Genomic DNA, 144,179 nt, shown 5'->3' on the forward strand with positions numbered 1-144,179 from the left:
AGATTTTAGAATTTTACCGGATTCGTCTCTTGAAGACATAATTTAAAAATGTTCCCCCAGTTACATCTGTACAAAAAGGAGTGAATTTAAATAGAATTTAAGTGTATGTCCCAAAGTGTCATCTGAAATGGGCAAACAGTAATTAATATATTATATACTAATATATAGTATATATTAATAATATACTAATATAATATATTTCATTTCAGTCCCTGTGTTTTGTGTGTGTGTGTGTGTGTGTGTGTGTGTGCATGTGTGGGTCATCCAGGAGGATTCTGATTTGCTTAAGTATATCAGCCACTTATTTTAGGCATGATACGTCAGTACTGAAATGCTTGTCAAGAGTGTGAGCTGAATGTGTCTCACTGTTTCTATGGCAGCAATGAAATTAGGAAATTAAAAGAAAATAACTGATCTACATGCCTGAAACTTTAGAACCCCATGAGTGAATGTTGATTTAAATGTTTTCATACAGTATATAAACTGGTTGCTCCTCCCCCTAATTCAGAGGCCATTTGTGTGAACAGCTGATGAAGGACATCTGCCCAGTTGCTCTGGAAAACAAGTGTACTTCACCACAATTTTAACTGGCCATCATCGTATCTCCACCTCTTGAGTCAAGATGGCTTCATAAAATACAATATAGAATACAATATTGCCAAAGTACAGAAAATGTTTACATTTTAACTTCAAATAATAATAATAATAATAAAAGCACTGTCATTGATAGCAACAACAACAACAAAAAAATACTAACAATATTAACAGATAACAATTTAATATTTTTAGCGTAACTTTAACAAAACAGAATTTTAAATATTATAACTACTTAACTTGTTGCAATTCAGCAAAGAAGACTGTGGAGGGTTAATTAGTTGTAGGAAGTAAGAATGAAGGGAGACATGGTGTAATATTACGGTAGATGGAGACAGAGACATGTGTAATAGAGAGCAGGCATTAGTGCTAAATGGGCTTATCTCACGTGGCATGATGAGACAAACAAATATCAAACAAAGACACGCATGAAGGACGATTCCAAATAATGATAGCAAAAGGGGGTTTTAAAAGGGTTTTTTTTAAATGGGTTTAAACTCAAAAGGATTTATTTATATGTAACATCACTCTCAAGAAACATAAATCATATTTAGCTGGGGCTATAAACAAAGAACCGAACTACACCATAACACAACCTGACGACACATACAACGAAGTTACAAACAACATATACTGAGACTGAGAAACAATCATACAATAAAACAAACATAAACTAGAGAATCTGAATCTGTCTTTATTTGCCAAGTATGCTCACACATACAAGGAATTAGTTTTTAGACACAGGAGCCCACAGTGCACAGCAACTGACAACATTACACAAACATTACACAACCTGGACACACACACACACACCAGTAAACTTTACATGTGCAGAGTTGTATGTTGCAATAAAGTGCTAAGTGCATCTGCAAAGGACTCCATGCAGACTGCCTTAGAAAAGGAGTATAAATATAAATATGGAGTGCAGAAGAGTCACTGGTTGAGACTGTAGGTGAGTGTTTCGGAGTCACTATCACCAGATAAATCTTGTGCCGTGCAGGAGTAGAAGATTCAGAGAGCTGAGTGAGTGAGACGATGTCCCCAGATGTGGAGAGTTGGGGTGTAGGCCGTGTCTGGAAATAACATTGTTATGTCCAACCGTTCATGAGTGTGATGGCGTGTGGGGAGAAGCTTCTCTGTAGTCTGGTGGTTGTAGTCCTCAGTTGACAAAAATGCCGGCCTGAAGGGAAACGTTGGAGCAGGTGATGTCCAGGGTGTGAAGGGTCAGAGATGATGTTCTCTGCATACTTCTTGGTTCTGGAGGTGTGCAGAGCCGACAGGGTGGGGATGGTCCTCTCTGCAGCCCTGATGATGCAATGCAGTCTGTGGGTGTCATGTTTAGTGGCTGAGCTGCCCCACACAGTGAAGGAAGCGGTGAGAACAGATTCTACAGTGGCAGTGTAGAACTGCACCATCAGCTTCTGGGGTAGATTCAACTTCCTCAGCTGACCCAGGAAGTACAGCCTCTGCTGACACAGGAAGTACATCATCTGCTGTGCTTTCTTGATGATTTTGCTGATGTTGCAGTACCATTTGAGAGAAGAGCAATGGAGAGAGAACACAGCCTTTTGGAGCTCCTGTGCTGATGGTCCTGGTTCCTCAGGTGACCTTCTTTCACCAGATAGGGAATGCGACACACAAACGACATGAATAACCAAGCTGAGTAACATTGATAATAAAAGCATACGTAATATGGAAATATGAGCACAAACCACGAGACTTGCTAACACTAAAATACCATGAGACAGAGTACTACAATGTGAAAGCACAACAATGCAAAAACAACGTTGCCCCAAGACAGAGACCACAGAGGTGAGCGCTACAATTTGAATCACAATGTTTCGACAAGAATGAGAGCACAGCAATAAGCATAACTATGAAACATTGACCCACAATGAAAGCAAGAAACAGATTAAATATTTTTGGTGATGACATGGTTGTCTCTGTCTTTCAGGTGATTGTGTGGTTGTCTCTGACTGTCTTTTAGGTGATGACATGGTTGTCTCTGTCTCTCAGGGAATGACCTGGTCGTCTCTGTCTCTCAGGTGATGACATGACATTTCCAGTGGACACAGGTCCATTTAAAAAGAACTCAAAGTTTGAGAAGGTAATGGCACTTTTGGTCTTGTTGACATTAGAGTCATTTGATGACTTCTGAGTCCCCAAGTCTTTTGATATTATGTGGTTTATACATTGTTTATAAGCTTTTGATAAATTTTTGGCAAAACTATGTTGACTCATCCTTGTTCATAAATTATTAAAAGTCAAAGTTATTATTTTTATGGGTCATCGGAAAGGGGGGAGCATGGGGGTGGAAACCCAGTTTGATGCCTGGGGTGTCTGAATGTGGGGAGCAGGGGGCAAAGGTGGCAGCAACATGTCTTTACTTTTCATTAAAGCAACGGACACAACGGAACAGAAAAAGAGCAATTTAATTGCTATCACAACTTGTAGTACATATGTGCATACAACATTCTCTCAAGGCACCAGGAGAGCAGATAAAGCAGCACCAGCAGCGTGGCTTGGAAGCACTACTCTTTAGAAATGCACAGCACTGTTGGACTGCACCTGTGGGTTTAATTGTAGAGGAGACAAACAACAACAAGAAACGGGTGCAGAGGGTGATTGAGAGGGAGGGAGGGGTGTAGGGAGTGTCAATATGTTGTTGATTGAGAGGGAAGGGCGTGGACATGTGGATCTCTCTTGAGCAAAGAGGCCGGATCACTGTGACACACAGACTCCACACCAGGGACCGTATATATCAGGGGTCAGCAACCTTTGAGACATGGAGTGCCAACTTTAACATTTTTAGTCAATGAGTGTGCCGGGGGGGGGGGGGGGGGGGCACTTTTCAAATCTGGAACACAGTGCAACATTAATTTTCGTCAGGTAAATGTTCCTTCGCCTGTTATTGAGGGGTGTTTCTTTATACTACCACATATCATTTCGGACAACACTGCAAAGAATGTGACGGCGTAAGTATAAACGCCTCCGCCGTTCGCGCAGGTTCACTCGAGGTGTGCGGAGTCACTTTCGAGTATAATCCATAATAAGTAATCTATGGAGTCAAATTAGGGTCTTTAATGGTGACGAAAAAATAATAATATCGCAAATATAAGATTAGCATTTTGCATTTTACGTTCCTAATTTGTTTCTGCAATACTTTCCCTCTTTTGCGTTTCTTTCTTTTCTTTGTGCTTCACATTTTATTTTGCTGCTTTTTTTTGCAATACTTTCTCCCTTTTGCGTTTCTTTCTTTTGTTTGCGCGTCATTGCTTTTCTTTGCGTCTCGCATTTTACGTTCATAATTTTTTTTTGTGCTTCTCTCTTTTCTTTGCTCCGGTTTTACCCTCTGTGTGGGGGCGGGGAAAGAGGCGTGGCCAAGAGCAAAAGGCGTACTATGAATGTTCAGCGTCAGTTCAGCTTCCTTCCACTCGCTGAACTGAACTGCTGTTGCAGCGCATCTGGTGTTAAAGGAAGAGAGAGGTTGGGTGTGTGCGAGGTGGTGGCGCATTTCAGGGCATTGTTTTTATTCGCTCAGGTTTTCAAAAGATCATTTCAAACCGACCTCAGTAAAATGTTAATAATAATAATAATAATATATTTTTTTTAAACGAAGTTTTAAAAGGGCACTTTCGTTGATAAAGGGCAGAGTTGGTGGTGCTTTAGCACCTGATGTCTATGTCTGCACGCATATACCTGTGGTCCAGCTGGGCGACCGTCTGCCATGATACCGAGGATACCAGTAACCAAATTGCCGCTGTGTGACGGTTCAACTGATGACGCTGAACGTTCACAGCACGCCTTTCGCTCTTGGCCACGCCTCTTTCCCGGCCCCCACACAGAGGGTAAAACCGGAGCAAAGAAAAGAGAGAAGCACAAAAAAAAATTATGAACGTAAAATGCGAGACGCAAAGAAAAGCAGTGACGCGCAAACAAAAGAAAGAAACGCAAAAGGGAGAAAGTATTGCAAAAAAAAGCAGCAACATAAAATGTGAAGCGCAAAGAAAAGAAAGAAACGCAAAAGAGGGAAAGTATTGCAGAAACAAATTAGGAACGTAAAATGCAAAATGCTAATCTTATATTTGCGATATTATTATTATTTTTGTCACCATTAAAGACCCTAATTTGACTCCATAGTAATCCAGCCTTGACGTGGCTCAGGGATTACGTCACACGCAGCGCCGTACGGCCGTAGTGCCTGTAAATAAAAAATTGAATGGTCCAATGAAGGTAATTTAAAAAGCAGCACATTTCCTCACTTAAAAAAAACCCTGGACAGGACGTGAAATACGGACATGTCCCGGGAAGTACGGACGTTTAAGCCTTGTTTATACTTTCGCGAGCAGGGGCGCAGATGGCACTGGGGACGGGGGGACATGTCCCCTCCAGATTTATATTGACCCCATCTGAAATCTAGCATCTACAAGCATAAACGTATATATTGTAGCCTACAGCTTGGTCCCCCTCACTTCAGAATTTCCATCTGCGTCCATGTTCGCGAGTGACCGTAGCGCTTGACTCCGCCCACCTCGCGCGAACGGTGGAGGCGTTTTATACTTTCCGCGTCACATTCTTTGTTTTGCTGATGCTGGTCCAGCGTGGCGCGAGCCAGCAGTGGCACGCGTGCCATAGGTTGCCGACCCCTGGTTTATATAATGGACGATACGTCACCATTGACTCCCATTGTGAATATTTGAAGCTACCAGCGTCATGGACGCTACCATCTTGGATGCACTTGCGCAGTAGATGAAAATTGGAGCCAGAGCATGCGCATTAGAACCGGTAGGCAGGACAGTATCTCCGCCCCAACTCTGATCACATTCGTTAGGATATAAATTCAAAGTTTATGTTTTTTTTTTATTTAAAATAATTTTCTAATTTAAACTTTGCTTTTGTCAAAGAATGCTCCCTTAGCAGCAATTACAGCATTGCAGACCTTTGGCATTCTAGCTGTTAATTTGCTGAGGTAATCTGGAGAAATTTCACCCCATGCTTCCAGAAGCCGCTCCCACAAGTTTGATTGGGTTAATGGGCACTTTTTTCGTACCATACGGTCAAGCTGCTCCCACAACAGCTCAATGGGGTTGAGATCTGGTGACTGCGCTGGCCACTCCATTACCGATGGAGTCTGCCTGCTTCTTCTCTAAATAGTTTGTGCATAATTTGGAGGTATGCTTTGGGTCATTGTCCTGTTGCAGGATGAAATGGGCTCCAATCAAGCGCTGTCCACAGGGTATGGCATGGTGTTGCAAAATGGAGTGATAGCCTTCCTTATTCAAAATCCCTTCTACCTTGTTCAAATCTCCCACTTTACCAGCACCAAAGCAACCCCAGACCATCACATTACCTCCACCATGTTTGACAGATGGTGTCAGGCACTCTTCCAGCATCTTTTCAGTTGTTCTGTGTCTCACAAATGTTGGTCTGTGTGATCCAAAAACCTCAAACTTTGATTCATCTGTCCATAACACTTTTTTCCAATCTTCCTCTGTCTAATGTCTGTGTTCTTTTGCCCATATTAATCTTTTTCTTTTATTAGCCAGATATGGCTTTTTCTTTGCCACTCTGCCCTGAAGGCCAGCATCCCGGAGTCGCCTCTTCACTGTAGACGTTGACACTGGCATTTTGCAGGTACTATTTAATGAAGCTGCCAGTTGAGGACCTGTGAGGCGTTGATTTCTCAAACTGGAGACTCTAATTTAATGAGCTCAGAGCGTGCATGGAGAGCCTCGTGCTGCTGTGCACAGCTGGAAACTCTGCCCAGCAACAACGCACAAGTGAAACGCCATACGGTAAGAACAGAACTCTTCTGTGAAATCATATAATGAGGCTGTCCCCCAGTTGAGCCAGGAACCTGTCCTGAGTGCGGACTCAAGGCCTGGTCAGACTCATCACAGTGAACCATTCAGAGTCCACTCGAGTCTGATGCTATTTACATTTATACCACAGAGTCTCTGAACAAAAGTAAAATTGAGGTTACTTCCACAAGGTAAGCTTTGCTTAATCAAAATCAATGTGGGCTGGTTCTACCTGTAAACATGTAGTTGCATACATACACATGTGCGAACACACACACACGTGCAGACACACACCTGTACAGTCTTCACTTGCTGGGTCTGCAGGGGGTGAGGAGGACCCCAGCAGCTGGCTGGCAGAGCTCACAGTCTGCACGCCAATCACAGACTTCAGTTCTGCCCTGGCCCCGGATGTCACCACCTTGAACTGCTGCGGCTGGGCGACGGCGTCCACCGAGCCCTGAGACGTGGCCGGTTTGCTCCAGTTGTGAGGCAGCGCCAACACGACCGGCTGCCCCGTTTTACTCAGACCGGTGACTACTTGTCTTCTTGCTCAGTTGTGCAGCGGGGCCACTTCTCCTCCTTCTCTGGTTAGAGCCTGTCTGTGCTCTCCTCTGAAGGGAGTAGTACACACCATTGTAGGAAACCTTCAGTTTCTTGGCAATGTCTCGCATGAAATAGACTTCATTTCTCAGAACAAGAATAGACTGTCGAGTTTTAATTGAAAGTTGTTTTTTTTTTCTGGCCATTTTCTGAGTTTAATCGAACCAACAATTGTAATGCTCCAGATTCTCAACTAGCTCAAAGGAAGGTCAGTTTTATAGCTTCTCTAATCAGCAAAACTGTTTTCAGCTGTGCTAACCTACTTGCACAAGGGTTTTCAAGGGTTTTCAAAATATCCGATATAGCCTCCTTACAGAGTTAGCAAACACAATGTACCATTAGAACACTGGAGTGATGGTTGTTGGAAATGGGTCTCCATACATCTATGTAGATATTGCATTAAAAACCAGATGTTTACAGCTAGAATAGTCATTTACCACATTAATAATGTATAGAGTGTATTTTTGATGCATTTAATGTTAGCTAAATTGAAAATAAAACTGCTTTTCTTTCAAAAATAAGAACATTTCTAAGTGACCCCAAACTTTTGAACGGTAGTGTATATACGGTCTCTGCTCCACACACACAGAGCTCCGTTACAGATAGTGTCAAATTTATGGAATTGAAGTTGGGGTTGTAATAAACATATGTGAGACTTTGAACGACCTATATTGGTTTTCATTGCACTTTAAATTTATTTTAATGTGCTACTGTGCTTTAAAGCTCTAGCTTGTCGTTAAGAATTAAAGGAAGATCCTGACCAAAAGGTGAAAAACTTCTGTTTTGTCCAGAAGTGCGCCCTCTAGCGTTGCGCAGTCAATTTTCTTCAGGGATACATACTTACAATAAAGCCGCACATAAACCGGTTACTTCTCATTTCATCCATACACCTGGTGTATTTATTTCCAAGCCATTGCACGGGTACTGACAAAAGTTTAGAAGAAACGAAAGGAGAAACTTGTCGTCCATACGTGTATGAACCTCTATATTTACAGACGTCAGTAGGACTTGGAGGACTGATCCACGGTGATCTCGGGCACACACGAGACCCTCTTGGTTTAAATCGAAGTCGTTGACGTTGATTTGTTTTCGAGGAAAATGGCGTCCGGTGTGAGGCAGGAGCTTGCCCAGCTCATGAACTCGAGCGGCTCTCACAAAGATCTTGCCGGAAAGTGCGTACTCCTTTATCACTTACCGCTACATTTTCTGTTTTGTTCGTAAACGTTTCAGTCACTAACGACGAGGTGCAGAAAGTGAGACTACAAAGTTAATGTTAGAACAGTTAGCAGGCTAGCTAGCTAGCAGACCCGTGTTTTGAACCATAAGCTGTAGCTAGCGTTAGCTTATCGTTAGCTTCACAGTCTGATAACTTCAGGTCCGGTATATGTGCACAGTGTAAACACCAATATTGTGTTACCCATCTGACGAGATGTATTTAGGTTCTTAATTTTTTTCGCTTATCCATATGGGCAAAATACTGACCATGAGCACATTAATTAAATTTACATAGTAGACCCAGATGCAGCTTGGTAGCTTTTTAACGTAACTAGCCCGCTGGATAACGATGCTAACTATATTAATACTTATGCTTATCTGCCATATACTATATATGCAGTTTTTTAATGCAGTAAATAATGCTCTGGTGGCTATGTCAATGCAAATACTAAAGTAGTTGACTTGTTTAGCTTGACAGATAACTTGCTAGCTAACTAGCTACATGTCTTGGGAATAAATAAGAATAAATCTAAATATAAGCTCAAAGTTTTGTGTTTGAACAGACAATGAATGTGTTTTTTTTTGGGTTTGATCAAACAATGAATGTGTTCTCAATGTAATATTGCGTTATTTTAGATATCGTCAGATTCTGGAAAAGGCTCTGCAGTTTACTGATGCAGAACAACTTGAGGCCCTGAAAGCATTCGTTGAAGCTAGTAAATACCTCAGAACACTTTACATTTAAATGAATACCGTGATTATTTAATTATTATTAAATTATTTAGTTTTTATATCACTCTCTCTAATTGTATAAACAATAAGGTTTATTTTCTTCTGGCAGTGGTGAACGAGAATGTCAGTCTGGTGATATCCAGGCAGTTGCTGACTGACTTTTGCACACATCTTCCAAATTTACCTGACAGTACAGCTAAATCAGTTTATCACTTTACCCTTGAGAAAATTCAACCCAGAGTCATCTCCTTTGAAGAACAGGTGAGACTAACAGTTACTTACAATACATAATGCTTTCACCAGGTTATTTGTCCATGTAATCAATTTTGTGTTGTTTAGTCAGTGTTATAGTGAATAGGTCTGATTTAATGACATTTAGTATGAAATAAACACTGTGACAGGTGGCTTCCATTAGACAGCATCTAGCCACTATATACGAAAAGGAAGAGGACTGGAGAAATGCCGCCCAGGTGTTAGTGGGTATTCCACTGGAGACAGGGCAGAAGTGAGTAATGCTTTACCCAGCAAAGCCTTTGATACTGCATAGAAATGGACAGTGCTGTCTGCCAGCCTAATATGCAACAGTGTGATATGATATCTCCTGTGGCTTTCAGACAGTACAATGTTGACTACAAACTGGACACATACCTGAAGATTGCCCGTCTTTACCTGGAAGATGATGACCCTGTTCAGGCTGAGGCCTACATTAACCGTGCCTCTTTACTGCAGAATGAATCCACCAATGAACAGCTGCAGATCCATTACAAGGTGCAAGTGCACTTCATCATAGAATGTATGGTGTGCGACATGTACAGCATGGAATGCGTTGTCATTCATAAAATTCATAGCAAATACAGTTTTGGAGGCGGGGGTAACAGGTTTGAGTAACAGGTTTCAGCCTGATTGATCATTGGCTCTAAAAGGTTCCTGTCTCGTTTCCTGTGTGTCACTTGTCCGTGTGTTTACAGGTATGCTATGCCAGAGTTCTGGACTACCGACGGAAGTTTATCGAAGCAGCTCAGCGCTACAACGAGCTGTCCTACAAATCCATCGTCCATGAGAGTGAACGCCTGGAGGCCTTAAAACACGCCCTTCACTGCACTATTCTGGCCTCTGCAGGTATTTAATATTTGGTCTTGTTTGTTTCTAGAAACATTGAGTTGTGGTTTAGAATTTGCCTCAGGTTGAAGTTTGCAGTTGAACCACTATGCTTACACGGGCCCTGATTGGTCTGTATGCTCACACCGGCTCTGATTGGTCTGTATGCTCACACGGGCCCTGATTGGTCTGTATGCTCACACCGGGCCCCGATTGGTCTGTATGCTCACACGGCTCTGATTGGTCTGTATGCTCACATGGGCCCTGATTGGTCTGTATGCTCACACTGGCTCTGATTGGTCTGTATGCTCACACCGGCCCCCGATTGGTCTGTATGCTCACACCGGCCCCCGATTGGTCTGTATGCTCACACCGGCCCCCGATTGGTCTGTATGCTCACACTGGGCCCCAATTGGTCTGTATGCTCACTAGGGCTGCCACAAACGATTATTTTAATAGTCGACTAATCACCGATTAATTTTTACGATTAGTCGACTAGTCGGATTGTACGTTAATTGAATATAAAACATACAGCTTATCACACTAGAATGCAACTGCTATTATATAACCATCATTAGATTTCAGCTATAACTAAAAATAAAAACAATTAAGATCATAGTTCATTAAACCTTTAATGAAATATGCAGCTTGTTGCAACAAACAATTATTAAAATAAGGATAAGGCACTGCCTTAAAAAACACAAAAATAAATAGGCCTACATTAATAAAGAATTTTTTTTTAGGTTTTTCTTTCTTTCATTAGTCTCTGGCATCAAACTTCGCTACATTTAAATCAAATTAGGTAGGGACCTGAAACTAAGGAGTTATTCACAAAAATAAAGTTTTGGTCTCACTGACGTTACAGAAAATACACGAATGCGTGCTAAGGCTAATTAAACCAATCGCCATCACTAATGTTAACTTTTACAGTTACCACGATAAGCAGGGTTGCCAACTCTCACGCATTGAGAGTGAGACACACGCATTTGACCGTCTTCACACGCTCACACACCACACATCCGATATCTCACGCCGAAAAAAAAGTTGGCAACCCTGCGATAAGTAAGTACTAAGTTAACGCTCTGTTTATGGTAACTTTAGCAGCTAACGAGCAATTTAGATGACAGAGATGACTGTCCCTATTCATCGTTGTCACAAGTAGCCACAACATGCTTCAGGTACGTGGTTGTGCTGCCGTGGAAGGCAAGTTCTGCCTTGCAGATATTGCACGCGTTTCGGAACCCGACTACGGAAAATGATCCCGCACTTTTGAGTTCCGTAGCCGGGTAGCCACGATACCAGAGCCTGTCTGTATAACGTCCTGGGATGTCGTCAACTGTCTACCCCGGTTTCCACTAAACTGCGCATGTGCGTCAAGGACAGAAACGCAGACGCAGCAGTGGAAACTGTCGCAGCAGTTTGGAGAGGAAAAAAAACGACGCATCGACTAATAAATTAGTCGTCGACTATTTTAGTAGTCGACATAGTCGTGACTAGTCGACTAATCATGGCAGCCCTAATGCTCACACCGGGCCCCGATTGGTCTGTATGCTCACAGAGGCTCTTATTGGTCCATAGGGCAGCAGCGTTCCCGTATGTTGGCTACACTGTTCAAAGATGAACGTTGTCAGCAGCTGGCGGCCTATGGGATCCTGGAGAAGATGTATCTGGACCGCATCATCCGCGGAAACCAGTTGCAGGAATTTGCCGCCATGCTGATGCCCCACCAGAAAGCCACCACTGCAGATGGTAAATTACACAGCAGCACTGGGACCATGACATGAGCTGCGTGAGGACATGGGCTCCACTGGCACTGCTGAGTGATTTGGAGTGGACTAGGGAGACATTTCAGCTGTTTTGCATCTTTTGTTCAGGCTCAAGCATCTTGGATCGAGCAGTTATTGAGCACAACCTTCTCTCTGCTAGCAAACTGTACAACAACATCACTTTTGAAGAGTTAGGAGCACTTTTAGAGATCCCACCTGCTAAGGTAAGACTGCATTTGATCAAAATAATTCTGTCAATGTATGCAAACAATACGCAGAACAAGTCAGGACTCGGACGAGAGAGTGAGTCAGGACCTCCATTTCAAACCCATTTGGGTTCAGTAGGCAACTACTAGGACAGACCAGCAATGGCTCCCTCCTGTAGTGCCTTGATTAATCTGCCTCAGGGTCGGGGGGTGGCATGTTAAGAGGATTTCAGCAAGGGACAGTTCAGCCCCTGCACCCACTGGAGTGTCCTGCTGTGTGTATCTGAGGTGCTCCAAACGTCTGTTCCAAGTGTGGAAGTTCCTGAAGGTTACCTGCAGGTGAGGGAGGAAGTGGAAGCCACAGGATGTAGTGGACTGGGTGTAGTGCCACCTGTGGTACATCCATGATGGCCACAGCTGAACGCCATTTTTCTCATTTATAAATCATAATCAGGCATGAAAATCTGTCACCTTTCGGCGAAATTCGCTGTTTTGAAGTTGAAAAGGGTGACCTACGTGAATCGTGTAGATCCGAGGAGTTTTTTGTTGGGGGGGGGGGGGTCGAGAGATTATATGTGTATTTTTTTATTATAATATTGACTTAATAAGCAAACAGAGCACTTCCGAAATCGGCAATTTCAATGACACAGTGGCCAGCAGTTTCCGCCCAGAACCTTCATAGAGGCCAAATAGCGTTTCAATAATACGAACGTTCTTCATTCATGTTATTCATTTACTGCTAAGCGGGACGAGAAGCAGGACCTAGTGCTACACCGGGGACAAGTCAGAAGAGCGTACATTTACCAATACATTTACCAGATCGTACATTTACCACTACATTTACCAGATCGTACATTTCCCAGTGGATTTAATTGGGTTATTAATGGTTTCAATCGTTTTCATATTTTGCGGTAAAACAAAGTTACTGCCGTTCGCTACAGCGTTGAACACTGTCAGATCTAGCCACAAGCTCTTGTGAAATAGGTAGACGGGCCTATTAAGTTCGCGTCAACCCCATGTAGTTAACGGTGACACAAAATGAGAAACAAGATTTTTTTTCTAGTGTGTCTGTAGTTGTAACTGGTGAATCCAGGGACGTGTGAGGATAACATTCGCGCCAGGGCTGAAAAGGTTGAAGATGAAGTTGTAAACGCTTGTCGTTTGAGTCTACCCTGTGCTTTAGCCCATGTTAGAAAATAAAAACACGTAAACCTGGTATTTTTACACTCATTTTCGCTGCTGATGTATTTATTGGTTCATTAAGACGTAATGGTTTTGACTGAGCCATCTGGAATGGCGAAAGCGGCTTCTCGTTTACGGATCTGGCTCCATACATTGAATCCATTGACAAGACAGTCAAAAAAATTTTTTTTAATGGATTTTACTATATTTTACAGAGCCCGTAAGGTGACATCATGTAAAAAATAATAACGCGTGGCCACGACTTATTAACACGTGGGAACAAGATACTAATGTCGCCTTTCACATGCGGCAACAAAGTTTATTTTTTCACAGCAAAGCAAGCAGATCCCAGGGATGTTCGCGAACTGACTGCCCAAGGAAGGTAAACCTGGCTTTATATAAAGTAATTAGTGGTGGGCCGTTAACGGCGTTCGTTAATTTGATACTCTTATCGGGCGATTTAAAAATTATTGCCGTTAATCTGTTCTTAAAGTTGGGTTGGGAACTGGGTCAAAATGGGTAAGCAAACTATGATGACTTTCAACTTGATAGTTTAGCTCGGCTGTATTCCTAACCAAATTGCACAGTAGGGGCGAGAACGAGTTTTCAAACCTGTGAATTACAAATCGTACGTGTGTTTACATGGATGCAGCCACGAAGTCGCCAGGTTTGCTTCATGGAAAATTCATTTTTAGGAAGGTAAAGTGTTACCGGAGCGGAGCTCGGAGCGGTCATTTTCTGCATGGTCCTAACGCTAGATTCGTCGCTATTTAAATATTTCTTTTTAACCGTTAAAACTGCAGAGGACCAAAACCGGCTTTTGAAAAAGTGTCCGTAACCCCCCCAAATTACGTCCGTGAGGTTAAATGTACTAAATGTTGGCTTACATTTCAAATATCATGTTTAGCCGAATAAACATGTTATCAACCCCTTATAATGTACAGTATGTAGGCGTAATAAATTCATGTTTAACTGAATAAACCGTTGAACACGAGTACCCTACATTTTATTGAGCATGTTTTTTTTCTTCAAGTATCAAAGTAGAACAGCTTCCTCAAGCAGTCATTGATGCATTTTGGAAACAGGAGATGAGCCCCTGGTCTAATGCACCCCCTGTATAAAGAAACCCTATCTCAAAAACTGACTTTTAGTCATTACTTGGGTAGCACGCATATGAGCTATTTTAATATAAATTAATCTAGATAAATTTCAAGATTTCAGTGAGATTAATCTAGATAAAAAAAAATAATCTATGCCCACCCCTAAAAGTAATACTTAATTATCTTGTTCGCACACGTTAATTATCTCGTTCGCACGCGTTAGTAAGATGTGGCCACGCGTTATTATATTTTTTTACATGATGTCACCTTACGGGCTCCGTAATATTTGGCATCACCTGTCGCTGTATCCCCGTACACCAGCAAAGCCCCCCGTCGCCGTATCCCCATGATGTCACATGCCCCGCCCCCCGGTCTTCTCACCTTTTTAACCCCTGACCCATTTTCATGCCTGCATAATGTTCTTCAAAATGTGCACAGAGGAACGAGCCTGACTCCACCTCCTTACTGCCCACAGTTATCCATAAACGGTCCATGCAAATTACCTCATGAATACTTAAAACTTGGCATACTTGATGAAAACTTCTTCATTCTGGCCAGGTGCTCTTTTCGTGCGTATGCACCATTTATAAAAGGGCCCCAGGTGCTGAAGGCGCTGCTGACCTCCGCTGTAGAGCCAAAGATCGAGACATCTCCAACGTTCAAGACTGTATATCCAACCTTCATAGCAGTAGTGAAATTTGTGAGAAGGAGTGGAGCCCCAGCAGGGAAAATACCCATACCATTAATATCTATTATACATGATTAAGTCTTGCTGCTACCTAAATGTACAGTTTTCCTCAGATATTGCAAGATTAATTTTTCACGTTGTCTTTTAAATTGTGATTACTTCCATGATTTGATTATTGAGCAGTTTCTGAATGAACATTGTTCAGGCTAAACTGGGTGTTTGTGCGGAGGCATATATGTTTGATGTATAATACATGTAATATGTGATTGTGGGATCTAGTATATGCATTACATATGTAACGTGTGTGAGAGATCTAGAAACATCAGCTCACATGTTTTTTTTTTTCTGCTGTTCACACTAAATGTATGAGATAAGAATCAGATCTAGATAGCAATCCTGTTTCTATTATCCTGTTTCCATTTCTCTGCAGGCAGAAAAGATTGCTTCCCAGATGATTACAGAGGGCCGTATGAATGGCTTTATTGACCAGATAGACGGCATTGTCCACTTTGAAAGTAAGTGGGATCTTTGAACTGCAACTGTGTGTCTGTGAAAGTTCAGGTGTTAACAGAATTCCGTTGTTTGTTTTATTAGCGCGAGAGCCGCTACCCACGTGGGACAAACAGATCCAGTCACTATGCTTCCAGGTCAACAATCTACTGGAGAAGATCAGTCAGGCAGCCCCCGAGTGGACAGCACAAGCTATGGAGGCCCAGATGTCCCAGTAAACCTCACACTCAATTAATTCAGTCACATTCTGACATCTTGCCACCTTTTAGGTCAAAAACAGGCACTTTTAAAGGACTTGTTAATAACGAGACTGCAGAGAGCAAGCCATCTGATTGATCTCTTATGTTGTTGGATATTTACAGCACATGTGGTGATCACAGATTCACAGTGCCTATCTAAGGCTTTCAGGCTCATGTTATAATATTCTGGCCATAATTTGTGGAGATGGGTTCATTTCATGTCTTAATAAACTTGTGTAAAAGCCTGCGTTCTTCAGGTGTCTGTCAGTGTACTGGTTTTGTTATAAATATGTTTGTGAAATTTGATGTGCTGTAGTTTTTCTTATTTATCTGTTGATTTGCAAATATTTGAATGGTTTATGGCTGGGGTGTCAAAGGCAATTGCACCGGGGGCCAAAACTCAAATCGCACTTTAGGTCATGTGCCGAACTTTAACTCTTCTACTCTCTGTAGCTTCTGGTCTACATTCAGGTTTTTCAGCTTGTCCTGATGTCTTTCTCGAAGTGCCATTTTAGATTAAATTCCTGAATTACAGCCACATTAGCTCCACAAATAAGACTCACCAGTTAACCGGAAATGTCAAACGTATTAGGGCGAAATGAAGAAGCCAGAGGAGGGGGAAATTGCTCATTTTAACAACTTATTGAACCCACCACGATACCAGTTTAATTAAACAGAACAACAGTATCAGGAAAGAGAGAACCACTTTACGGTTGAAAACACACCGACTACTTAAACCCAGCCAGCAAATCAACATAACAGTGACTTAGTTGGAACCCGGGAGCATTTTGAGCAACATGAATACTCCCTAATTATCAACTGTAGTGCTATGAACACGACGCCACAACATACTCAGCTCAGAATCAACAGTTTTCAGAATCAACTTTACTTTTCGTCATTGTTAAGGGCTAGCTTAAAATGATTGCAGATAGTAACAGACATTTGACTTGAATGATGTGGAAATGTTGCCAGTAAGGCAAGGCAGCCGTTGTCGCTGGGCCATTAATAACAATAATAATAGATCAATGTAAAATGATCTCGTGAGCCAGATGTAATTGTATTACAGGCCGGGTATAATGTGAATAGATTTTGTCTCATATATATATATATATATATATATATATATATATATATATATATATATATATATATATATATACACTCCTTATGTAGACTTTGATGTTCACTAATTGATAAATGAGTACAAATTAAACAGCCAGATTTGATCCTCAGTATCGTCCAAATCTGTAAAAAGCAGAGAAAATTGTGTGTAAACGTTTCTGAAGGGAGAGATTAAACTATAGATTGGTCTGTGTTTGTGAAAGGTATGGTTAACGAGGGGTGTGTGCAAGATGGTTCATGATGTGACCTCAGAAGATCTCCTGATCCTTCCTCCTGACAATGTCTCTCTTCAGCTGACACGTAGAGCAAGGCAAACAGAAGACTGAGACCATGTAGTCTTCACACATAGACCCCTAGAGACAAAACCATGAACGACTCAGTCCTTGAAATCTGTACACATAGACCTCTAGAGACAAAACCATGAACAACTGGACAACAAAATCATCAATAATTAAATATATGTAATTTAATTTAGGTTAAATCTGCAATAAAATTTATTCAGTTTTTGCAATATTAAATAAGTGCCCCAAAAGGAATTTTGAGAACTTCAGAAGAGGAAGGTTTGATGGAGGGATGACCCTATGTCCTGTGTTTTACAGGTGCTCTCTGGTCCTCTTACCTTAATGTTGTATTTGGTTCTGTAGACACTCCGCATGGGCATACCCAGACCACACAAGCAGCACTCCCCCATGTGACTGGCAATGTTACAGCCCAGGCAAGGCAGGCAGAAGAATCCACACAAGCCTGATAGGTGAAAAACACACAGAAGACTTAGGTAGTACAATAATAAACGCAGATGGTCAGATAGGTTAGTGCTTGATGGATCTCCAACACCAGTGCTAGTTGCCAAGAACTGAGTGGCTTGGTTTTGGCTTACATGTGCTACAGTCAACACAGCAGTCTAGCAGTCCTGTCTGGAAGGTTGAGGGAGAAAATGCTCGAGGCTGGGTGGTGATCTCCATGCTATTCTTAACCTTAATCATGCAATTTTAGCCTTTAGAGAGAGATAGCCTTTGTTCCTTTAAAAAATAAAGTGTTATTGTTAAAAGATATATCATATAGTAAATTAAGCAACTTGTTGATTTTAAATTGCAGTCAAAGCACTATTACAAATCTATATGTATGCTATCATATGTTTACAAAACAAATTCCACCACATTTTAATAAAAATATGTACTGTATATTATAAATTGAGAACAAGCTTTACCTGATTAAAGATGTCTAGTTAAATATACAATTATGTTGAAGTAAGCAATCCAATGTGTGCCACCAGACAGGAGGTCCTTTATACACAAAGATCCACTGACACGAGAATGAGTCAGGTGGGTTTAAAGTCTCACGGTGTTGGTATATTGTGCACACACCCACAGTCATTTTCCCAATTTACAGCTTTCCCACCCAAGTTAAACCAAATGACCCTTTTTATGGTGCATTATAAAGCACTAGGTAATATATTCATAAAAGCACTGCACTATATTGTACAGTGAGGAAAATAAGTATTTGAACACCCTACGATTTTGCAAGTTCTCCCACTTAGAAATTGTGGAGAGGTCTGAAATTTTCATCTTAGGTGCATGTCCACTGAGACATAATTTAAAAAATCCGGAAATAACAATGTATGATAAAAAAATGTTTGAATATTATTTTTAATGATTTTTAATGAATTATTATTGGTGGTGTGGTGGTTAGCACTGTCGCCTCACAGCAAGGCAGTCTGGGTTCAATTCTCGGTCTGGGCTGCTCTGTGCGGAGTTTGCATGTTCTCCCTGTGCCTGTGTGGGTTTTCTCTGGGCACTCTGGTTTTGTCCCAAAGACATGCATAGTTGGTTGATTGATCACTCTAAAGGTGTGCGTGTGTGTTGGCCATGTGGTGGACTGGCAACCTGCCCATGGTGTACCCTGCCTTCACCCAGAGATTCTGGGATTTCTGGCATTGGCATATATGCCAATACAATGAATAGACTGGAAGTGTCATTGTTTACGGTGGTGTTAGTCTGTAGCATTCAGTCTTTGGAGGACCACTTTCAGTACACTGAGGGACCAGTGTAACATACTTGAGGACAGACTTACCTGTGGAGAAGTGACAGATATTGATGGTAGTTTACTTTGGTTAAATATTGAAAGAAAACGAAATGTTTGTTTTCATTTATCAACTGTTCAAGTATTTTTTAAATGTATTTTATTACAACTGTTTTGTTTTTACGTAAGGGTACGTGAATTTCATTTATTTTGTATGGTGGTATAGTGGTTTGCACTAGGTTCTGGGTTTGATTCTTGGTCTGGTCCGCTTTGTGTGGAGTTTGCATGTTCTCCCTGTTCCCGTGTGGGTTCCCCCCCCACCACCACCACCACCATCACCACCATCACACACACACCCCTCCGTGACTAATGGGATTAAGCAGTAAAGATAATGAATGGATGGGAGATATTACATTGCGCAAACCTGTTCCAAATGTTAAAAACAAAAGAAATGAAGGATACAATAACCAGCAGTCAACTGGTATATAGACAGTCAAACAACCCTCAGGTGTCAGGTTCCCTAATGGCCCACTCCCACCTGAGGGTCGAACACGATGAAAACAACAACAGGACAACATGGAATACTGCTACTTCTGATGGAGCCGGCCGGCAGGGGGCCTCCGTACCAAGATAGCAATGTCTTGCTGTCAAATACCACACTGTATTTAAAAGTGAAAATTATTAAGAACATTTTTGTGAGTTTTCTGCCCATGTAAGGTTAGAAACAATAGCAGAATTACACAGATTTGTTAAAATTCTTCATTGAAACAATTGATTAGACCATATGGTTTTACAGTTATGAATATCAGCAACTCCCCTGAGCTACTCTACCAACATGTTCATGGGGCAAACCTCACTCTTTGCTGAATGGGTGTCAAAGGTCGAAGAAAATACACTACAGGATGTGAGACATTACAGGACATGACACACACAATATATTTATTGTTTTGTATCCCTATAAAACATGGATACTGAAAAAACAAACATCATATTTGCACTGTTTCTTATATGCTGTCTTGATACAGAGAATACATGTATGACTGAATATGTGTATTATTAGTCTGAAAACACGAGTGTATATATGATGTGTAATTAGTGTGATAACATATATGAGTGTAACTCTCATGTTATCTGGTTAGCCGGTGTCCTAGATGTGCCATAATTTGTCTTTTCAGATTATGAATATTAGCTCTTCAGACTTTGTTCCTGGACTAGTCGTAAACTGTGACCTCAGAGTTCAACCTTCTGATGTCAGCATCGAGAGCACAGAGGGCAAGTGATTTCCTGTAATGTCTTTATTTTCCATGAAGACAAATATAAAGGGTAGCCATCCAGGTATAGGCCCATAGTCGGCTAGAGGTAGTGATGTCAAATTCGAAACTCGGAATCGAACTGTATTTCGATTATCGATTCATTTGAATCACGGTGTTCCGAACACTGTTTCGAAGTCTGTATCAAAAGGGGAAAGTCATGTGACTGTTCCAAAAACGGGTTTCGTTACGTCACGCAGTTTCGATATGTTTCTAATCTTTTTAGTCCGCACTTAAGTTCAAGCAGCTGGTCTGAGATCAGAATATTTACAGATTACTTGTAATTACAGATTACAAATGATTACTTGCAATGTTTAATAAATAAAGGATTACACAAGCATTTCCCTACCTTGCAATGTAAAATGAATAATGTCAGCTATATATCAATCCACTGACTAACAGTGTATCATCATCAAAAATACATCTTAATGACATTCTTAAAACAACCCTGTTCTCTGCAAAATTATGTTTTTATGACTAAAATTTAGGGACACACTATGCTATGGGGGAATATTTAATTCCATTTTTCATAAAAATAAAAAAAAACATTACTTTTGTTTCTGTTAAGAAAAAGTTGTGGATTTAGGCCCTGGTTGCTCACAAGGCCCTGATTGCTTGTTTCACAAGATCGAATTATTTTCTGAATCAATTGGTTCATTTGATTCGATCTCCCAAAAGCCCCACTTTTGCCATCACTACCTAGAGGAGTAAACGATGCGCAGAGTTGACCTCAAGAAACGCAGTCTATGCAGCTCGCAGGGAACGCCTCCTTAACGCTGTTGGCGGCGCAATGTGAAGACGTGGACCTGCAGGCTTAAATAATAAACTGAGAAGTTAGGACAGGTGCACATGATCTCAGTCAATGACTGACTGGGATTGAGTAAGTGGTGGAGTGTGTGTGGGCCAGGGCTGGCTATGGCGTCAAATCCAATTCAAAAATGGCGAGCGCAGAAAATCACTTAGTGCGAGGAAAACTTATTTTGCAAAAATGCTCTTGCGCACGCAGAGATTGCTTCCTCGCGCGAGCAAAACTACTCTTGCGCACAAGGAGAGAGTTGCTTACGCGAGGAAAATTTGTCACACCCTTTCTGCTTGCGATTAAGCTCCTGCTCGCGGAGCAGATCATTTGATTTGACACCTCGCGCGAACCTGCGTTTATACTTGCCGCGTCACATTATTTGCAGTGTTCTCCTAAACGATTTGTGATAGTATAAAGTAGAGGTGTCAATTCCAGGTTCAGAGATTAAAAGTCCTCACCAGGATTTTGCTCAGGCTTCCTGGATTGTGTTGATTCCACTAATTTTACCTGGATTGCTAATTAGAAAATCTAGCAAGCTTGAGCAAAATCCTGGTGAGGACTTTTAATCTCTGAACCTGGAATTGATACCACTAGTATAAAGAAACACCCCTCAAAAACAGGGGAAGGAACATTTACCTGACGAAAATGTATGTTCAGCCTTGTTCAGAATGTAGACAGCGTGCCTGTCAGTACGCAACATGCAGCAAACACCCCCACCCCCCCTTGCTCCAATTTTATTTGTTGGTAGTGGCACACTCATTGACTAGAAATGTTAAAGTTGGCACTCCATGTCTCAAAGGTTGCCGACCCCTGGTATATACATTGTATACCAATGCTAATGTCGGACTTTAATATGTACAAAGAAACATTTGTAGATGTGCCATTTGGCAAACAGTATAACAATTTTTTTCACAAATGGATAGTGGACAGTGAAGCCAAACAATACACGCTCAAAGCAGAGGGATAAATGTGGTTAACTACAGGTACTAGACAGGTTGCAGATATCTTCCCATAATTTGGTAGAAAACGGAAATGTTCTCAGGGTGAATTCTGCAGAAAGAGCAATTCGCTTCCATGTCCTTTATAAACCATTGTAAAAAAATGTTTTTGATAGATAAACTGTATGGATAAACTCATCATGTTTATGTATGATATATATTTTGCTGGCAAGGTCCAGGGGCCTCATGTACAAAGACTTGCGTGGATTTCTTACTAAAAATTGGCGTACGTACAAATCCAGAAAATGGCATAAAAAAATTCAGATGTATCAAACTGTGCGTACGACGGAATCCATGCACATTACTTTTGTACATGCTAATCAACGTAGAATTGAGCGCACACGGTGACACGCCCCTCTATAAATATGCAAATTCATTTAAATTTGCCCTGCAACGGAGAAGTTTGCTCTCTGATCTATCAAACCATGTCTAAACGGGGGAAAAAAGAGGAACTTCACCGAATGTGAAAGTAGAGACGCTCCTGAATGAGGTAGAAGTGCGGAAAAAATGTTTGTTTGGCACGTTGTGGCATTACGGCAAAACGCAAAAGGTCTGAGTGGGATAGCGTGTGTGAAGCTTTAAATGTTGTGGGATCAGAATAATATAATGCACCTAAAAATATCAGTGACGCGCTAACTAGCATCAGCGACTCAATAAAATAATTTTGTTGCTTACCAAGTAGCCACCCGTCACGCACTCTGCTAGCTTGTAATCTTATCCAAACCATGCAGTTTGTAAGGATGTACTAACCATTGGTGTAACGAATCAAGGGAGGGCGGGTGTGACACAAACGCAAGTATCTATGTAATTTATTAATTTAAACAAAGACCAAAAGGAACAGGAGAACAACTAAGGACAGGAGAATACACACTAGATCAAACATAAGCTAGACAGCATAGCAACCAAGCAAACACACTAATAGAAACACTACTTAAAACACAATGCAAGAAATAGAAACTTTAGACACACCACAGGAAGGACTACTACAATAATGGATGAACAAACAATACTAAAGCATGACAACCATAACACAAACAGGACTGAAATAACTGAAAGACTAAAAAGCAAGAAGACTAGAACGCACAGGGAATGCATACACAAACTAGAAGCGAAAGACAGGCTACAACAGAACCTAACTACTAAGGGGAACAGAATGACAGGGAGAAATATACAAGATGTGAAGGAAAACACAACTACCAAGGAACAACTACATAAACCAGCAAAGAGATATGAGAACTAAAACAGGGAAGACAAGACAGAACAAACCAGACCAGCACACAGGAGAAACGAAGGGAGAGTACAGGCTACTGAGCGCGGAGAGTAGTGATGGGACATCTGAAGCTAGGCTTCGAAGCGTGTACCGAGTAAAAAGGGGCGTGTCCGATGAAGCCCCGCTTCGGAGCTTGTGTCATATTGAGCAAAATCACGTGATCAGCAACAAACGAGGCCTCGCATTACATCGGCCACGTCATTGCTTCATTTTGCGTATCGTTTTTCTAAATAAAAGCGCTATGAACCCTGTTGCTTCGTGTTGTAGTAGGTGGTTAAATTTAAAATCTGGAACGTTCTAAATTCTTTTTGTTTGATCAGGATGTACATCAGATTCACACATCAAAAACAGTCTAAAAACCATTGGAAGAGGCAAACCTTATTTGTAATATTAAAAACATTTTACATTTGGCAGACGCCCTTATCCAGAGCGACTTACATTTTATCTCATTTTTATATAAGTGAACAATTGAGGGTTAAGGGGCACCTCAGTCATGGCCTCAGGCCTGGGGATCGAACCCACGACCCTCCGATTACAAGCTCAGTTCCCTAACCACTTCCCTTCCCTAACCACCAGGTCATGACTGCCAAACCAGATCTAGAAGCCCCAAGAAGCAATTATTTTAAACACATTCTGTTTTTTTTAAAAATCAGTTTCTAACTCCAAATATTCAGTCACTCAACAATCACTCAATTCCCCATAGTAAAGTACAACATATCTTCATTGTCAAATACGTTCATGACATACAAGAAAACCCAACACAACCACTAATGGTCAAGGATTAGATTGGCTACAAATCATTTTAATAATTAAAACATGACAATTAAGTATGATTTAAATGATTCTCCTGTTCCTAAACATGAGTTTGATGGAAACTTTGTGACAATATTGCATTTACACATTTTTGAAAGTATGATCCAACTGAATGACGAGGCTGTTACAGTTTCACCAGCAGATGTCACTAGTGAGTGATGAATGAAGCCTCGAGTAACGAACCTTTTTGCAAAGCAAAGGGTTGGAAAGCTTCATTGCTTCAAGAGGCTTCATTTGCCCATCACTAGCGGAGAGAAGCATAGACCGGAGCGTGCAGGAAACATGGCAAACACAAATACAATGACCGACACAGGAGTGAAAAACTAGGGGGGTTATATACACAGAAAACAAGACGGTGAAACAAGACTCAGGTGTGTGTATTAATGACGAGGGCGTGACAGACAGGGGTAGGAACGAATGGGAGCGGGGAGCTAGGCGGGACCAAGGAGGAGGGAGGGGCTGGACGTGACAATTGGGTTGATCCAGGCCAACGTGCCACTACATTAGTAAGTTTTTACATCACAGATTATTTGCACGTTTATGGAATTAAAGTGCTTTCTATTCACATAAGCAAATTCCTCCTCAGATGGTGCCTTTATAGAAATGTGTGTGCAGTCGATCGCTCCGATTAGGGTTGCATTATCGCTGCAAATTGCGCTTTAATGTTTGCCTGGTCAACCGCTTCATATGGGAACTTTATATAACTAGCTGACATGCAGATGATCCCATCCAAAACAGCTGGCATGGCCCGGCTCAGAGATGACTGGGATCTCCCAGACCGGGCTGCCAGTTCGCTTTGAAACGAGCCAGTTGCCAGGAAGCCGAGCGTTGTCTCTGGCAATGCGCAACTCCTCGCGTTTCTCTCTCCAAAACTGGACCCAACTCAACACAAGAGGACAGTTCTTGGAAATCTGAAACGGTTTATAAGCCAGTCATCATCATGGGCTAAAGAATCATAATGGTCACAGAAAATGCACTCTTTGTGAATTCGGCCATTAGCAATATCTTCCAGTAATGCCAACGCTGCCATCTCCCAAGAACTCCAGTGCAACATTTTATGCATGTTTTTATAATATAGGCTAAGTGGAAACACGTTGAATGATTATTTCAGTAAGGCAGTGAAATTGTCTGATTAATTTACTGTTTAATTTTTTTATTTATTTACTTTATTTTACCCAATAAGGGCTTACTACAATGTGTGCGTGAAGGATATCTTAAAAGTTGTAGTTTCAATGCATCACCTCTAAGTGTCGTTAATTGACGAAAACACATTAGAAACATGCGTACACCAGAGGTGAAGGTGTCGTAGGTGTACGCACTTTCTCACATTCAAATCACATTTCGTACATCTGACCGTTTGCGTGAAACATAGCGTACACAATGTTTTTGTGCGTACGAACCGTTCGTACATGAGGCCCCAGATCTCCAAACGCACCGAAACAACACCTCTCTACGTCAACGGAGCAGAGGTTGAGAGCGTGGAGAGCTTTAAGTTTCTGGGGGTGCACATTTCTGTGGACCTCACCTGGGCTACCAAGACTGTACTTTCTTAGGAAGCTTCAACAAGCGCACCTCCCTTTACAGTTGCGGATCAATTTCTACAAGGCCACCATTGAAAGCCTTCTGACATACTGCTGCACAGTTTGGTTCACCAGCTGCACATCACAGGACAAGAAAGACATGCAGCGAGTGGTCAAAGAGGCAGAAAAAATCTTGGGCACCTCACTTAAATACAAATCCACACACACTGGAGCTTTTACTTTTCATTGTGGCATGTTTTCATCACATCAGTGTTTAAATCAATCTCTTGATTATTACATTTAAAGGAGGCATTAATGTCTGAAATACCGTATGGTGAAAAGCAATCTGTGCCGTGATTACATTTCGAGCTGTATTATATGCAATTCTGGCACAAATTCAGCGTTTTGGTTTTGAATGCAAATTTGTGTGTATTGTTTTTCAATAAAGAGATAAAGTGCATTGAAATGTAATGTAATAGTGCTTTTGCATTTCATTTTGGCACGTATTCTGCATGTTTGTATGGAAAAGCAATGCATTTTGTGGTTTGCATTTCCATTTTTGCCTAGTAGTGATTATTTTTCAAATTGGCACTGTTTCCTTTCCATACGAATCAGCGACTATTGCAGGTCACCCCTAGTGTACGTTTTTCTTAGTGTACTATGTTGTTTTGTGCTGTTCAATAAATGCAATTTTTACACAAACACCATGTCATTTGTGTCATGTCATATACCGATGACCCCACCCCAACCCCTGGCAAAAAAGATGTTCTCCTTTTCAGAAACCCAAATCTGTTCACCCCAATTTATATGAACGGCTTAAAAATCTGACATGCTACGTCGTTCAACGTATTGCCATTGTTGCATAATGTCCACATATGTGGACACTTGGTTTATGAGGTAAAAATCCTTAGATGTTAATGGGAAAACTTTTTTGTGTATTTTTAAATGTCAGACGTTAGCATTGTATACATATACTTAGTTAGCTAGCTAGTCGGACTTATCAATAACTAGCTAGGGTAGGTAGCTAGATGCTTATTTGTTTTATAAGGTTATTTGTTTTGTAAGTCCTTCCCCTTAAACCACCATACCCCAGGAGCAATGAAATTAGGAAATTCAAAAAACTGATTGGAATATTCTACTCTGGTACCTTTATAACTCCATGGAATGATTTTAACATCTACTATTTCATACAAACTGGCTTCTCCTCCTATTTTATTTTTTAAATTTTATTTATGTCCATGGCCTTTACAAAATTATCAAGCAGGCAAATTTGTTTATCACCATTACTATTTAAGCAATATAGAGAAAGAGATTGGAAATTTTGTTCAAATATCTGCTTCAGTACTTGATATTTATTTCACTACATGCTGATATTTAAATGTTAAAAATATGTAAAATTAACATCTGGTATACCATAAGTTGTAAGGTGATTTGTTCTTCTTAAGAAATAAGTCAACAATCACTGTATAAAAGAAATCCAGTACCAGCCTTGTAAAGGGACTAACTTCTGTACAAAATCATACAATATGCACTATGAAAAACAGTGAAAAGATCATATTCAGCCTCTACTCAGAAAAAAGAAACAAACAGAAAAGAGGTTTGTTTACAAGAACATTTCTCCCTAATTCAGGAAAAACCAGAATGACACACAAGCAGTCACCTTTATTTACACAAGGCTCTGATATCATCCAGGTGCCAATCTTACAGGCACTGTTCACACACTGGACTGCATGGTATTCTGAATGGAAGAGCTGCTACCCTGAATGTAGAGTCCCCTCTTAGCTCATGGAATGCCTGGACGTGTCCATGTCTAGTCTGTGCCTGAGGAGCTGGAGCTGTCGGACGAGGATGAGTGTGTATTGTTCTTCTTGTGCTTCTTCACGCGTTGCTTATGTTTCTCCTTCTTCTCCTTTTTGCTTTTCTTCTTGTGGCTTTTGTGTTTCTTCTTCTTCCTGCTCTTTTCTTCCTCCTCCTCCTCCTCTTCATCCATGGATGAGTAAGTCCTGAATAAACGTGAAGGAAACACAATCCATGAAAGACAAAAGAAAATGGTATACAGCTTATATTAATAAGAATAATATGGTTCAATATTAAGTGTGAGGCCAATGTACACCATGTTCATTCAGATTCATGATTAAAACTCACACTGAATATGAAGAATAAAGTAAAATAAGTCAACGTTAGACTTAACTACTGTAAAAGCACCTAAAAGGGGGGCTAGAAACCTCAATATCAGAAGAGGTCAGAGAATGGTTCTAGCAGACCTCTTGAGATAAAAGCTTCACCATTTTGACCAATAACGCCACGCGACAACAACAGCAGTAACTCAGTGGTACATGCACAATATTCTTCAGAGACAGTAAAAAAAAAAAAACCTACTAATGTACAGAGGTCACAAAAACAATCAATCTGCTATCATAGTTCTGCAAATGGACTATGATGTCTGCGGTATCCAGACTCAAAGCCTGCAATATAAATGCTAACAGACCAGTCTGCAGAATGTGCACTCAAACCTCAGTTTTGCTTTAATGAATTAGGAATCACAAGAAGTTATTATTGATTTGATGCCACAAAATTCTGTACAGCGAACACTCAGAACCTCAAGCTTGGCTTGACTCGAAACTCCATGTTTAAAGTGTCATGGATGACAAAGCTCCAGACTATTCTCCGTCTTGGCTCCAAGATGGTGGAACGATCTTCCATTAGCTGCTAGGACTGTAGTGTCTATTGCTATCTTCAAGCGTAGACTGAAGTGAACCAAGCTTCCCACCTGTTTGTTGTCCCACCCACCTGTTTGCTGAGTTCTTACCAGAGCACTAACTCAGCTGATACCACCGTTGTTCTTTAAATTGTATGTCTGTCTATGGTTATTTGTGCTTCTTGGCAAATGTCTAACAGTAGGTAATGAAATTGACTCCTGTAGTTTAGTAGTAGTCTGACTCAATGGTATCTTGAATTCTGGCATATCCATACTATTTCCTAGGATGAATTCTGTGATCGGATGCAAAGCACTTTGTGAGTCGCTCTGGATAAGAGCGTCTGCTAAATGTAAAATTACAAAGTATTTAATTCAACCAAATATAAGAAATTGTGTTTTGATCAAGCTATTATTGTTGTTTTTTTGTGGTGATAGCAGTACCATATTTCTATGATAAGTTTAATGTTTGTTTCCTAATACTGTCCAGAATCAAAACATATAAGGCAAAGCACTTATGGTAGCTATCTGAAACTGATAGGCCTCATAACACATGTGACTGTATGTGGTTCTGGAGACTGTAGGTGCTTCTGGCTTAAGCAGCAGAAAAGAAGCTGGAAAAAGCTTATTGATTAACTTTATTAAACATGTACCTCTTTTTTGCCTTCCGGTGGGATCTATCTTTACTTCTTTTCCTACATTTCTCTTTTCTTGAGTCGTTGTCAGAACCTGCAGGTGAAACGCATATCACATTCTCCATTAATCTCAGTGTCTGGACTCACTGTGCAGAGCCTTCATTTAAGTTCAGTTCCACTGCAAGGCTTTGAACTTTGAACACTTACTCCAGGTACTGAAAATTGCAGTACAACCTAAACATTACCATATTTTGAGACCCCCCCCCCCCCCCCATCTCCACTTTCACCCCCCCCATCCTCTCCCCCTCTCCTCTCCCAGGTTAGATGGGACTCCACCTTTGGAGCGGATGCTCCCACAGCTCTTCTCCTTACTGGCAGCTTCCTGTTGCTCGTCTTCACTCTCTTCAGTGCTGGTGCTGCTCACGTCCAACACAATGTCCTTCCTCGGATCCACGCGCACAAAATTACGACATTCAAATGTCAGGTGGCCCGCTGAGGACGATGCAGAAGAGATGGTTTCACATTGAAATGTGTCGAAGCTTGGTTCACTTGGCTCTTCACACACACAATATGCATTTAAGACATGTTATACCCAAAACATCCAATTAAAACATGTATTTACAGAATACCCATTTACAATACTCACGATAACCACATCTTTTGCAACCAGCTCGAACGTTTTCTTTACTCACACCTGTTCAAGGACAGTTATTAACAACAAAGCTGTCAACACAGAGACAAGAAATACTATTTTCTAACAAAATAACTAATTTGTACATAATCCAAACATGTCCTCCTATAGTTTCTATAACACGTTATTAGTCTTCTCGTATTTACATTGTGCCAGTACTAATTTGTTATTTATGCATCCAGAACAACAATTACAACGTTGCCAGGTCATTTCATTCAAAAGTATTTGTTTAGCTCTCTTTACAACAGGTGTCACCACAAAGTAGATTTATAAAGTTTTATAAAGAATCAATTAAAAGTACTGTAATAAATAAGCCAAAGGCGATAAGATCTAGGGAAAAAACTCCAGAGGCACCAAGGCCTCCCCCGGTCGACATCCGGTGGCAGTCTAACACCACAAAGGCGCCAAGTACACCAGTGTTGCAGGAACAAAAAGACCGAGTAAAAACATTACAACACAATATGATGTATTACAAATACGTTAAACGATAACATTACAATATCATGGCTAGCATAAAATCCATTTTTAAAAATCTAATTTCACAAGATCTTTTTTCGGAAACTGCATACGTAGCTATCGGTAATAATTCTGGCAAGTAGAAACAAGGTAGTTCAGTAGTCATGTCGGTGCGTCTGGGGGACAGACGTGTGAGGACATCAGTGTCCTCAGTGCCATGGACACTCCATATTAACTAGCTACTCTCAGGTTCCCTCTAGCGACCTGGCTAACTCATTAGTTACCTTAATAAACGTTCACAGACCAGTATAATATTAACCTCCTCAAAAAGTGAGGGCGTAATTAATGTTAGCTTTACAATTTATGTGTACCTGGAAGAGCCATCGCATCACTTTACGGAGATTTTGCAAGGAAAATGCTTGACTCGTAAACACAGCCACTTCCTTTAGCTTCGTGTGTATTTATTCCGTCTCCTAAATGAGTCCGATGAGAAACGTTCATGTCCTGCGGAGCCTTCATAAAAGTCCTCAAAGGACGCCATAACGGAAGGAGACCATATTGCTACAGATGCTTGGCTAAATTCGTATACGTTTTTACCAGTATCCATTCTACAACGTGCTAAAAGATAAAATATAATTTTTAAAGAGTTTACTGCAAACATTCAACATTAGTTCCATACATCTGAGACACTAGGAGGCAAGAGAACCAGTGATCACACAGAAGAAGTCCCACTGCTGTGGTACTGCTGCGCTCTCATATATCGATATCTTTGCTCGTTGCATTTTTAAAAAGGAATTTCGATTTCCGTGTCTCAATTTTTGGTACTTTGTTGATTCTGTTTTGTCGAAGGTTAATTTAGAGTAATAATCTCTCAACATGAGCAACATATACATCCAAGAGCCACCAACAAATGGAAAGGTTTGTGGCAGCAGTCGTACGTTAGCCTACGTTACATTTTACACTTTACTTCTGTGACATCTCTGTAATAACACAGCTGACAGGAATAATAAAATTGCCTTAGTTCATAATGTAGCTAATTAACTATATTGATTACCTAAGTTAGTACAAAAACCTTAAATTTTGAGTTAATGTTTTGGGGAAGGTAAAGTAATTTGACTGGATGCCATGTAAAATAAATGTTTTTCTAGTCTCCCACATATTTACTGTGTTTTTATTCTCCTTAAAGGTGTTAATTAAGACTTCAGCAGGTGACATCGATGTAGAGCTGTGGTCTAAAGAAGCACCCAAAGCATGTAGGAACTTCATTCAGTTATGCTTGGAAGGTAAAACTCCTGCTTCAACAGGAATGGAAACATATAAAAAATTAGAGTAATGCATAAGTCAGACATCTTCTATAACAATAAGTGAATGTCAGAGTGTTATTACTTGTGTAAGGTGAAACCCATGTTACTTGCTTTTGTCTTAGGTTACTATGATGGGACAATATTCCACCGTGTGGTGCCAGATTTTATTATTCAAGGGGGAGATCCTACTGGCACTGGGACCGGTGGAGAGTCTATCTATGGCCGACCTTTTAAGGTTAAAACACCGCCCTCTCTGTTTTTGGAATGTGTTGTAAATGTATTTAAAACAAAACCCCATCAATTATATCCATAATTATTATCCATCCATAATGTTTGTTATGACTCTGAGCTAATGCTCCATGAAATACATGTACACTGGAGTCCATCTGTGCCTAACGGAACTGATTTGAGAGGTACACACCTGTCTGTATGAGGTCTCATATTTGATTGTGTGTGTCAGAGGAAAAACCAAGTCATTGCGCAAGAAGAACTGTCTGTGGTGACAGTCTGGGGGAAGATTCAGGAGAATTTCTGCAGCATTGAGTGTCCAAGAGCATGGTAGCCTCCGTTATTCTCAAATGGACAAAGTTGTGAACCACCAGCAGTCTTCCTAGATATGGCTGACTGCTCAGACATAGTAATCAGGAATTATCAGGTTTTGGTCAGACAGGTAACTAAGGACCCAATGACCACCATGAACGAGATCATGATTGAATGGATGAGATGCAGAGTTCCTGTGGGAAGCTGGGAAGTCCCTATATCAGTCCAGCACTCCACTAGTGACGGCTTTATTGTACAGTTGCCAGACAGAAGCTATTCGTCACTAAGAGGCACATTGGAACCTGCTTTTAGTTTGTCAAAATGCATCTCAACAACTCTCATAAAATGAAAGGCAAGATTATCTGGTCTGATGGAGCAAAAATGAAAGACAATCTAAAGGCTAAATGTTTAAGATCTCAAGCTTGGGTGAAGGTTTATATTTCAACAAGACAACATACTGCCAAGAAAAGTGGTGGAAAATTGTGGAAAACCTGGAGTGGCCCAACTAGAGCCAGCAGAGCATTTCTACATGGCTAAAAGGGGTTAAAATAGCTAAGCGTGGCTAAGATACTGTAGCTAAAATGACTGTGCAGTGCCCTTCTGATTTTTAACAATTTTAATTAGAGGAATGAAAAATAAATCCTACAGAGACGTATGCCAAAGCTTGTCAATTCCTTTCCTATTTGTAGTATGTTTTTAATGGTGCATTTTGTATGCTTGTGGATGGTTGGAGTGGCTGTACAGCCTCAACACTTTTCCGTTCTTGTTGTATTTGTACGTGTTTTGCTCAGTAGGTTTGATGTGTATTTGTTTGTCTTTGTTCTGCCTGCATAGGATGAGTTTCATTCCAGATTACGCTTCAACAGAAGAGGTCTGGTTGCCATGGCAAACGCTGGACCACATGATAATGGGAGCCAGTTTTTCTTCACTCTGGGACGGGCTGATGAACTCAACAATAAACACACCATTTTTGGAAAGGTTTGTTGTGTATAGAGTCTACCTTCAGCCATGTAGATTTAGGTTACATCAACCATTTTACTCTGATAAGTGCATCAGTTAAACTGGTGTGTTAAAGTGATTACAGTTAATCTAGTATGTTAAGATGACCTTTGGAAAACGTGGAAAAGATGAGATTTAGCTGGTTGTTGGTTTCAGGTCACGGGTGACACGGTGTATAACATGCTGAGGTTATCAGAGGTGGACTGTGACGCTGACGAGCGGCCATCGAACCCACACAAGATCCGCTCCACAGAGGTACCGCCGGCTCTTCACAGAGATTACCGGGCCTTTAGCAGCTTATACTTTGATATCCTGCCACAGCAAACTTCCCAACTTCTCCCCCAACAGGTGCTACATTCTCCTTTCGATGACATCGTTCCGCGTGAAATAAAAGTGAGAAAAGACAAAGTCAAAGAGGAGGGAAAGAAGTCTCAATCCAGAGCAACAAAGTAAGGAGGGGCGTGTCTCAGGGCGCACTGTATCCCAGACAGGAGTGGTTTGAAAAACCTGCTCTTCTTAAATCTCAAAAACTTAAATCTTAACTTTTGAAACTGTTCCTAACCCTAACCCCGACACCGTGTCTGCTGTTCCTAACCCCGACACCGTGTCTGCTGTTCCTAACCCCGACACCGTGTCTGCTGTTCCTAACCCCGACACCGTGTCTGCTGTTCCTAACCCCGACACCGTGTCTGCTGTTCCTAACCCCGACACCGTGTCTGCTGTTCCTAACCCCGACACTGTCTGTTGACCCTGAGACTGTGTCTGTTATTTGCTCATACTTGTCACAGGACTCATCTAAAGACACTTTCTTTTCAGGAATTTTAGCCTGCTATCGTTTGGTGAGGAGGCGGAAGAGGAAGAGGAAGTAGTCAGTCAAGTTAGCCAGGTACTCTTTTACACTTCAGAAATGCCCATATATCAAGCGTGCTTGAAACCAGAAGCTGTTTATCTGTGACTCACTACAAAAGCATATTTGAAATTTGTTTTGAATATAGCCCAGATATAGTGCTATATAGTAACTACATAGTCAGAGACCTTTGACGTTTGCTCGTCTTCTGTCAAATAATTTTGTTTGGAGTGATGCCTGAAGCTCTGGGCTACAGCTGAAAAGTGCTCGAATTTTTCTGTTTGCAGACCATGAAAGGAAGAAGTAAAAGCAGTCATGACCTGCTGAAGGACGACCCCAAGCTGAGCTCCGTACCCGCTGTGGAGAGGTTGTCCCACCTGTGTTGCCGTAGTTGCTGCTTGCTGCCATTTGCTTCACACTCCATGGAAGCAGTATGGATATGAGTAGTGTTTGTATGGATATGAGTAATGTTTTGGCATTTCAGACATAAAACGAATGTGTTTCTTTGTCTCACACAGCAAAACAAGCCAAGGAGACGTTTCTGAGGTGTGGCCTTAATGATGTTTGGTTTGCTTCAGTTATTTCCAAATTAAGATTGAGAGAGATAGAAATGGAACTCTAACCATTCACAGCAATAATGAATTAGTCTGATTTTGCTGTGAATATTGGAATGTTGTAATTACATGTCAGACATTTTACAATAGAATATGATGCGTAATGATTGTACATTACTCTGGCAAAGCTAGTAAACACTTTTGTAACATGAGCCTCTCACTCAGATCTGTTTGTTTTTCTGTAATTTAACATTCTTCAACATGTGTGTTGCATCCTAACGTATTTCTGAGCCCTGCCCCTACATTCTTTGGAGATTTTTTTTCAGACTACAGATAGAAGAACCTGTTTTGATATGTTGTATCTGACTAAACATTTTGTATAGGGAGCTGACGAGGAAGAGGATAACAGTGATGACAGTGGTGATGATGTGGGTTCAGAGAAGGCTGAATTGCGAAAGCGCATCTCCCAGAAGCTGAAGACGGGGAGACCGGCGGTGGAGGAGAAGGACAATGCAGGAGAGGAGGGGGCGAAGAGGAGCAGCCGCAGGTAGAACACTCACTCAATACCCAACACCACCATTCATACCTCCCCCCCCCCCCCCCAACACCACCATTCATACCTCTCCCCCTCAACACCGCCATTCATACCTCTCCCCCCCAACACCGCCATTCATACCTCTCCCCCCCAACACCGCCATTCATACCTCTCCCCCCCAACACCGCCATTCATACCTCTCCCCCCAACACCGCCATTCATACCTCCCCCCCCCAACACCGCCATTCATACCTCTCCCCCCCCAACACCGCCATTCATACCTCTCCCCCCCCAACACCGCCATTCATACCTCTCCCCCCCCAACACCGCCATTCATACCCCCCCCAACACCGCCATTCATACCTCCCCCCCCCCCCCCCCCCCCCCCCAACACCGCCGTTCATACCACAACTCGGACCTCATTCCCAACTCAGACCTTTAACACTAAGCCTTCATGGTTTCTTCCTCTTATTTTGTGGTTTCTTTAATGTGTGTGTCTATATGGAGACATTTGGCAGCAACACTGGAATTTCCTACTAGTGTTTCCTACTACTTTGACACCAAAACATTGTTTGAACATTTAAGATGACATTTTTTCACTGTATGTTCCTGGAAATATTTTCCCACCACTATCCTGCAGGTGGCAGCATTGCAGTGAGCAGTAAACAAGGCATAGTTCTTTGTCTTTAGGAGGAAAATAAGTAATAGAATTGCAGTCAGGTAAGGGATAGCAGTTTGCTAATATGTGAATACAGTACGAAACATTTTTGTATTTAATATTTGTAATAATTTGTAATAATTATGATAACATTATACTCGTGATTGTTTAAGATGTCAGAACTGCCAGGATCGGCTTCCAGGTTAGGGATTGTTGGAAATGGCTAAGAGTGTTTCATCCAGAGAGTAGCTAATGGAAGATCGTTCCACCATCTTGGAGCCAGGACAGAGAATAGTCTTGAGTTTTGTCTTCCGTGAGATTTTAAGACTTTAAGAGACCCTGATTGAGATTAAGAGTGCTCATGGTATGAATCTGTCTTTGACCATGGACATTATGTAGCGAGGGGCTAGTCCATTTTTGACTTGGTAGGCAAGCATCCAGGTTTTATATCTGACGTGTCCTGCTACTAGAAGCCAGTGAAGAGAGCATAGCAGAGGAGTCACAAGTGAAAACTTGGGGAGATTGAAGACCAGTCATGCTGCAGCATTCTGAATTAGTTGTAGAAGTCTGATGACCCATAGAGGAAGAACCACAAGTAGGGAGTTACATTAGTCCAGCTTTGAAATGACTAGAGACTTCACAAGCACCTGGGTAGCTCCCTGTGAAAGAAAGGGTCGTATTCACCATATGTTGCAGAGATGAAATCTGCCTTCATTTACATTTGACATTTTTATGGCATTTGGCAGATGCCCTTATTCAGAGCGACTTACATTTTTATCTCATTTTTTATACAAGTGAGCAATTGAGGATTAAGGGCCTTGCTCAGGGGCACCTCAGTCATGGCCTCAGGTCTGGGAATCGAACCCATGACCCTCCGGTCACAAGACCAGTTCCCTAACCGGCACGATTGCCCTTCACTCTCCTCTTTCACATATATATACAAATATAAATATTAAATAACTATACCCTATGTATATTAGTCTAACCCCCCAAAAGATCACTACCGTCAGTCAGCAACATCACCATCAGCAACACAGCTGTGAGTAACATCACTGCCAATAACAGTGAAAGTGGTGTTGAAGTGTAGGAGGTGGTGTTGAAGTATGTGTACAAGGTGGTATTAAAGTGTGAAGGTGTTAGTGCTGGGTGATAAAACGATATCAATTTGTTTCACAATACATTTTTCCTCAATGACGATGATGAGTTTGGGCAATAGAATTCATTAAACCTTCGTTTCCATTTCCCGTCTTAAGTAGCGCTGCCAACGGAAGCAATCTGATGATGTAGTACACTGTCAGGCGGCATGTTGAATTGCATGCTACGGTGGCCCTGAAAGCCCATCACACTGCAAAAGCAAAATGCGCCATAAAAGCAAAACGCGCTGCAAATTCATCAAAATGACAACGCGTACGCTACATTTCAGAACTGCACTGCATATTCAGAAACGCTGCAAATCCAGTGATGACACAAGAGAAGTGTTTCTGGACTAATAATTTTATACAGGGACTCTGTAGGGTTTTAGCCATAAACAACAATTTTGTCATACAGTTTCTCATTATGTTGAACGACACTTAATTAATAAAGCGGCTACACTTACAGTTGTGATCAAATTTATTCAACCCCCACTGAAATAAAGTGTTTTGGCCAGTTTGACATTGAATTTGATCCTATCAGTCATCTTATTTACAATTATATCAAAGAGGCACTTATAAATTAGACAAACATAACATAATATTTATGATGGAATAACCACAAATGTCTTTACTGTGCTCACATCATTATCAGTTTTATTCAACCCCCTAGTGACATTATTTTTTAGTACTTAGTACAACATCCTTTTCCAGTTATGACAGCTTTCAAGCGTGAAGCATAGCTTGACACAAGTGTCTTGCAGCGACCTATGGGTATCTTAGCCCATTCTTCATGGGCAAAAGCCTCCAGTTCAGTCACATTCTTAGGCTTGCGCACTGCAACTGCCTTCTTTAGGTCCCACCAGAGGTTCTCAATTGGATTTAAGTCTGGTGATTGCGATGGCCACTCTAGAATGTTCCAGCCTTTCATGTTCAACCATGCTCTAGTGGACTTGGATGTGTGCTTCGGATCATTGTCCTGTTGGAAGGTCCAACGTCTCCCAAGCCACAGGTTTGTGACTGACTCCATCACATTTTCCTCCAAGATCTCCTGGTACTGAAGGGAATTCATGGTACCCTGCACACGTTGAAGCTTTCCTGTACCATTAGAAGCAAAACAGCCCCAAAGCATAATTGACCCCCCGCCATGCTTCACAGTAGGCAAGGTGTTCTTTTGTTCATAAGCCTGGTTCTTCCTTCTCCAAACATAGCGCTGGTCCATTGTCCCAAACAGTTCTAATTTAGTTTCATCTGACCACAGTACACTGTCCCAAAACCTTTGTGGCTTGTCCACATGACTTTTGGCATACTGCAGTCGACTTTTCTTGTTCTTTGGAGTCAGCAAGGGGGTGCGTCTGGGCGTTCTGGCATGGAGGTCTTCGTTATGCAGTGCGCGCCTTATTGTCTGAGCTGAAACTTCAGTGCCCACATCTGACAGGTCTTTTTTCAGTTCCTTAGCAGTCACGCGGGGATTTTTTTCCACATTACGCTTCAGGTAGCGCACAGCAGTCGCGGTCAGGATCTTCTTTCTGCCACGACCAGGTAACGTTTCCACTGTGCCCTTTAACTTGAACTTGCGAATGATACTTCCGATAGTGTCTCTTGGAATATTTAACAACTTCGCAATCTTTTTATATCCATTGCCATTCTTGTGAAGAGCAATAACCTCTTCTCTTGTCTTCTGGGACCATTCTCTTGCCTTCACCATGCTTGGAAACACACCAGTAGATGTCTAGAAGGAGCTGAGTATCACAGTCCTTTTAAATCTGCCTAATTGGTGCTTATCATGCTTGATTGCTGCTCGTTGACATCCACAGATGTTTTCAATACCTGATGGAAAACACTGGAATGAACCTCTGTTCTTAGGAGTGGTAGTCGTTAAGGGGTTGAATAATTGTGTCAATGAAGAAATCACAAAAAGGCCATTTAATACTTTATGACAAAAAAAATTGATGCTATCTTAGTTGCATTTAGTTCTTTAACAAGTCCTTGTAAGATTTCATTATGAACACAATTACAAATGTGCACTGAATTCCATAAAACCCTTCGCAGCATTGGGGGTTGAATAAATTTGATCACAACTGTAATAGAGCTTTACTACTTAAGTCCCCTAGCCTGCTATTTAGATTGTGTTAAATGGGATTTTTTTATCAGGGATTTTAATTTCTCTCTAAATACCTAGCTAACTAGCTACATTTAAAGAGCATTTAGCTTACCTGGGACATAGTGATATCATGAGTAAAATAAATGATGCAGTATGTCTAAAAACGAGTCCACAAAATAGACTAAACATAACCTGGTCAGATGAAGGGAATAACACTATAGGTTTTTAACTACAGTATCTCGTTACATAGAACTGGACTAAAGTAGTAAAGCTCTTTAAATGTAGCTAGCTAGGTAGGTAATTAAGCTTTAAAATGTGTATGCCTTAGTTTTCGTCTAATACATGGGTAGCTGCTCTTAAAGATCTTTACTCATGTATTTAATCCTTAAGGTTTTTAAGCCTTAGTTTTCATCTAAACAGCTAGTTATCTAGCTAGCTATATTTAAAAAGCATTATTGACTCCTGTTGTGCCAAATTCTAACTCCTAGACAGAATCCAACTAGCCTCATTTGCACGCAAATAAAGATGCTACAGATGTTATTTGGATCAAAATGAAACCCTTTATTAAAAGGGTTAATATAAAAAGGGTTATATTATAAAAAAAAACCCTTGTTGAATGTAGAAATATGCTTTATGTGGAATAGCTTACACATCCAGAAAAGTCACCAAAATAAATACATTAACCAGACATTTCAGTCCTGTGTGTTACAGGGATTATAACTTGGTTCACTGAGCACTTAAGTTTTGTCTAGATAATTAGACATAATAAGGGAATATTTGGCAAAAACCGTATTCATAAAGAAATAATTTAGGTTGTCCGTAAAATGTACAAGATGTAAGGTTGACAGTAATGACGAGGAACAAGGTAATACTGCGAAGTCCCGTGGTCAGAGGTGAACTTCGGTATAGCCAGTGTGTTACTGCTCCAGGCCTGAGAATTAAAAAATATATGTAAAGTGTTTTCATAATTCTTGGCATGAAAGACCTTCGATCCCCAAGAATGCTACGGTAACAAGCAAATCTTTGGTACATTTACATTTTATTAAAAACATTTAAACACCCACAAATCAGTGTCTTTGTTTGGATATAGATAATGCTATGCCATTTGCTATGATGAATAATTAAAGATTACCCCTTATTTATGCATAGAAACAACAGAAATCGCTAATGTCATCTGTAGCATATTTATATATGTGCAAACGAGGGGAGTCGGATTCTGCCGAGTAGTCGGAATTCGGAACAGCGCTGTTCACCGTGATGAGAGACTCTTTGTATGGGGATTTATGATCCACTGACAGTGACGCTCAATCAGATCACTGACATTCTGTTCATTCCCTTACCCGTGTGTCTGCCCCTCATTTACAACTTTTCTTTCTCTCTCTTCTTATTAAATTTTGGAACTCTTTCCTGACACCCGTGTGTTGTGAATCTGTTAACACACTGCAGACTGAACAAATTTATAATGCTGTTTATGAACCCTGATGGCTATGATCTATGTCTGAAGACGATATCAAAACCTTTACACTGTATAACAACTCTTATGAATAACAATCTGCAGGTTTTTATCCAGAAACAAGAGTTGTTATAGTTGTGTTCATTTCTCATTTAAAATATAAAGGAAATAATGCTTTGATTAGATGTGTGCAGTGTTGTAGGTGGTGTTGAAAGTGTAGAGAACCATAGATGTAAATGATGACTCTGTCTAGTAAATTTTGGTTGTTTTATTGTGTGAGGTCTGACTCTTCTTTTATCCCTCCTCTTCTTTTGTCTGTGAAAGATGTGGTCATATGTGAATACATCAGTGTATGAGAACCTTTTAAATCCTAAAGCCTCATTTAACCCTCAGGGACGATATATGCAAGAATGCCATACTCATTCCATTCTACATGACATGCTCAGCAGAGTAAATCATTACAAGCAGCTGAGATCTGTTGGGGCTTGTGTACATGGAGCAGTTGTTCAGTGCATGCTGTCTTTAGGGGACGGTGGTTGGGGTGTGCTCTTTAGGGGACGATGGTTGGGGTGCGCTCTTTAGGGGACGATGGTTGGGGTGCTCTCTTTAGGGGACGATGGTTGGGGTGCTCTCTTTAGTGGACGATGGTTGGGGTGCTCTCTTTAGGGGACGATGGTTGGGGTGCTCTCATTAGGGGACGATGGTTGGGGTGCTCTCTTTAGTGGACGATGGTTGAGGTGCGCTCTTCAGGGGACGATGGTTGGGGTGCTCTCTTTAGGGGACGATGGTTGGGGTGCGCTCTTTAGGGGACGATGGTTGGGGTGCTCTCATTAGGGGACAATGGTTGGGGTGCGCTCTTTAGGGGATTTAAGGATGAGACTTTACTGATAATTTTATGGGTTTTATTGAACTTCTCCTTGAATCCCTATTGCCAACAATTTCTGTAACCATGTGATCACAGTAACCATTTAATCACCATAACCATGCAATCACCGTAAGAGCTGAAACACATACAAGACGTAACAGCTAAACTTGCTGCCTTATATTTATGCAAAACGAACACATATACATACAAATACTAAAATATTTCAGCTGTTTTATCTAACAAACCTTTTACCTCTTCGGAGGGGCTGCCAGTATAAAGTGCAACCTTAGCGAGTCTCCATACCCATTTTTATGTTCGTACGTGAGCCAGCAAGTTAACTGCGCTAAACAGGAAGTAAACATTCAAAATAAAAGTGCTTCGGTTAAGACAGAAAGTTAACAGTTTCAATACCAATTATTTCATAATAAAATACATTCGCTTCAGCTTTAACAAAATATACAATATATGGGGGTTATTTACATAGTTTGTCTTTCTCTTGAAAAATGTGTTATGAATTGGCTTTTAAACTGAATTTGAGGTTTGACTCCCCATCTATTTGTGTAAATACTTTTGTTGTGCCAGAGTGACATGTGTCGGCCTCCAGCGTGCTGCTCTGGAGGAGCCTTTCATGACTAGTGACTGGTTTGACCAGTGACTGGTGTAAGATAGTCACACAGTCAGCCTGCAGAGAGCACTGTACAGTCACTTGAACCAAAGACCCTGCGGCACATGCCTCGAATGGACCACGGTATTAGATACGGCTTCCCTTTATGGAAATGAGACATTGGTCCCTGGAGTGCATGTCTGCAGTTAGCTGAACAAGCTTTCTGTGGATCAGTTTCAGTGCGAATCCACATTAGAACGGGAAGGTGCAGTGATGTGAGCGACTTTGAGCAAGGCGTGGTCGTCAGTGCTGGACCAGACAGGGCCAGCTTCTCAAATACTGCCACGCTTGTGGAGTTTTCTCCTGAAGCATTGTGTAGAGTGCATATCCTGTGACAAACTAATTAATGAACAGGATCAGAGGAGGATGGCAGGAGTTATCCTGACAACAGGAGGTTCACAGTGACACAAACTGCTGCTGAATCCAACCGACATGTTTCAACTCTGCGTTCCTTAGTTTGACTGGCACAACCATTTTGAGTCTACCATGATGAAGCTCACTGTGGCAGCTCTGATGAAATACTAGAGTGTCACCACACTGATAAAGTGTTATTTTGGAATTTTTTTTATAATTTTATAAGTGCAATTTATGGCATGCTTATTTTTATCTTGTCTGTAAACGTGTTTTTTCTTTATTGTGTCATACATATAAGTTGTGGCTCAAAGTTTGAGTCTGGTGGTCCTTTGTTTACAAACGGTGATCTTCACAGCGATGAAAAGATCCGTGCAGGGGTGGGCAATTAATTTTTACAGGGGGCCATACCAACAATAACTTGAACTTAGTTCTACTCAACTTTCTTCCATTCTAAAATGCACCAAATTATGTATTTTGAATAGTTGGTACTGGTAAAACTATTCTGTAAATATGTATAATTAGGATATATGAAATTGTGGTGTAGAGGTCAAATACGAAAACACAATGATTGAATCAGTGCAATACATTTTTAACTTCATCATTCATTTCCACAATGACAAATTCCCAGTGATGTCCTCAACCCGCCTCGTTATGGTGCGTCGGGAAAGTGACGTTCTCAAACGCGGCCTTTTTCTCCAGACATATCAGTGCAACAGAGTCCAATAAGCACTCCTTAATGAACTCGCAATCAGAAAACGCCTTACTTTTTCTGGCGATTTTGTGAGAAATTACATAACTTGTGCTAATGGCTGCATCTTTGGTGGTGTGAAGTTTGGTAAAAAGGCCTTGTTGGGTTTGCAGTTTTGCTAGCAACACATCAGACTCCTTTGCGCGCTCTTCGTCAGTCAAATTTTTGTATTTCTCCTCATGCTTGGTGGTGTAGCGACGATTCAAATTATAATCTTTCAACACAGCGACCTGTGTACCACAAATTAAGCACACAGCGTTACCTTTTATTTCTGTAAAGAAATACCTGGCAGTCCATGTCTTTTAAAAAATGCGGCATTCCTTGTCAACTTTTCTTTTTTTAGCGTGAGCTGACATCTTGGGGTAATCTAACAAGCATCAATTGTTGCTGTTCACCTACTGTGGTCTTACTACACGCACACGCATGTACGTCCACACGGAAGTAACATGAACGTAGCGCTTTCAAAATAAAAGCGGCACAGTTGTATTGCATGCACGACATAGATATTTGTTTAATTTATGTTATAATTTATGATTGGCCTCTTGTGGGCCGGACAGGGACGCACAAAGGGCCGGATGTGGCCTGCAGGCCGTGGTTTGCCCAGGTCTGCGTTAGAGGATCAGAACACATGAAGTTTCTCTTTCTCTGGTTTCGGCTCTGGGGTTTACACCTCAGTCTATGTGTCTGAGCAAGCATACATCCTGTTCTGGTCACAATAGCATCTCCAGTCGTAACAGTGGGCACTTTTGATGGTCTGAAATCCCACGTGACGAGACAGTCCCCTCATGGACATGCACCCGGTTCGACTGCTGATTGGCGGCTGCCTGCCCAGATTATCTTCCAAGCATAATAAACGTGCTCTTTCACTTGTGTGTAATGAAGTAATGGCCTGACCCTCAGTGCCCTGCTGTTTTGACTGACAGCATGCGAAATGCAGGCAGACCATAGTATATTAAACACGAGCATAGTGTTTGGCTACAAGGACTGTAACCCAACACAGTGGTTTGTCTTGGCAGGGCTTCAAAGGCTTGCCTGGTGTGCGACAAAGGGCTTCATTCTTCTAGCCATAAGCTGCTTTCCAGTGAGGCTCTCAAGGACTTGTAGGTGCAGTGAGCACTTTGGTGGCTGCTGGGCTCCTGGAGGGGAAGCACAGACTGCTAGGGGGAGGAGGTGGAGATAGGGAGGGGGTTGGATCAGGAGGTGGAGATAGGGAGGGGGGTGGATCGGGAGGTGGAGATTGGGAGGGGGTTGATCGGGAGGTGGAGATTGGGAGGGGGGTGGATCGGGAGGTGGAGATTGGGAGGGGGTTGATCGGGAGGTGGAGATAGGGAGGGGGTTGATCGGGAGGTGGAGATAGGGAGGGGGTTGATCGGGAGGTGGAGATTGGGAGGGGGGTGGATCGGGAGGTGGAGATTGGGAGGGGGTTGGATCGGGAGGTGGAGATTGGGAGGGGGGTGGATCGGAAGGTGCTAGATTGAAGGGAGGGGTGGATCGGGAGGTGGAAGTTGGGCGGGGCAGGGAGAGGAGGTGGAGATCGGGAAGGGGGTGATCGGGAGGTGGAGATCGGAAGAGGGAGGGAGAGAAGGTGGAGTCTGGAGAGGAGGCGGAGATTGGGCCTGAAACTGGGTAGGATTGACTGCTCTTAGGCCAGTTAAGCTGGTGTTCCCAGCCTGTTTTGAACTGGGCACTCTAGCTGCCAGTGAGGCCTCACAAAGAGAATTCCTTCAATGAGTTTTCCAGGATAGCAAAGCTAAGATAGAGATAGAGCTAAAACTTAATAGTTTTAATAATCAAAAATGGATTACATACTCACAGAGAAACGTGTATATTTATATAAATGTATATGTATACATATATAAAATATTTATGTGAAAAGCAGTCTGAAAAATCTTTTGTCTATTGTTTCTGAAAAGAGGTAAACACTTCATGTTGTGAGATGGAGTCCCAGAGCCACACATGCAATCGCTGCCTGTTTGGCTGGTACCAGTGGACCAGGAATGAGGACTCTGTGTGTTTCTACCTGGCACTGTGATATGGTGTTACTGCTACTGCCGGCAGGCTATTGTTGACCTGGGATGGTGTGCTTACATCATGTCTGCATGTGCCACTGGTACTTTAAACTGCAGCTGTTCTCATTCATAGCATGTCTGATTTTTCTCTGATGGCATGTCTGATTCTTGTCTGATTGGCATGTATGATACTTGTGCAACTGGTGTTTTGCTTTACAACTGCTGTTATTAATGATGCAGCCTATAATTTTGATTTATGAAGGTTTGAGTTGGCTTGTCCATCCTTTACCACAAGAACACCCGCTTGAGGTCTAATCTGCAGTGTAACATCCTCTTTTCCAGTGTCAATCTAGTTGGCTTAGTCCAGCAAATTATGTTCTTGGACATCTGACCATTACCTTGATCTTGGATAAAGCCTGGAACCCAACTCTGCAGAAGGTTGGATCTCCCAGAGCTGCTTGAACACCATTGGTTTGCATCTTTGCTGTAGTGTAACTGTTGTAAGGGGGCCATTTAGGTGCAGTTGGAGAGCCCTCACTCCTTGGTAGGAGCCCATGTTTAATGCTGTAATTCTTTCCCTGTCATCTGAAGGCCTCCCCTAGTCTTGCATTAACCTGCAAGTCAGTCATTGGAAACACCAGCTTGCACAAAAGTTTTGGATTAAGGGGCCAACTGATTTTAATAAGCCTACGGTAATCTTAAGTAGAATTCTGTTTTTGTACACCTCTCTGTAGGGCACAATGCCAGTGAAATTCCTATAGCTTCTCAACAGCGCCTCTCTAGTGGCTGTCCAAACACCCATTTAAGTTACCCAGGCAGTTTCTCCTGGATCTGGTGGAAGAGCTGCAAATTGGCATCACCTGTCACTTGGCATCTGTCATAATCCAAAGCTTCCCTGACCTCTCAATGGAAGATGGCCTAGATCAAGAAAAAAACCCCAAACCTGACTACCTTTATTTATTTATATAGCTTTGATATGGAAGCCCAATGGAGACTCATAATCCAGTTCTTGGCTGCTATGCTGTGTGTGGTCTGGACCTGGTTTATGGATCTCAAGACTGTGTTTAAAAAAAATTATTGATAAAGGCTCTTTTTTAAAATAGCCAAACTTACCAGAAGACTTAAAAATAAATGTACACATTTCAAGGTCTATTTTTAAGCAAGCACTGGTTCATACTAATCACACAATCACATTTGCTTTATTTTAAATGACTTTATTTTAAGCTTTATAAAAAACGTCAGTCTTCAGTTTACACTGGAAAGAATTTGGTGCCTGAAGGAGTGGACTGGCCAAGAAGCTCATTATGGTTTAAGATCTAATGGCTCTGAAATCTATTTTTTAGTCTGGAGTCACTGATAATTATTGGGTTACAGTGTACTCCGTGAAAGTTCTGCGCACTTTCTAAGAGGAAATATCTCACAGTAATACATTTCCAAACAAACCCCTCTTATGTTCAGTGCTAATAAGGGTGAAGACCCGTCTGGCTTTAACCTGCCAGTAACCCTGTGCACTAAATCACAGATCTGTTGCTTGGTCATGAGCTGTTGAATGTGGAACGTGTGCCTCATGGTCAAATCAGAACTGAAATCTCTGAAGCTACACTGTGGTCTGCATGTGGCTCCATTACAGGTGGAGTTTCAGGTAGAGGAACATCTGGTCATGAATTGTAGCTTCACAGGCATTTCGAAGAGAGCTTTTAAAATAAAGAAATAAATGTTGTACTATTCGGAGGTTGATGTTTGGAACCTTCATCAACTGAGATCAAGTCTTTCTTATTTTTACTCTTGTACATTTTTTGGTTATTGTTACTTTCTTATAATTTGCTTCATTCAACACAGGATGTAAAAGTCTTCAGTAGGGGTGGGTATCACCACTGATTTCCCATTTCGATTCGATTTCGATTCACAAGGTCCCGATTCAATTCGATTTTCGATTCGATCCGATTCAATATCGATTCTTGTCGGTACATTTCAGTTACAATAAAAAGTGTAGTTTGAATGTATTAAGATATTAGTGTTTATACTGTGAACAACAGTTACATTCTTTTTTTAATTAATAATCAATTAATGCACACTTCCACAAAGCTCCTGTACTAGAAAAGGCATTGAAAGCGGTTTTGAACAGCCTTTTAAAGTGCAAATTAAGTTTTTTTTTTTTACATGTAACAAAAACATTTATGAACATAGTTCTGAATATTGTAAACATTAAGGTCCAAAAAACTAAGATTTATTCATGACTGCTTTTTGACATCTTGGAGATTGTCAAATTTTTCTGCAAGAAAAGGAGCTGAACAACATGTTGAGGAGTGAGACAGCTCCTTTGTGCAGTAACAATATTGCCAACTGTTGAGAAAACTTCACAGCTTTATACTTGACGCGTCGCGACCGGCGTGAGGGTCCGCGCGCCGAAAACTACGTAATCGCGGTGGCTCCGCGCGCTGTCGATTCGCGAGCTCGTGCACCTCTCGAATTTTGTAACTTTGCGCGCGCCGCGCTTCAGCGCAATGAACAAAGTCATGTTTGCAGGATTTACAAGGATGCAAGGTTGCATACACCTTTATAAGGTGCAATTCAAGCACTTCGGTTATTTTTTTTGCACGGGGAGAACTTGTAGATAGTTTAATCGCAAATGCCTTCTCTAGTAGAGTTTGTTTGGTTTCTGGCGTTTTTTGAATATCAGGATGGTGTCGCGTTAAATGATTTCTCAGATTTGCGGTATTCCCACAATATTTCACTTCCATGTTGCACAGTTTACACACGGCTCTGCTTTTATCCAACTCTTCCCTACCATCATGGTTTCTGAATCCAAAATGTAACCATACATCTGCAGGGTTTCCAACTTTTCAAGATCGCTTGGAGTGAGATTTGAACCTGGAGGGGGTGGCGGTGTAAAATGGACACAAATTAAGTATTATATCGCGATCGATCGATCGTCAGTGGTTGGCGCCAGAGCGAACTAGTAACAGGGTTCGTACGGTCATGAAAAACCTGGAAAAGTTATGGAATTTGAAAATAGCAATTTCCAGGCCTGGATAAGTTTTGGAAAAACTAAAAATACTCAAATGTTTTGGAAAAGTCATGGAAATTTGCTTGACACAATAAATATATGTCGTTCCGATAACCGGAAGAAAAAATAAACATATATAATATAGCCATGTTTTTTCTTTGTGCGGACCACTAACGTAACTTCACAGGTTAGTGCGCTACGTTAGCGTTGGACTCCAAGCGGAGCTGTAGATTGTACTTTGATGACGTGTAAATCAGCGTAATGCTGGTAAATGCCGATTCAACTATGGCTGCTTCAGTTGGACAAATACAAGCTATGGCTTGAGAAAGACAAGGACACGGGGCATGCAAAATGTGCACTGTGTGGTTAACCAACTGGTTAACGTTGGGGTTAGAGACTGAAAAGTCCGACGCAAAGCAGTTTTCGTCGTTAAGCACGAACCTAGATTTAGACACGCCTTGATCGTAAACACAGAATAGAAAAAAACTAACAATGTTCTCGTGCGTACAGCGTGAGAAAGAGCGACCGCGTTGCCGAGATGGACTGCGGTGGAGGCTGCGCTGCTTCAGCTTATCGTACACAACACTACACAACACAACACTCCACTACACTCCACAACACTCCACAGAGCTGCCACTGCACCTCCACGCACCGCGCGAAATTAAGAAAAGTCGGTCGTAACTCCGTCCGTCGTTAACCAGACCCGTCGGTAAAAGGGAACTCACCGGCTTTTAGCCCGGATACGGCTTATAGCTACAACATTTTCCATTAAAAAAAACTTAGATGCGGCTTATATTGATATTGAAAATACGGTAAATGTTTATTTTTTCAATTAAACCATGTGTCTTTTCATTAATTGATGATATACTGTGGAATTTTAGCCTGGATTTTTTCTTATTTTTCGTGTCTACACATATGTTTAGAGAATGTACAGTCATTGAAATTTGTCTGAAAGTCATGGAAAAGTCATGGAAAAGTCATGGAAATTAGTTGTCAAAAAAGTGTATGAACCCTGTAGTAACTCATTGAATCATAGATGTGGATCAGAGGTACATTTTTTTTTTTACTCTTGCTGCAGCCTTGCTTAACTGATCACCCAGCCAAGTGGCGGTGCTCGAGAAAAAAAAGGATGATCTCGCGAGATAAAACGCGAGACGTTAAAACGGTACGCATATGTGGGGAAAATTGGCTAATTCTAAAGATCGATCTCAGGTTTCATAAATCAATATCGAATCATTCAAATGAAGATCGATTTTAATCGAAAGATCGATTTTTTTAAACACACCCCTAGTCTTCAGTAGACTGAAACGTGTTATAGTGGCCCATTCCATGTAAAACATTCAGTTTCACATAATCTGCATTTCTAGTTATTTGATAACCCTAGTTAATAGAGAATTAAGTTATAATATTTCAATAAAATTATGATGTTAAAGTGACAGTACAAAAACAAGACCAAGGCCATGTCAAGGGAAACCCAGATGACACTCATTCTGTTGGCCTGCATGCTGCAGATTTATGATGCAGGAGAGGACAAACTCAAACTTGTTGGGACCATATACTGTATATACGATGGTCACTAAGTCACCATTGATTTCCACTGTGAATTTTTGAATCCACCAAGATGGCCGCCATGGGAGCTGCCATGTTGGATGTGCTTGCACTGTAGATGAAAATTGCTGTAGGCTAACCTTCGGCTAAAGTTCTGCTCAGCTAACCTGTAGCTAACGTTCTTTTGAGCTAATGCTCTGCTCAAATCTTGGCTTTTTAGTGGGGACAATCATTCGGACCCTTATCTCAGTAAAATAGGATCCTGAGCAGAGGACAGAGGCATATCCTGTTACTGTACTGATCTGTTACTATATTTCACATTTAGACCTTCAGTAATGCTCCGTTTAAATAAATCTAGCCCTCAGGATCTAATCTGTTGTTGAATATTGGATTTAGCACTTTAATCGTGTGCCCGAAATGACACAGTCTGTCAGACTTATTAAGATTTCTATGTTTTTCTTCACATTTTCGTTGTGGAGCTCCGTTTCTCTGCGTACTTGCTCGTTCAGCTGATGCACTCTGGTTTCTCCAATTGTTTTGGAAAGCATCGTTGCTTGTAAGTGTCCAGTAGTTCTTTGGTGTCTCGTTGCTGCCTTGGTTAGGCAAGTCATATTTTCAAACCCAATGTGGCTCCAAATGAGAGACCGTATATATAAAATGGATGGTACGTCACCGTTGACTCCCATTGTGAATTTTTGAAGCTACCAAGATGACCGTCATGAAAATTGGAGCCAGAGCATGCGCATTAGAACCGGTAGGCAGGACAGTATCTCCGCCAGAGACCCTATCTCTGCCTCAACACTGATCACATTTGTTATGATACGCCCACCAGTATAGACACATTTTACAAAATAAACTAAGGTAAAAGGTTTTAATACTGCTGTCGAGAGTTTTGCTAGAGAATTTTGATAGAGTTTTGCTGTTGAGCATGTTCACGTTTGAGCGTCTGGTATTAGATGTCAATCAGCGCAGCTATTAACTATCAATCACCTTATCGCCACACCCCTTTAAGTAACACTTAATAACTTCTATAAAATCTGATTATCGTAGAGAAAAATACTGGGAGAGATACTAATGCAATGGGGTGTTATAGAATTGACAAAATATAATTGCTTAAAAAAATTATTTTACGTGTAATAAAATTTCTAAGTTTCTCGTCCGGCCCGTTCACTTACATGGGAATGGGCGGGGTTAAAAGTTGTACTGCAGCCAGCCACTAGAGGGCAGCTGACACACGGAGGCTTCACTTTTAACTCGTGTGGTCCAGTCCACTTGTGTGTGTGTGTGTGTGTGTGTGTGTATGTGTATATATATATATATATATATATATATATATATATATATATATATATATATATATATATATATATATATATATATATATAATATATATTACAATATTACACGGTCTTTGTGCTTTGCTCCAAGCGCTATGTCAATCATATATATATATATATATATATATATATATATATTACAATATTACACGGTCTTTGTGCTTTGCTCCAAGCACTATGTCAATCATATATATATATATATATATATTACAATATTACACGGTCTTTGTGCTTTGCTCCAAGCACTATGTCAATCAATGGCACATAACAAGCACTTCCAAGAATACAATTTGCTGTGTTCCTTGGACCCTGTGAGTCAAAGGTACCGCTCTTAGTTAACCTGAATGTGGCGGACAAATCCTCTTCCTGGTTGTGACATGCTAGCTAGCTTCGGAGTTGTTCAACCTTTCTTAACAATGTCTAGCTTTTCTTGAAAAGTTGATATTGAAAATGGTCTTATGCCACCAAGTCTATTTCTTCTTCTCCTTCAGCCATTGTGGGGTGACAAAATCAATCATCAGTAAACTTGCTGCAAAATTGCTGAAATCATTAAAAAAGTCTAAGTATGGCCCTGGTGGTTTGGAAACTTAGTTAGGGAAAATGTAATTGTATATTCTAATGCACAATTAGTTATATTAATAGACAGCATCTCAATAATTGGAGATATCATAGTGTTTCTGCTGAAGTTCTAAAGAATTTCAGTAGATGGTGCATATTCATCTGCCTGACAGTCTTGGTCTGTGTACATAATTGATTCCCACGGGTGGCTTTGTTTAGAGCAGGGGTGTCAAACTCATTTTCAACGCTGATAATCAGCATAATCATTGCCCACAGACGGCCAAATATAACTACTCCTTAATGTTAAATAACTCTGAATGTATTACTTCAAGTTACAAATATTACATATATTTGCATAGATGTTCAAAAATGTTGCTCTGTTATTATAACATAAATCCTTTTTATTTGTTAGGTTATGAAAACCACATTACACCATCAATCAACTATCAAACTATCCAAGTGAATAAAGAAAAAAAACATCAAAGAGATCACACTTACTTTGTTCAAAACTTGAAATATCAAATAACTGTGAAAATAGCAATTGTGATTCAAAAACGCTCCCTTTGAAAAAGCGCTGGTGATTTCTTCAGCCACAACAAAGCTAGCTTTTATTGCCACATCGTTTGTGGTTGTGGCTTTCCCGAACACATTCTGTTGCAATTGCAGTTTGCCTTTTAATTCTTTAGCAATTTGTTGTTTTTCTTGGTGTTTATTTTTTGGCATACTTAGCTCCGTGTTTGGTCTCAAAATGTTGACCTTGGTTGCACTCTTTGACAACAGCCACCGTTTCATAGCACAAAAGACATTCCGTTTTTTCTCCTTGAAGCACAAACGTATTCGCTTTCCCTTCCATCTGCATTGATATTTCTCTTTCTGGACATTTTGGGATCATTATTATCATTATTAACAATTACAATGCAGCTGCTTTAGAATAGAGCAATCAAATATTGAGTAAGCCAATTCTCAGATTGGTCATATTGCTACTAATAATTGGATGCAAGCTTTGTATATTAGATAAATTCTTAGGACTGACTATTCAAATTTTCCTATAATTGAATTCTGTCAGACAGTCGGTTTAGCCTGTTTGTCTGCGGCCTGATTGTGTCATCGGATTGTCAGCAGCTACTAATACTACTCTACTGACTAACTAACAGGCTATGGGCTATGCTGCATGAAACCAAGGTGGCGCTATCCCGGGTGGGTGGACACCGTCTCTGCTTAAGAGACCAGGCTTGCCCTCAAATGTTTTTCAATTATCAATATAACTACTTGATTGCCAGAACCCCCTTGGACATCCATCGGTTTAATGCCGTGAGCCTGTTGTAGTGCTCATCACTGCGCTGCATTAAGCTAGGTTTATATTTGGCGACCGGCGCGAGGGTCCGCACAGCAAAAGTGACGCAATCGCGGTGGCTCTGCCCATGCGCGAGGGCCCCGAGCGCTGTTGTGTTGCGAGGTCGTGCACCTCTCAATTTTTGTAACTTTGCGCGTGCCACTCTTCAGCACTATGTTTTGCGTAATGTTTGCAGGGTTCATACACCTTTATTAGGTGGAATTCAAGCACTTGTACGGAACTTTCAAGGTCCATTTTCAATATTTTCCAGCACCTTAAGCTTAATTAAGTTACATATTTATACATATACTAAATGATTTGAAATAAATTTAATCACATTATTTAATGGTTGTTTATTTTCAAAATGCCCAATCTTCACGTTCTCTCGTGTTTCACCCTGGAATTACAAGAGGCTTATATTTGTTAACGTAATACACGAGAACTGTTCAGTCAGATAGCTATTTGTTGTGAAACGAAATACAGTTACAATTTCAAGCATTTTCAAGTACTTTAGCCAAGTTTTTCAAACCTGGAAGACAATGCAACATTAAAATTCAACAAAAAAATGTTGGACCCCCCTGGTCTAAACTAAACATATCATGCTCAGAACAGGGAAACAAACCAACAACAGCCATAGATAAATCAAAAACTTACCGCGTTTAGCCGATTTTATGGAGCAGATAGTCTGTGGCAAGAACAGACAACTGCTCGTCTCGACTGTGGTAAAACTACCTGTGAAAATAGGCAATCAGCTAAGAATAGTATGAAAATGGTACATGAAAATGATCACAAATCTAGAAAAGTTCTAGCAAATTTAGAAAAAAATCTCTGCAGCAGCGTCAGAAGGAAGCAGCGTCAGCCATATACCATACCAAAATCGCTAGATTGGACAAATGTAGACTATCCAATCAACGGGTCTGAATACGGTGACCTTGCCATGCGCTTGGTAGAGGGCCCCAATCACACCAACTCAAAATCTGATTGGATGAAGCAACAGTTTCATTGACATTTATTTTGTGTTGGAGGGCCTGCAGAATGGATTTTGAGGGCCCCCGGGCACACTTCTTTGACTTTGACACTGCCTGGCAACAAATGATGATTTGGTTTAGGGGTGTATTCAACTAAGGATTTTCATAGTCGAATCTGATTCATCAGCTTTTCCCTTTAGTCGAGTAATAGTCGAATCGGCTTATTTAAATTTTTTTAATTTAGAGCAGGGGTACTCAACTGGCGGACCGCGGTCCGGATCCGGACCCGGACCCGATTGCAGTCCTGTCTCAACCCAATCTCATTCCTGATTAACTGGATACGGACCAAAAAAACCCGGAGCATTTATTTCAGGGCTATTGAAAAAACACTCCGTCACGAGTGTTACGTTTGCCACCCAGCTCAACAACTTACGTCCCCCCCCCCCCACCCGCTCAACAACTTACGTTGATAGCCCCCCCCGGTCATCAACTTACGTTTCGCCACCCCTGCAGCATCCGGACCTCAGGTCACAGGTATATGCCAAAATTGGACCGCGGATAAATTTAGTTGAGTACCCCTGATTTAGAGCACCTTAAATGGGATCCCGTTCTCATTCAGGACTTTTTTCCTCTTCAAAGTAAAAACCTAAAACACTCAGATAAATGAATAAACACAGTAGGTTGGCTTTATTCAGCTTTTATTTATTTACTTTTTTTTTTTAATGAAACATTAGAGAACATTAACCGTCAGTGCACATTGGGCATATCGAACTGTCAAACAGGCACTGTACAAAATGTCAAAAATATTTTAAATAAAATATGCCTGCCTGAAAATATAAAAAAATTGCTACACAACAGCAAAAAAGTATAAGGAAAGATTCAAGTAAAGGGGTTTACAAGCAAACAACATCAAAAAATGTTTATAGGCCTACTTGAGACGCACCGCGACGAGACGACACGACCGAAACAATAAAAAGGTTTTTTTTTTCGCCTTTTAAATGGTATGCCATGTTGGTTGTTGTCGTGCGAAATGAAAGACGTTGATGACATAACTTGCACTTTACTTTGTTTGATTCATCTTTATCTTTTTCAAAATACTTTTGAAGTTTTTTAGTAGCCATTATAATCTCGGCAGATGCTGCGTATTGTGTTGCGTGTTCAGTTCCGCTCGTTTGGATTGTGCGCAGGGTGTGATTTATTAATGTGTAGTAAGGAAGATGCCTATTGTTAATGCACAAACATCATTTTTAAATATTTATTAACAGAAATTAGGATGATTTTATTTCACAAAAGGCTATATATAACGAAAACAAGACATTTCATGTAACAAATAATGCTTAGCAGCATCCTTGGGCACCGCCATGCAGTTAGAATGGTACATTCGACTATGACGTTCATAGTCGACTAGGGGGTATAGTCGACTATAGTCGAATCAGCGACTATTGCAGGTCACCCCTAATTTGGTTACATGCAAATGTGATTGGTTACATGCTTTAATATGAAAATACATATCTGCAAATGGCACAGCCATTGCAAAAGCTATAAAAAGAAGCAGAGAGACTGTTTGGAAGTATTTGGAAGTATTCATGGACAAAATATAATTAACATCAGTTTGTGATGCAGATATTTTTTTAGACCAGCAGAGAAGGCCTTGCAGGCCCACCACGTCTGTACAGAGAGAAAGACTTTAAATGAGACAGATGGACACACACCAGTCTCCAAATAATAATAATCTTTATTTGTATACCACCTTTCATACATGCAACTGAAAGAATAAATAAAATTTAAAAAGAAAACATAAAAAATAAAGTGATCAAATAATAAAATTACATAAATAATTATTAAAATTAATAGAAGCAACAATAAATAATTTAGTAAAACAGTAAGATGGCAAAACTATTAAACTAATTAGAACAGACATAAAATGTACTTTAGTAAAATAATGTGATTAATAATGATAAAATAAAGTAATAAAATAATTCAATAACTATTGTAGTTCCCTAATATAAATATAAAGTTGAGTGTCATCTGCATATTTATGATAATAATGGTATGATAATACCATGTTTGTTAATGATCAGCAGTGTCAAAAGCGGTGCTTAAATCTAGCAGGAAAAAGATTGAGAGTTTTTCTGCATCTTTATTCAATCTCAGGGCAATTACTACCATAACTAGTGCTGTTTCAGTGCTGTGGAAGGCTCTGAAACCAGACTGAAAAGTGTTATTTATTTGGTTTGCTTTGACAATCGTTCAACTGGGTTGACACAACCTTTTCAACCTTTCCAAAGTAAATGACTGAGGGCTTTGTAGTTGGTAAGATGGTGGAGGAACTGAAACTGTAGGTAAGAAAGATGGATGAACTGGTGTATTTCTGCAGAGACAGTACTGGCCTTTGATTGGGCTGGACTGGTGTATTTATGACGAGACAGCATGGCCTCTGATTGGGCTGAACTGCTGTATTTCTGACAAGGGCTCTAATTGGGCTGTAGTAGTGTACGTCTGATGAGCACTCTCATTGGGCTGAACTAGTGTATTTCAGATGAGACAGCAGTGGCCTCTGATTAGTAAAAATTGGTGTATTTTTGATGAGGCCACTGATTGAGCTGAAATGGTCTATTTCCTAAAAGCATATTTGCTAAAATCTCACAGTATATTACAGCCTTTGCACATCCATCCTGCATACTCAGTGAAGTGTACAATAACAGGTAGTGTACAATAACAGGTACTGTTATTGTTGTTTGTTCTTGTGTTCTTTTGTGTTACATCAAGGTCCAGTGAGTAGTTTCACTGAACATTTGTGTACAGCTGGAGTGACTAACCCTAACCCTAACTCTCTGAGGCATCACTGAGACACACTGTGTCCTAACCCTAACACCAGGTTTGTGTCAGAGTGCTGCTCATGTGCTCTAGCCCTGGTGTGTCTCCGAGCCAATCACCAATAGCAGATCAGCATAGAATAATTAATTCATGTTGTTTATGGCAATGAGGCAGCATAATGAATAATACAGTAGCAAACCTCTTGTTTGTTTTTCCATGATAAAAGATTACATTTTTCCAGAGTAGTTATTCCAGGGGATCTATAAGACACATGTTGAGTCAACACATTTTTATACTGGATATTCGTATTATACGGTTATTCAGGGTTCCCTCTCTACCAGCGGTTGTAGACTACATCTGGGGAGGGGGCCAGGGTTGGCCTGGAAAACTAATATTCTTAACTATCCTCCTTGAAACGTGATCTCATGTTATTAAATACACACTCTGCTTTTGCAATCCATTTCAGGAAGTGTCCCCTCTGTCTGTTATGCTGCAATTATATTATGACAATAAAACTTTAACCTTGTCTAGCAAAGTGGAGAGCCAATGTCACAGGACCATGTTAATAGAAAGGGAAAGGATAGGGTGGAGTGTGTGTGTGAGTGTGTGGACGTACGAATGTGTGTGTGCGTGTGTCTGTGAGTGAGGGAGAGTGAGTGTGTGTGCATGAGTGAGGGTGTGTGTGTGTGTGTGTGTGTGTGTGAGTGAGTCTGAGAGAGGGACTGTGTATGTGTGCGAGACAGAGGGAGAGATCTTTTGCCCGCTGCACCAGTCTGTGCCAGCTGTGTGTGAGCTGATCCTTTGGCGTGCTGATTAATGGGAGAGGTTGGGTGGTGGCCAGTCACTTTGTGTGCTTTCTTTATGAAAAGTAAGTCATCCAAAACTCTTTGCGTCTCGCTTATTTGAATTGTCTGAATGGGCGACAATCGCTGGCCTGCCTCTTGAGCTGTGAGCGATGAAAAGCATTTCCTCAGCTAGGAAGATTTTAAATGTATCGGCTGGGCCTCTTCCAGCACCTCCCTCCCCCTCCCGGGCCTCAGGCGGACAGCTGCTGAAATGGCAGGGATGTCCCTGAGGTTAGCTGGAGGGGCTGTTGAGCTAACGCACCCCACCCCCTACCCCCTGGGGCACCTACGTCCATCCCCCCCCCCCCTCCATCTCTCTATCTCTCCCCCCCCTCCATCTCTTTTCCCTTTCTCCCGATCTTTTCCCTCTCTCTCTCCATCTCATCCCACTCTTTCTCTTTTGGCCTGTGCTCAAGGTCAGCATTATTTTGTTCTGGTTTGCCTCCTTTGTTTGCTATCTACGATGCTTTTGTGCCATCACTCACACATTTGTCTGCGTGTCGTGCAACAGCAGACTTACACAAGGCTGTAGGCCTCTGGTGCTTCCCCCTCTGATTGAAGAACCCACACTTCTAAAAGCACATCCAGCTATTTCAACCTGCTGGGTTGTTTGTGAAAACACTGAACCTCTGGGATGTGTTGGGGCTGATAAGTGCACTTTTGGTTGATTTGCTGTGGTTTCTTTTCCAAAACTTCTCCCTGCTTTTCCTCTTCCCATGGCGATGGTGAATCACTTCCTCTGTCCTTCATCCTGTCTTCCTCCATTCTCCACCCCTGCCTCCGCTGCTACACCCACCGTTTGCCCCAGGCTCTGAAACACACAGGCTTTGAGGTCGGTATGTTGGCAGGCTGAGCTGGGATGGAGTTGTGGACTTCACCTGAGGAACAGAAGGTTAGTTAGTCCTGGAATGAGCCTGCCCAGGGACAACTTTTTCTGGCCCAAAGGAGAGAATGAGCAGGTGTTACACTCATGTGCCCGTCTGTCTTATAGATTCTGGCCACGCCCACCCAGTGCCATTTTACTGCTGTTTTTGGCACTCAGTTTGAGGGCCCATTGTGGTGGTGTTACCTAGGATACTAGGATATACCCAACTTGTTTTGCAAATGGTAACATGTCAGGACGAGTGAAATTATCGCTTTAATGTTCTTGCCCACCGAGAACATTGAGCTGTGTGCTCCTGCTGGGAAACTCAAGGCAGCTGCCTGCTCTCACTGTTTGACCTTCTGGCATTTGTGTGTGTGTGTGTGTGTGTGTGTGTGTGTGTGTGTGTGTGTGTGTGTGTGTGTGTGTGTGTGTGTGTGTGTGTGAGAGAGAGAAACATGGAGAAGCCATGCTGAAGTACTTTCTTCAGCCGCTTACCAAATATGTGGTGAGGGATCTGATGCTGGAAGAGTTACTGTAGGAGTGATCTGATGCTGTAGGAGTGATCTGATGCTGTAGGAGTTACTGTAGGAGTGATCTGATGCTGCAGGAGTTACTGTAGGAGTGATCTGACACTACAGGCAGTGGCGTGCACACATAGACATCAGGTGGTGCTAAAGCACCACCAACTCTGCCCTTTATCAACTAAAGTGCCCTTTTGAAACATCTGTTTTTTTTTTTTATCATTTTACTGAGGTCGGTTTGAAATGATCTTTTGAAAACCTGAGCGATTAAAAACAATGCCCTGAAATGAGCCACCACCTCGCACACATCCGACCTCTCTCTTCCTTTAACACCAGATGCGCTGCAGCAGCAGTTCAGTTCAGCGAGTGGAAGGAAGCGTCTTCAGCACAGCACACACGCTCACAGATAGACTTCTTCTCCCGTGCCCCAACAGTCAGGTCACATACACATCAAGTCAAATCGTACCGTTTGCCCTCTGAGCCCAACGTGAAATCATTTTGTTGTGCAGTAAAATATCTCATACAGCACCAAACTACTAAGCATTTTTAGCCGATGGTCACCTGATAAACTAGTTGCTCTAGCCCAAACCAATGATAGATAACGTGAGGACGACCACATACAAATAATTAAGGTAGAGTTTGCAAATCTATGTGTTAAGCTGAACGTTTTCTGTTGTATAGGTTTTGTTAGACAACATAAATTAACACATTCATTTGTGAAAGAAGAAACGGGAAGTTCCCCATTACCTGTGAAAAATGCCCATCTGCATTCATGTAATGAAAACATTCAGTAGCCTATAACTCCTTCTCGTACTTTTTGGTCTTTTTACTGTCTTAATTGTAGGCCTATATTGATTTAAATTGCAAAATATATGCAGCAAGGCCTGCAGACAGTGGAGGGTAAACAGAAGTTAACTGAAGGACATGACTGTATATAGTTAATATTGGATATGAATTTTATCAGTTGGCTGCGTGACTTTTCTCCATTGAAACTCACGTTTAGAGAATGTTACAAATAAAATGTCAAATTTCATTCAACATGTGCTTGTAATTTTTTTTATAATTAAGTGTACCACATGCGGTAAAAAGTGCCCTTCAACCCCCCCGAGCACTTGCCCCCCAAAATGTCTGTGCACGCCACTGACTACAGGAGTTACTGTAGAAGTGATCTGATACTGGAGGAGTCACTGTAGGAGTGATATAATGCTGTAGGAGTGATCTGATACTGGAGGAGTGATCTGATGCTGCAGGAGTTACTGTAGGAGTGATCTGATGCTGTAGGAGTGATCTGATGCTGCACGAGTTACTGTAGGAGTGGTCTGATGCTGCAGTAGTTACTGTAGGAGTGATCTGATCCTGCAGTATGTACTGTAGGAGTGATCTGATACTGGAGGGCTCACGGTAGGAGTGATCTGATGCTGCAAGAGTTACTCTAGGAGTGATCTGATCCTGCAGGAGTTACTGTAGGAGTGATCTGATACTGTAGGAGTCACTGTAGGAATGATATGATGCTGGAGGAGTGATCTGATGCTGCAGGAGTTACTGTAGGAGTGATTTGATGCTACAGGAGTTACTGTAGAAGTGGTCTGATACTGGAGGAGTCACAGTAGGAGTGATATGATGCTGTAGGAGTGATCTGATGCTGCAGGAGTTACTGTAGGAGTGATCTGATCCTGCAGTAATTACTGTAGGAGTGATCTGATACTGGAGGGGTCACAGTAGGAGTGATCTGATACTGGAGGAGTCACAGTAGGAGTGAGCTGATGCTGCAGGAGTGATCTGATGCTGGAAGAGTGATCTGATATGTGGAGGTAATAATAGGTGTTCCTGTAATGCCCCGCCCCTGCAGACAGGGTGAGCCAGGATGTTCAGCTTCCATGCTTATATTTCATCTGAGCAGTTTGCAGAGATTGACTTTAAAACAGGATATGACCGATTTTGAAAAAGGCACATTTGCGTGTTCCAGAGCGGATCTGAGTGTTGCCGTGGACTCCTTGCACTGCTTGGCTTGGACAGTCACAGATGTGCATGTTGTACTGTATTGTATTGTATTGTACTGTATTGCACACTACAATGTTGACCTGAAGACAAAAGACATCCCAGCCTTTTCTGTGAGGGAAGCCGACTGTTGTGCATAAACATGAGTAACGTGGATTGGACCAAAACAGTAAATCTCTAGTTACGGTTAGAGGTTAGAAAGATAGGGTTAGTGTGAAAAGGTTAGAGGTTAGTAAGTTAGGGCAGTTAGGAGTTGAAGTGAAATGTCCAAACTCTGCTACAAATGATTTTACACTTTAGGAGGATTGACAGTGCTACATGTAGTGCATAGTCTGGTATGAGGATGGATGGAGGTAACGTGCCTCTCTGTGCCTGCACTTGTGTGAGGTAAGCCCAGGCAGATGTCTGCTACCCAGGTGCCGTGCCTCCTTTTTGTCATGTGGAGGGCATGGGAGTGAGAGAGGGGTGATAGTGACAGAGGAGTGCTCTGGGTCCTACAAGCTTAAAAAGGAGTATCAAAGGGCTACAAAAGTGTGTGCGTGTGTTGGCTCAAAAGAAGCAGATGTGATGAACAAAGGTGGCTGTTGTCTTGGCGCCGGTCGGCCCTGTTCCCCTGGGCTGGGGGCCTCTCTCTGCAGCCACCCTGCATTCTATGGCCAGGTTTGAGCCTGGCGCCCAACCGCAGCTTTCAGATCCTATGAAAATCCTATGAGAACACGCATCCTCACATACTCTCGCATACTCGCACATCTTCGTGCATCCTCACGTCCTCACGCATCCTCACCTCCTCACATCCTCACGTATCATCGCAGCCTGAGGTTTGGCCAATGAGCAGGCTTCAAGTACAGTTAGAGGATGATTTACTGAGAACCCTATAAAAAGCGTATTGTCTCCAAAACTGTCAACCAAGCTATCAAAGTATTATGTGAACAAAATAATTCTCTCCTGATCTCTCTCTACCTCTTGTCTGTCTCCCTCTCTCTTTCAAATCAAATCAAATGTGCTTTTTCGGATTGACAGGATAAATAATACCAATGTTGCCAAAGCAAGTACAATACTGTTCATACAATAAATATCATTAATATACAACACAGTACATACAATGAATACACTCACCAGCCACTTTATTAGGTACACCTTGCTAGTACCAGGTTGGACCCCTTTTGCCTTCAGAACAACCTTAATCCTTCGTGGCATAGATTCAACAAGGTACTGGAAACATTTCTCAGACAGTCTGGTCCATATTGACATGACAGCATCACGCAGTTGCTGCAGATTTGTCGCCTACACATCCATGATGCGAATCTCCCGTTCCACCACATCCCAAAGGTGCTCTATTGGACTGAGATCTGGTGACTGTGGAGGCCATTTGAGTACAGTGAACTCATTGTTGTGTTTAAGAAACCAGTCTGAGATGATTCATGCTTTATGACATGACACGTTATCCTGCTGGAAGTGGCCATCAAAAGATGGGTACACTGTTGCCATAAAGGGATGGACATGGTCAGCAACAATACTCAGGTAGGCTGTGGCGTTGATGTGATGCTCATTTGGTTCTAATGGGCCCAAAGTATGCCAGGAAAATATCCCCCACACTATTGCACCACCACAACCAGCCTGAACCGTTGATACAAGGCAGGATGGATGCATGCTTTCATGTTGTTGATGCCAAATTCTGACCCTACCATCCGATTGTTGCAGCAGAAATCAAGACTTGTCAGGCAACGTTTTTCCAATCTTCTATTGTCCAACTTTATGATCCTGTGTGAATTGTAGCCTCAGTTTTCTGTTCTTAGCTGACAGGAGTGGCACCCGGTGTGGTCTTCTGCTGCTGTAGCCCATCCACCTCAGGGTTCGACGTGTTGTGCATTCAGAGATGCTCTTCTGCATGCCTTGGTTGTAACGACTGGTTATTTGAATTACTGTTGCTGTTCTATCAGCTCGAACCAGTCAGGCCATTGTCCTCTGACCTATGGCATCAACAAGGCATTTGCACCCACAGAACTGTCTTTTTCGGATCATTCTATGTAAACCCTAGAGATGATTGTGAGTGAAAATCCCAGTACATGAGCTGCTTATGGAACCATGCCATGTTCATAGTCACTTAAATCACCTTTCTTCCCCATTCTGATGCTCGGTTTGAACTGCAGCAGATCATCTTGGATGTCTAAATGCATTGAGTTGCTGCCATGTGATTGGCTGATTTGACATTTGCGTTAATGAGCAGTTGGATAGGTGTATCGAATACACCGGTGAGTGTATAATTAATATACAATACAGTATATCTAATATATTTCATTTATATACAATACAGTACATACAATATACAGGGGTTGGACAATGAAACTGAAACACCTGTAATTTTAGTATGGGAGGTTTTATGGCTAAATTGGCCCAGGCTGTTGGCCAATCTTCCTTAATTGCAAATTGCACCAGTAACAATAGTGAAGGTTCAATTAGTAGGGTAAGAGTACAGTTTTGTTGTTTTTATTGCAATGCACACAACATTATGGATGACATACCAGAGTTCAAAAGAGGACAAATTGTTGGTGCACGTCTTGCTGGCGCATCTGTGACCAAGATAGCAAGACTTTGTGATGTATGAAGAGCCACATTATCCAGGGTAATGTCAGCATACCACCAAAAAGGACGAACCATATCCAATAGGATTAACTGTGGATGCAAGAGGAAGCTGTCTGAAAGGGATGTTCGGGTGCTAACCCAGATTATATTCAAAAAACATAAAACCACGGCTGCCCAAATCACGGCAGAATTAAATGTGCATGTCAACTCTCTTGTTTCCACCAAAACTGTCCCTTGGGAGCTCCAGAGGGTCAATATTCATGGCCGGGCTGCTATAGCCAAACCTTTGGTCACTCATGCCAATGCCAAACGTCAGTTTCAATGGTGCAAGGAGCGCAAATATTGGGCTGTGGACAATCTGAAACATGTATTGTTCGCTGATGAGTCCACCTTTACTGTTTTCCCCACATCCGGGAGGGTTACATGTGGAGAAGCCCCAAAGAAGCATACCACCAGACTGTTGCATGCCCAGAGTGAAGCATGGGGGCGCATCAGTGATGGTTTGGGCTGCCAAATCATGGGCACGTCACTGCCAAGGACTACCAAACCATTCTGGAGGACCATGTGCATCCAGTGGTTCAAACATTGTATCCTGAAGGTTGTGCCGTGTATCAGAATGACAATGCACCTATTGGTGCATTGTGTGGTGAAAGACTGGTGAAAGATTGGTTTGATGAACATGAAGTTGAACATTTCCCATGGCCTGCACAGTCACCAGATCTAAATATTACTGAGCCACTTTGGGGTGTTTTGGAGGAGTGAGTCAGGAAACATTTTCTTTCACCAGTATCATGTAGTGACCTGGCCACTATCCTGCAAGAAGAATGGCTTAAAATCCCTCTGACCACTGTGCAGGACTTGTATATGTCATTCCCAAGACGAAATGATTCTATATTGGCCGCAAAAGGAGGCCTTACATCATACTAATTAATTATTGTGGTCAGTGATGTACTCTAATCTTACCACTTTTTTCGGTAACGAGTAATATAACACGCTACTATTTCCAGTCCAGCAATCAGATTAAAGTTACTTATCCACGTAACTGTGCGTTACTATTTTTATTTTCCCTAGTAAAATATATATTTTTGCTTTATTCTTGGCTCAGTTCTACTTTTGTGTCTGACCGTAGCGCTCGACTCCGCACGCTGCGCGCGACCCTGTGAGAGCGCGAGCACGTTTTACAAGTCATTTTTTACAGCGTCCTCCCGTAACGATATGTGGTAGTATAAAGAAACACCCTCAAAACAGGGGAAGGGACATTTACCTGAAGAATTTTAATGTTGCTTTGTGTTCCACGTTTGAAATGTGCTGGAATTTTGACTAACGTAGCCTACATTAAAATGCTTGAAATTGTAATGGTATTTCGTTTCACAAGCTGTATGACTAAACAGTTCGCTTGTATTACGTTTACAAATAAATTTACAAATAATACCGCGCAGCTACACAAACGTAATGTCAGGAGATACTGTAGCGACTCCTACTCCTCACGGCGAGTCTTGCCCTTTAAGTGACACTGGGGAGGCGGAGCCTGCGCGCGCCAGGGTTGCGTTATCAATAAAGTTTCCCTCCTCTGGATTTTTGGATTAAGCAGTTTCTGCCTCGGTTACCGAACCTGCTTCAATACATTGTTACTGTTAAAAATGCACTTCCAATAAAGTGAGTATTGGAAAAATTTATTTTGCTGCTGAATATAACTATTAAAGTAACTTGTAATCTAACGTAGTTACTTTTAAAATCAAGTAATCAGTAACGTAACTAAGTTACTTTTAAAAGGAGTAATCAGTAATCAGTAATCTGATTACTTTGTCAAGGTAACTTAGTCATCACTGATTGTGTTCTAAAACCAGGTGTTTGTTACATTGTCCAACCCCTGTAAATGTATCATTAATATACAATTGAGTAAGAATCTATATGAAGGATAGAACTGGGTCACCCACCGAGGCGAGTGCCCCTCTCTCTCCACTCTTTTCTCTGTCTCCCTCTCTCTTTCACTCTCTATCTCTCTCTCTCTCTCTCTCTCTCTCTCTGTCTCCCTCTCTTCCTATCTCCCTCCCTCCCTCTCTTGCCCAGCTAATAAGGCGGCATTCGATTTATGGGTCCAAATCATACGTGTAGCATACACATTAGCTTTTAACAGTGTGTTCGCAGCCTCTGTCTTAGGAGAGGCTTCTGACACACGGTTTATGAGAACACAGCTGTGTTAATTGCACTGTGAGAGGCTTGGTCGTCAGTGCTGACGTGGAGTTCACCCATGGAGATGTTGGCACCCTGTCATCTCCGCTGATGTTCTGATTCACCGCTGAACCGAGGGCTCGCCACATTCCTTTGTGTGCTTCTTTACCATTTATGGCCAAACTTGGAGGATGAGAGGGGATCTGCGGCATTTTACCTCCCCAGTATTCTGCCTTCAGACCGCCTGTTCAGGGGGTCTTGGTGGATTTCAGTTAAGCGACTTATCAAAGGGATTTTTCTGTGAACCTGTAGATTTTATGTGAAACGAGACTTTGCTATAGCTCTGTTGAGAATTTCCCTTAGAGAAACATGATGTACTGATTTGTCTGATTATTTCAGAATTCCAATCTCGGAAGAACATTTTTATTTTGTGCATTTTACAGAAATACTGGAAATGACTGCACACTTTGATTCTCCTTTTCTTCATTCACAGTGATGAACTCCGGAAAGAGGTGCGGCAGCTGAAAAAGGAGTTACTGGCCCTGAAACAGCGGAAGGAAGTACGACTGGAACCTGAGATGGAGGCCAGTGCAGGTATGGTTGGCCAAAGTCAAATTTATTTATATAGCGTGTTTTATAACACATGTTGTCACAAAGCAGCTTTACAATCGCATGGGTCCAGATACCTAATGAGCAAGCCAGGGGCGACAGTAGCAAGGAAAAACTCCCTAGGCAGGATTAGGAACAAACCTTGGGAGGACCAAGACTCAAAAGGGAACCCATCTTCCATGGGGCGGCCCGCAAGTAAATAACTGAGGTGCTTTAAAGGAGAAGGCTCTGCCTCTGGTTGATCCATTGATAAACCAGACCATTTCCTATGTGCTTGTATGAAATTGTCTTTGGTAGAAGCATGCATGTTGAGTATGTGAACACCAATTTAAACAACCATCGAACACACCATTTAAACAGACCTACATAGCTCAATTGTCAGTGAATAGCATGTGGCTCTGGCAGGCTTATCTATAGTAGCATAACTAAAGGGAGGGGCCTGGAGGTGACCACAGTCTAGAGGGCTCACTGAACCATTGTTTTCCAACCAAGTCATTTTCACAACTAGAGTGATCATGAGATGGCTGCATGACAGCATCAACATCTCAGATTACCAGAAGACTCAGGCTGTTTCATAACTGAGGGGTTTTAACTGAGAAAGCTCTGCTTCCGGCTGTCTTGCTAATTTTTGGAACTAAGAGAAATACTGCATTTTGGGAGCACAGAAGGTGAGATGGGTTATAGTATGCAATGAGTTCACTCAGATATTGTGGACCAAGACCATTCAACAGCAGAATTTTAAAATCAATTTGATATTTAACCGGAAGCCAGGGTAAGTGTAGTAATGTAGGACTTGTATGATTATCCAATTATAAGACCATTACAGTAGTCCAGTCTTGACAGGACAAAAGTATAGACCAGCTTCTCTGCATCAGCTAACAAAAATAAATGTCTCAACTTGGCGATATTACGTAAATGGAAAAAGGCAGCCTTAGTGATGTTGCACTCACCGACCACTTAGATACACCCGTCCAACTGCTCATTAATGCAAATGTCCAATCAGCCAATCACATGGCAGCAACTCAATGAATTTAGGTATGTATACATAGCCAAGACAATCTGCTGCAGTTCAAACCGAGCATAAGAATGGGGAAGAAAGGGTATTTAAATTACTCTGAAAGTGGAATGGTTGTTGGTGCCAGACGGGCTGCTCTGAATATTCCATAAACTGCTGATGTACTGGGATTTTCACGCACAATCATCTCTAGAGTTTACAGAGAATGGTCTGATTACACATAATTATCTGATCAGAAGAAGAAAATTAGATGTCATCCAGTTTTTTATGTCCTGGACGCAATTCTCAATTTTGGAAGTATTATTGAAATCATCTGGATTAGACGATATATTCAACTGAGTATCATCTGTGTAGCAATGGAAGCTAATACCCTGCCAAAGAATGATTGTGCCCAGCGGTAGCATATACTGAGAATAATATGGGGGCCAATACAGATCCTTGTGGGACACCATATTTGTTCATTCGATTTTTACAAGTACAAATTGGTAATGATCTGTCAGGTAGGATTTGAACCAGAATGTTTGACCTCTTATGCCAATGAGTGTGTCCAGCCTATTCAGTAGAATGTTGTGATCAATGGTGTCAAAAGCAGCATTACGGTCTAATAGTATAAGAAAAGAAATGTGTCCTTTATCAGAGGATATTAAGAGATCATTTACTACTTTAGTCAGTGCAGTTTCAGTGCTGTGGTGGGGTCTAAATACAGACTGAAATAACTCTAGGACATGTTCTTTCTGTAAGAAAGAAGAGAGTTGCTAAGAAACTACTTTCTCACGAATTTTGGGAAATGTAAAATGTAAATGTAAAATGTAAATGTCCCGTATTTTGTCAATTGTGATTTTTACACTGCAATTGAAATTTGTCCTCCGCTTTTAACCCATCTGTGCAGTTAGAACACACACACACTAGTGATTACTAGGGGGCTGTGGATCACACGTGCCCAGAGCGGTGGACAGCTCTAGCCCAGCGCCCGGGGAGCAGTTGGGGTTAGGTGCCTTGCTCAAGGGCACCTCAGTCATGGCCTTAGGTCTGGGAATCGAACCCACGACCCTCCGGTCACAAGACCAGTTCCCTACCACCAGGCCATGACTGTCCGACAAATGAACGACAGACTAGAGATTGGGATATGGTTGGACAGTTCCTGGGGATTAAGACCACGTTTTTAAATTAGTGGCTTGATGACTGCAAGTGATTTGGGGATGTATCCTAGGTTCAGAGAATAGATAATTATAGTAAGCAAAGGTTCTACATTACTGTGCAGTAATTCTTAGTAGAGTAGATGAGTTGGTACAGCATTTAGTATACATGTGGAGGGTTTGGCAGATTTTACCAATGAAATAAGCTCCTCACGACCCATTGGGGAAAAGAAGTGCAAAAGAGCACCAGGGCTGACCAGACAGCTGTCAGAGTGCATTTGCAGGTTGGCAGGGTCTGAGATACCATGACAATTTTTCCCCTAATTTTATCAATCTTATCATTAAAGAACTTCATAAAACTGTTACTGATCCACTCCTGTGAGATTAGGGATTCAATTTGGTCATGATTTACATTTACATTTTATGGCATTTGGCAGACGCCCTTATCCAGAGCGACTTACATTTTATCTCATTTTTATACAAGTGAGCAATGGAGGGTTAAGGGCCTTGTTCAGGGGCACCTCAGTCATGGCCTCAGGTCTGGGAATCGAACCCACGACCCACGGTATATATAGATTTATAGTTAGGCTAGATACAGTTTTAAATAGGAGACTTGGATTGTTTTTTTTTTGTTGTTGTAATGTTAGCTGTCATGTATAAGATCTAAGGTAATTTTGTGAAAGCTGTCACATTCGCTGACACATTTGAGTGAAGGTGCATGAGCGAACTGACCAGACAGAACAGTTGCCTTCAAAATAAAAGCAGTGTAGTGTATTTCATGCACCTATCACCTATCACATCAGAAGGTTTAGAACGCCCCAATTTTTCCAGTTATTTATTGCAATTAGTAAAAACAAAATGGTAAGTTACCCAAAACTGAAAAAGATTGTACATTTCTGAATTATACAATAAGGCCTCTTTCAGGGAACATGCAGCGGGTTAACGATTGAAAGCTGTTTTGCAGCAGTGAAGGTTGATCAATAGCTGAAAGCTGGTGTATGTACCATGTACATGTTAGAATATTTAAAATACAATAAAAGCAGTAAAGGATGGTAATGAGGTGATGGAGGCAGTACAGTATATGTCATTACAGTTGTGCTAACTGCCCCCCTGCTGGGGTTCTGCCTCTGACCTGTCTGGCAAGGAGGGGGTTTGGGGTGCTGTGGCTCACCTGAGTGTAGTAGGCTCTTTGAAGGGTCTTCTCGTTACACCAGTGCACAGGCGGGGCAAATCAGTCTGCTGGGTTGCCACGGAGAGGCAGGAGAACCGCAGAAACGCAGGACCCTCAGTGAACCGCAGTAACGCAATACTTGTGTTGTTTACCCTTCTTAAGGGCATACTTCTGTTGTTTACCCTTCTTTTAAGCTACTCAAAGCTTCCCCAGCCCCTCCTCCCATCCCCAACACATACACACTCTCTCTCTCTCTCTCTCTCTCTCTCTCTCTCTCTCTCTCTCTCTCTCTGGTAAATGTATCTTACCTCTTAGTAGAAGATTCCAGATGTTACCATGCCAGTCGGTCTCACCCTTTTCATCTCTTTGTTCAGTTCATCTCTTAACTTGGTTGGCCGTCTCCTTTTAGACCACAGTTTCTTTTCAGAGCACTTAAACACTGCCTTACACCAACACGCTGTTGACGTTCTTCACATTCTTGTGGGGAAGTGGAGCAGCAAGCCTTTTCTTTAATATTCAAAACGTTTTTTAAAGAAATAAATAAAATGGAAGTGTTACATATCTTTATGTTGACTGAGATATGCTGTGTTTAGAGTCCAGTCATTTAGGGTTTTTTGGATGGCTTTTGTGGTAAAAATGAGAACCAGATCCTGCCAAAATGAAATAGACCCCTGTCGAATCCTCTGGTCACCACTGACAGATCTGCTGATATTTATGTTCTTATTTAATTATTTTGGAGAATGAAATTACAGTGGTAGGAATTTGGGTCTGTCGTGCGCGCATGTTTTGGTTGGATGCAGTCCCCTCCCTTACTGCCGGAGACGAGGAGGGTTGTGGGCCGCCCAGACTGGCAGTATACGCCGCGTGCCTCTCACGAGCAAGGGGCAAAAATCGAGGGCAAAGTACCGCTGCTCTGAAAGAATTTCCACTCATTAAGTGAGATTGTGAGATCAATCTGTGAGATCTTCTGCTTATAAAGCAATCTAAGACGCAAGGAGGAAACAGCATCCAAGGTTCCGAAAACAAAGCAAGAGGCGACCCTGTCATGAACGTGTGGGTCAGGGGTATCAGCTCTCGATGTTGCTTCTCTTCTGGCAGTTTTACATTTCCAACAGGAGGAAGCCCCAGAGCACTAGTAAGAGCAGCGTGCTCTCCTTAGCGAGCAGCCAGATCTCCGCCCACCCCGCTGAAGGAGACATAACTCCACCCACGATGCCAAAGGAGACGTAACTCCGCCCACCCCGCTGAAGGAGACATGACTCCACCCACGATGCCAAAGGAGACGTAACTCCGCCCACCACGCCGAAGGAGACATTTGTGCATTTTTTTTTTTCCTTGAGTTATTATTTTTTCGACGGACATCTCCTCAATTTTTGGGGCATAAATTACAGCGTATTTGTTTGGCCTAGTTTTGTGTTTCTTGGCTGTCATATGTAGGAGCCTAAGAGCACCGCAGAAGCGTGGTGCGTGCCCTTTCGCCCATGAGCCCTGCAGCACCTCCTTTACCATGTGGGTGGGTATATATGTGAGAGTTTGGGGTGGTGGGAGGGGCCAGGGCAGTGGGTTGATCCTTCATCCATAGCTGGTTAGGCAGAATCTCAGGCTCATCTCTCCTTGTCTGAGTATTTCTCAGATAGGAGGGCAGCCATATGGAAAGAGAAAAGAGGGACAATTAGTTCTGTATGGGATTGTATGTGGGACAGAGGAAATTGAAACATTTCTGGAGTGTGGCAGCAACTCCGGCATTGAATTATTATAGCCTAGCTGAAAGGGCTGAACCAGAAGGTAACACAGTCTTGGGAGCATCCTGAGACATTGACATCCATCCACTACACCGTCAACAAACTTGAGTGACCACGTGCAGTGAAATGATGACAGCACCAGCATATAATCCTTTACCATGAACCCCTGGATCTGTAACATTTGTCTAAGGGGCACATTAACTACCAAATGCTAAACTGAATAAATAAGTTTTCAACCTAGACTTAAAGTTTGAGACTGTATCAGAGTGCTTGACACAATCTGGAAGGTTATTCCGTAGTTGGGGGGGCCTTGTAAGAAAAGGCTCTTCCCCCCTGCTGTTCCCTTATTAATTGTTGGAACTAATAAGAGGCCAGCATCCTGTGATCTTAGTGGATGTGGGGGTTCATAATTGGAGATAATTTCTTGGAGGTAATCAGGAGCAAGCCCATGCAGTGCTTTGTAGTTCAGAATTTTAAAATCAATATGAAATTTAACTGGGAGCCAATGCAGGGCTGATAAGGGCTGATGTTATAGTTACTCACTATAGTGTGACGTTATGTTCACTATAGTGTGATGTTATAGTTATTCACTATACATGTGGTACCTGAGAGTGCATGTGGTAGCTGAGAGTACATGTGATCTCATGTCTTCATACAGGAGGAATGGAAGACCAAAAGGTGTCTCCTTTAGCACTGGATTCTTTGACTCCACTGGTTTGCAGATAATGCATCTTTTGTTGCTCGAGGGTAGCATTGACATATTTATGTTTTTTTTTTTTCTCGGCCATCAATGTAGTCATCCATAGTAATCAGTGTGTTGCTACAACACCAGTGGGTGATTTGTAGCTGTCTTGGCTGTGAGTGACAGGATGAGGCTGGAATGCTGTTAGAATGTCCAGTAAATCTGCTGGAGGGGCAGGACACAGCTGCTTCAGGATCAGGGGGGCGTGGTCATGCCAGATCCTGGGGCCATGGTCACCCAAGATCCTGGGGGCATGGTCACCTGAGATCCTGGGGGCGTGGTCTCAGCCACCTGCTAGCACCACCCAGCACAGCCAGAGGGAGCTGTCTACTCCTGTCTCACACATCTGTGCAAAGGGCCCATCTTGCCATGTGAGGACCCCAGAACAGCCAAAGAACAGAATAATAACCTGTTTGACTTGTTCAAGGGTTACGTTACAGGTGCATAGGCTTAGGAAGTCAGTAAGTAGTAAAAGTCCGTGTGGGTCTAACAATGTGACCTTAACTGTAGGAAGAAGGGAGTGCTTTTAAAGATACCTTGCTAAATCAAACAAAAACACTTGAACCTGTAAATTGTTGCTGAATTATTGAATGCACTATTTTTGTCTTCACTGCAGCATTATGCTGAAGGCACACACTTATTAAAAATGTGACAAGCCTGACAAGACTCTTTAAAAAGAGCTTAGCAGATCTCCAGTGTCTCCTGAAGCCAACATAAAGGTGCTTTAAATTTGTAGATTTAAAAGGATCTTCAGTTTTCAGTCTGTATATATGTGTTTTAAGAAGCCTTCGGCTCATTACACTCTTGTCTGTCTGTCTGTTAACTCAGGCCTCAAACTAAATATTTTACAAACCCAGCCAGCTCTAGCCACTGGTGTTCAGACTAACACATTCTCTGCGTTCTCGTTTTCTGGCTCTTGCATTCTGTCTTGTGTTCTCTCTCTTTTTCTGTCTTCCTCCACTGCTGAAAAAGAAATTTCCAGCATCTCTCTAGTGTGGTTTTCAGTAGGACATAAATATGAAGAACAAACAAATGTTCCATTTGGGGGAAGTGGGCTGTGGGATCGCTGGGTTTCTAACATTGAAAAGCGAAGGTGAACTCAATCAGCCCTGTCTGGAGGCTTCAGCATGTTTGCATGTCTGTTCTACCTCAGCCGTCCTGGCCTCTGGGGCTTGGGTCACTCTCTCTGTCTCAGGTGAGCTGTTAGCTGCTGTTTGTATCCGAGGCAAGGTGTAAACTGCAGGGCAGGCACGAGGCACGCGCACTGTGCCTCTCCTATGACCTCAGCGCGAGAGCAGTCTTTGTGCAGCCAGTCGCACCGCTGCATTAATGCCTCCAGACGCCGGAGTCAACAGAGCTGCCGTCCTGACCCCAGAACAAGGCGTATGCAGAGTGCCCAGTGTTGGCATTTAAGGCCTGCCATAGAGAATCAGAGAAGAAGTGACGTACAAATATCACCTCCGCGATACATACCGAGTGCTGGACAGTGCCGGCCAAGGGCAAACTTTAAAAGGCTTCAAAAGGTTTGGAGGATGCATGATTTTGGGGTCTGAAAAGACAGGCTGTCACTCACTTGTACAATACCAAAAGCTTCTTGGTTCACAGTCTAGGCTGGTCTTATCTGTCTGCTGTAGTCCTGACACTGAAATCGGTCTTCTCCGTCTGTTTTCCACTGCCTGCGGTCTGCGGTTAGACACAGCCCACCATAGGACGCTTCAGACATTCTCCAGTAGCGGTCATCAGCAGTGGTACTGTTTTAGTTCAACCCCCATAAACCAGCGGGGAAAGTTGCTTTTCCTATGTAGGCTGCTCAACCCAGAGCCATCATTTCCACATGCTCAAATAATTCAGCTATGGTGAATATATATGGTGTTATATATATATATATATATATATATATATATATATATATATATATATATATATATATATATATATATATATATATATATATATATATATATATATAAACCCCCCCCCCCCCCCTTTTCCTTTTAATCACTGACAAAAGGGTCTTGATCTTGGAGTGCCTCGTGCCTCTTGAATATTTACACATTTTATGGGGTTTTGTGGACACTAACCACAGCATGCTTGGACTTGTATGAGATTAGTGTATAGTTGCTGGACTTAGACACAGGCAAAAAAAGTCTAGAAACAAAAAAAAAAAACTAATAACATTGCCAAAAATTACTACATGAATGGAGTCATGGAGTTCTGTCTGTCTGTCTCTGATTTTCATGCCCAGTAATTTGTTTGCAAAGTTTATCCTTTGCGTTTAACCCTTAGTGCACAGAATTTAACCCTTACTGCATTGGGTTTAACCCTCCTTCAACCCTCTCACAGATGAGAGCAAGCCCACCAGCGAGGCTGTGACCGAGTTCCTGGAGGGCAGGAGGAAGTATGAGGAGATGAGGATACAGAAGCTCAAGAAGGGTTCAAGTCGAGAGGCCCAGGTGAGTCGAGAGGCCCAGGTGAGCCATCGTATCCAGGTGGCTCTGTTCAGCTGTTATGGGCTGGTTGCCGGTCTGGTACTAGGTCACCTGTCTTGCATGTGATGCCTTGGTTTGGCTCTGAAGATGGTGCTGTACCTCAAATTCAGTGGGGTAGAGTGTAATGGCCCACAGTTCTGGTCACCGGTAGGCTAGTTTAGGATTTTATGACAACGTCTGGCTCAATTTAGCCAAAGACGACAACTGAACCAGCTTGGTCACTATCTGATTAATTCAGCCCTCGGTCACTCGGGTCTCTTTGCAAGCAAGGGTGAATTGACAAAAAATATTTCTTCTGTTTGAAGACACTAGCTCTCCTGGAACGCTTCAAAACCAGACTGTCTTCAGCTATCTCAGAGGCCCCTGAGACCCCTGAGGATGTGGAGGAACTGGGAGAGGACGACGATAAAGGATGGTGAGACCTACTTTCACTTCAGCTCATTTAGTTTTGGAAGGGTTGCTATGGAGACGTTGCAGCTAGCCTGAAGTAGAAATCTCATTAGAGTGCCGATATGATGTGTTTTATCTCCATGAATCTCTCTGTGGGTGCAGACCAGGGCCGGCCCTTCCATTAGGCAACATAGGCCAATGCTAGGGGCGCCGTCTGTCCAGGGGGGTGCTTACGTGCTTTTTTTTTTATTCAAATGAACAATTAATAAATGTGAAAACAAGCAAGGTCCACATAATCATAATTTCATTGTTTAATAATATTAGTCAAATTAATAATTATTATAATAACACAACACCTATCACCTGCGCGCCAACCCGCCCTCCCCCGCGTGCTCTGCGCACCTCGTTACTGTTACTCTGTGGGGGGAAAAAGACACCACAGAGTGAGTGACATCTCCTCGTAAAGACACCACAGAGTGAGTGACATCTCCTCGAAAAGACACCACAGTGTGAGTGACATCTCCTCGAAAAGACGTCAAAAAGGCAGAAGTCCTCTGGTGCCCAGGGTTGAAAAAGGAGAAAAGTTGAGGAGGTAATATAATGGTAATATGTGGTGAATTAACACTATACCAGACCTTCTCTGAAGGTCCATTGATCTTAAAAAATATGCTTTATCTATTATATGTAATATATGTTACGCTTCACCAATAATTTTTATTTTTCCTCTAAATCGGCTTTCAAATCCACTTTTCATGTTTGTGCTGGAAAAAAAAACTCGGTGCTGAAATTAAAAATCAACCAATCAGAATATTCCACATCGTTGTTTCTAGGTAAAACAGAGAAAGGACCTCCCCCAGTACCTTCTATTTATCTGTCGCGTACCCTTGCCTTTTATATTAAGAGAGCTTTTATTATGGATTGGCAGTTTAATCAACCAATCATATTATCGAATTAGAATGGTGGGGGCATGCTCCAGTGGTCTCAGGGTATTCTCGCTGGTCTTTGTGCGTCAGTTCTGCGTGGTTAGTGCCTCGTGAGCTTTTAGATCGTGTTAGCTAATTAGCTAGCTCCTACCAGCTCGCTTGACTCACAACTAACTCGTCGTGGCTTTTTCGCCTCTATGATCTTAGTGAAAACCGCCACTCCATAACCAATCAGTGAGCTCCAACTGCTGACCCCTCCCACAGGCTGTGGATGGATGCGCAAAATGTCTTACATGCCCCATTTTTCAAAGAACAGATTTGGTGCGTTGCGTCACATCATGTGGTTAATATACTGCCACAGTTTTACAATACTGTCATCATCCTGCCCAATCCTAGTAGGTGCTATTATTAGCTTAGCTCAGCAAATTTAAAAATAAATATATATTAAAACACACATATGCTCCTCTGTTCATTGCAGATGCTCTTTTGAAATAATAAGAATGTTGCAGTAGGCAAATTGCACTGGTGGTAGTTGTTTTTTTATTTTTTTTATTTATTATTATTATTTAAAAGTTCTCTGCACTACTTTATGTAAAATAGTTTTAAAATATTTTTTGTGCAACACCTTTATTTTTATTGCTTGTTATATGGTAATAGTTAAGTCATTTGCTTTTTATTTGTTTCTTTAATAGTGATAAAAACAACACGATGATTGATGCAGGGGGCACCAACCAAAATCTCGCCTAGGGCACCACATTGGTCAGGGCTGGCTCTGATGCAGACTCCAACTATATAATGTCCATGCAATATACTAAAAAATATGCATTTAATTGCTAAATGTAGATTAAAAGGTTCCCCCAGAAAATATTTGGATTCTGGTGTAGCATCAGCATAAGTCAGTGAGAACTGTGGGATCTGTAGTCCTCTCTTGAGTAAGTGCTTTTATCCAGAACAACTTACAATTAGAATTGCATGCAATTAGCAAAACTGAGGTTTAAGGGCTTTGTGCTCAGAGTTACAGTAGTAACTCAGTAGTGGTGAGGCTTGACCTGGCAACTTTTTGTTTACTTGTCATGTACCTTAACTGCCAAGTCAAGTACCTTAAGTACCACACTGCCCTGCGTTATTGTTAAATATAGTAGCTAAAACAGATATAGGTGCATGGCACACATTACACTACAGAGATGTATTGCATTAATTAATTTACAGTTGCTTGTGATCAAATGTGTGTCCATTCTGATGGACTTGGCCCACTATATCAGTGTGGCCACTGGTCCATGTGGAGTTGGAATATTTGTGTATTTGGACTGCCATTGTGAAACACTTCATTCAGCGTCCGGCGCAACAGTGCTTCTAGAGTGTTAGCCTCACCCTCCTGTGATGACGAGTCCACACAGCCTCGGACAGCAGTGTTCTCGTGGATCTCCCCACGAGCATGTGGAGTGTGTGAGCTCAGGGCTGTCTCTGACGTCCCCCTAGTAATGTTCCAGCTGCCCTGCCTGATATAATGAGCAGTGGACTGCCGTCCCATGGTGAAGAGAGCCAGCCTGAACACCCAGTATTTTCCATTTATCATTTTCTATCATTTATTTAATTGTTTCTTAAATGCTGATAAACACACACACAAGCTCACATGTGCAGACATGCACGCACACACACACACACGTACGCACACACACGCATAGCCAGCTGCTGTCACAGATGTGTGCTAGTCTGGCTGGTGCAGCACTAATGAACTTCCACACTATTTGTTTTCATAGTATGGGCAACTCTGGGGTGGAGGAGGGGCTTGGGGGAGATCACACCCCCCCTTCTCTCCAGCAGACATCGTCCACAGCTATATAATGACTATCAGACTAGTGGGAGGACAGTAAACACTGAGTGAATGTTGAGTCTGCTAGCTCACATTTCACACTTGGTTGAATATTAAGACTAAATACCGCAAAGTTCTTGCTTGTTATGTGTTTTCAACCTGCTCTGATGACATGGTGTTCCACTGAGAGGAGGTGGGCAGGAATCGTTGCTAAACACTATTCTCAGATCCCCTACTAAACACCAACCTATTCTCAGATCCCCTACTAAACACTAACCTATTCTCAGATCCCCTACTAAACACTAACCTATTCTCAGATCCCCTACTAAACACCAACCTATACTCAGATCCCCTACTAAACACTAACCTATACTCAGATCCCCTACTAAACACTAACCTATTCTCAGATCCCCTACTAAACACTAACCTATTCTCAGATCCCCTACTAAACACTAACCTATACTCAGATCCCCTACTAAACACTAACCTATACTCAGATCCCCTACTAAACACCAACCTATACTCAGATCCCCTACTAAACACTAACCTATTCTCAGATCCCCTACTAAACACTAACCTATTCTCAGATCCCCTACTAAACACTAACCTATTCTCAGATCCCCTACTAAACACCAACCTATACTCAGATCCCCTACTAAACACTAACCTATACTCAGATCCCCTACTAAACACTAACCTATACTCAGATCCCCTACTAAACACCAACCTATACTCAGATCCCCTACTAAACACTAACCTATTCTCAGATCCCCTACTAAACACCAACCTATACTCAGATCCCCTACTAAACACTAACCTATACTCAGATCCCCTACTAAACACTAACCTATACTCAGATCCCCTACTAAACACTAACCTATTCTCAGATCCCCTACTAAACACTAACCTATACTCAGATCCCCTACTAAACACTAACCTATACTCAGATCCAGTCCTGTCTGCTTAGGTAAGGCTGTGGTGCATGTCAGGGTTTCATGATTCTAGTCTTAACCTGCTTACTTTCATAAATTACATGAGTTCATAGGGGGACAGTGCGAGGTTTGGGCAGTATGAGCTTTGCACTTTATGGAAAAATAATTTTGCATATTCATACCCTGCAGTCTCAAAGATGTCTTTCTCCTTTTAATGAACCCCTACGCTGACTTGCTGATGGATGTTTCTGACACCCGCTGTTTCTTTCCAGCACTGTGCCATGAGCCTAAAGCAGACCCTCCTGGGGTTTCCAGAGGGTTACAAGAGAGGGGGCTGGCAAATCACTTGGTCCCACAGTTGAAATGTACAGCTGTAGCGGTCATAGTGGCGGGCTGGCGTTCTGCTGCCGCTCTGCCGTCACCTCTTGTGTAGCTGTGTGTCTGATCCGTAGGTACAGTCCGTTTGAAAGTGGCAGCTTGTTTTTGAAGTAGCTTTGTGGCTTTGTAAAGTAATGAACGTTTGTGCCTGTAGCATAATGGCTTCTGCTGTGCTATCTGACACTGTGCATTGCAGTCCCATTTTAGCTTCAGGTATTTTTCTGGGTTTATCAAACCTTTGGTACTTATCCAAGTGAGTCATTTGTAAACTGCTGTCTTATTTTTTTATGGATCGATGGATCATTCAAGTCGGTGTGAGAGAACCCTTTCACTACTGCGAATAATACTTCATTCACTGATATACATATGAAAATTTAAAAAAGATTAAAATGTGCATCTATAATCTGTATGTCTATCTATATATACACACACACACACACACACCTCAGAGCTACAACCATGGCAGGTACACGAACCTTGACGTTATTCTTATTTAGACCTCAAACCTCAGCCTAAAATATACCCACTCCAGCTTTCAAACCAGCATGGGAGTGTGTGTGTGTGTGTGTGTGTGTGTGTGTGTGTGTGTGTGTGTGTGTGTGTTTGGAAAGGGGTGAAGGCAAAAACAATTGTCTGAGTGAACATTTGCTTCGGGGTGGTGTACGTCCTGCTCTGCGGTTTCAGGGCCCCCGCCCTCACCGCTGCTCTGGTGCGGGTGGTGCGCGTCCTGCCTGGGGAGGCCGCTCTGGGCTGGGGGGCCATGGAGACAGGCCCCCTGGAGCAGCACGGGGAAGTCTGTACCACTCTTTGAACGTCTGCTGCACCCCACGAACGGAACATGGGTCACAACAGGTCAGACGCAGGGAGTCAAGTCTGGGCCAGAAGTGTAAACTGTTCCATGTGTGTGTGTATCCCCACCTCTCCCTCCGCACCTCCCCAACCTCCCTGTTTTTTCTTTTTCTTTTTCTTTTTTTTTAAGCAAAAGCAAAAGACAAATAAATCCAGGAAAAAGGCTTCTGAGAGACTGGATCATTGCTGAAGCTGGGGATGAAAGCCCGCACCTCATTCACTGATAAGCTGCCGCAGTTGAAGATGCCATTGCTACTTGCACCACGACTCCACACGACTCATGAGCACCCCCGCACAAGGCCAATGCTCACAGATATTTGCAGATGTTCTGATATGCTGCTGTTTTTTACACAGCAGGGTTCTGTTATGGCTCAAGAAGAGCTGTATGGTAGAGTATTCACCAACGAGAGAGAGGCTCCTGCTCTGCTGTTTTTATTAATGGGGAAAACTGGGCCTCCTGCTGCTGGTTTGGTAGCCAAAAAATGGGCACTGGGGTATGGACACTAGAGTGTGGGCACTAGGGTATGGGCACTAGAGTGTGGGCACTAGGGTATGGGCACTAGAGTGTGGGCACTAGAGTGTGGGCACTAGAGTGTGGGCACTAGGGTATGGGCACTAGGGTATGGGCACTAGAGTGTGGGCACTAGGGTATGGGCACTAGGGTATGGGCACTAGAGTGTGGGCACTAGGTTATGGGAACTAGGGTATGGGCACTAGGGTATGGGCACAGGCAGTCCTCCTTTTTGTGTTTTTTCACCTAGTTAGGCGTGACTACAGGGAGCCAAGCAGGCATTCCTGTCTGAGCTCTTCTACACATCTAGACTGAATCTTGGTCTTTCTGAAAACAGATGTCACTTAAACAGGTGTCGCCCTTTAATGTCACTTTCACATGAGACTGGCGTGGTGCAGGAAGGGTGCGTTTAAATCTTCTTGCACTCCTATGATGTCTGCATCATTGGCCAAGAAGTGAAATCCTGAGACCTTCACCATTGCATTTGGCATGTGCACAGTAACATCCATACATTCACCAGATCCGTGCTGCTCTCCTTCTGCAACCACGTGGCCTTTTTTCTGTTTTGTTTTTATGGTTTAGCTGCCTTCAGGAGGAAAACTTGTGTTCGTTTCTCTCAGCCAGTGGTCCTGTGAATCTGCAGTGGCTGTTTCTGTCTGCTGCTCTGTTGGAAGGATGTCGAGCTCATTTTTTTCTGTTACTGCATTGTCCTCTTAGCTGTGGTATGCAGGCCTGTGAATAAGACTGGGTTATCTGGGAAATGAAAGACAGATGAGCGTGTGCACACTGACTGAGGCTCTTCCTGGATGAAGGACATGGCAGAGAGGCATTTTACCGGACCAGTGCACACAGCGTTCCTCAGCACCTACGCAAATATGGGGGGGGGTGGTTCATAAAGTCTGTTAGAAACTTATCGATTTTCTGTTGTCAGAGGAAGACATACTCAGGATGCCAAGATTCTAAATAATATTTAGAGTCATACATATTCTAAATCTGATTTAGAATCATACATATTCTAAGTCATGTTTAAAGTCATACATATTCTAGAACCTATTTAGAATCATACATATTCTAATTCTAACTCTTATTCTGCGCTCTGAGTCACTCTGTCTAATGCATAGCCCATGATGTGTTTTCCTCTTTTCGGGGTACAGTTAATGACCTTATAGCAAGAAAACTGAACATAGAAAGTCTGAAATGTTAAAAAAGCAATCTTTAAAAGGGCTGGAAAAAATAACTTATGAGAAATGGACAAAGCGCCTCTGTGCCAGTATGTAAGTTTGAACTGTAGATTTGTTGAGGAAAACACAAATGCTAATGAATATGAAATGTTAATGTTAGCATGGCCTAATCTACTAATTCCTTATTACTTCTTATTTGTTGCTTTCACCCCTCACGCCACTGTCCAAGCCTGGGGCTTTGGCAGGCTGTTTCCACCTCCACTCTGTTAAACACCACCTTCCCTTATCGTCTCTCCGCTCTAGGATGGCCCACGTTCTGCAGTTTGACGAACAAACCAGAAAGGTGAAAGACGCCAACATGCAGGACGAAGACACGTTTGAGATCTATGACCCACGCAACCCTGTTAACAAGCGCAGACGGGAGGAGAGCAAGAAACTTCTGAAGGACAAGAAGGCCAAGAGGTGAATTGAAGGTCAGGAGGTGAAGTGAAGGTGAAGTGAAGGTCAGGAGGTGAGACGCCCTGCTGCCCCAGCCCAACCCTCATTCACTGGAGCGTTTCAGCAGAGGCAAACGCAGGTCACTTGTGACCGCTCTTTATGAACAATGTACAGTACGGCAGAAGTGATCATTTGAACCTTAGAATTGACTTCAGGAGACACCTGCTGGGGCAGCAGGGGTAATGAGAACAGGGTATCGGGGCATCAGGTAATCATGGGAAACGAGGGCGGGTATTGTGGCAGCAGGAGTAGGACAGGTGGGGTTTGGATTATTGTACATGGTAATTGCATTGTGACGCACTGATAAACTAGACTTAATGAGTATGAAAACTGAATGCTGTGTGAGTACAAGGAAGCTGAGTGGTGGTGCACGGGGGTGTGATGGATGAGAGCACAGACGCAATCATCTGGGCTTGGGCTCCATGGCTGGATGCCTCTGCAGTCAGGAGCACAGCCCTGCGTCAGCCACCACAGCAGGCTCTACTTTCCCTTCATTTCTAATCAGCCACTTGGTTTTTCAGCGAGGCCTGGCGGCTCTCCTAACGATGCCGGCCCCGGCGCGGTTTGGGCTAAATGATGTACCGTGGCTACGTCTGACGCGGCTTGGCTAGCATGCGGCTTTTTACTGCTCCCGCGGGGCTGCACTTACATTTTTCGTATGGAACAGGAAGGAGAGTTAATATTACACCCAGAGAGCCACACAGCCTGGGCTGCTACAAACTCGAACCAGGTGAGACGCAGGGAGGCCATCTCAGCTGCTGCTGTCACTTCTTTAAAGCACAGAGGGCTGTGGCTTTAGCATTACAGAGGTTACGGTCCCAGACCAGTTAACTTAAATACATGAATATTGACTGGTATTGAACAGAGTGGGAGGGGCCAGTTGGTTGACTAGTTTATTTCAGGTGACTCCTCCCCTCTGACCTGAGGGGCGTGTCCTTGATTACCCTCTTTTCCCTCCATGCTCATCAAGGCAGGCTGCTTTGCAGGCATCTCTATGTAGTCAAGGCAAAGCTTGTAATGTTATTCCTAGTGCTGCCGTTTTGTATAAACACTGAATAAAGTCATATGTTTGGGAATAATGGTGTTCACTGTATTATTTGCAGAACATTAAGACTGTCACCAAGATTTATAGGGACTCGTATGGGCATAAACATGCACTGTATTGCCAAAAGTATTCGCTCACCCATCCAAATTATCGGAATCAGGTGTTTCAATCACTTCCATGGCCACAGGTGTATAAAATTAAGCACCTAGGCATGCAGACTGTTTTTACAAACATTTGTGAAAGAATGGGTTGCTCTCAGGAGCTCAGTGAATTCCAGCATAGAACTGTGATAGGATGCCCCCTGTGCAATAAATCCAGTCGTGAAATTACCTCGCTCCTATACATTCCACAGTCAACTCTCAGCTGTATTATAAGAACATAGATGTGTTTGGGAATGACAGCAACTCAGCCACGGAGTGGTAGACCACGTAAACTGATGGAGCAGATTCAGCAGATGCTGAAGTGCGAAGAGGTCGCCAACTTTTTGCAGTCAATCACTACAGACTTCCGAACTTCACGTGGCCTTCAAATTAGCTCAAGAACAGTGTGCAGAGAGCTTCATGGAATGGGTTTCCATGGTCAAGCAGCTGCATCCAAGCCATACATCACCAAGTGCAATGCAAAGCGTAGGATGCAGTGGTGTAAAGCACGCCACCACTGGACTCCCTAGCAGTAAAGGCGCGTCCTCTGGAGTGACGAATTGTGCTTCTCCATCTGGCAATCTGATGGACGAGTATGGGTTTAGCGGTTGCCAGGAGAACTGTACCTTGTGCCAAGTGTAAAGTTTGGTGGAGGGGGATTATGGTGTGGGTTGTTTTTCAGGAGCTGGTCTTGGCCCCTTAGTTCCAGTGAAAAGAACTCTGAATGCTTCAGCATACCAAGACATTTTGAACAATTCCATGCTCCCAACTTTGTGGGAACTGTTTGGACAGTTTGGCCCCTTCCTCTTCCAACATGACTGTGCAGCAGTGCACAGAACAAGGTCCATAAAGTGTCTGGTGTGGATGAACTTGACTGGTCTGCACAGAGTCCTGACCTCAACCTGAAAGAACACCTTTGGGATGAATTAGAGCGGAGACAGAGAGCCAGGCCTTATCATTCAACATCAGTATATGACCTCACAAATGCGCTTCTGGAAGAATGGTCAAAAATCTCCATAAACACACTCCTAAACCTTGTGGACAGCCTTCCCAGAAGAGTTTAAGCTGTTCTAGCTGCAAAGGGTGGACCAACGTCATATTGAACCCTATGGATTTGTAATGGGATGTCAACTTAAGCTCATATGTGAGTCAAGGAAGGCAAGCAAATACTTTTGGCAATATATTGTAGGTTGAGCTTCCTATGACATTAAGTACGGTGGGTGAGAAGATCCACAGGGTGAAGGGCCAGGCCGAGGAGCCTGTGGGATTATTGAACTGAACACATGAAACACTTTTAGTAGGATTGAACACTGTGGACAAAATACAGTTTGTTGTCTTGCGACCTGTTGGGGATTCCATGGGTGGAATATAATTAAGATTGGCCTGCCTTATTTCTACCAAAAATATTTTCTGCATCAGCAAAACACCACAGAACACCCATCCAGAATTTCTCAGATTGTTCAGAATGCAAAGAATTTTTAGTTTTTGCATATCGCATCCTGCTGCTTTATATTACTTAAATTGGTAAATAGTGATTGAAATTATTCAGCATAAAGTTGGGCTGAAAGAAGTGTCTTCTGCTAGCATTTTGTGTGAATGTTTTAATAGCTTTGAGCCCACAACAGGGACCAGGAGTACACTGGTAATGTTGGACGTAGTTCTGAAATGTTACTACTCTTGTGAAGTTCAAGGTGGGAAAACCTCCTGTTTTGCAACACACTGCTAACACTTAAAATTCTTACTGTGTTGCCAAGCCAACAAATACCCATCAGTGCTGCTGGTCACACAACCAGAGGAGATGAGATGGACCAGTAATGGCATTATCTCACTCTTTGACCACTATCGTCCCCGTCCTAAAAATAACTTAATCCTTCCCTCACCTACAAGAGCAAAGTCCCCTCTAAGAGGCTGTCACTCCTTTTCCATCGCTGGTTTGAATTCTCCGTAGCACGCATACAAGATACTGGTGTGCAGCTGCAGAAGAAGTAGCTACGCAATTAAACGTCATTGAGTTCCAGTAATACGTCTTCATTATAAGAACTTGATTGGATCAAAATTAAACAAGAAACATTTGTTGCTGTTTTACTCCAGAGAATATAGAAAAAATACTGCAGTGTCCATTTTCAGTTGTACACCAATTCTGTCAGGGATTTAATCACATACACAAATGAAAATGTTAACGGTAACTTTATTTGTAAAGTAACATTATTTGTAAGTGAACTTGTTTACATATGGCTGCCATCTGCAATATGAGTACTGCAAAGCCCCGTATTGTGATTATGATTACTAATGATATATTGTCCACTCCTAGTTTAGATGATGTTGAAGGAAGAAAACACTGAAAAAAATTGAACTTGTGTCCCTTCACAAACATATGTAAAAAGTTAGGGTTCTTCATAAAATGTGAAAGAGCTAATAAAATCAAGTAATTTATGTTTCAACTCTCTCTCTATTCAGACTTCACAATACAGAACAATACCCAAACAAACCTTCATACCCAAACAAACCTTCTTCATCATGGTGATTTGATGCTATTTTGTATTGTTCCTCCTCTAATCAAAGCCATCGGGCCTGTGAGCCCTGCCTCCGAGCCTCCCTGCTCTAGGTTTGGGAGGACAAGGTAAAGTGCCAGCTGTTGAATGAGATATGGGGCTGACCATAAAGCCCACACTGTGGAAAAGCCCTCGTTCACCAAACTCATCTCCTCACACTCATCACAGACCGGTTGCCATGGATCCCCTCTCGGTCTGAGCCTGTTGATATGAAGAAAAAGGTTAGGGAGAGAAAGGGGGAGAGCTGAGAACAGCACACGGCTCTCCTCATGAGTCTGTGGCAGTTTGATACAGTTATGTAAGTTGAAGAGCAGGATGACCAGACGCAGTTGGTCAAGCTCTGCTGACAGTAATTATTTCCCACAAGTCTCTTCCATGGGTTCAATGCCACTCCTTGTCTGAACTCAAACAAGGCTGAAAAGAATCACATAGAGACCTCTTAATCATGTGCTTGATGACACAGCTACATCAGTTTGGATCCAGGTGGAATATTTCATCAATCAGCCATACAAACCGTTTGAAGTAATGCTTAAGAAACCAGCTGACCATGCCACAGTGGGGAGCTTCCCTGAAGAAGGCATTCTCAGTGAGAACTGCCAAGGTGGCTTATAGCAGAGTGGCCTCTGAATAAACCCAGTGTCACACTACACTATGCTACGCTACAGCACACTGCAGGTGGGTTTTTTGGTAGGTGGGTGTAGCAGTTGCATGGCAGTGTTTTCCAAAAGAAACACATTGTTTTCAGTTTTGAATGTCATGTCTTATGTAAAGAAGTGTTTTAATGTTTTGCAAAAAGAGTGTTTAAGAATTTCTACATGAGTGTAAGGCAGAGATTGTGCTTAAGATTTAGTGCACCAATAAATAAATACATGGGTTAGTGTTTTCAAAAATTGTGCTATAAGGACCACTTTTTGTGTCTTAGCAGCTGCGAAAAACTGTAAGCAGTGGATAGAAGACTTTCTCTTAAGCAGGACAATGTTTAGTACGGTTGACCCATATAGTCTGCATTGAAATGTTGCACTCTGTTTAGAAAGCGACTGTTAAACTTTTTCAGCACTGAAAACTCTTGTGACCCTGAGGGCCTGTGCCACTTGTCCAAATCAAGAGACATTCAGAAACATATAGCTGGCACTTCGTTAGGGATGTGATGCTGGAGGTGGAGCTGTCAGGACACGGTTTCTAGCAGAAGCAACAAGAGAGCAGGCAACGTGATACTGCACAGCAATACGAGTTTGAAGGGGGTACTGGAGCGTTTACAAAAACACATTCATTGCTCCTGCGCTTGCCAACTTTTCTGGATCTGTGCTAGAGTGCTCATGAAACCTTGGTACCAAAGGAATTGGGCGAGACTGATCTGGAATGAAGAGCATTTCCCCAAATTTTTAAAGCATAGTAAGGAACCAGTCAAAACAATAAATTAAGCCCAAGTCTATAACCAAGACCAAGGTTAAACTCTAAAAAGGAAACCTCAAAAATATTTTACCTCAGACTGAGCAAACTTTTCGCATTAAATTACACTCTGGATGGTTGTTATCTAACCTTGCAGTTGAGACTATAACAATATTTCCATTTAAGGTCTGCCTGCATTGTATTCCATACTATGGGAGACACGTCAGAAAAAGTGCTGTCAGAGAAAATATGTACATTTGTGAAAACAGTGCAAGGCTGTGTGTCACTCTAAACGAGTTCTTAATCATAGGCGTCAGCTCTCAAGTATGAGTCTTTTGTGGTAAGATTTTCTTTAAGATACCACTCACCACTAACTCACAGCCCTAGTAACACCCAAATAAACTATGGTAGCTCACTGTCAATAATTAATCATCAACATTATCTGGAAACCACAGGCTTCGGGTTAACCTCCCTGATCTTCAAAATATTATTATGGGCTGATATATTCACTTAAAATGCAAGGGCTACTAATGGTTTGAGCGCTCTGTGCATTTGGATATTGAACAGACAGTTTTATTGAGCCTTCTATTTTTTTTTTTTAGAGCTATGAGTTGAGCTGTGGAGGAAGGGCCGCTGTGCTTCGGGAGTGTGTCTGACTCACACACAGACAGCTGCCGAGACGTCCATGTCTGCTTTTCATTTTCGTCCTCAGGAGAAAAACATGTCTGTTCGCTGCCTTGGAGGGAAAAGTTTGAAGTAGATTCAAATTAATTAACATTTCATCTCGTGATACTTTCGTCCAGGTTTTAATGGAGGAGATAGATGGCTGTGAGTGGCTAGGTGTTGTCACAGCGATGGCGGGCCCTGGCTGGGCTCCAGGAGCCTCCAGCTGATTTGTGGACTACTGGATGATGGGTTTGTCAGGAAGTAGACAGTCACTCCTGGGCACATGTCTGCTGGTGAGTAAGCTAAGGAAACTCAGGAAGAATCCATGGAGACAGAGTACCTTAGATTAGCTAATGCATTTTATCTTAGAGAGAGTGGGACTTTTGTGTAAATGTGCTAAATGAAAGGTCTACTGAATGATACCTTGTAAGTCAAGAGGTTTAGTGAATGATATATTGTTATATGAACAAATACACTCACCAGCCACCTTTTAGGTACACCTTGCTAGTACCGGGTTGGACCCCCCTTTGCCTTCAGAATTGCTTTAATACTTTGTGGAATGGATTCAACAAGGTACTGGAAACATTCTTCAGAGCGTCTGGTCCACATTGACATGATAGCATCACAAAATTGCTGCAGATTTGTCGGCTGCACATCCATGATACGAATCTTCTGTTTCACCGCATCCCAAAAGTGTTCTAATAAATTGAGATCTGGTGACTGTGGAGGCCATTTGATTACAGTGAACTCATTATCATTTTCAAGAAACCAGTCTGAGATGATTCACACTTTGTCATTGGCATGTTATCCTGCTGGAAGTAGCCATCAGAAGATGGGTACACTGTTGTCAGAAAGGGATGGACATGGTCAGCAACAGTACTCATGTAGGCTGTGGCGTTGACACGATGCTCAGTTGGTATTAATGGGCCCAATGTGTGCCAGGAAAATATCCCCCACACCATTGCACCACCACTAGATCAGCAGTTTCTGAAATACTCGGACCAGTCACTCAAAGTCACTTAAATGACTGATGCTCAGTTTGAACTGGAGCAGATCGTCATGGCCATGATTCAGCATTTGCATCAATGAGCAGTTGGACAGGTGTAGTGTAAAAGAAAGTGTCTGGTGAGTAAATTTTTATTCAAATGAAGAAAATATTGTTTACCCTTAAACATCAATTTCTGGTACTTTTTAAAAAGTCTGCTATGACTAAGAAACGCCTTTTAGACATTTAGACACTTAAATGTCCATCAGATTTCATAACCAACTGGCTCTGGCCCAGAATAAGAGTACTGCAGATATTGGATTGGCTGGTTAGCATGATACATCCATTCATATCTTGGCCTTCTGGAAGTCTGGTCTTCTTAAAATAACAAGCATGTTGAGGCCTTCTCTACATGATGCTTCATCATCAGATCAGATTAGCATTATTATTATTATATTGCCTAAAATGACATTTCTAGCAAGAGCTATAGTGTGAAATTATACATACCTGGCCGAAAAGTGGTATGTTGTATGTGAACATCATACACTGACATATTGGTAACAGAAGTACTCAGAAGAGAAAAGGCTGTTTAGGGCACCACTCCTTTAGAATGAGTCAGATGTGGAAAATTACATTAGGTCTTACCATTAAGAGAATAACATTGAGTCCCTCGTAATGCTTGTGTCTCTCAGAGGGCTAAGGGGTCATTGTTCCCTAATGACACTTATCCACACATTTGTTTCCATTCTGTGAACTACATGAACCTTTTGTAACTTCAGTCTCCTGCTGTGTTGGAGGTGAAGCCCTGGCCAGACCAGTGTGTTCCTCGTTCTGACTCACCGGATACAGTTCATAATGAGTTAGTGTAGGATCAATACTAAATTATGAGTATTGTCGCTATGGAGACACTGGATTTTGAGAACCCTGTGTTGTTGTTCTAGTTTTGTGTCCCATTAATAATATTTTACGTTAATTGTAAAGCATTTGTATTGCAAATTGTGTTATGTATTTAACAAACATTGTTAAAAACAAAGGAATAATGCCGATCCACACCTGGTTTGTCACCGGACACAATTCAGTGCTGCCAGATCCTGTTATTGTTCTGTTGATCTGAAAACTGATTCCTTTTCAGGTTTCAGTAAAAGATCTTGCCTTTTTCTCATTTACTCTGAAGTCTGTGTCCAGTGGGGGGCTGTGGGCGGGAAGTCTGAGTCCCAGCCCTAACCACAGATAACTGTGGAGTATTCTCAATCAGTGATGACTTCACCAGAGTTTGGGCCTGCCAACAAGCTTTAGTTCCTATTTTATTTCCATATTTACACCCACATGTTGTTCAAGTCCAACTCCACCCATGGAATAGTTCAGCAAAAATGTTTTCCAATCGAAAGGAGAGCCTCAAACTCCCTCAATTGTTGCTTTAGTTGCTAATGTGACATTTAATCCAAAAATTTATCTCTAGTTTAATATTGTAAGAAAAGCAATTCCTAGAACCTAGACATGGAACTTATTTAGCCATTGGTATATACTGAGTGCAGTATGCAGTATACAATATGTACTATTTTGAACAGAGCCTTAGCTTTTAGTATATATTGCACAGCACTTTCTAATAAAACTGAGCCTTAGCCTTTAGAATTTACTGGATACAATATGTAGTAGGCTATTTCGAGCAGAGCCTTACCCTGTATTATATACTTCACAGCACTATAATGGACTTCTGCAGTGTGCTTGTTGTATGCTGAGGACAAAATTCAGAATTTTAATTGATGTAATATGAATTATAGGAGAAAGTAGACCCACACTTCCCCACTCAGCTCCCATGTCCCAGGACATCTTAACATTTACATGATGTTTTATCCTCTGTATTGACCTTTTACCTCCACTGCTAGCCGAGTCTTCCCACTAAGTGATTGGCTATCGATTCACCAAGTGCCTAATCTACTTATCCATAGAGATGGAACTGAAAGGAGTTGCTCAAGGTGACATGCTGCTACTGTGGAAAGTCTTTGAGTACAAAAGCCCATCTTTAATTTTGCTGTGCAAGGCTGACCTCATTCCCATAATGGTTTGGGAGTAGATCTTATTCATTTAATATTACACCTCTCACGTGGTCCCTGTAAAATGGTATCTCCGTACTGCTGGTGAAGCACAACACTTTGCTACTGGTCTGCTGTCATTGTACAGAACAGGAAACAGGGAAGACTGAGAGGCTTACCATGGTAGATGTAGACTGTGAGGCTTACCATGGTAGATGTAGACTGTGAGGCTTACAGTGGTAGATGTGGATTGTGAACCTTATCATGATAGATGTGAATTCTGAAGTGTATTATGGTAGTTCAAATCAAATCAAATCAAAATTGATTTATATAGCGGTTGTTGTCACAAAGCAGCTTTACAAGTGTCCGAGTCCAAGCCCCTAGTGTGCAAGCCAAGGGTGACGGTGGCAAGGAAAAACTCCCTAAGAGCATGAGGAAGAAACCTTGAGAGCAACCCATCCTCTTCTGGCTGACGCCGGTCACCATAACAACAATTAGAGAAATACATAAACAAAGAAAACATGGGAATCATAAATAATTCTCATCTTTTTGTGTATTTATATACGCGAGTTCTCTATGTAATTCTTATTGAGCTCTAAACTTCTTGATGGTTGGTAATAGTAGTCCAGGGCTGTGGAGATACAGCCATAGCGGGAGAATTTGGAGTGGTGAGAGGGTCCAGGGCAGTGGCTTGATCCTTCATCCACAGCTGGTTAGACAGGACAGTGGGTTGATCCTTCATCATATCTGGTTAGGCAGGAGGTGGCTGGCCCAGGGTGGATGTCTGGAAAGGCTTGTCTCTCAGTATATCTCGGGTAGGCAGGTAGCCATTTTGAAAAAGAAGAGGGAAAATTTGCTCTGTATGGGATCATATACGGGACAGAGGAAACATAAATATTTCTGGAGTGTGGCAGTAACTCTGGCATTTAATTATTATAGCCTAGCTAAAAAGGCAGAACCAGAAGGTAACACAGACTTGGGAGCATTCTGAGACATTGACAGCCATCTATTACACCATCAAGAAACTTGAGTGACCACGTGCAGTGACAAGATGACAGCACCAGCACCCCAGTTTACCATAAAACTCTTTGCCCATGAACCCCTGGATCTGTAACCTTTATCTGAGGGAGCACATTATTTACCAAATGCTAAACTGAATAAATAAGTTTTCACCCTAGACTTAAAGATTGAGATTGAGAGTCCCAGACACAATCTGGAAGGTTATTCCGTAGTTGAGGGGCCTTGTAAGAAAACGCTCTTCCCCCTGCTGTTCCCTTATTAATTGTTGGAACTAATAAGAGTCCAGCACCCTGTGATCGTAGTGGACATGAGGGTTCATAATTGGAAATAAGTTCCTGGAGGTAATCAGGAGCAAGCCCATGCAGTGCTTTATAAGTCAGTAGAAGAATTTTTAAATCGATATGGAATTTAACTGGGAGCCAATGCAGGACTGGCCTGATATGATCGAATTTTCTAGTTCTAGTGAACTCTGGTTCACTGATATTTAAATCTGTCTATGAAGTTACATCAGGCAACTTTTTTGTAAGAGAGATCTTTTATGTTACTCAGAACAGTAGGTTCTGAGTAAGCTGCGCTGTAGGGAAAGGACTGGGATATAATTCCAAGATGTTCCCCTGGATGAGTTTAGAAGACAGCAGGCAATGGCAGTGTGACCTTCTGACTCTAGAGTAGGCCAAAGGACGTCCTCCCCAGCATACCTAGGACATTTTTTGTCTCTAGCAACACCCTCTGGATTGTTGGCTGCAGATCACTGTGTTCACACCAGGACCCTGCCTGAAAACATGCTCTGAGAACACTCAGGGAATGCACCAAGAACACTCAGAGAATGCCCAGAGAACGCTCAGAGAATGCACCAAGAACACTCAGAGAATGCACCAAGAACGCTCAGAGAATGCACCAAGAACGCTCAGAGAATGCACCAAGAACGCTCAGAGAATTCACCAAGAACGCTCAGAGAATGCACCAAGAACCCTCAGAGAATGCACCAAGAACTCAGAGAATGCACCAAGAACCCTCAGAGAATGCACCAAGAACACTCAGAGAATGCACCAAGAACACTCAGAGAATGCACCAAGAACGCTCAGAGAATGCACCAAGAACGCTCAGAGAATGCACCAAGAACGCTCAGAGAATGCACCAAGAACGCTCAGAGAATGCACCAAGAACGTTCAGAGAATGCACCAAGAACGCTCAGAGAATGCACCAAGAACCCTCAGAGAATGCACCAAGAACCCTCAGAGAATGCACCAAGAACGCTCAGAGAATGCACCAAGAACGCTCAGAGAATGCACCAAGAACGCTCAGAGAATGCACCAAGAACCCTCAGAGAATGCACCAAGAACACTCAGAGAATGCACCAAGAACGCTCAGAGAATGCCCAGAGAACGCTCAGAGAATGCACCAAGAACGCTCAGAGAATGCACCAAGAACACTCAGAGAATGCACCAAGAACGCTCAGAGAATGCACCAAGAACGCTCAGAGAATGCACCAAGAACGCTCAGAGAATGCACCAAGAACACTCAGAGAATGCACCAAGAACACTCAGAGAATGCACCAAGAACGCTCAGAGAATGCACCAAGAACGCTCAGAGAATGCACCAAGAACGCTCAGAGAATGCACCAAGAACGCTCAGAGAATGCACCAAGAACACTCAGAGAATGCACCAAGAACGCTCAGAGAATGCCCAGAGAACGCTCAGAGAATGCACCAAGAACGCTCAGAGAATGCACCAAGAACACTCAGAGAATGCACCAAGAACGCTCAGAGAATGCACCAAGAACGCTCAGAGAATGCACCAAGAACGCTCAGAGAATGCACCAAGAACGCTCAGAGAATGCACCAAGAACGCTCAGAGAATGCACCAAGAACACTCAGAGAATGCACCAAGAACACTCAGAGAATGCACCAAGAACGCTCAGAGAATGCACCAAGAACGCTCAGAGAATGCACCAAGAACCCTCAGAGAATGCACCAAGAACGCTCAGAGAATGCACCAAGAACACTCAGAGAATGCACCAAGAACGCTCAGAGAATGCCCAGAGAACGCTCAGAGAATGCACCAAGAACGCTCAGAGAATGCACCAAGAACACTCAGAGAATGCACCAAGAACGCTCAGAGAATGCACCAAGAACGCTCAGAGAATGCACCAAGAACGCTCAGAGAATGCACCAAGAACGCTCAGAGAATTCACCAAGAACCCTCAGAGAATGCACCAAGAACCCTCAGAGAATGCACCAAGAACGCTCAGAGAATGCCCAGAGAACGCTCAGAGAATGCACCAAGAACACTCAGAGAATGCACCAAGAACGCTCAGAGAATGCACCAAGAACGCTCAGAGAATGCACCAAGAACGCTCAGAGAATGCACCAAGAACGCTCAGAGAACGCTCAGAGAATGCACCAAGAACGCTCAGAGAATGCACCAAGAACGCTCAGAGAATGCACCAAGAACGCTCAGAGAATGCACCAAGAACCCTCAGAGAATGCACCAAGAACGCTCAGAGAATGCACCAAGAACGCTCAGAGAATGCACCAAGAACGCTCAGAGAATGCACCAAGAACCCTCAGAGAATGCACCAAGAACGCTCAGAGAATGCACCAAGAACACTCAGAGAATGCACCAAGAACGCTCAGAGAATGCCCAGAGAACGCTCAGAGAATGCACCAAGAACGCTCAGAGAATGCACCAAGAACACTCAGAGAATGCACCAAGAACGCTCAGAGAATGCACCAAGAACGCTCAGAGAATGCACCAAGAACGCTCAGAGAATGCACCAAGAACGCTCAGAGAATTCACCAAGAACCCTCAGAGAATGCACCAAGAACCCTCAGAGAATGCACCAAGAACGCTCAGAGAATGCCCAGAGAACGCTCAGAGAATGCACCAAGAACACTCAGAGAATGCACCAAGAACGCTCAGAGAATGCACCAAGAACGCTCAGAGAATGCACCAAGAACGCTCAGAGAATGCACCAAGAACGCTCAGAGAATGCACCAAGAACGCTCAGAGAACGCTCAGAGAATGCACCAAGAACGCTCAGAGAATGCACCAAGAACGCTCAGAGAATGCACCAAGAACGCTCAGAGAATGCACCAAGAACCCTCAGAGAATGCACCAAGAACGCTCAGAGAATGCACCAAGAACACTCAGAGAATGCACCAAGAACGCTCAGAGAATGCCCAGAGAACGCTCAGAGAATGCACCAAGAACGCTCAGAGAATGCACCAAGAACGCTCAGAGAATGCACCAAGAACCCTCAGAGAATGCACCAAGAACGCTCAGAGAATGCACCAAGAACACTCAGAGAATGCACCAAGAACGCTCAGAGAATGCCCAGAGAACGCTCAGAGAATGCACCAAGAACGCTCAGAGAATGCACCAAGAACACTCAGAGAATGCACCAAGAACGCTCAGAGAATGCACCAAGAACGCTCAGAGAATGCACCAAGAACGCTCAGAGAATTCACCAAGAACCCTCAGAGAATGCACCAAGAACCCTCAGAGAATGCACCAAGAACGCTCAGAGAATGCCCAGAGAACGCTCAGAGAATGCACCAAGAACACTCAGAGAATGCACCAAGAACGCTCAGAGAATGCACCAAGAACGCTCAGAGAATGCACCAAGAACGCTCAGAGAATGCACCAAGAACGCTCAGAGAACGCTCAGAGAATGCACCAAGAACGCTCAGAGAATGCACCAAGAACGCTCAGAGAATGCACCAAGAACGCTCAGAGAATGCACCAAGAACCCTCAGAGAATGCACCAAGAACGCTCAGAGAATGCACCAAGAACACTCAGAGAATGCACCAAGAACGCTCAGAGAATGCCCAGAGAACGCTCAGAGAATGCACCAAGAACGCTCAGAGAATGCACCAAGAACACTCAGAGAATGCACCAAGAACGCTCAGAGAATGCACCAAGAACGCTCAGAGAATGCACCAAGAACGCTCAGAGAATGCACCAAGAACGCTCAGAGAATTCACCAAGAACCCTCAGAGAATGCACCAAGAACCCTCAGAGAATGCACCAAGAACGCTCAGAGAATGCCCAGAGAACGCTCAGAGAATGCACCAAGAACACTCAGAGAATGCACCAAGAACGCTCAGAGAATGCACCAAGAACGCTCAGAGAATGCACCAAGAACGCTCAGAGAATGCACCAAGAACGCTCAGAGAATTCACCAAGAACCCTCAGAGAATGCACCAAGAACGCTCAGAGAATGCACCAAGAACGCTCAGAGAATGCACCAAGAACGCTCAGAGAATGCACCAAGAACACTCAGAGAATTCACCAAGAACGCTCAGAGAATTCACCAAGAACGCTCAGAGATTGCCTGAGAATGCGCTCTCCTGCACTGTGACTGGAAAACCTGGGTGGATCTTTTTGATGTCTACTGGTCATTACAGTTAATCCCCACACCTCCAGTATCTGAATCTGTGGTGTCCAGTGTGCAGGCCTCTCTTGGCGCTCTAGAGGCTGTGGCAGAGGCCTGTATTTGTGTGAGTGTGCTGATGCTGCTTTGTAACCAGCTGTCTGCCTCTATATCATTTCGGAGAAACAGACCAGAGCGGGAGCTACAGTGCTGGCGATCAAGACCAGCCTCAGGGGTCTTATCTGGAAAGGGCAGCTCAAGTCCATCCAGGATCGACTGAAGGACACTCTGTGCATGTTCCCTGGCATTTGCATGCAGACATTCATGCATGTGAGGTACTGGGTTTCTGGAGGTTACCCAAAGAGAGGGTCTCTTGAATTCCCTTAACCAATGTGTGACCTGAAAACTACCACCATGTTGGAATACAATCCAGTACAGGTGTTGAATCTCATGCTGTGCCCTTTCTGATATAACACATAAACCAAAGCTGCTTTTAGTCTTTGAGAAGATCGTCTTTAGAGAGGAGGATCATTTTAGCTGAGAGGTGGTTCCAGGCCTCTTCTTATCAAAACCATGTCTGCTATGCCTAAGTGGTGTTAACATCTGTGCCTGGAAAGCCCTCTCTCACACTCTCTAAGCACACAGGACACACCAGGACACTATATAAATGACACTAGGCACTGCATTCTTGACAGTGTCAGTAAATTTGTGATAAAAACAAATACAACATATCCTTTTCATTATGATGCAAAAGTACTAATAAAAGAGTTTATTTAAGTCCGTCATCCATCTGTGGGTATTCACAGAACTGTGAGAAAGAGAGTCATTTGTATTATCAGGACAGATGAGATATCACTTCATGAAATTCTAGCTGATGCCATGCTATAGCATTGTGTGAATTCCAGCACTGCTATTCATCAGCATCAGTTATTGTTAGCTGTTGATTGTTTAGATGAGAGTCATGTCAGTCACATGGAAAATACCAGCAGGGTACATTAGATGTTAGGATGCACCTGGCCTTAGGGTGCGCCAAGTGTTAGGGTGCACCAGGCGTTGGGGTGCAGTAGGTGTTGGGGTGCACTAGGGGTTAGGATGCACCAGGTGTTGTGGTGCACGAATTGTTGGGGTGTACCAGGTATTAGGGTGAACTAGGCCAGATAACAGAGTCCTATAAGTGCATCATTCCATAAGCATCATTCTCCTGTTGCTGAGTAAACCAAATGTTGCTCTGTAAATGATGGTATTGGTTGGTGTACCACTGCAAGCCACAGTCTGTTAGAGAAGAGCACATATGCCAACCCCAAGGGTTTCAGAGCCTCTTGAATGTTCCAGGGTGTTCCTGTCATGATCCTGTGCAGTCTCCAGTTGGGCTAATCACTGCACCTTGAGAAGAGTATGCTGTTTGGTCATGGTGTGTTGTGAGACTTTCAGAGAGCACAAAAAACAGAAATGCTTCCCATTCTATGTGCCAAGCATGCTCGCTGAACCAAGGATTCCAATGGGCTTGATTCAGTTTAGAAACCCAAACTTTGTATATTTGTGGTCGCTGTTTGCTCCTCAGAGGACATGCCATCAGCATCGTTGTTCTGTGTCTGTCTATTGGCAGCTGATCTTTACAAAAACGAAGTTAGTTATTAGTTTACAGAAACTAATGGCGCATTTCCACTAGGGCCTGCTTGGCGCGGTACGGTTCGATACGGGTCGATTCGCAACGGAACGGTACGGTCGCGTTGTGTTTCCATTACAATGGTGAACCACCCCAATGTGGGTGGAGTCGCTGTTGGCGCGCGGGTTGTAGTGTCGTGACATCATTTGTATGCGACCACAACACCGGTCGATGCCCCTTAACACATACCATTATTGTATCTTATTTATCTTTATCTTCATTATTGTATGTGGTTGCTCTAATTATTGATAATAATTTGGTATTACTCAAACAGGCTGAACACACCCTGCATAAAAAGCATCAGTCATACAATCAAATGAAATCAAACTTTATTATGAAATATAGATATTTAAAGTACAACATATGTAAATAATATAGTTATAGTAAAAAAAAGTGCAAAAAGCAAATTACCTAAAAATAACGTATAGCTTTATATGAAATAAATATTTATAGTACTACAAGCAACATTTTGTGTGCTTTTACTGGCGTCTGTCTCGCATGGTGTTCACAAGTTCGCCAAGCAGCCCGAGGAAAGCCCGGTTGAAGGAAACATTTTCCGCCAACTCTGCTCGCCTCGTCAGTGGAAGGGGAATCTTGAACGTAAAAAATAACAAATATTTAACACAAGCATTCCCGTGAAAGCAACAACGATATAGCGTAAGTGCACAAAATGTTTAGCACGTCATCGCTGCTCATGCTGTGTTTATGGCTATAGCTAACTAGCAACTAGCAAGGCTAAGAGCTAGCTATTGTACAGTAGTGACTGTGGTGGTAACATTAACTACAAACACAGCTCTAAATTCCTGCGTTTACAATAGATGCGTTCATTATACGTTCATATTACATCTTTTATGAGCCTAGTAAAACTGAAATCACAATACACTCACCATTCTCCGTGGCCTCCAGCACCAACATTGCCATGTCTGTCCAGCACGTTTTCTCTTCCGTTACTGGCTGGCCGGTGACCGTATATGGCATCCATTTGCTGGAACCATTTCCAGTCTTTGCGGTTTGCTCCGCTGCGTCCCTTATGGTCCTTCACCGCCTGGTAATGGCGTTAAGCTTTTTTAGCTTGGACCGACCGGCACTGCTGAACGGACCGCTGGTAACCATGAGTGGCCATTAGCGCGGAAACCTCCCTAAAAACCTTTACATTTCCAGTGGCCCCGTCCAGTTCGCCCTGGATTTTTTGATCGCTGATTATTAACAGAAAGGTTTGTACCTCGGCGTTTGACCAGGGAACAGACTTCGCTCCTTGGGTTTTAAAAATGGCCGAGGAGTCCATAGCATAGCGGAGGAGTCACTCTCCTGACGCAACCTGTGACGACACTCCCTGGCCAATCAGTGTCATGCTGTTCCTCCACGTCACAGAACTGTACCGCTTCGGAACGGTTAAAACCTCGAGCGAGTCGGTACGAAAAAAGTACCCAAAGGGGCCGGCTCACTGGGAACTGGTACTAATGGAAACACTCACAAACCGTCGCGAATCGAACCGTACCGCGCCAAGCAGGCCCTAGTGGAAATGCGCTATAGGAATGAAGTATACCAGAATTCCTCTGAACACTAACCTGCACCCATCCATGTTCCAATATACATGCTTTCTTTTTCTCCTTCTGTTTTTGATATCACTTCAAGAGTGAAATGTGAGCATTGTACTGCCAGGAGTTGATCACAGTTTGATCACTGATATTTTATGTGACACCATGTATACACAATCCGTCATCTGCTCCATGTGATACCATCTATAAAGTATCACCATATGTACACACTATCACCATTTATGCACTATCACCATCAATACACTATAACCATCTATACACTGTCATCATCTATCACTAGGGGTGTAACGGTACACAAATGTCACGGGTCGGTTCACACCACAGGATGGACCCCATGGTTCAGTATGAATTTGCTATGGCAAGGAAAAAAGGAAGAGGCTGGAGCTCTGTTCAAAACAGACTACTACATACTAATACAGCCTACTAAATACTACTACATATTACTACAGCTTACTGCATACTACTACAAACTACTATAACTGCTCACTTGTAGTACGTACTGAAGTCAAAGTAAAAAGATTTATTTATTGCGCGTGTATATATATATATATATATATATATATATATATATATATATATATATATATATATATATATATATATATTAGGGGTGGGACGCGATTAAAAAAATTTATCGAATTAATCGGAAGCTTTGTAATTAATTAATCGAAATTAATCGCATTTTAATCGCATTTCAGTATTTAACATGAGAAATATTAATTTAAGTTTGAATGATGAATGAATCAATGAACATAATCATAAACTTCAACATCTTGTTTATTTTTCCACCAGTCTACTACACAGACCAATATATGTGTAGTGTGCAGAAAACAGTTCAGAACATTGGAAATTCTGATCAAAAATGTTGTTTAATTTTGGGAGTTTTGCTCAGGATATTGGAAGAATTGAAGTAAATCAGAAGATGTTTTTTAATAGCATTTTAGCAATTTCTTTAATTTCCCAGGCTTCTGCCACAGGCATCTCCATAGTGCCTAGAAGTGGTCTTCTGCATGCTCAAAGCAAATGACTGGATCTTCATCATCTATAGATTCATCATCTATATGAGCTGTCACACCAAGATAATTCTTGTTGCTAACAGAGGTCCAGTGATCCCCAGTCAGAGCCACATTTGTGGTGCTCTTCACAATAACCTGTTTTACTTCTTTCCTCATCATACAGCTGCTGGATTTTCTACGACATTGTCTTTCTCGGGTGAGTTTCCCAAAACGTTCTTAGCGCCAAGTACTTCGTTACCTCATTCTTACGTACGAGGTTAAGAAGTACTTGGCGCTAAGAACGTTTTGGGAAACTCACCCCTGGACGGTAGTTCGTAACTTGCATCAGTTGACGCAATTCGCAGCGCTTCTTGTAGGGAGCGGACAACACAAATAATGTGACGCGTCATGTATAAACGCGTGCGGAGTCGCGCGCTACGGCCACTCGCGAAAGTTTAATCCAGTCTTAATGGTCCAATGAAGGTCATTTAAAAACCAGGACATTTCCTCACAGGATGTGAATTACGGACGTTTGGTCACCCTATCGTATTAGGAATACATTTAGCAGCTAAGTTATCATTACTGACCTGCACGTTAAGCTGGGCGTACACTGTGCGATTTTTGGCCCATTTTCAGCCGATTTTTCACTCGTTTCGGCTCAATCGCGTGTCGTGTATCGTATAGTTTACACAGGTAAACGAGGAGCGATTCACACCTCACGACCAACTCCCGATCAGAAATCGCAGCGTCGCAAGAATATCAAACATGTTTGAAATTCAAATCGCTCCTCGTGAGAGTATCGCACTGTTGAAGCAGCTCCACGAGCCGACTCTCCCTGCGATTTAGTCGTACAGTTTGAGCTGGAGCAGAGTACACGATTTAAAATATCAGTGTACGCCCAGCGTTAGACCAAACATGTTTTGCGTTGAGGTGGTAATGAAGGGTGGAAGTGCTCCTGTGATAAGCGAACTCCTTCCTACATAAAGTGTAAATAACACTATTTGTGTTTGTACTTCCATCTGGAAGTTTATATTTAAATTTCCCATCCACCAGCGTAGCCTCTTCAGTCATCTCCATCATGCTCATCTTATTGTGCGTCCATATAATCTGTATGCCCGGAACTCGCGCACTGAGAAACATTCCACGGTGCAAAAGTGTCTCGTCCGTTAAATGCGTTAAAATGCGTTAATTTTTTTAGTGCGTTAATTTTCCTGTAATTAATTAATCGAAATTAACGCGTTAAAGTCCCACCACTAATATATATATATATATATATATATATATATATATATATATATATATATATATATATATCTCAATGGGGTGTATCACAGGGATATATATATATATATATATATATATATATATATATATATGCAGCCAGAGTTCTAACTAGAACTTCAGGTAGTAAAGTGAAGTAGTGAAGTAAAACATTTCAAGTAGTAAAGTAGTGTGTGTGTGTGTGTGTGTGTGTGTGTGTGTGTGTGTATATACAGTGGGGAAAATAAGTATTTAGTCAGTCACCAATTGTGCAAGTTCTCCCACTTAAAAAGATGAGAGAGGCCGGTAATTGACATCATAGGTAGACCTCAACTATGAGAGACAAAATGTGAAAAAAAATTGAGAAAATCATTTTGTCTGACTTTTAAAGAATTTATTTGCAAATAATGGTGGAAAATAAGTATTTGGTCACCTACAAACAAGCAAGATTTCTGGCTGTCCCAGACCTGTAACTTCTTTTTTAAGAGGCTCCTCTTTCCCCCACTCATTACCTGTATTAATGGCACCTGTTTGAAGTCGTTAACAGTAACAGTAAAAGACACCTGCCCACAACCTCAAACAGTCACACTCCAAACTCCACTATGGTGAATACGAAAGAGCTGTCGGAGGACACCAGAAACCGAATTGTAGACCTGCACCAGGCTGGGAAGACTGAATCTGCAATAGGCAAGCAGCTTGGTGTGAAGAAATCTACTGTGGGAGCAATAATCAGAAAATGGAAGACCTACAAGACCACTACTAATCTCCCTCGATCTGGGGCTCCACGCAAGATCTCAGCCCGTGGGGTCAAAATGATCACAAGAACGGTGAGGAAAAATCCCAGAACCACAAGGGGGGATCTAGTGAATGACCTGCAGAAAGCTGGGACCAACGTTACAAAGGCTACCATCAGCAACACACTATGACGCCAGGGATTCAGATCTTGCAGTGCCAGACGTGTCCCCCTGCTTAAGCCAGTCCATATCCAGGCACGTCTGAAGTTTGCTAGAGAGCATTTGGATGTTCCAGAAGAGTATTGGGAGAATGTCATATGGTCAGATGAAACCAAAGTAGAACTATTTGGTAAAAACACAACTCGTCGTGTTTGGAGGACAGTGAATGCTGAGTTGCATCCAAAGAACACCATACCAACTGTGAAGCATGGGGGTGGCAACATCATGCTTTGGGGCTGTTTCTCTGCAAAGGGACCAGGACGACTGGTCCGTGTACATGAAAGAATGAATGGGGCCATGTATTGTGAGATTTTGGGTGCAAACCTCCTTCCATCAGCAAGGGCAATGAAGATGAAACGTGGCTGGGTCTTTCAGCATGACAATGATCCCAAGCCCACTGCCAGGGCAACAAAGGAGTGGCTTCATAAGAAACATTTCAAAGTCCTGGAGTGGCCTAGCCAGTCTCCCGATCTTAACCCCATCGAAAACCTTTGGAGGGAGTTAAAAGTCCGTGTTGCCTGCCGACAGCCCCAAAACATCACTGCTCTAGAGGAGATCTGCATGGAGGAATGGACCAACATACCAGCAATAGTGTGTGCCAACCTTGTGAAGACTTACAGAAAACGTTTGACCTCTGTCATTGCCAACAGAGGATAAACAACAAAGTATTGAGATGAACTTTTGTTATTGACCAAATACTTATTTTCCACCATTATTTGCAAATAAATTCTTTAAAAGTCAGACAAAATGATTTTCTCAACTTTTTTTCACATTTTGTCTCTCATAGTTGAGGTCTATCTATGATGTCAATTACAGGCCTCTCTCATCTTTTTAAGTGGGAGAACTTGCACAATTGGTGACTGACTAAATACTTATTTTCCACACTATATATATATATATATATATATATATATATATATATATATACATATATATATATATATATATATATATATATATATATATATATATATATATATATATATATATTGTTTTAGCAACATCCAGCATTTAAAATCTCTTATGTAGGCCTCAATTTTTCCTAATCTGGAATTGTCAGCAGGTTTAGCACCATGTTTGTTTATAACCATTCCCAATGGTAGCATGTATAATATAAATAATATTAGTCCTTAAGATGTAAATAAGATAGAGCCTTGTGGGACTCAATATTTCACTATTGTGCATTTGGAGGGAATTGAGCTCTACAAACTGATAGCGATTGGTTAAGTACCTGAGATTCAAATCCAACCTTTCTAGCAGGACCTTGTGATCTATTGTGTCGAAGGTTGCACTAAGATCAATAAGCAATAATGGAGATACATAACCTTGATCAGAGGCAAGAAGTAGATTTGATCCGTTAACTAGTGTTGTTTCAGTAATTTGGTGGGGCCCTACAGATTGGAACTTTTCAAATATGTGATTCCTGTGCATATATAAGCAAAATTGTTGGGCCACAGTTTTTTCTATGATCTTGGATAACTAGAGTGATCACATGACATGGCAAGATGACAGCATCAACATCTCAGATTACCAGAAGACTCAATGACTAGGGGCCCCCTGAGCTCCATACCTTCACATGTAGAATATTAACTGAAGGCTTGATTAAATAGGTGAGTCTTAAGTCTATATTTAAATATTGGAACTGTGTCAGAATCTTGGATCAGAGCTGAGGGGCTTTAAAGGAGAAAGCTCTGCCTCCGGCTGTAGTCTTACTAATTTTTGGAACTAAGAGAAATCCCGCATTTTGGGAGCGCAAAGGGCGAGATAGGTTATAGTAGGCAGTGAGTTCACTCAGATATTGTGGAGCAAGACCATTTAACACCTTATAGGTCAACAAAAGAATTTTAAAATCAATTTGATATTTAACCGGAAGCCATTAACCCAGAGAGAGTAAGACAAATACTTTTCTAGCATACATTGTATAAAATATAGAAATGTATTTGCATTTTGCAGAGAGAAATAAGTATTTGATCCCCTACCCCTGGAGATTTCTGTCTCCCACATAACAGTTAGACACTCTTAATCAACTCCTTACCTGCATTAAAGACAGCTGTTTAAAATTGTCACCTGTATAAAAGACACCTGTTCACAGACTCAATTTATCAGTCAGACTCTAACTGTGCCAACATGGGCAAGACCTAAGAGCTTTCTAACAATGTCAGGGACAAGATTACAGACCTGCACAAGGGTAGAATGGGCTACAAAACCATAAGTAAGACACTGGGTGAGAAGGAGACAACTGATGGTGCCACTGCAAGTTGGTGCCTAAAACTACATGGGGGGAACTTGTTAATGATCTTAAGACAGCTGGGACCACAGTCACCGAGAAAACCATTGGTAACACATTATGGATTAAATGGATTAAAATCCTGCAGTGCCAACAAGGTCCCCCTGCTCAAGATGGCACTTGTGCAGGCCTGTCTAAGTTGACAAAGTTGTCAAACTAAGTTGGCAAAATGCAAATAAATTCAAATATTTTATATAAAGTAATTTAGATAGTTTTAGATATTCTATATCTCTCTGTTAAAATAAACATACACTTCGCTGTACAAAAGGCATTCTGCTTTAGACCCATGCTCTGAATCAGGGGTGATCCTAGGATCAGAACATTAGCTTGTTAGATAAAAACATCAGACAGCCACACTCCTACGTACCAATGACAACATGACCAGCCATCGGTGGTTCAGTGCAGCAGAAAGAGGACTGCTGCTAAAGTTGCTGCAAGTGTAATATGTTGGTTTGGAGCGATAAAGAAATCAAGGTACTATATCCACTACCATAGTCAGACTAGCGTGTCTATATATGTGCATGTTTGTGTGAGGGCATTCACAGTGCTGCTTTGGGGAGAGCAGGGCAGGAGTATACTATATACTTTATATGGTGTTAACATTTATTAGAGACAAATGTCCATTACAAAATTGACTTTATACTCTTATTTTTAGGGGTACTAAGACTCAATTTAGGGGTGCTTGAGCATAGATAAGTAGCGCTAAATGTGTGCTATACTATTCTTAGCTGTCTAAGGTGTTTTGTATTATCATTAGACTTCTATTCCAAAATGAAGGCTATAACTGTAGCTGTTCTTTTCAGATTTTAGCAGGGTTGCCAACTTTTCAAGATCGCTTGGAGTGAGATTTGAACCTAGAGGGGGTGACGAGTGTAAATTGTTGACGGGGGGGTGGGGGGGGTGGCGTCAAACGTAAGCTGTTGAGGAGGGGGGGGGGGGGCGTAAATTGTTACCGGGAGGTGTAAAATGGACACAAATTAAGTATTATATCGCGATCGATCGATCACCAGTGGTTGGCGCCAGAGCGAACTAGTAACTCATTGAATCATAAATATGGATCAGAGGTAAATAACCTAGATTTTCTTTTTCCACGTGAGAAATCAGATTCTGTCTACATTCTGTCTATATTGTTGTTGTTGTCATGGTGACCGGTGTCGGCCAGAGGAGGATGGGCTCCCCTCCTGAGTCTTGGTTCCTCTCAAGGTTTCTTCCTCATGCAAAAACTAGGGAGTTTTTCCTTGCCACTGTCGCCCTTGGCTTGCTCACTGGGGGCTAGGACTCGGCACTTGTAAAGCTGCTTTGTGACAACAACTGTTGTAAAAAGCGCTATATAATTAAAATTTGATTGATTGATTGATTGATGTGTGGCGTGTGATTACAGTCAAATGCGTGTGTCTCACGCTCAATGCGTGAGAGTTGGCAACCCTGTTTTAGCATTTATCCTGTCTTCTCTCGTTTATTTTCAAAACTGATAAACGGATATTTTGGGGACTTCAATAGAAGCACTACTCTCAAATAGGCAGAGCATTATACGTTCACGTGAGCCCGTAGTATGGTTTGCTTTTGTTGCATACTGGATACTGTACTGTATACTACTACGAGGACCAGTATGTACTGAGTGCAGTATGCAGTATACAGTATGTGCTGGACACATCATTTTGAGAAAGTATGTAGTAGACCATAGTGTGAGGCTGTGTTTGAAATAGTCTACTACATACTACTGGCGTACTGATCGAGCCCCAAATCAGTATGTCATATGTAGTATGTGACCAAAATGAATTTTTCCAGTACGCGAAACATACCCGGATGACCTACTACTTCCACAAAATATTCCAGTATGCGGACAGAGCTATCTTCGTGGTGTACTGCATCCCATCATGCAGCGCTACATTCACGTGACCCCGTAGTATGCTTTGCTTTTGTCGCATACTGTAAACTGTACTGCATACTACTACGAGGACCAGTATGCAGTATCCAGTATATACTGAGTCCAGTATGCAGTATCCAGTATGTAGTAGTCTATTTCGAACAGAGCCTGAGATACGTTTAGCAATGTGTACAGCTATGGTTTCCGGGTGCAACTTGCCTGTGAACTTCAGTTCCACATTACGTTCACTGGTCTTCACACATCTATTATCTGCTATCACAATCTATCACCATCTGTACACGATCACCATTATACACTATCATCTATACACTATAACCATCTATACACTATCACCATGTATCACTATCACTGACACACGTGAGGAAAGAGTCAGTTTATAAACATGAGCTGAATACAGCGAATGCATCAATGTCTGTTTTTCACAGCCATAGCGTAAACAGCTGTAAGATGACTCGTTTTTGTGTGACTCTTTTTCTATCTCATTAACGTCTTCGAGACTCTCTGAGAGTGCCTCCGAGAGACTGCCTCTGAGATTTTGCTTTGGTTTTACTGTGGCTGTGTTTGAAGTCCACATGTAAACAGGAATCCTAGATGACTATTGGAGGCCAGCTGCTGAGGAATTGCGAACCCTCTCACCTTCTGTCTTAGTTTCTTTTGCTTTTTCTTTCACTTTCTTGTTTCTATTCTCCGTCTGTTCCTCATAAATTCTCTCCTTCCCCCCTTTTCTTCCCTCTCTCCCTCTTTATGTTGGTTGTGTGCAATTCAGCAGTGAGGCCAGACGCTCAGGTATTCTAAACTGGTATCTTTAGACAAAACACGTCTAACAGCGTGACTGTAATTCAAGGTTCCTCATTTGAATTTCAGTTCCCCGTTAACCTGAGCCAAGTGGGGTAAATGGTGTTTATTTTGAATAAATTAGCCTGGAGCTGGAGTGCGAGCCGCATTCGAGGCTGTCAAGCATGCCGTGTTTGGGAGCCTTCCTAATCAAGCCTGCATGCGGTAAACACTGAATCTGACTTTCTACATCTAGAACAAATGTTTCAGCTGCATTTATAGGAAGACCATTCTTGACATTTATATGTATTTACAATTTATCTGATCAGCAAAAACCACTATTTCCTTTACAGTGTTCCTACAAGGTTCCTTGTTGGTTTAGAAGGCAAGGCCTCTCTATGCTGCACGGACCTCTGTCTCCTTTGGGAGTAGAGAGTGGGTCAGTATCAGCTTTACATACCATTGCCTCTGGATAGAACACCCCCACTAAGACGGTCTCTTTAAACTCGTTTTATTCAGGTTCCATTACATACTGTAGGATTCACCAGTAATAGTGTACAAGCCAAAGGAATGAGAATGTTATGGGTACTGTGGGAGTATCTTTTTTTTCTTTTCTTTTTTTTCTTTATTTTTTTCATTTTCTTATTTTGCTTTACCATCTGAAACTATTGATCTATATATTTTTTCTTAGGACTGTCCTTTGACTATACATAACCTGATCAGCACATGCACCCACACATTCATACACTCTTGAGGGTCAAAAGAAAAGCCTCCACACTCTGAAAGGGTAACTGGGTAGCAGCAAAGGCCAATTCAAGCACACACACTGCACCAGAACAAACAAAATTGGAAATGGGAAAAATTCATACTGCAATTTTTCCCCCACTAAATTACACTTCAGTTTCCATGCTGTGAAACATATGTATGACAAGTGACACAAGGAAATAAATTAGCATATAATTTACATATGAAAAACAGTAACAGTGTACCAACAACAACACTGAATATAAAATATAAGCAACTAATCAGCAAAAATGCAAAATGGTCATTTCTATAGGTACAGGATAAGTCAAGTGACATTCACAGACATGTGTTCACAGCCCTCAGCACCTGTTTCACTGGTGTGTCCTGATTGGTACCTGTTTCACTGGAGTGTCCTGTTTGGTACCTGTTTCACTGGAGTGTCCTGATTGGTACCTGTTTTACTGGAGTGTCCTGATTGGTACCTGTGTTACTGGAGTGTCCTGATTGGTACCTGTTTCACTGAAGTGTCTTGACTGGTACCTGTAGAGCCCCCCCTTGCCCAAAAGCCTCAGAACTGCTTGCCCAGTGTGTTTGGACATTGTCACTTAAGTCCCTTTTTAAACAGTTCATGACAAAGACACAGCTGATCACCCGTGGCTATGTGGGTGGCTATATTTTAGTAGCAGCAGCAAAGACTATGATGGTTTGATCATCTAAAATGGCTGGAGAAGGGGCAGTTTGTGAGCAATTAGCTTTGAGTTTCTTCTCCCCACAGCCAAGGAATCATCTTTGGCCGGTTGGTACCCCCAGCCATGCGGATCACTGGATTTGAAGAGAGCATGACATGTGCTGGGTGGTTTGGGTGCGGACGATGGGACACTTGTGAAAGTGGACAACAGGCTGACCGTCAGTGAAGGCCACGTAACCAGCTCACAGTGGGATATACAAAAGTAACCAAAAAAACAAAAAAGACCATATCTGACCATAAAACCGACCAACCACAGATGAGAGCACCATGCCAGCCGGACTGGAGCCTCCTGCTCGAGCAGGAGTCAGCACATCATGCAGCCCTCCACTGGAGGAAGCACCACTGATGGGGGAGGGTTGTGTGGACTGTGTTTACAGAGCGGCCTGGAGCAGGCGGGGGCGTCTGGAGGTAGTCGCTGGCAGACCGGCTGTGCGTGCTCTGGCCTGCACCCAGACACTGCTGCTTCACTCAACCCCTGCTGTGGAGGGGGGTGCACCGTCCACATGCTGACACCATCCTCCGAGCTAACGACTTGGGTTGAGGTGGAGCTTCCGTATGCTTCCTGCTACAAATGAATTTTAATTGCCCTAGGTCAGAACCACAGCAGTCAGTCCCAGGGAACTGCAGCAAAGTTTCGAACAGTACAAAGTGATTATTGTTCATAAAATCCATAGCAGTTTAATATTTTCACCAACAAAATTGCTCAAATAAAAACACACATGGATATACTTGTTTTTTCTCATGCGAGTTACTTGTGTTGGGAGTTGAGGATGGGTGAGTCGGCCTCCTTTGCTTTCTAATGTGATTTTCAGGCCTTGTTCAAGTGTCACAAACAATGGTTGAATTCTCCTGTGAATCCGGCCTGTGATCATGTGACTCAGCCAAACAGGTGGCCCACAAGGCCGTAACATCTGGAATCTCCAGCTCAAGGCGGTTTCCCTTCCCAACTGAACGCAGCCCTGGTCCTCGCCGGCTACCACTGCTATGATTGGCGCGCTCCAGCAGGTTAATACCAGTCCATCGATTCCACTATACCAGAAAACCACTCCAATTTAAGAGGCATTAGACTGGATACATGAAGAGTTCATTTGGAAATCTGGCAGCATTTAAATTTGTGTGACATCAATTTGCTGGGGGACTACCCAATAGGAACAGGAATAGTAATAATAATAATTAGGCTGAGCTCCAGGTAGCAAGACAAAAAAACAGAAACACCACATAAGAAACTTTTAACTGTGAAGTATCAATCATAATTACTAAAGGAGCTACACATGACTCAAAAGACATGTCTGCCAGTGTGCGGAGAACACCAGCCTTTTACGCTGTAGAATATTAGCTGCATATGCCAGCCTTACAATAGAGGGACGACATTTAGCACTTTGACTTATAAAGAACTAGAAGGTATCTGTCAGTTCAGAAGCATCCAAAATTGTACAACGTTCTACCTACGGCGAGTGTGTTCCCAGCAGTTACATATGGGGTGGATCCAAAATGATCAGGTCCACTGATGGCTCTTTGTGATCACGGGACCATGTTACAGCACCTGTGGGTGTCTTCACGGGTCACAGTGGCGAGCGGTGTTGTACACACACCCCAGCTACAAGACTGCACCCTCTTCAAAGCTGTTTTGGAAAGCCTGAAGCGTGAAGTAAGTGTACCACCTCCACGCAATACTCCCCAACAATTTCTTCTTGAAGAGCTTCTCCCTCCAGTATTGTAAGGATACCTAAGGCTCTCCCGAAGGCAAGACTGGGTCCTACTCCTTATAAGGTACTTTATATTCATATTTAATAATTATATATAAATATAGTGCTAGGTATTTCTGTTGTTTTTCCTCCCCGTGTCTGCAGTTTAAAGTCCAGATGAAGAGTTTGAATGTGGACATCAAATTATACTTTGATGGATAAAACGTGGACCAAAAATATGTATTTGTTTATACACTACTGCAGTGGAGCCAATTTGTGTGTGTATGTGTGTATCAGGGTGTGTGAGACAGAGACCTCATGCCTTTGCCTTGTTTGTGAACCTATTCTCAGCTGTGCCAACTATGCAAATGATGTGTCCAGCACTTTGGATTACAACAGACAGACATCAATAACAAAAATAATAATTTCAACAACAATAATTATTATTATTATAATAAAATAACAATAATGATCATATTAAGTTCCCACTTCACAGAAGTGAAAATAAAACAAAATGTGTCAGTATGAGACTGACCAGTGGTACGGACTCCACAGGGCTGAAAAGCAGGTGTGTGTGTGTGTGTGTGTTTGTATGTGCATATATATATTTATGTGTGTGTGTGTGTGTGTGTGTGTGCATGAGTGAGAGAGGATGTGTGTGTGTGAGAGAGAGGGAGTGTGTGTGTGTGTATGTGTGTGTGTGCATGAGAGGGAGTGTGTGTACGTGAGAGGGAGTGTGTGTGAGTGAGTGAAAGTGAGTGTGTGCGTGAAAGTGAGTGTGTGAGAGAGAGGGAGTGTGTGTGTGCGAGAGGGAGTGTGTGTGTGTGCGAGAGGGAGTGTGTGTGTGTGCGAGAGGGAGTGTGTGTGTGTGCGAGAGGGAGTGTGTGTTTGTGAGAGGGAGTGTGTGTGCATGAAAGGGAGTGTGTGTGCATGAAAGGGAGTGTGTGTGCGTGAGAGGGAGTGTATGTGCGTGAAAGGGAGTGTGTATGCGTGAAAGGGAGTGTGTGTGAGAGAGGGAGTGTGTGTGCGTGAGAGGGAGTGTATGTGCGTGAAAGGGAGTGTATGTGCGTGAAAGGGAGTGTGTGTGTGTGAGAGGGAGTGTATGTGTGTGAGAGGCAGTGTGTGCGTGAGAGGGAGTGTGTGTGCGTGAGAGGGAGTGTGTGTGCGTGAGAGGGAGTGTGTGTGAGAGGGAGTGTGTGTGAGAGGGAGTGTGTGTGTAAGAGGGAGTGTGCGTGAGAGGGAGTGTGTGCGTGAGAGGGAGTGTGTGCGTGAGAGGGAGTGTGTGCGTGAGAGGGAGTGTGTGTGCGTGAGAGGGAGTGTGTGTGTAAGAGGGAGTGTGTGTGTAAGAGGGAGTGTGTGTGAGAGGGAGTGTGTGTGTGTGAGAGGGAGTGTGTGTGCGTGAGAGGGAGTGTGTGTGTAAGAGGGAGTGTGTGTGAGAGGGAGTGCTCTCCAGTGCTCCTCCTAGGGTCCACATCTCCGGCCTGTCGGCCTCTCCCCCACTGCCGTCTCCCCCTCTTCCTCTTCCTCTGTGGGATCAGTGCCCTTGACATGTCTTGCAGCACATCTGTCTGAAGTAGGCACGGCTGCAGAACTTGAACTTCAGCACCAGTGGGCAGTATGCCACTTTGTTTACATCTTTGCACTCTGTGGGGAGAAGAATGAGAGAGAGAGAGAGAGAGAGAGAGAGAGAGAGAGACAGAAAGAGAGAGAGATGGGAGAGAGGGAGGGAGCAAAAAGATAAGCACAGGAGGCAACAAAGCACTAAAAGCTTGCGTACAAGGGCAGAGGCCAGTGAGTGTGGGAGGGTCTTTTGGGAGTGTGGGAGGGTCTTTGGGGAGTGTGGGAGGGTCTTTGGGGAGTGTGGGAGGGTCTTTGGGGAGTGTGGGAGGGTCTTTTGGGAGTGTGGGAGGGTCTTTTGGGAGTGTGGGAGGGTCTTTGGGGAGTGTGGGAGGGTCTTTTGGGAGTGTGGGAGGGTCTTTTGGGAGTGTGGGAGGGTCTTTTCTGTTCCCCTGCTGCGTGAAAAGCAGATGCTGTGTGGATGATATGCAAGTCTCCATGGTGACAGATAGGTCTCTGCAGTGACAACTGACTCAGAGTCCAGAGACTGCCTTTAGTACCACCCAGGCATCCAGCCCTCTCACTGTCCTGACCTCACTCCTGGGTAACAATCTCTCTCATCTGCTCACCCCCTCTCAATCTCTCACTCTTGATCACTCTGTCTCTGTTTCATTCTGAAGATGCGGTGATTGAAATGAGACATAATGGTATAACATGGAGACTCCCCCTTTATAATACATCAAGAACACATATAGCATTTCAGATTCATTTCTTTCAGAACTGCCTGGACAGACAAACGTTGCCAGTCCTCAGATTAGGGTTTATGTTTCAGGTGTGCTAGAGTCCAGACAGTAATCACTGCATTATACGGCCTGGGGTCCATTTCTAATTCACCAGAAGAAAGGACTTTTTGCAAAATACTCTTCATTTCCAATGATATCCCATAATGCAATTTGATAGCTCAGACACTTATCACTGACTCCTATAAATCTCGGCCAACAGTTCCCTCACAATGGTATAGAGTATGGAGACCTGTCCAGTGGGGCATGGCCAGACTGGGGCTATGAAATCTGCCCACAGTGGGGTGTGGTCAGACTGAGTTTCTGGGCCCTGCCCACAGCGAGGCATGACCGGACTGCCCACAGCTCTGTTTAAGCTGCTTTTTCTCAACACTCGCTTAAAAAAAAAAAAACTGGTACTGAAAGACCTCTTCTGTTGCATGTTGGATTTCACATTTAAACTGTGTGGAGAGAGAGAGGGAGAGAGGGAGAGAGGGAGAGAGAGAGGGAGAGAGAGAGAGAGAGAGAGAGAGAGAGAGAGAGAGAGAGAGAGAGAGAGAGATCCTTGTCTGATTCACAGCAGCCTGGGAAGGCTGCCATCAGTGTAGCAGAGCCACGCAGGCCCTAACTGCCTTATCACAATGAGAGTGTCTTCCCTTATTAGGCTCCGTAAGAGCTGGAGGACACGGGAGGAGAGCAGACGTTCCGTCACTGCAGCCCGTTAAGACACAGTTCAGTGCAAGATAATCCTGTGAGTGTCCATGTGAACGGCCTGATCTAGATCCCTCTCCCAGTACAGGAAATCTTAATACTGATCCATTCTGGCAAGAAAATTGCTAAATTTCCTTATCAATAAAGATCAATAAAGTATCTACCTACCTACCTACCCTACCTAAGTATAGTTGTGGGCAGGGTTTTCAGACTCAGACCTTAATGAAGACAGCTTTCTTCAGAAGACAGATTTCATGTTCCCAACATACCCAGGTCATTATTTTGGAAAAATAGTATATAGTACATATGTGTTCAAATACAGATTAATTGTTAAAAGGCCAAAGTAAGAAACATGAAAAACCTGAAAGCTGTTTTTTTCCAGGGAAAGCTGTCAAACTTTAGTCTTTTGTAGAACATTTTGTAGAGTTTTCACTGGGCATTTGGAAACACCCAATCACGATTAGCAGTGCTGTTATTGGCAGGGGGACTCACCATCGCCATGGGAAATGGGCGTGGCATCACACTTGCTCTCGCACTGCTGCATGATGCTGGGGCGCAGGGATTCGGGGCAGTCGGCAGATACCTGCCCCGTGTACGACACACACCGCACCGTCCTCATCTGCTGCCCCAAGCCACACTGCGCCGAACACTGGATGGACACACAAAAGCGTACACACACATAGAGAGATACATTCACAGACATGCAGTTTCAGTCGTGCCAGTCTACAGCTGATAGCTCTATCTCTATGAGTTTGTGCATATGTGCCGTCTGTTCGTGCTTTTCTTGTGTTTGAACGGGTTAACTGGATTCAGCTTCAACTTGCCCTTTTGCAAAGATATCCTGTTATTCAGGTGCTGATCTGGCGCTGTAAACAAGTGAGCAAGGGATGAACCAAATGTCTAAACGGGAGCCAAGTTATCTCTTTATAATCAGCCCTATAATCTGGTTGCCCCATAATATAACCAGATCACACCAGATCAGACTGGATTAGACTAGATAAACAACAGGTTCAAAACAAGAAGCAACAACTGGACGCTCAGATACAGGTGGAATATCCGTGTAACGGTGTAAATGGTTGGTCTGCTCTCAGCTGGTGCATGTTAGAGAGGTCTGGAGGGATGGGGGAGGGAGCATCTGAAGTTAACGACTTTTAGTTTTCCAGTAGACTCCTCACAATGTGCTCCAATGGAAACAAAAAGTTGTTGCTTAGCTACCTAAAGCAACACACAAACGTAGCTCATCACTCAGTCGGTACGGTAACGTGCTGTGCTTCTGAGACCCTGGTGTGCGGCGACTGGCTTACAGAGGCGCATGTGTATGTGTGGCTCTGTGGGGGAGCCCGCGGGAGCGCCCTTCACAGCAAGAAGACTGCCTCCAATGGGCTTTCAATGGACCAGTGGTCACCCTTTCCAAACAAAAGCGACCTGAGCCAGGCTGTGTGTCCTGACAGAGGTTGCAGGTCAGTGCCTGCATTAAGTGCAATCTGAACTAGTGAACTAGTGGCCCACAGATCTGCTCAACAATCCTGCTGGCATTAACTGCTGCTACTTTACGAGCAGGACGGTACAGCCATGAGTAAAGATTAAATACACTCACCTTCTAAATGACCATGGGGTTCTCATTTGTCATTGCTGTTACTCTGCAGATATGCTTTGCCATTTTTTGCTCTTGGTATTTTTTCGAACCGTGCTTGGCAAAAAAAAAACCAGGCCTGCTGCTGTCAGCGGGAATGCCAAGCCCTCCGCATTTATGGAACATGGCCCGAACCGCCGAGCGATGGAGTCGTGGGGCTAATCTCACACTGCTATGTTTTGTCTCCTTTTCAAAACTTGTTCTTGGCATTGACGAAGCAGCCTTGTCTGCAGCGCAGATAAACTTCAAACAACATGGAAGATATTATTACCACTTCCACACTATTGGCCTGCTCAGCCGCCTCGCGTTCAGAGGCATGCGCGTCACACACTCCCTGGGGTCTCTAGTTTATCATCCGAGTGTAAATTCTACAGACTCTTGCCTAAAACACATGCTCATTTATGTGTTACACTGAAACAGGCCCTTTGTCTGTCTGCATCTTCTGGAAGGATGCACTGGACGAAACAAGCCTTATCAAGACATGTTATGCGACAGTAAAGCACAAAGACCATTCCCGTTTGTGATGCTGAAAAGCCTTCAGCTAGCTAGATTTTAAAGACTTCTTTTGTAAGATGCCTGACGTCCACACTAAGCTCTCTGCTTGAATCATGGTCTGCAGCAGCAGAATTTCAGGATAGTCATATAAGCAGTTGAGACCGTGTCACACGATCAAAGTAGCCATTTGTTTTGTGAAATGTTTGTCCAATCAGGATATTACCAGTGACTGTATGGGTCAAAATACAGCAACAATCTCTTTTATAGATGGGGAAGAAAAATGTAAGATGTAAAAAGGGTCCCACCTGACCCCATTCCCCGGGGATCCAGCGTGGCGGTGGACAGCGACCCAGACTGCAGCGGATCCGCACCGGGGGCTTGACATGGTCAGAGCAGAGAGCTGGCTGGAAGGTTCTGGTCAAGTCGTTGCTCTTACACAAAACTATGCGGTGTTTGAAGCCGGGGCCACACTTCGGAGTACACTAGACACACAAAAAAAGTGCCATGTTTCAGTGAACCATTTGCAGGATTCAAAAATGTAGTCATGATACAGTTTAATGTTTGTGGTATTCGGAATGCTTTCTAATGAGCTGGCCAGATTATCATCATGAATTAGGTGTCTTAGTGCACGATAAAATCTGCACTGTGTACAGCCAAGTTTCCCCAAAGCATTTCACCTTAATAATAATACTAATAATGTTGATCATTAATCTCATGACATTTTAAATGGAGGTCCTAATCCCTGGTTAGTTTATTAGTTAAAAGGTTAACAAGGTATGATTGCTCTCACCTCAGACCAATCCAGTGTCACCCACTGTGGAGGGCAGGACTGATTGTTGCAGGACTCGCGTTCGATTGGCCGATGGGTCAGACAGTGACTGTCCTCCAGGTTCTCCTCCTCCGCAGGGCTTATTTTGCGGATGCAGAGAACGATGCGTGTTCGTACGCCGCCATCACACGTCCTGCTGCATTCTGACCAGTCGCCGATAAACCATCTGCACCCAAAACACACCCCTGCTGTGCTTGTTCCTTTCTATTACTCAATGGTGACGGAAAATATTACATGCAGAAATGTTTTACTCAGACACATACAGAGATTTATTTTCCTAGTTAATTGTTTCTAGCATTTTGAGTTTATATAGTCCATTCCTTTGATAATACTGCATTGCAACACAGAGTGGGAGTGTAGACATAGGAAATGAGTACAAATTAGAGCACAGCAAATGAATCATAAAACCTCATCATTAGCTTAGAGAATTTTAGAAAGAAACATCACACCAACACTAAACTAAGCCCTGCAGAGGACCACAGAGGTGGTCTCTCTGTATCAAGGGAAACAGGGAACAGCTTTTAGATGGTGCAATTAGAAATGATTATTAGAGATAAGGAATCATTTTTAGATTGTCGACGACTAATTTAATAGTCGATGTGTCCCTTTTTTTTTCTTTTTTTACTTTTTTCTCTCCAAACTGCCGTGGCAGTTTCCACTGACGCACATGCGCAGTAGTGGAAACCGGGGTAGGCAGGGGACGACATTCCAGGACGTCATATAGACAGGCTCTGGTATGGCTACCCGGCTACGGAACACAAAAGTGTGGGATCACTTTAAGAAAATGAAAGAGAAACGCAATGCAATATCTGTAAGGCAGAACTTGCCTTCCACGGCAGCACAACCACGATGCACGAGCTCCTGAAGCATGTTGTGGCTGATTGTGACAATAATGAAGAGGGACCGTCATCTCAGTAATCTAAATTGCTAGTTAGTTGCTAAAACTAACTTAAATATAGCGTTAAGTTAGTACTTACTCATCTTGATAGCTGTAAAAGTTAACATTAGCGATGGCGATTTGTTTCATTAGCCTCAGCACACATTCATGTGTTTTCTGTAACGTCAGTGCTTACTTAATTTTTGTGAATAATTCCTTAGTTTCAGGTACCTACCTAATTTGTTTTAAATGTAGCCAAGTTTGATGCCAGAGACAAATGAAAGAAAGAAAAACCTAAAAAATTTATAATTTCTTTATTAATGTATTTATTTTTGTGTTGTTTAAGCCAGTACCTTATCCTTATTTTAATAATTGTTGCAACAAGCTGCATATTTCATTAAAGGTTTAATGAACTATGATATAAATAGTGTTTATTTTTAGTTAGCTTATAGCTGAAATCTAATGATGGTTATATAACAGCAGCTGCATTCTAGTGCGATAAGCTGTACGTTTTATATTCAATTAACATATTATCCGATTAGTCGACTAATCATAAAAATTAATCGGTGATTAGTCGACTGTAAAAAATTATCGTTTGTGGCAGCCCTACTCTACAGAAACATTGAAAGTGCTCGTGTGGGATAGGCTAATGAAGCTAACCCGATACCTCTCCCCAGCCTAATACTAGCTGATGTATGTTGACTTGTAAAACAAGGAGGAAATGAGAGAACTTTTTAGGTGCCTTTTGTTCAGTTGTTGTATCTGGGGATTCATGGCTGTAAGGACCAAGCCCCATTGCCTGGCTTGTGAATTACCTGTGTTCATTCAGCTAAGCTAGCGTTAACCATTAACACGCAGCCATTAACACGCAGAAGCCAATGCCATTAATCCGCTGAAGTCTCAAAATCCAGAAGCCGTGCTCATCATCACAGAATAAATTCTAGTTAGTATCCTCTCCAGGGGATCCAATCCCAGATTTGACCAAAACCAGTAATTCTGTAATAAATTATAAAACTGAATAATAAAACTGAACACTCCCCTCCCAGGCACAGTCATCTGCCAAATGTATGTTAGAATGCTGTTTGTTGACTTGAGCTCTGTCTTCATTCCATCAACCTTTCCAGACTGGTCTCTGAACTAAAGACTCTGGAGGTAACCACACCTCTCCCTCTCTCACAGTCAGTAATGGATGGATGACCACACCTCTCCCTCTCTCACAGTCAGTACTGGATGGGTCACCACACCTCTCCCTCTCTCACAGTCAGTACTGGATGGGTCACCACACCTCTCCCTCTCTCACAGTCAGTACTGGATGGGTTACTACACCTTCCCCTCTCTCACAGTCAGTACTGGATGGGTCACTACACCTTCCCCTCTCTCACAGTCAGTACTGGATGGATGACCACACCTCTCCCTCTCTCACAGTCAGTACTGGATGGGTCACCACACCTCCCCCTCCATCACAGTCAGTACTGGATGGATGACCACACCTCCCCCTCCATCACAGTCAGTAGCTACTGGATGGGTAGGCATGGAGAGCATCCTGAAACCAAGGATGTAGAGGGAGAAGATCAATGCCCGGCATGCCACAACCTCTCCTACCATCCCAGAGCCACCAGATTCTAGATTAGTCAATAGCCACGAGCTGATAAACTGATCACTTCAAGAAGAGCATGAGTCTTCACCATGGCACAGATCACCCTGACCCTCCCTCTTCATCTCAGCTCATGCCCAATGAGTTCAAATCCACATCACACTTTGTCCATTACTCAAGGATACACACTCCACTTTACCTGGTACTTCAGAATACACACCACACTTTACTCGTTACCTGAACACTTTAGCTGTACACTGTGAACTTAGATATTGTCACTGCTCGTTAAATGAATTGTGCACTTTAACATCTGTGATCTATTACATCACTCCTACAGTTGTACACCTGACCTGCGGACCTCAGTATGCCGTTCATTATCGCTCCTACACTAAGCCGCAGTCGCCCATGTCTGCATGTTTATTGGTACCTTTGTCTACATGCGTACCTCTCCACACATGCTGTCATCTTGTCTTACAGTCTCTCTGCTCAGTCGCACTAGAGAATTACCTGACAGTGTTGTGTTATACTGGACAGCCCTATACTGATATGATGAAGTTAAAACAAAGTCCACTGTAAAAAATAAAAACAGCACAACAAAGTCCAAACTGAGGCAAACATCCAGTGTGTGACATTTTCATACTTACTCAGGAGGGCATGGTTCCACGTTACAGGTTCTGTGGTTCTCCGGCGGCTTGCTGTCAGGATCACAATAGCTGTTCTGGACTACAGAGTTGTCATCGAGCCTCTTGCAAACTACCTCCTGTTTCTGAGCACCTGGAGACATATAGCTCAGGGTTACTTCATGTTGCCCTGCACACACCAGCTTTGGTGCTGCTCTTGAGAGGCTGTACCGCCTCCCTCCCCTCCACACCTGCCTAAGTGTCGAAGTGCCTCGGTATGAAGGGGGTGTCTCGGTTATAAGGGGGTGTCGTGGTTAAAAGGGGGTGTCTCGGTTATATCTGAGTGTCTTGGTTTTAAAGGTTTTCAGCATGCTCCAAGCATCAGTTGGGCCATAATGTGATCCAGTCAGGTGGTGGCTGTGTGTGCTTACAGTGAAGCAGAAGCCACAGCAGTTTCTCCCAGGAGAACTTGACTAGATCCACCCAGACCAGTGTGGCTCTCCCAGGAGAACTTGTCTGGATCCACCCAGGTGAACTCGACTGGATGCACCCAGGAGAACTCAACTGGATCCACCAAGACTGCTCTGTGTGCGTCAATCGCATACTCGAGTGCAATAACTGCACCTGTGTGCATGCTAGAAAATAAAAAATGCTTTTTGACATCTTTTTGTGGTCTAGAACCATTATGCTATATTGTCCTAAATAAAGTCTTAAATAAACCCTTCGTCAGACTTGCAACAATGAAATTTGATGTGGATGAGAAAACAGGCAATTGTGAGCCAGGCATCTGGAGTGGTGCGAATTCATTGTAATGTCTGGAAGGAATATTCTGAAATTTTATGGCTTTTAACATTGTGCAAGGCAACAGGGCCTAAATCCTTGCTGTGAGTTCGTCGAGGTAAAGAATATTAGCGCCAGCAAAAGGAGCACCAACAAGAAAGCATTTCGCAATTTCACTGAATAAAGCACTAAAATAAGAACCGTGGTCGAGTTAGCGGCTCTTTTATATGGCCCCTAGATGACACACGTGCATACACATATACACACGTGTGTGTGAGTATGTAACATACTCACACACGTGCGTGTGCACACACTATGAGCGTAGCTCTGCAATGTTTGCATTTTTTCCTACATATCGCAAGTGCTCTGAATGTTTTGGGCAGCCGCAGCTCGAGAGAAGGAAAATGACTTGTTGTAGGAAAGCCATTTGCTGTTGGCGGAGGACACCACTCATGTTTGAGGTGAGGGCTCACATTAAAGTGTGGTTGTGGCGTTTGGACCTGAAAATCGGAAGAAGGCGTGGAGTTGTGGCACACATCGCACAAACGCGGCACTGGCCAACCAGCAGAGGGGGAAAAACCACCGGGCGAGATTAATCATAGATGAATCACTGTTTCACTATTACACTTAGCACTAGAGTCATGGATGAATCACTGTTTCACTATTACACGTAGCACTAGAAGCACTAGAGTCATGGATGAATCACTGTTTCACTATTACACGTAGCACTAGAAGCACTAGAGTCATGGATGAATCACTGTGTCACTATTACATGTAGCACTAGAAGCACTAGAGTCATGGATGAATCACTGTCTCACTATTATACGTACCACTAGAAGTACTAGAGTCATGGATAAATCACTGTTTCACTATTACACATAGCACTAGTAGCATTAAAGTCATGGATGATTCACTGTCTCACTATTATTTGTAGCACTAGAACCACTAGTCATGGATGAATCACTGATTCACTATTACATGTGGCACTAGAACCAGTAAAAGCCCTAGAGTCATGGATGAATCACTGTCTCACTATTATACGTACTACTAGAAGCACTAGAGTCATGGATGAATCACTGTTTCACTATTACACGTGGCACTAGAAGCATTAGAATCATGTTTCACTATCACACGTAGCACTAGAAGCACTAGTCTTGGATGAATCACCTCTCACTACTACATGTAGCACTGGAAGCACTAGTCATGGATGCATCACTGTCTCACTATTACACATAGCACTAGAAGCACTAGAGACATAGATAAATCAGTTTCACTATTACATGTAGCAGTAGAAGCACTAGAGTCATGGATAAATCACTGTTTCACTATTACACTTAGCTCTAGAAGCACTAGAGTCATGGTGGAGAGGGCCTCACCTCCAGCGCAGGTCACTGAGCATTCAGACCAGGGCTGCAATTGCCAGGAGAAGCCAACCTCGTTGTCGCCACTGCCAGTGCGCTGGATGGGAACGTTGAACTTGTAGCGGATGCCCTGATTCTGCTCCTGCAGGAGCACCTACATGCGGGCAGAAAGAGAAAGTATTACCGAAAGAGTGGTGTATGTGTGTGTCTATTCATTCAAGGTCCAGTACGACATGACCAAAGTATTACCCAAAGAATGGTGTGTGTGTATGCATGTGTGTTAAGAGTAGAACACAGACAGAAGTCTCGAGGTGCTCCGATAGTGTGTGTGTGCAGTGGTGCTATTTCCAGCATGTCTGTCCAGACAAAAAAAAAATACTGTCCTGAGGAGTGTAACATTTTTATACACATACTCTCACACACACACTCTCTCTCTCTCTCTCTCTCTCTCTCTCTCACACACACACACACACACACATTTGGCCAGACAGAGGTTTTCTGTGCATACATATATAGCTGTTAAAACCACAAGCCAGAGTTCAAGTGAGGTTTGTCTTTATTTAGAGAGCCAAACAATTTCAAACAGAGTGCATTAAAAACTGCCCACTCCTCTTTTAGCACTTGTGTGTATATGTGTGCATGTTTGTGTGTGCATGTCTCTGTGTGTATATGTTTGTATGTCTGTGTGTATGAGTGTGTTTATATATGTGTATGTCTGTATTTATGAGTGTGTATATGTGTGAATGTCTGTGTGAGTATTTATGTGTATGTTTGTGTGTTAATGCATATGTGTGCTTGTGTGCATGTCTATGTGTGTATGTATATGTGTGAATATCTGTGTGTGTGTATGTCTGTGTGTGTATATATGTGTGTATATGTCTATGTGTGTATATGTCTGTGTATATGTGTGTATGTCAGTGTGCATGTCTATGCGTATGTTTGTGTGTGTATATTTGTCTATGACTAAGTGTGCCTGTATATGTGTGTATGTAAATTTGTGTGTGTGTGCTTGTGTGTGTATATATGTGTGATATGTGTATGTATATATGTGTCTGTGTATATGTGTGTGAGAGGGTGTTGTGCGCATTTTTCTGTATGTGACAGTTTACTAATATCCATGGTAAATGGGGCTTCAGATCTGATTAAATAATTCAGTTCAGCATGGATGCCCAACCCCCAGACCGTAATATTCACAGCGTAACACACGTTCTTTGCTGAATACTGCATGTCCCATTGCCCTTTCTCTGCGTACCATAACGACCAGGTTCTCTGTGGTGGCGCCCAGCGCTTCGAGTGACTCGGGCTCGTCGGGAGGCCTCTTGTAGTAGAACGGTGTACCCGCGATGTCAAACTTACGCGGCCAGTCAATGGTCCATGCGCCATTGATATAGTAGTCATCTCCCTGTGACTTCAAAGCTGCAGATCAGAGAGAGAGAGGGAGATCGAGGGAGAGATAGAGAGACAGACAGAGAGAGAGATAGAGAGAAAGAGAGAGAATGACTTTACACTAACAGTCTGATGAGCGCAAGCTGCTGCCCAACAACAGCTGCCACAGTGAGTGTTGTGGCGTGATGTCGGCCATGACATTCATCACCGTGACAACACTACCCAGGCGAAGGAGTTTGGTGGTGTTTTCTCTAACAGATTCCGCCCACTCTGGCCTGACACCGCACGACCCTGATACCTACTTCACTCCAGGGAGAGGCCAAGGAACAAAGCGGGGGCTCAGGTGAATGTCTGGAAGAATCCCCTGCAAATACCATTCCAGTGCGGTCGTCATAGCAAAGGTTCCGTCTCTAGGAAGAACACACGTCGCCAAATAGTCGCTTTTCTGCCCTGGTCCACGTCATGCACCTGCGATTCCCTCAGGGCTAGCCTTGAGCCCCTGTCTTCCTCTCCATTTATAACGACGAGATTCAGTTACAGGTCCTTTTTTGACCTAGCCACGCTTATGCAAGTCAGACCAGGGTAGACAAGCGGCAGCTCCGAAACTCACTGCATGGCGTCTGGGTAGCCTGTTCCACACTGGTCTGGGTAGCCTGTTCCACACTGGTCTGGGTAGCCTGTCCCACACTGGTCTGGGTAGCCTGTCCCACACTGGTCTGGGTAGCCTGTCCCACACTGGTCTGGTCTGGGCACTGGGAGGCTTTGTCTTTGTGTGAAACCTCAGCAGTAACCAGGATGCACTGAGCACATCTGCTGACGAATAACACTGGGTTTTTGCCCTTCTACTATTTGCTCTGGTGTGCTGGGAAACTTTAGGCCAGTTTCTCTGGTGCTGATCAGACCCAGAGAGCCCAGCAGTGTCACATGTTCTGCTGACTGATGTCAGGTCAGGTGACCCCACGATAGCAAGGTTTTCCAAACACTTGGCTTCTGGAGATGTGCTTTCAGACATCTGTTTGCATGCATGCATTTTATGGAGACGTGCAGCCCCTCGGCAGCGAGGGCAACAAACGCAGGGCTGGTGTTTAAATGCTGGGGTGTTTCCAGCGCAGGTGAATGAATAAAGCCCATCACACGAGAGGTGAAGTATCTTCAGGGGTGAACACTCAAGACATACACCTAATCTTGTCGCACTGATTTAAACTGCTGGTGTATTCATGGACTTGGATGACTGACTTATGTCTTCTAAAGTGCTGCATTCTGCTTGATCCGTTGAGTGCCAACGCCAGTCTCTACAGTCATGCATCAGACGATGGCCTCTTGCCTTAGAAGCACATGAAAAATTTGAACATCAACACGAAGGTCGAAAGAAACTCAACAAGCTATCACAGACCCTGTCTGGATTTATGTTTGTGTTCGGAACAATCAAAGTGGAGACTCCTCCTTTGATTGTTTCAATTAGCAAACAGCTGGAGGCTGCGAATGGATCTATTCCGTATAAGGCAGCGAGAGCAAGCCAAGACCCGCCTCAGTGACAGGAGTCCATCGATTATTTCAGGAGAGAATGGGGCTGCTGGAGGAAACCCCCCAACCGTCCATCCCATTCTGCTCAGGAACTAAGGAGGCGACTTTGTGTCTGCGATGGTCTGAGGAGCCGAAAATACAGGAGTAGGCTACAGGGTTCTGAATACAGGAGCCTAAAACAGAGCACAGGGTTCACCCACTCACCAATGTAGTTCTTCGACACAGCCACCTCTTTAATCTCGATGTGGACGGAACCCCTTGGGATGTGGACCACTTCCATGTACCCTGGGGAGAGCACAAGAGTTCAGACTGTGGCTCAAATGTATGACCAAAGACTCACGGTCACATGACTCATGAGAGGACCTGTCCTAGTAAAAACATGGCAAATCAGATGCCTTTTTATTTAGATGGCCTCTCCCTCTTTACTCTTTTACATTTTCCAAGTGCAAGCAAAGGTTGTTTACCTACAAGAAGAGTGGCTAGTACCTAGTTCCATCAAAATAAAAATTAGTCATTTAAACTCATAGAAATCCAGAAACCAGTGTCCCCTCTTAGAGAACCCCAGTGTCCCCTCTTAGAGAACACCAATGTCCCCTTTCGGAGAACATGTCTCCCCTCTCACAGAACCCTAGCATCCCGCATCCCTCTCAGATAACCTGTTTCTCCTCTCAACAGTTTCAGATGATTTACTAGCTATACCTTAAAAGGAGAAAACCATCTCTCTCTATAGAGATAGCTCTTGGAACCCAGCCCACAACACACATGCAATATTAGGAGTTTTATTCATTCTCTGTGGATGATGCAATTAATACTCTTATACTGTGTTACCAATTAAATTTTGACAACTTGTTTCTTGACCCAAAAACATAAGCTTCATCACTGGGTGACACTGCACACAAAAAAGAACAGAATCAAGAAAAACAGCATTTCCATGAAAAATGTAGCCCTTGGCAACAGAGTTCTGCTGGCCTGGTGGCAGAAACCAGGGCAGAAACCCAGCACGTTGGTTCCTGCTCTCACACCACGTTTGCTGTTTTGACAGGGATGTCTCTGGTGGAACGCCAGATTAAGCCAGATTAAAAACCTGTCGTGTTTGGCAGGTGTGTGGAGCACTCTAAAACTCTCTCTTCCCTACTCTCTCTCTCTCTCTCCTATGTATTCTCTCTATCCCTCCCTTCCTGGTATCTGCGTATTCTTCTCATTCGTCATTTCTGTCTGGGCACAGACCTTCTGCACATGGTCGGTTTCTGCACGTTATATTTCACACACCCTTACAGGGTCTCAAACGTACTATCTGCCTCTCCCAGTAGGTTCTACCAGTTCAGCCTGTCTCCATGCCACGGTAAGTAGCTTGGAAATGGTTTTGATCACAACAAATGCTTAGCAAGACGAGTCAGCATTGGCTGGCCAGTGTCGTTTAGCAAAGCTGGCTGCTCCCACCCTGTGTGCCTGTGCAGGGTGAGGGGGGCCAACACTGACCTCCTCTGGGTAGGGAGTCGTTGAACAGACCCTCAGTGGCCTCACATGTGCTTCCATCTCCCCCGCATACGCGGCAACGGTCCTCCCTGGCGTCTGAGCCCAGGATGTTGTCACAGCCCACATGCTGGAAAGACACACACACACACACACACACACCCAAACACATGAGCTTGCATGTGCTCTCAATCCTAGAGAAATCCACACATGGTGAAAATATGCTCAGCTTAGTGACATGGTGAAACTGTCCATGGTGGGTTTGAACTGACAGAATTATCTGATAACACTGTTACAAATGTACTGACATATCTGATAACACTTTTGCAAAAGTACTGATATCTCTGATAACACTATTACAAATGTACTGATATCTCTAATAACATTGTTACAAATGTACTGATATCTCTGATAACACTTTTGCAAAAGTACTGATATCTCTGATAACACTATTACAAATGTACTGATATCTCTGATAACACTATTACAAATGTACTGATATCTCCGTATTAGTATTCTGTTTAGTTTTCTGTATTAGCACTGGAGATTATGATAACCTAAAGAAAAGGGAAACAGATACAGAAGCTTCCAGAAGGCCTCTGCAACCACTCTAGGAAAACTGTGTTTGCAATCTTTATATGGTTTAAACAGGGGACACCACAGTCCTCTGTAGAACAGATGACACTGAGGATTCCTGCACGGTGAGGAGGAGCATGTGACTTTTTGTCTGAGCTGAATCTACTTGTTCGAATCCTACTGTTGTTTTGACTGAATTGAATCTGCTGTGTCTGTGTGTGTGTGTGTGTGTGTGTGTGTGTGTGTGTGTGTGTGTGTGTGTGTGTGTGTGTGTGTGTGTGTGTGTGTGCGTGCGCATGCGTGCATGAGAGCGTGTGTGTGTCTCCTAACATGCACAAGCCCTCACCTCTGCCAATCCATTTTATTAAACAAATAACACTGTAACTGAATTGTGTGATTGTGCATTGTATTAAGTTTGGCAGGTCTGACAAGCCAAACATCCAGAAATCCAATTAAATCCAGAAGTGTACTGTTCTGATAAGAGCCCCACTGTTCTGAAGTGAACTGTAATAAATTCTATTGAACTATAGTGTATTCTGTTGTAATGTAGTGTATTTTATTGTATTGTAGTGTTTTCTATTGCAATATAGTATATTCTATTGTAATGTGGTGCATTCCATTGTATTGTAGTGTTTTCTGTTGTAATGTAGTATGTTCTATTGTACTGTAGTATATTCTATTGTGTTGTAGTGTATTCTTGTCATGTCTGGCTCCGCCCCCCTTCTAGTCTGTTTTCATTTTGGTGTTTCACACTCCTCTGTTTCAGCTGTTCCGTGTTAGTTCGTCTTAGTTGTACGTGTATATATAGCATGTTTCTAGACTCTACCTTCGGAGTTCACTGTCCTTTCTCTTACTTTTGCTTATTTGCATATTTGCACGATATTCGCTCCTTTCTATGATTCATGTTTTGTTGGACTTCACGTTTGTGTGTGGACAAAGTTTAGGTTTCATTCTTATGTATGAGTAGTTTATTAGATTTAAAGTTCATGTTTGGTTTCTCTGTTTTCAAATGTGGTTTAAGTTCATATTACGTGATCGTTTGAGTGCATGTTTCTTGTTTATATATGGTCGCTCGTTCTACTGTGCTTTCTCCTAGTTCTTGGTCTTTATCTGGATTTCTAGGTGAGGTTTATTGTCATTGTCATTTGTGTAGTCCATGTCCTGTCAGTAGACTATGTCTGGTTGGCCTGTGTAGGATCCGTGAGGGTACGCTTGGTCATTTGTTCATGGCGTTAGCCTGTTGGGGTTTCATGCCTAAGAGTGCATGTATGTTATGTTGGTTTTCATATTGATCTATCGGTAATATGGTTGTTACCTGCTTCCTGTGGGTTTGCTCATGTCTTTGCATGTAACAATAATTGTAATCTTGTGTTCGGTTTAGTTTTATGCCTTCGTCATTTCCATTGCCTTGGTGTGCGTTAAGTGTTTGTTCGATTCCCAGGCCTGAAGCCATGACTGAGATGCCCTTGAGCAACTGCTCCCCGGGTGCCGGGCTAGGGCTGCCTATTCCATAAAAAACGTCCTCTGTTTATCTTCATATTTTTGTTTTGGTGTGCATTTTTTCCTGCCATTTTGAGAGCAAACTTGACACAAATTGTTTATTGAAATTATCTTGTCCTGACTGGGAAGCGGTGTTTTCATCTCACTCACAATGCGCTTTTGACAAAAATACCGGGGTGAACTCAAGCTAAACGAACAGCACATTAGAAAAACAAACACAAACTTCGATATAAACATAAGGCGTGATATGCTTCAGGACTTTGGCACGAGGAGGAATTGGGCCACGGCATGGCGAGGTTGCTCACGTATGCGTGCACGCACACTACGAGCTCTGTTATGTACGCAACTGTTGTTTTCTAGGTAAAAAGTGGATAAACTCCGTTATCAACACTCGTTTTAACTAGAGGTGTCAATTCCAGGTTCATATATTAAAAGTCCTCACCAGGATTTTGCTCAGGCTTCTTGGATTGTGTTGATTCCACTAATTTTACCTGGATTGCTAATTAGAAAATCTAGCAAGCTTGAGCAAAATCCTGGTGAGGACTTTTAATCTATGAACCTGGAAATTACACCTCTAGTTTTAACGCCACTGACCTGCGCTCACCTTTAGGAAGAAGAGAACAGACAGCGGCAGTAGTTTTGAAGCCTCCCTCTGTCGTCTGCGGTGCTTTTGCTTGCCCTCGTATGTGGTTTATTCCAAAACGTGACAGAAGACCGCGTCTCACCAACGAGACACAAAGCAGAGTCACTTCATGCCGCTAATCTCCCGTTTTTCACTACACCGGTTTTAAACGTGTTAGCGGCTCGCAAGGCTTGTAAACAAACCGTGCACCACGAAGATGTAGCAGTCTGTCGCCCTCAGAGCTGATGAGGTAACCGGTCCACGGCATAGATCGACTGTGCAAGTGAGAGCGCGGACCGGCTGGGAAGCCGCATGAAACCAGGCAAAGAGCCGCAGGTTGGCCACTCCTCATCTAGACTGCGTGAACAAATCCGATATTTTTCTCCACTTTGAGAATTACTGTTCTATATTATTGTAGTGTGTTCTATAGCACTAGTGTATTCTACTGTACTGTAGTATATTCAATTGAATTGTATTCTATTGTACTGTAGTGTATTCTATTGCATTGTACTGCATTCTATTGTACAGTAGCATATTGTAGTGCAGGCGTACTCAACTAAATTTGTCCGCGGTCCAGTTTTGGCAGATACCTGTGACCTGAGGTCCGGTGCGGCGGGGGGTGGCGAACGTAAGTTGTTGAGCGGGGGGGGGGGGGGGGGGCGAACGGTGCGCGAACGGTGGAGGCGTTTATACTTTCGCGAGCGTTTTGTCCTAAACGATAGGCGTTTTGTCCGAAACGATATGTGGTAGAAACACCCCTCAAAACAGGAAAATGAACATTTACCTGACCAATTTTAATGTTGCTATATGTTTCAGGTTTGAAAAGTGCTGGAATTTAGGTTAAAGCACTGCTTGAAATTGTAACTACTTGGTTTCACAACAAATATCTGTCTAACTGAATAGTTCTCTTGTATTAGGTTAACAAATAGGCCTACGAGCCTCTTGTAATTCCAGGACGAAACATGAGAGAACCAATGAGATTGGGCGTTTTTTTTAACTTAATTATGTTTAACATGCTGGGAAATATTGAAATGAACCTTGAAAGTGGCGTACAGGTGCTTGAATTCCACCTTATAAAGGTGTATGAACCCTGAAAACGTGACTTTGTTCATTGCGCTGAAGCGCGGCGCGAAGTTACAAAATTCGAGAGGTGCACGACCTCGCGAACCGACAGCGCGCGAGGCACTCGCGCACACGCGGAGCCACAGCGATTACGTCATTTTCGCCGCGCGGACCCTCGCGCCGCTCGCGAAGCGTCAACCAGGCAGGCTTGTTGTTGAGCGGGGGTGGCGAACGTAAGTTGTTGAGCGGGGGTGGCAAACGTAACACTCGTGACGGAGTGTTTTTTCAATAGCCCTGAAATAAATGCTACGGTTTTGTTTTAGTCCGTATCCAGTTAATCAGGAATGAGATTGGGTCCGGACAGGACTGCGTTCGGGTCCGGATCCGGACCGCGGTCCGCCAGTTGAGTACCCCTGTTGTAGTGTATTCAAAGTCAATCAGAATTTATTTATATAGCGCTTTTTTGACAACAGTTGTCAAAAAGCAGCTTTCCAAGTGTCTGAGTCCAAGCCCCCAGTGAGCAAGCCCCCACCAGCAAGGAAGAAAGGAACCAAGACTCTGAGGAGGAATCCATCCATCCTCTTGCTGACGCCGGTCACCATGACAACAGTAATTAAATATATATGTAAACAAAGAAGTGATGGGAATAATGAATAGTTTAGTACAATATTATATTGTATTCTAGTGCATTCTGTTGTATGGTAGTATATTATATTGAACTATAGTGTATTGTAATGTATTCTATTGTACTGTAGTATATTCTGTTGTATTGTAGTGTATTCTATTGCACTGTAGTGTATTCTACTGTACTTTAGTATATTCTATTGTATTGTAGTGTATTATATTGTATTGTATTGGGTAGTATATTATATTGTATTGTGTAGTGTATTATATTGAACTATAGTGTATTGTAATGTATTCTATTGTACTGTAGTATATTCTGTTGTATTGTAGTGTATTCTATTGTATTATAGTGTATTCTATTGCACTGTAGTGTATTCTACTGTACTTTAGTATATTCTATTGTATTGTAGTGTATTATATTGTATTGTAGTGCATTCTATTGTACTGTAGTGTATTCTATTGTAGTGTATGCTATTGTACTGTAGTATATTCTATTGTAATGTAGAGTATTTTATTGTATTGAAGTGCATTCTATTATATTGTAGTGTAGTGATGACTGCTTCAGCTTGGTGTTCAACAATCATCTTCAATCACCTCCAAATATGATATCATCACCAATCTTGACTTTGGCTACTCGACTCCACTGTGATATTGATTGATGTGACATTGATTAATATGATATTTATTGTTGATTATTGAGTGCTGATTGTTGTTATCAAAGGCTTGAGCCTATTTGGGTTCTTCAGTGTAAGATGACCCTTAGACTGATCTACCCATCTACCTATTTACACATATTATGATTCTATGTACTCAATGTGACAGTGTTGCTTGTTGATAACCCCAAAAGTTGTTGGTGGGCCAGACACACCGGAGCATCTTTGGGCAGGTGCTACTCACCTTGCACTCTCCGTTGATGCAGATGTCTAGAGAGTCCGCCTGACAGCGCGTCCCATCGATGACGGCGGGCGACCGCTCAGTGTAGAAGTTGTAGCCCTCAGCCAGGCAGTTGAGTGCACAGGGTTTCACTCCACCTGCAAGGTGAGCACAGTTTGCAGTCAGGCTACCCTGATCCCCAACAGGACCCCCACCCTGACTACCCCGACCAGGTAGTGCTTTTACCATTCCAGTCTGACCATAATCAGACTGCCATGAGGAGAATTAATGAAGGCTACCAGCAGTCAGACAGAGGTCATCTCTCTCTGTCACTCTTTACAAACATGGGCACCATTCCTATGCCTTCTCAGAGCCACTACTGGTAATCACCACGGTTATTAGAGGGCAGGACAATAAGAAGCTGTCTGATGCAGGTTTCCCATCATAATCAGTCATAATCAGTAGTCTTGTTCAGTTCAGAACTGATTTAGAGCAAATACCCAAAGGACTGATTTGGTTCAAAACCGATTTAGAGCAAATATCCAAAGCTTGTCAATGCTGTTGGTTTGTCTAATGATGGCAAGCTGTTTAAGTCTTGTACAAACACACTGAAGGCTGGGAGCAACCCCCCTTCCCTACACACACATGCATGGACACATATACACACAGCCCATTCCAACACACAGTGATCTGGAATCCCAGGAATTTTCAGACCTTCAAAGAGATGTTCACATTGTTAGTGTTAGCAAAGTACACAAAGCAGGTTGATATGTACACCGTTACACAGCTTTGAGTCTGGGAAGGTTTCATAGGACAGTGTGGGTCCTTTACCGTGTGCGTGTTTTATTTACAGACATAATCCACAACACTGCCCATCTTTCTGTGTTGGTACCTACCTCCAGTGTAAGGCTTCCAGTTGTAGTACTTTCCACGGAAAGGCATGCTGTCAAAGTCGGCGCACTGCTTCTCCCTGAATTCTTGAGCCCCCACTGCACAGGCCTGCGGGTGTAGGTGGGTGACATGGTGAACAGTGCTGTGTATTTTCGCTTCAACCCGATCATGTACATTTCGAAAACTCACTCCAAAACCTCAGCCCAAAGCTGACATCCTCTCAAACTTTTGATGACTTCACTCAGCCATCACCCAGACAAGGAGAAAACCTGTGCGGTGATGTTTGTATCTGTGTTTCATCAGGTGATTTATGTGGCAAGAAAAAGTATACCCCTCCCACAGCATTCCCAGACCCCTGTGCAGAACCACCACCCAGCGCAACAACTCCAACACGGACTATCAGCCTCAAAAACACAGCCTTAATGCACTGACATTAAGTCACTCTCGCAACCTCAGAGTCTGCATTATGTAGCAGAGCTGAAACTGACCTAATGAGATCAGGTCTAAAGAACCTGAAGTTGAACATAACAGTTGGACACCAAAGAGTTCAACCTGTCTACCACTACCCTACTCCAAGGGCCCTGTACCAATGCTAAATACCCAGAAGGAAACCATTGCCAATTCAAACATAAATGTACACTGTAAAAGGACTACTTAATTTAGGTTAAATATGGTGTCCCACAAGGGACAGTCCTAGGACCACTTCTATTCACACTGTACATGTTATCCCTTAGTCGAGATTATGCATAAGCACGACATCAGTTTCCATTCCTACGCAGACGACACTCAGCTATATTTATCGACAAAACCCGATGATTTAGGCGCAAACAGTAAGATTGAGAAATGTGTAGAAGAGATAAAACATTGGATGGCGTGTAACTTTCTAGCACTAAATCCCGATAAAACAGAATTAATAATAGTTGGGTCTAGGGCTGCGAGAGACAAGATACATAATGTAGCATTGAATCTACATTCTTTTACTATAACCCCCAGCGCAGAGGTAAAGATCTCTCGTTCAATACACATATTAATAATATAACTAGGGTAGCGTTCTTTCACTTGCGCAACATTGCCAAAATTAGAAACATATTAAATATTAGTGATGCAGAAAAACTAATCCATGCATTCATATCCTCTCGTTTAGATTATTGCAACAGTCTCCTAGCTGGAGGTTCTGGTAAATCGATAAACAAACTCCAGCTGGTTCAGAACGCAGCAGCACGAGTTTTAACAAAAACTAAAAAGTTTGATCACATTAGTCACATACTATCGTCATTACACTGGCTGCCAATTAGATTCCGTATTGACTATAAAATACTTTTATTAACATATAAAACGCTGCATGGCTTAGCTCCAGACTATCTTAGTGAACTTATTGAACAATATAACCCAGCGCGTTCACTTCGCTCGCAGGACGCAGGGTTTTTAACTGTTCCTAGGATCAAAAAGATCACAGCAGGTGGAAGAGCCTTTTCTTTTAAAGCTCCACAATTGTGGAATAATCTTCCTGCCTCTATTCGGGACTCAGACACAGTCTCAATGTTTAAAACTCGATTAAAGACTCATCTGTTTAGTTTGGCCTTTGATTAATCTGTTACATATTTACTACATCTCGTATCTTTTCTCCGAGGTTCACCTGGAGAGTAACATTGCAGTCAGAGCCTACAATACCAGCATCGCTGCTCTGACACGGAATGAAAGCCTGGCGTTCATCAACAGACATTTACAGTGACAATATCAAAACCCAGAACTTTCATTTTTACCTTTACTTAGTCTGATTGTGTGATTTGTGTGTGACTTGTGTATTTGTCTGTGTTTTGTGTAATTTGTGTGTTAACGGGCCGCCCAATGGAGGATGGGTTCCCTTTTGAGTCTTGGTTCTTCTGAGGTTTCTTCCTATTCCCCACCATCATAGGGAGTTTTTCCTCGCCACTGTCGCCTTTGGCTTGCTCATTAGTGTTCTGGACCCATAGTATTGTTAACCTTTTAAATCCTGTAAAGCGCTTTGTGACAACATGTGTTGTGAAAAGCGCTATACAAATAAACTTTGATTGATTGATTGATTGATTTCCAAAGAACCACAGCAGTGTGCTAATTAGGCAAATCTAACATGCTAATGGTTCTCTAACATCAAAGCTACTCCTGTCTTCACACAAACAGGACCACAATGTTTTTTGCAATTATCCATTTATTTATTTATTCATTCATCCATTTATTTATAATAATATATATATAATGCTCCAGTACCACACTATGGTGGTGTCAGTGGGTTGCTCGGAGGAAGCAGCCACTCTCAGCGTTGAAGAGAGGGGTAAGGGCAAGAGATTAGCTTATTATGAGAAGAAAAATAAGGAGGCTATTGCACCACACAGCCACCGGGGATGTTGGGAGAGGATTTTTTATTTATTTATTTATTTATTTATTTATTTATTTATTTATTGGGGGGGGGGGGGTCTATTGGGGGCATATATGGTTGGGCGAGCTGCTGCCCTCACGTCCCCTATAGCCGCCTAATACCTCAGGACAGTCACCAGGCTAATTATGTCAAGACTTCTCATCCCAGCACAGTCGCCTGGAGTGCTATTCCACACCCGACTGGAGCTGGCCCGGCCTGACTCAGTGTCATCAGCAGAATCGAGGCCATCCGTGATCCGCTTGTTTTGGACACAGTGTCTTCAGGGGAATGAAATAGTGGTTTGGTACTTGCTGTTTGTTTTCCAAGGTAAACACTCGCCGCTTGCGCAGAGCTGTTATTTTTAAGATTTGTGGTAGAACCCCAAGGCCCCTAGCTAGCTCAGGTTTCACTTTCAGAAAAAAAGGCCACCTTGAAATAGACGGAGAGGGAAAATACGAATTTCTATCTTCGCAAAAATCTTTGTTCAATCTCATTCATTCTTTAAGCTGTGGAAAAAAAAGAATGTGGTTCTTTATGGATCACACAATTAAAGCTGAGTTATGTTAAATGTAACAGAGCACGAGTTTCTGAATCTTGGTCACTGCTTCACGACAGACAGGAACAAAATCAATCAATGTACACTTCAAAACCCATGACAATACACACTTTAGTTGATTAAAAGCCCTCAGGCTTTAGTTCTTCCCTTACCATAAATTCAGAAGGCACTCTGAGCCTTCATATTAATCCGTATCCAAGTCTGGCGAGGCTGATAGTGCACTGAGTGATGCAGCAAACCCCAGATGGCAGAACGGGGCTGTAATGAGCAGGGTGAGCTCTACTCTGGAGACCCATCAACCCTTACACAGCACAGCTAACTTGCACAAAACACCAGCTAGAATAACCAAAATAATCTGTTGTTTGCAGATCCAGGGCCAGATCCTTTTACCAAAAACCCATCACTAACCTACACTGAAACTGACCTCAGATCAGCAAGGCCATTTGCACACATATGGGGTGACATGTTTGTATGCCTGGTTGTTATCTTTTTAATCACTTTGTGTAAAAGGTCTTGGTACCTCAGTCATATGGTTAACCTTTTAGGCAAAGACGTGAAACAAAAACATTCTGCATGCACACAACACACGTTAGTGCCCAGGTCTGAATGCACATGCCTAAAGGAGATACACAAGGTGCACATGTGTACAATGAAGAGGGAGGGGAGGGGGGAAGGGAGAGAGAGAGATATGGAAAGAGAGAGAGAGAGAGAGAGAGAGAGGGAGAGAGAGAGGGAACTCACGTCAGTGTTACAGGATCTGTACCTCTTCCTCTCCCCTAGACAATACTTCCCTCCGCCAGACGGCCTGGGGAAAAGAAAACGAAGCTGAAACAGACTGAGGAACCTTCCTGACAACAAGAATTAACAAATGGGCAATACCACATGCACATTAACATACACATGCACATAAACACACATGAACATAAACACATACATGAAGATAAACACACACATGCACTTGCACACTAGAGTCTATACACAGAGCAACTGCAGAGCACCCTGAGGTTGATAACCCTTCACTATCAACATGTTTCAGGGTCAGGCATCAGAAGCACCCTTAAGGCCAGGTAAATCACAGCTGGACTGATGGTGGTGGTGATGATGGTGGTGACTAACCAAACACTCAACACCCTCACCAAACACTCAACACCTTCACCAAACACTCAGAACTTGTGTTTTTCACTGTTTCACTGTATTTGATGGTCCCCCCCCCCCCCCCCCCCCCCCATGCACGATGTGTTAACTGCATTGATTGTGAAAAGAATTACTGCAGTAGAGTGGTTAAGTACCCTATTCCACTGTTAGAAAAATGTCTCCACCTAATTATTACATGTAATACAGATTTGCATGGCCCCACATGATCAGTTTTCAAATGGTAGCACTAAAGTAGTGAATTAATCATATAGCAGAACAGTTGCAGTCAAAATGCGTATACCGCCCAGCACTACTCAGCACCCCTCTCCAAACACTCAGCTTCCCTCTCCAAACACTCAGCTTCCCCTCTCCAAACACTCAGCTTCCCCTCTCCAAACACTCAGCTTCCCCTCTCCAAACACTCAGCTTCCCCTCTCCAAACACTCAGCTTCCCCTCTCCAAACACTCAGCTTCCCCTCTCCAAACACTCAGCATCCCCTCACCAAACATTCAGCTTCCCCTCTCCAAACACTCAGCTTCCCTCTCCAAACACTCAGCTTCCCCTCTCCAAACACTCAGCTTCCCCTCTCCAAACACTCAGCATCCCCTCACCAAACATTCAGCTTCCCCTCTCCAAACACTCAGCTTCCCTCTCCAAACACTCAGCTTCCCCTCTCCAAACACTCAGCTTCCCCTCTCCAAACACTCAGCTTCCCCTCTCCAAACACTCAGCTTCCCTCTCCAAACACTCAGCTTCCCCTCACCAAACATTCAGCTTCCCCTCAACAAACACTCAGCTTCCCCTCACCAAACACTCAGCTTCCCCTCACCAAACACTCAGCTTCCCCTCACCAAACACTCAGCTTCCCCTCACCAAACACTCAGCTTCCCCTCTCCAAACACTCAGCTTCCCCTCTCCAAACACTCAGCTTCCCCTCTCCAAACAGCTCCTTGGGCCTAGGGAATCCAAGCATCAATACACAGCACACCTGACTCACAGGGGGCTAATTAACTACTGGCTGAATTGGGTATGTTCCAGCAGAAAGGGCGGTGTGCAGTCGGGGCTTCTTCCAGAATAAACATTGTCCTGAAATTTCTGAGATAAACAGCAAAGACTGCTGCCTAAGTAGCATGACAGGATGGCCTCTGTCACTACTGCCTCTTCATCTTAAGGGCTGTTGCTTATATAGATTTTTCTAAGGTATACAGGAAGGTTTTTTTTTTTGGGGGGGGGGGGGGGGGGGATTGGGTTGCTGTAAAGCGTCTTTGAGATAGGATCACGACAATATTTCATGTAAAACATCTTGCTGCTTTTATTAAAAAACTGTGAGCTAAGCACTGGTAAAGCTGTGTGGTTGAGGTAAACACTCTCTTCAGCACCATACATGACCATTGAGACACAGGTCTGGCTCTGTGAGCTGTTTCCAGATGTGTCCAGACAGTGCTGTCTCTGTCAAGCTGCTCTGACCAACATGCTCTGTCTTACTGCAGTAGAATGGCAGCATCCAGATCTCCACAGTCTTGTGAAAAATACTGTCTCTCTACCTGTCTCTCTCTACCCGTCTCCCTTTCTGTCTGTCTCTACCTGTCTCAAGCCTTTTTCATAGGCTCCCAAATCCTAATGGATGTTTTCCAGACGACCCTGGCTGCTCACTCTGGGGTCACACTCCCACCCGCTGCCTTTCAGGTTCCTGGATTCAGGGGCCGATCACCTTTCACAGGTGTTACAGATTACACGGGCCACACTTATGCCAAACCGTGAGGACAGACATTCTCTTAAGCAATGGGAACGGAACCTGAAGCAAGCCAGATCCGCCTCTGCTGCCTGAGTGGCCAGCCTCACGTCACCACGGAGACGCGCGACAGCAATGCCGTTTTTACATAGTAAGTCTGTTCTGAGCTCAGCCCTCAAGTAGATAAAATGTTACGCATTACGAGCATGTTTTATGTCTCCAGCTGTTGCAGAGGGTGAGAAAGAGATGAGATCAGTGTGTGGAGCAGTGAGTGAGACAGAGAGCAGTGAGACGGAGGTGAGACCAGTGTGAGCAGCAGCAAGTGAGACAGAGATGAGACCAGTGTGAGGAGCAGTGAATGAGACAGAGATTAGGCCAGTGTGTGGAGCACAGTGTGAGACTGAGATGAGAACAATGGAACATTGAGTTGGACTGTAAAGGGAAAGGAGAGGCTGCAGAGCTCCATGGTGGGAGGGGAGGGCCAGGGGGCGGGGCTTACTTTGCCTACTTACGCTGGACTGTCACAGTAGCGTGCAGACGAGGAGACTCCGCCCCCACATGTCCGGCTGCATTCACCCCATGTGGACCACGGACCCCAGCCTCCATCAACGCCTTGTGGCCAGGTCCCAAACGTCACACACTCGCCTTGGTAGCACCACTTGAACACAGTGAAAAAAAACATTGAGTTAATCAATCTAAATGAAAGGACTGTGATGTGATTGCGGCTGCATGTTAAACAGTACAATAGCTATGATAAGAAGTTCTCCTTCTATGGCTGAATATGAATGATAGAATCTATACAGTTTTGTAAACTAAAAGTCTTGAAAAACTGATGAAAACTCTGTTGCTCTGATGAAAACTCTGTGTGTTATTTACTCTGTAAAGCCATGACTGGCTGCACTGGGAAACCATAAGGCATCTACCTAGTGTCCCTAATCCAAAGCCCCAGCATTAAGACAACAGAACTGCTGTGCACACACACCCTGCTGGGCATACACACCCTGCTGGACACACACACCCTGAGCTCTGCACAAGTTCTACACAGAATGGAATCTTCATCCTCCAAACATGCCTGAGTAATCCAGTCTTTGTCTACAGAACCATTTGGCCAGTGATCGGAGAGTTTGTCTGCACTACACAACTGTGTCAATAGGTTAAATTCTCTCTCTCTCTCTCTCTCTCTCTCTCTCTCTCTCTCTCTCTCTCTCTCTCTCTCTCTCTCTCTCTCTCTCTCTCTCTCTCCCCCCCTCCTGCTTTCTTGAGACTGACAATGGAAGAGCTCAGCGTGGAGTGCAGCTGTGAGCCCCAAGCACAGGGTAATGTTCTAAAGCACCATACAAACAAGATTACCTCTAAGAAGAGAGGCAAAGAGAGTCTGAGGGGTGATGGTGAGGGAGAGGGGCAGGAGAGGGGGTGAGGGAGTAGGATCAGGGTAGGAGAGGGGGTAAGGGAAGGAGGGTTGGGGCAAGAGGAGGCACAAGGAGTAAACTACTGAAGCAGGTATGCACCCCAGCACTCCAGAAATAACCTCTCTAAGAATGTCTTATCAGGAACGTTTGATATGGCTTTAACAGCCCTATCTGTCTTGCCCCGGAGCAGGCAGAGCACACAGTGTCTCAACTCAACACAGAAGTGATCCACAACCCAGATTGGATTTTTGTTGCCTCTGTATATCATCACAGATGAGCTCCCGAGTGTTCGTCTGCACTGTGTAGTCACACAGATCCACAGAACGTGATGAGCTTCATGCAACAGTCCTCAGCACGTTCTATCCATTAATGCAAGTGTGTAACTCAGACATTACTAGAAATATGAGTAAATTCCACATTTGCCTTACATGAGGTCTACGAGCATATAGCTGAACACACATATGAATGATCTGGTCAGGTTCAGGTGCTCACCGAGATGTCTCACACTCACATGATTCTATGGTGCTCCTTTATGAATGGCCCATAAAAACTGGGCAGGTGATGTTTTATGTATGTACACACGAATGCATACATATAAATGAATGCATGCGTAAGTGTTGCCTTAAATAGTATTAACAAATGTGTTTACTGTGCGAATATATGCTAATAGCACCCAGCCTGGTAAAAATTGGGTGACTGGCTAAAAAAGGCTGAAAACACACACATGCCACAAGGTGAACTCAGTCTAGCCAGAGCAGAAGAGCAGTGCCAGCAGCAAGCTGTCCAGGTACAGCTATACCTCATTATCTGCTCTCTTGGGCTTGAGGAGTTTAGAAGTTTGAGGTGTAGGAGTTAGAAGGAGCAAGATTACACTCCCTCTCTCAAGTCTAAAAGCACAGGGAGTACCTCTCACCCTACCTCCCCAACTCCATCAAAGAGAGAAATGGTTGATGCTCAGGTTCCTGTCATCCAGGATGGCCAGGAGTAGACACAAGTGTGGCTCTTGCTGGAAAAAACCCGCCAACTCCCCCTGGGGGAATGGGGGCTATGGGGGCTATGGGGGCCAAGGACCTGGGCTCTGCGCTGCATGGCTCCAGTGAGGTGGTGGTAACGCAGGGTGACGGTGTGTTGCTATTATTGTCTTGGTTCCTCTCAAGGTTTCTTCCTCATGCCCTTAGGGAGTTTTTCCTTGCCACTGTCGCCCTTGGCTTGCTCACTGGGGGCTTGGACTCGGACATTTGTAAAGCTGCTTTGTGACAACAACTGTTGTAAAAAGCGCTATATAAATAACATTTGATTGATTGATTGATTGCTAGGTGGAGTTTGTAGAGTAGGTGGGGAGTTAGGTGAAGTAGGTAGAGTAGGTAGAGTAGGTGGGGAGTTAGGTGGAGTAGGTAGAGTAGTTGGGGAGTTAGGTGAAGTAGGTAGAGTAGGTGGTGAGTTAGGTGGAGTAGCAGGGGAAGTAGGTGGAATTGGTAGAGTAGGTTGAGAGGTAGATGGAGTTAATAGAGTAGGTGGGGCTGGATGAAAGCACTGTCAGGCAAACTCACTGTTCTCTGGTGGTGTTAATAATGAAAGGCAGTCATTATTGTGGTCTGTGAGCTTTTTGCAAATGACATTTGCAAATCCTGTGAGGAAAATAGCCATCCCAGAACCAGAACGTGGAAGCTCCTTGCACCTCAAGCTGCCTAGAATTATCCTGAATGAAGTTAGCATGGCTGATTTCTGTGTGTGGAATCCCACTCACCCCCTTCTCGATACTGCTGGTCTGGCAGAGGGTCCCCTCTGCTGCTGGGATACTGTTGGTAACACAGCGGTTACTTTTGCTAAGGCACCAGAGCTCTCTACACACTTCCTAGGAAAGAAGGCAAAGGCAAGTTGGTCAGAATATATCACACCACAGAAGAGACCCTGAGAAGAACCACACCACAGAGGAGAACATGAGAAGAACCACACCATAGAGAACAACTTGAGAAGAACCACACCACAGAGGAGAACAATATGAGATGAACCAAACCACAGAGAACAATTTGAGAAGAACCACAGAAGAGAGCAAACTGAGACAAGCCACACCAAAATGTTAATGCAGTATGGCTCCATTTGTAGCATTCATACCTCCTCAAAAATACATGGTTTGTGGTCTAAACAGTGCAATGTAGGCTGCTGCAGAATATGGGGGAAAAAAAGACAAGACATCGAGACGGATTGCAGCATGAACGGATTGCAGACATAACGAAACATCTGCATCTCATTTGCATTTGTAAACAAATCACCTCGATTTCCTGCTGGGTGAGGTGAGTGCCTGACAGGGCTGACACCCCTTGCTCAACCTCGTAGCATGGGACAGTGAGGCAGGGACATTTCCAGTGTCTGCAGAATGACTAAAGCACCAAAGTGCCATCTAAGGCTTTGCATTGATGCCCTGATTGGAGGGGTTATTTACAAATAAAAATGTTCAGATGTGCCTTGCTCTATTTGTATGTGTCTTTGAAAGCATATCTTTGTCTTTGTACGTGTCTAGCTTTTCTGTTTTGTGTTTTTTGCTTTCTGTGAATTCTTTCAGCATGCTTGGACATCCTCGGTCACCCTGCTCCATAACCCCACCCACCCTGCTCCATAAACACACCTACCCTGCTCCATAACCACACCCACCCTGCTCTATAACCCCACCCATCCTGCTCTATAACCCTTCCTGAAGTGCCACTTCTTTCCTTCACTAGACGTGTGCGTTCGCCTCTTACAGCATCTCCACACCAAGTTCTGCACCATCCATGTACTTAACATTTTCTGGCTTGTATTAAGCAGATAGCCACAACAGGAGAGACCATCAGAATCTCCAAACACTACATACTGTAACAAAGTAGAACACGTTGAAGCACGTTGAAAATCATTAGCATCCCAAGAAGGTTAAGGATTTTGGATTATGTGTTAAGGGTTATGTGGGCAATGTGCCAAACCTTGATTTGGTTTGATCTGAAGTATGTGTGAAGATGTGTGTGAGAGAGACAAATAGCTACAGAGTGAACATGTCCCACACACTAGTAAAACAAGCACAACAAAGATCACACTGCTATATAATCCTATGAGGAAAAATCATCATGGCAACCACTAATCCCTCTAATCACTGTAATCCTGGAGAGAGAAAATAATCAGAGTTAGACCCCAACTCCTACTCCAATGTAAGCAGAACCACGGAGACACTAAAGAACTGCTGTGTCGGATGTACTGACAGCTGATCTGGGGACAGCTGTATACTTCACTGATACTGACATAAACATTATATAACTTTACAAGGGTCTCCATCTCCTTTCGCCCAATCACTTTGTTTGCCATGTCAGACACGGACATTTGCACACAGTGGCTCTGCCAGTAGGCCTGAAGAACACATCAAACCCATCTGGCCAGCCGCTTTGAGTCAGCAGCAGAAATAATAACTTGACCTCAGGTGTCTCTTCAGAGCGCTTTAACCATCAGCCTGCTACCTGGTGTCCAAACCACTATGTGAATCATCCTTTGTCATAAAAACCCTCCTTGAAATACTATACACTCTACACATGTACACAGCAGACGTGTGGATTGTGAGACGAATTTGAGTGGCCATGCACACTTTCTTTGTGTGTGCTCCTTCATGAAAGGGCCATTGTACTACAAGATCATGCTGATATTTGAATGCAGATCTGATCATGGGACCAAATATTTTACTACGAAATGCCAAGCGTTTCTGTGGCCAGACAGTCGTGTGTCTGCTTGCTAGACACTTCCGACTGTCCCTCCATCCTCAGCGTTTTCCATTTCTTGGGCCTCTCATTATTCAGCGTTTCACCCGAGCTGCTCTCCAAGATCACCACACTGCACAGGTTTGTGTTTCTGCAGCTCAGAAAACTGAACACACACATATATGTTCTATATACAGTGACGCTCTCCATGTCAGTGCTCCTCCAAAGCAGTCCCACACCGCGACGACCCCAGATCCTGGAGCGTGACCGAGCCAAGTGTGTGCTGTATTCTCCTTACCCCATATTTGCACTGCCTGGAGGGGGCGCCGTACTGGAAGCGACACTGTTCATCGGCGTCGTACACCTGCCCCGGAGCCACTGTGGGGTACAGGAAGTCTCGTTTCAGAGGGGCATTGTCCAGACACGTCCCCCGACCTGAGCTGTCGAAAAATAAAAACAAAACAACAAACCTGCAATAGGATTGGCTCTTCGGCACTGCTTGCCCCGCCTCCAATCACTTAAGGACACCAGGATAATTTCTCTTCAAACGTGTGTCTATTTTTTTATAAATGTTTGTAATGCGTTTACTATGCAGGACACAAAAAGAGACAGGGGAGGGGTGGGGAGTGGGGAGGGAGAGGAAGCAAACGAAGAAGAAGAATGACAGACAGCATTCTTAAACAGAGATCTGGACTTATATGGTGCTCTTGGCCTCCTATGGAATCCTTTGAAGCACCAGTAAAGTGATGAAAGGGAGGGAGCTGAAGCAGGGAAAGAGCCCCTGGAGAGGTCAAGGGTCACGTGGCCAGTGGAAAATCCATGTTTAGTCTGTTAAGTCAGACAAAAATATGGACACTTGATGAAACTCTCAGATATGGGGGATGGGATTCTGTGATTGCCTCTACAACATACAAGCAGAGCAGGAACATCAAGCTGGGAAGTAAAGAAGG

At 43.0% G+C, this 144,179-nt stretch overlaps 5 protein-coding genes and 1 long non-coding RNA gene across 8 annotated transcripts in view; 2 read left to right on the plus strand and 4 right to left on the minus strand.

Annotated features, from left to right (window-relative positions):
• The first annotated feature begins 7,923 nt into the window (after window positions 1-7,923).
• cops4 (COP9 constitutive photomorphogenic homolog subunit 4 (Arabidopsis)) lies at window positions 7,924-15,987 on the plus strand. The gene is made up of 10 exons (XM_077019111.1): window positions 7,924-8,167; window positions 8,847-8,926; window positions 9,052-9,203; window positions 9,344-9,447; window positions 9,557-9,710; window positions 9,911-10,061; window positions 11,619-11,789; window positions 11,915-12,030; window positions 15,413-15,497; window positions 15,577-15,987. Exons 1-10 carry the CDS (start codon window positions 8,094-8,096, stop codon window positions 15,708-15,710), a joined length of 1,221 nt encoding a protein of 406 aa, XP_076875226.1. The 5' UTR covers window positions 7,924-8,093; the 3' UTR covers window positions 15,711-15,987.
• An 878-nt stretch (window positions 15,988-16,865) lies between these two features.
• plac8.2 (placenta associated 8, tandem duplicate 2) lies at window positions 16,866-18,068 on the minus strand. The gene is made up of 4 exons (XM_077020895.1): window positions 17,731-18,068; window positions 17,473-17,597; window positions 17,101-17,206; window positions 16,866-16,976 (listed from the first exon to the last, which is right to left on the minus strand). Exons 1-3 carry the CDS (start codon window positions 17,834-17,836, stop codon window positions 17,102-17,104), a joined length of 336 nt encoding a protein of 111 aa, XP_076877010.1. The 5' UTR covers window positions 17,837-18,068; the 3' UTR covers window positions 16,866-16,976; window position 17,101.
• Window positions 18,069-26,914: 8,846 nt separating this feature from the next.
• On the minus strand, window positions 26,915-30,609 carry srek1ip1 (SREK1-interacting protein 1). Of its 2 annotated transcripts, none has more exons than XM_077019116.1 (5): window positions 30,431-30,609; window positions 29,559-29,606; window positions 29,285-29,404; window positions 28,931-29,006; window positions 26,915-27,585 (listed from the first exon to the last, which is right to left on the minus strand). In XM_077019116.1, the coding sequence occupies exons 1-5, from the start codon at window positions 30,441-30,443 to the stop codon at window positions 27,393-27,395; spliced, it is 450 nt and encodes a 149-aa protein (XP_076875231.1). In that variant the 5' UTR covers window positions 30,444-30,609; the 3' UTR covers window positions 26,915-27,392. The 2 variants fall into 2 exon arrangements, with proteins under 2 accessions (XP_076875231.1, XP_076875230.1); XM_077019115.1 differs by having other exon boundaries at window positions 29,249-29,404.
• Window positions 30,580-82,839, plus strand: cwc27 (CWC27 spliceosome associated cyclophilin). The gene is made up of 15 exons (XM_077019114.1): window positions 30,580-30,798; window positions 30,909-30,977; window positions 31,246-31,342; window positions 31,486-31,598; window positions 32,738-32,881; window positions 33,059-33,157; window positions 33,251-33,351; window positions 33,719-33,788; window positions 34,037-34,116; window positions 34,268-34,295; window positions 34,687-34,850; window positions 65,869-65,969; window positions 74,134-74,243; window positions 74,585-74,694; window positions 81,560-82,839. The coding sequence occupies exons 2-15, from the start codon at window positions 30,936-30,938 to the stop codon at window positions 81,720-81,722; spliced, it is 1,422 nt and encodes a 473-aa protein (XP_076875229.1). The 5' UTR covers window positions 30,580-30,798; window positions 30,909-30,935; the 3' UTR covers window positions 81,723-82,839.
• Window positions 57,597-69,720, minus strand: LOC143525326 (uncharacterized). 2 transcript variants are annotated; one of them, XR_013133618.1, is made up of 3 exons: window positions 69,615-69,720; window positions 69,307-69,374; window positions 57,597-58,114 (listed from the first exon to the last, which is right to left on the minus strand). It is a non-coding gene; the product is annotated as an uncharacterized LOC143525326 (long non-coding RNA). The 2 variants fall into 2 exon arrangements; XR_013133617.1 differs by having other exon boundaries at window positions 69,307-69,371; window positions 69,615-69,713.
• Window positions 82,840-107,868: 25,029 nt separating the features above from the next.
• Window positions 107,869-144,179, minus strand: part of adamts6 (ADAM metallopeptidase with thrombospondin type 1 motif, 6) — a 62,218-nt gene continuing 25,907 nt past the window's right edge. Inside the window, exons 11-25 of the mRNA XM_077019128.1 lie at window positions 143,528-143,669; window positions 141,261-141,368; window positions 138,617-138,762; window positions 135,979-136,042; window positions 132,292-132,394; window positions 131,420-131,553; window positions 126,145-126,268; window positions 124,870-124,950; window positions 123,008-123,171; window positions 121,771-121,909; window positions 119,639-119,768; window positions 116,485-116,689; window positions 116,000-116,176; window positions 114,059-114,215; window positions 107,869-112,163 (exon numbers count right to left, since the gene is read on the minus strand). Of these exons, the coding sequence (XP_076875243.1) occupies window positions 112,054-112,163; window positions 114,059-114,215; window positions 116,000-116,176; window positions 116,485-116,689; window positions 119,639-119,768; window positions 121,771-121,909; window positions 123,008-123,171; window positions 124,870-124,950; window positions 126,145-126,268; window positions 131,420-131,553; window positions 132,292-132,394; window positions 135,979-136,042; window positions 138,617-138,762; window positions 141,261-141,368; window positions 143,528-143,669 (1,984 nt within the window). The 3' untranslated portion in view covers window positions 107,869-112,053. The remainder of the gene's footprint in view (window positions 112,164-114,058; window positions 114,216-115,999; window positions 116,177-116,484; window positions 116,690-119,638; window positions 119,769-121,770; window positions 121,910-123,007; window positions 123,172-124,869; window positions 124,951-126,144; window positions 126,269-131,419; window positions 131,554-132,291; window positions 132,395-135,978; window positions 136,043-138,616; window positions 138,763-141,260; window positions 141,369-143,527; window positions 143,670-144,179) is intronic.

The sequence above is a fragment of the Brachyhypopomus gauderio genome, chromosome 10 (assembly GCF_052324685.1).
Source record: "Brachyhypopomus gauderio isolate BG-103 chromosome 10, BGAUD_0.2, whole genome shotgun sequence".
In the NCBI taxonomy this organism is placed as follows: Eukaryota; Metazoa; Chordata; class Actinopteri; order Gymnotiformes; family Hypopomidae; genus Brachyhypopomus; species Brachyhypopomus gauderio.

Excerpts from the sequence above, each read along its gene's own strand:
- cops4 (XM_077019111.1), top strand. The coding sequence starts at position 8,094 with ATGGCGTCCGGTGTGAGGCAGGAGCTTGCCCAGCTCATGAACTCGAGC. Across the intron at positions 8,168-8,846 it reads CACAAAGATCTTGCCGGAAA|ATATCGTCAGATTCTGGAAA; the intron begins GTGCGTACTCCT and ends GCGTTATTTTAG. Across the intron at positions 11,790-11,914 it reads GAAAGCCACCACTGCAGATG|GCTCAAGCATCTTGGATCGA; the intron begins GTAAATTACACA and ends TCTTTTGTTCAG.
- plac8.2 (XM_077020895.1), bottom strand. The coding sequence starts at position 17,836 with ATGATTAAGGTTAAGAATAGCATGGAGATCACCACCCAGCCTCGAGCA. Across the intron at positions 17,598-17,730 it reads CTGTGTTGACTGTAGCACAT|GCTTGTGTGGATTCTTCTGC; the intron begins GTAAGCCAAAAC and ends TTCACCTATCAG. Across the intron at positions 17,207-17,472 it reads GAACCAAATACAACATTAAG|GGGTCTATGTGTGAAGACTA; the intron begins GTAAGAGGACCA and ends TTTTGTCTCTAG.
- srek1ip1 (XM_077019115.1), bottom strand. Across the intron at positions 29,405-29,558 it reads TTGCAAAAGATGTGGTTATC|CGGGCCACCTGACATTTGAA; the intron begins GTGAGTATTGTA and ends CATCGTCCTCAG. Across the intron at positions 29,007-29,248 it reads TGGGAGCATCCGCTCCAAAG|GTTCTGACAACGACTCAAGA; the intron begins GTGGAGTCCCAT and ends TTTCACCTGCAG.
- cwc27 (XM_077019114.1), top strand. The coding sequence starts at position 30,936 with ATGAGCAACATATACATCCAAGAGCCACCAACAAATGGAAAG. Across the intron at positions 32,882-33,058 it reads AACACACCATTTTTGGAAAG|GTCACGGGTGACACGGTGTA; the intron begins GTTTGTTGTGTA and ends TGTTGGTTTCAG. Across the intron at positions 34,296-34,686 it reads GCCAAGGAGACGTTTCTGAG|GGAGCTGACGAGGAAGAGGA; the intron begins GTGTGGCCTTAA and ends CATTTTGTATAG.